Here is a 142467-nt window from a genome sequence, read left to right on the forward strand (position 1 = left end):
TTTTTGCCGCCACATAGAGATATGTTTTTCTTTAGATCATTGTTCATTATGGTTAGATAAAACACAATTTTCTGCATGTTTTTAGTACATACATCTCATTACACTACAATAACCTTAAACTCTTTTTTCAGGGACACATAGATGTTTTGCATTGGAGCTTAATAATGCAATGTCTATATATGGAGCTCACTGTTCTTTCTTTCTGATTTTGCTCTGTGTGTCTGAAGGAAGTATGTGACTGCAGCTCATATGTAATTGGCCAATCACTGCAAATAGAGACCTTAGTGTGTGAAGAAAGCTCTTCTACTTGCTGCTACTTCTACTACTACAAATGAGATCATGTGCACAGACTTTATTTGCCTTAACCAGAAATGAAGGTAAATGTTCACAAATGTACTTAATCACGTTCAGTGCACTGTGAAAAACACTCCAACAGTAAAGGTCCTCACGGTAAAAGTACAATGTTTATTTCAGAACAGGCGTTTTGGCGTTACCTAATCCTATATTAGAATATTAACTTGCAATAAACCTGCCATTTGTTTACTGTCCCTTCTCTCATGTATCTGTGGAATTGAGTGTTTTTATTTCCTGCCTTGGTTTTCTCTTCTGCAAAGCTGCTGACTTTGCGTTTCTGTGAAGCCGTGGAAATTATTCTGTGGTTTTACCTCTGCCTCCTGCAGCGGAGCCCCCTGAGCTGAGCGGTGGAGGCTGGATTGTCGGGCTTTGCTTTTGAGGAATGAGCACTTTCTCTCCCTCTCCCTCTCTCTCCCCCTCTCTCTCTCCCTGTAGCAACTGGGGTGGAATAATTACATAGCATGTGCAAAATTGAACTCCAGTCATTGTGCAGGGGGGGGGGAAGAGTGATAAAGAGAGAAATTATTCAGGGGGGAAAAAAAGGAAAGATGGCCGCCAGTTCCTGTGACTAACGCAGAGCCCCTGAACAGCAGTTATCACATTATTTAGAGTCCAAGATTTAATGCATCGTTCAGTAATGAGCAGCCAGCCAATAGCCTGTGATCTGAAGCACACTCATTCACTCGCTGGGCTGAACTCCAGGCGGCTAAAGGCTCCCACCAGATGGAAACCAAGCCAGCTGCTGTGCTTCACTTTATTCTCTTGCACTCAAGTCATTTATAACATAGTATATATATATGTGTGTGTGTGTGTGTGTGTGTGTGTGTGTGTGTGTGTGTGTGTGTGTGTGTGTGTGTGTGTGTGTGTGTGTATCATATATAGTAAATGAGAATTCATGCCTTGCTCTAAATTTCAAATCTAGATGATCAGTGTAGTTCTTTCAGTCACCTGCCTGAGGTTTTTCTACACACTGAATTAAGCTAAAAAAGTCCACAATCATTAATGAAATATGCTGTTTTTTATTTGTGTTCATGGCACATGCAAGTCCATACTAGTGTTGCCTCCTCCTAGTTCATCAGGTTAAAAAAACAACATTAAGCTACCACTGACACCTTGTGGTCACACGCTGAAATTACATCACCTCCAATTCCAACAGTACTCTGCACTGCCACAGAGTTAAAGGGCAGCTCTACTAATTTTACACATTGGAGACTATCTCCAGGTGTTTCAGAGTACCAGGCCTATGCTGTTGTCCAAAAGTTGTCAAAAGCCTTTTGTGCCTCAAGAGTAAGCTGTGTGAAGTCTGATAACTGTCTTTAAGTGACATCACTTGAGTCAAACAAACACAGGACTTGCGCCCAACAGAGCGCTGTTTGTGTCCTGTGTGAAACTAAAAGTAAATGTTGACATTTTGTTGTGAGTGCGTTATTCATGTGACTCACATGTCTTGTTTCTTAGTCAAGTTAACGTCAACCGTCAAAGATCTTTTCCTAAACCATATTAAGTGGTATGTTGCCTTCTGCGATGAACAATACCAAACTGACACGCAGGACCTACCACGTCCAAAACAACAAGACAAGGACATTTTTTTTATTGTGAGGCTACCAAAGTTATTATAATAACCATTTCAATCTCACAAATAGACACTGACTTAATTTGAGTAATTTAAATGTTCCCAATTTTCCATCATGAACAACAAATACTGCTTTGAAGAAATACAAATTAGATTATAATTGTGGCACAGCTTGGGTTTACATTGGTTGCACTAAAAAGGAAACTGAAAGACAAGGGAAACAATCTGAAGTTGATTGAATTGGTTTATTGAAATTTAAAAGGCTCCAGGTCTTCAGTGCTGCAGCATAGTCTGAAAGATAAAAAAGATAAAGTAAGAAATACTGAAAAGCTTGCCTCTGCAAGTCCACAAGTCCCCACAAACAATAGTATTGCTTCTGCTAACTTCCCAATAATGTGCAGTCACAATAAACTGGTGTGTGCTCCCTCACCTCTGTTTCTAAACCTAAGTCATTTTGGACCTACACTATGAGAAACCTCTGGAGCTTAAAAACATGTTCAAGTCAATCGAAAGTTGTTAAATTGCATTTATCTTTAAGTTTAAAGCTAGCAGGAAAAACGAAGAGTTTTTAATTTAATACTTTGCATAAGCCCAAAATTAACTTTCCAAATGAAGGAATATATTTTGAAGGAACATTGTTTATCTCTAGTTAAGGTCTTTCTTAAGGTTCATGGTGACCCAACACTTTGAAACACTTCTCTGTAATTGACGTATGTCACAACTTTTTCTCCTAAGAAAACTCACGTCACTGATCCACTTGGTGAAGGAGGAGGTGCGAGTGAACGCTGTGGGCTTCATGGGGGTGTTGCATCCTCTGGAGGAGACGAAGCTGGTCACACCATGAACGTACCACCTGCCATCCCTGCCCTTGCAGTTCAGAGGGCCTCCAGAATCACCCTGAAGAGACGGACAGAAGACAATTTGCACGCATCAGACTGATACAGAGTGAATCTGCAGTTATTATCACGTTGTGTTGAGCGGAACGGTGCATACATGGCAGCCAGAGCGGGTGTCACCACCACCACAGATCATTGTGGGTTTCACAGTGCTCCCCCACCAGCTGCTGCTGCTGCAGACCTCGTGGCTGACTACAGGAAGGAGAGCCTGCTGGAGCTTGGAGGCAATGGGACCACCATCTGCAGGAATAAAGAAAAAAACAAAAAACAGAGCATCATCAGGTGGTGTCACATGATGTTTGAAGAGACACCATCACGTTAGCTTGATGGTTCTGCAGCTAAAGTATTTTTTGTAATGCTTAGATGACAGGGGACTCAATAAAAAAACTAAAACGTCCTCGACACATCATCAGAACTTTTATATTTTCATTATTGTTAAGTTGTTTATTATTTGTTATCTTCACGTGTATCTCTCTGCAAAAAAGCAAATAATCCAAATTCCCAAACTGTCAAACTATTCCTTTAAAGAGTCTCACGATAATATTGCAATACAATCCCTCTTTAATATAGTTAATATAAGCCTGAGCACTAAACACATGTTACCCTTTCTAATAACAGCTACTTTAGGAACAAATGTGTTTGATTTGAATGAAGTCATATTCTGGTCTAAAAGGAGAAAGTATGTTTGAATATTAGATGAATATTCTTTTAATTAGTATTATTATTACAATTACGTTTGCCAAAAAGTTATTGTTGGCTTTTTGTGTTCCTGAAATGTAAATCTTGCTTTTAGGTAACCTCGCCCACAGGCCCATTATCTCATAATAGTGTCAACATGATCTTAAATCTGATCCAACATCTGCCATTTTACATTTCTATTTAACTTAAGACTACATCACATTCATTCCTGCACAGCTGAGCTGAGTGTGTTGTGACATTACAAACACTCACTGTAGATTCTTCCCCAGCCAGTGATGTAGCAAGGGTAGTTGTGAGGAGCGATCTCCCCACTCTCTGGCACACAGGAGGGTTGCACCTTGTCGTTCATAACGGCAGGCTTGGCCAGTTTGATCATCGCAATGTCATTACTGAACACAACAACAACAAAAATCATGTTGGAAATCACGGAAAGAAAGAACTCCAAAATGTGATACAGAAATGATTATCATCATAAACCTGAAAACCTTTTTTCCCAAACACGGGAAAGGGAAATGTCTCACATTAACAGCTCAAAATGTTATATTATGCGTTTTAGAAAAAGAGCACCAAACTTAAGTTACAACAACCTTTATAAGTCATCCAACCATCTACCCCAAGGCCAAATGATCAATTAATGCAGCTTTAAATGTGTGAGTGAAATGTCACTGCCCTAGTGTAAAACCATTTCCTTTAAGTTGAAAAATGCAGTATAGAGAAGATATATTAACTTACCCACAAGACAAGCAGTTATCATCCCATTTAGGATGAACCACGATCTTCTCCACAGATCTAATCTGCTCATTGCTCTCCTCTTTGGTGAGGTCATACTCGCCCATAACCACACGGTAGGTACGTGATCTGACACACAGATAAATATATATGTATAAAGACACATTTGGTATTTAAATTTCATCTAACATCATGAGATAAAACAGAGTAAACTGTGATCCACCCGATGCAGTGACCAGCAGTCATGACCCAGTTCGGAGCGAGCAGGGTGCCTCCACAGGTGTGATGGTAGGCGTAGCCGCTGAAATACTGCAGAGAGATCTGGGAATAGAGCAGCAGAGTTATACATGGCAGTGGTGGAATACATTAACTTAAGTACTGTACTTAAGTAAAAATGTAAGATAATTTACTTGAGTATTCCCGACTAATGCTACTATACTTCTACTCTTTTTCCACTTTAACACAACAACTTCGACTTTTTAACACATGATTTAACATGAAAAATATGCAAAATTGATCAAATAGAATTCGATGATGAAGATTAACCCAGTGGTTCCAATCCTTTTGGTTTGTAACCTTTTATTAAAAAAACAGTCCTCCTTCATGTCTTTGAGTTGTTAGCAGTTCTAACAACTAACTTGCTCAATAAGCCTCTTAGATTGTTTAATTTTAATGATTGTTCGAGGACAAAACTGATTTTTCATCTCAAGCCCCTCAGATGTTTCTGGGGACCCGTAGATTGGGAACCAACAAACTATATTACCAACTGAATAAAAGGCAGTAAAACTAGTTCCCTCTCCATACAACGGTTTAATGCTGCTTATGTATCAACTACATCTACTGTTCTATATGCATCCCTGTGATAAGATGTTTTAATAATAGGGGTGAGAGATATAATATATCTTCTATCATGGTGTATGCAGTTTTATATACATAGTGATATATACTGTGATATAGAACATTCTGCGGAAATTCGGCGGAGAAACAGTTTACAGGTGAACTAACCACTGCTTTTGTATAATTCTGATAGATTAGTGCACCTAATCACATGTCTGTGCCTAGTTTAACCTGTTATTCTCTTTTGTTAATCACTCTGTGTGTTCCTGTTATTTAATCCTTTTATTTGCTGAAAAATAAATGATGAGGACATATTTAGCAGATCTTTTTTTTTTGCAATTGTCTACAATGAAACAATTAGACATATTTAAAGAGATAGTTACGTTATCGATAAGTAAAGTGTTTAGCAGTAGGCAGATATTTGTCACCTCATGGTACATGTTATATTGTATCATATCACCAAAGCCTGATCATTATTACCTCACCTGCCAGGGCCAGCTGTAGGGTCGAGCATCTACCCCGTTCACAACACGGCTCACAGAGGGCTCATAGGTGGGGATGCCACACCCGTAAGCTGGGCCATAGAAAGAAATGGAGGTTACAAAGGCTGATACAACTCTGCTGTATCAGCTGATACTGAACGCTGGAACACTTTCTGCAATCCCTGTGGGTCACTTTTTTCCTGTGCCAACTTAATGTGAAAGAACTGCTGCAACAAGTTTCATATTGAAAGGTAATGTTGTGGTGTTAAATACCTCCGTTGTCTGTCTGTCTAGGGAAGTCAGAAATATTGAGAGGAGGACAAACACATTGTTTTCATGGGATAGGTTGAGGATAAGCAAAACAAAGAACAACTCTAGACTAATCTTGTGACTCTAACCCTGCTAGAGGAACAGTTGCCCCTCTTCAAATCAGATAGACGAGACTCACCGTGGGCGGCGAGCAGCAGGACAAGTGCCACTTTCATCATGATTCCTCAGAGTGGACTGTCAGTGTGTCGTATGGCTTTTATAACCTCAAAATGTAATAGTTATCAGACACAAATACACACAAATACACACATGCACAGTTCAGTCTTTGACCTGGGAATATGTGTTCTCTGCTGCATCTGTTTCACCTGTCCTTACATAACCCCTTCAGACCCAGAACGATTTTATGCAACTTATGAATTGTATTTACTACATCTCAGACACAAATATTGTAAGTTTTACTCCACTAACTTTATAATAGTTACTTTTAAATTCAAAACTTACTATTTTTCTTTCTCTTCCTGTCCAGTGAAAACCATGAATCTGAAAATTTGCCAATTTGAATTCCAATGCCATTTATAAGTCAAGAAAAATCTCCTACTTCTTAAGCTGAATAATTTAATTAAAAAGCCAATTGGATCACTTGGAAATGCAACGTTACAAAACTGAAAGCAAGGCTGTTTTTCTAAGCTCATGGAAAAGTTGACTTTTTAGAGAAACATGGTTTTCACAGGACAGCGAACACTACAAACATACGATGATCCGATACAATATGATGCAATGCTGTAGCTGAAACTAACCAACAGTATATAAAGCAGGCTAGTTCAAATAAGTACAACCTTAAACATCTACGGCTTTACTGCACAATGAGTACTGTAGCTTATCATACTTTAAGTTCATCTTGCTGACAATACTTATATACTTTCACTGAAGTAAGGTTTTGAATGCAGGACTCTTATTTGTATTATTTTCACAGTGCAGAATTTGTACTTTTACTTAAAGGCACCTTGTGTTTCGACGAGTTTGCAGATTGCCTCCTACTGAATATCCCTCCACTCACCCCTCCATTTCCTTTGGTAATGCTACTTTATGAGCAACAGAAGTCAGACTGCAGCTGGCGGTACCAGGGTTTTGCACTACAGTGGCCTTCAGGTAATGTAAAAGAGTTAAAGGCCCTCTCTAGAACCAGTGTGTAGTTTGTCCGTTCTGGGCTACTGAAGAAACATGGCAATGCAACATGGTGGACTTTGTGAAGAGGAGCTGCTCCCTGTGTAGATATGAAGGACTAATTTCTAGGCCACCAAAACCAAAACTATTCTTACTTTCAGGTGATTATATACTAATGAAAACATCAAGTATCATATTCTATTTCTGCCCCCGAAATGCTTTATTTAAGTAAATCTGAAATCTTCCACCACTAGTTATGTCTGATGTGTAATATACTGTATGTTAGTACATTTTGTTGTTTGGTTAAATCTTGTGTTTTGTTATGACTGTAGAGCAGTGTAGCCTTGGGACACGAGACACATATCAGAAAAAATATTAAGGACAATAAGGTGAAATCTAATTAAATCAAACCTCATAAATACTTCAATTTAATTTGTTAATTGATGAGGTGCGCACGGCTACAGAAGTCTCTAGGAAACTCAACAAGTGTCACTGGATGGCTTAAATCTTCTATTTCACAAGTTATTTATTCAGTATCAATATTGATTTTATTCTTGGCAGGACAAGTTATTAATTTTACTGACTGTTATTTAAAAAAAATTGCAAGAACACCATGTCAACCAGGCTTTGGTGTTTTTCTCTGTCTGTGTCCTTGACACCTCCCTCAGGGAAATTTGTCCAGCAGGCGCAGGTGGAAAGAACGAAGTCTTGCCAAGATCTCCTCCAGGGTGGCAGGAGGAGCCAAAACACACAGTCTGTGATGGAAAAGCACCACACAAAACACAATATTAACATATGCATATGTCAGAAAGTAGACACTACTTATGTACTTAATAGCTAAATGAACCCAGCAGATGCAGAGGCTTTACGCTGAGCCTTATCAACCAAGGCTCCCTAAGACAGCACGACCAGGAACCAAAAAAAGTTAGGGCCAGCCTACAAGACCTCTCAGCAAGCCTCAGCACTGTCTGTAACCGATCAACTCCACATTCCCCTCAAGCCATCTTGCCCTCCTCCTTCCCACAGTGAGCCTCTCTTCCCCATGTGGGAGCGCTACGATGACTACCTTGGTTCCTGTTGTGCCATCCTGGTACAATGTTCCCTGTTTTTTTTTGGGCACCAACCTAACACGTATGTCTCTGACATCTCTCTCATTGTAGAGATCTCTGAATTACACCTTTGGGGATGAATAATTCTCCCTGTGAAGAACCCCTTTGGCGAGCAGACAGTTCATCTCTTTCTCCGGCATACCTCAATGCTGCCCTTGAGTGGCGTGCCACCCATTTCAGCACTCATAGACTCTAGAGCCGATGATAGTTTTATGGATCGTAGTGGCAATGAAAATGGGAATAGAGACTGAGCGCCTCGATTGACCCTGGGAAGTCAAAGCCCTCAACAGTTTGCCACTATTCAAAGTGAATCACAAGACTCTTCCTGTTACCATTTTGCTTTTTGGGAATCATCAAGAGGTTATTTGTTTTCTTAATATTCACTGTCCTTACACTCCACTGGTACTTGGTTATCCCTGACTCAAGACCCATAATCCACACAGTGACTGGACCAAGGGTAGGATTAACTCCTGAAGCACATTCTGATAATAGCTTTTATTTCTGCTTTCGCCCCTGCTGGCACTGAACGACCACCAGCCTGGAGATCCTTTCCCAAGCAATCAGCTCTTTAACCTCTCCTGATCTGAGTGCAGGGCAATGGGGAAGTATATATGGGCCACAGTTCATTTTCAACCTTTAACTTCTACAGTGGGAGCTGGGTTTTTCTTTGTTGGAATAAAGGATGGGACCTTGAGACCTTGTATTGATATCTGTGGCCTTAATAATGTGAACAAATACCCTCTGCTCACACTTTGTGGCATATATATGGACATACCTGAGCGTAAATCAAGAATGTCCTGACCATTACATAACTTAACTAGTGTGCAACAGACAACACGAGTTATGGTCTTCAGGCAGGAGTCATTCCTGTATCCCTTCGTCAACCATGAAATACTGGTTTTATGAGTTTTTGCTTGTTTGTTAGTTGTCCAGCAGCTCTGAATACAGGCGGTAACACTGTTTCACAATTGTAACCTCACCATAAGACAATGGAAATAAAATTGATGACCAAAAAAAATACAAATGTAACAAAGGCTCTTCAATAAAAAATATAGAAGGGCTGTCACTTTCAAAAAATCTCTTCCAGTCTGTCCAAAAGTTTTACTTTGAATAAAAAATGATGCTGACATTCTAAATAGTCCATCTCTTTCAAATAAAAAAAGCCATGTCCTCTCTTTTAAAATAGTGTCCTTACTCTGAAGGACTAAAATTACCACACACTCACACATGCCGCTGTTTTTCTTACCTAATGTGGTAGTTTGGATCTTCTTGCCCATTCTCACAGCCGGGCCCCAAACACACACCTTCCTCCTCCAGCAACTTTTGACAGTAAAGCACATCTGGCTCCACTCCTAACATCTGAGGTAAATAACATTTTCCCATTTAAATCACTGCTAAAATTACAGCCTTTCAATGCCTAATAGGTATTTTATGCACAACAGGAGTCAATATTAAATTATGTTTCTTAACCCCAGTGATAACTGTGACTTTATAAGTAAAGGAATAAAGAAATCATCAATCATTTAGCTTTTTTCATCATAGCATTTCTTGTTTGTTAACACATGGTAAACAACATCAGAAAACATTTAAGATACGATCATTATTTTGTTGTCCTCTCTCACCTTGGCCTTGTCTATCATCTGAGGTGGTAAATGCAGACAGGGGTAAAGAAAGACTCCCCCCATCGCTGGTTGGCAGTTCATCCCTGGTAGATCATTCAGGAACTCACAAGCACGCTGTGTATTCGCGGATAGAGTTGTCTGAGAGTGAAGAATCTCCTTCAATTGAGAAAAAAGAACAAGCTAGGCCTGAGTGGTCCCCTTAAAAAAACTCATCTGACAACAACTCAAAGTTGCCATAATTTATAATTTTTACAACAACTGAATTGAATGGAATATTCTCACCCAACTCTACAGTACAGAGCTGTGGGGGAGCTTCTTATTGATTTGGTTTTTCTTCCTGCAACTTTACTGACATTGATTGTACAGTGGCTGCTCAGCAACTAACAGCAGCAGACAAGGTAAGTGACTAGCTGGTGAACATATTATTGCAGCTAAAAAGACAGATATTTTTTCCCTTGAGTTGGTGCAAAATGAAAGACCCAATGAAATGAAAAATAGATTTTCCCAGTTATATTACTGTGTCCCTGTGTAATAGTGTTCTTTTATCTCTTATTACATTATGATAAGAATCTTATTACAGAAAAAGTAAATCTGTATTGGAATATTTTACGTAAAAATCCTCATCAAATCCCTGTCTGTTCTGTTTTGTAAAGCAGTTTCAAATGTTTGACTCCTCTGCACTGTTAAATACAAAAAATCATCCAATCTAATGAGTCTTTGGAGGAAGCATGGATGGGGGCTGGGAGCCATAAAATCTGCATTTACTGCCCGTGCTGAGGTGACACAGTTTGACACATATAAATAAAATGCCTTTTCCAGTTTTAAAAATATGCTACTGACTAATTAAAAGACAAACAGGACTCGGGACTGTTCCTCCGTGGCTAAAATTAAAGTATAAATATAGAGTTATCAATGTGGAGCATTTATATATATAGTTTCAAGCTGTTTTTTGCCAGAGACTGGGTTGCCAGTAATCCTTTTTGATGAAAAATTTCCCTTACCTGGTAGTACGTTCCATAGGAAGGATCTCCAGGAGTGGGTGGATTGACCATTACCTCCAGAGCAAGCTGTGGTATGACTGCAGGGCTTAAAGGGCACTGCATACTTTTTAAATGCTTTTTCACTGCTGGGTCCATGTTAATTACCTCCATATAGCCTCCTCTCAGACCACACCTAAACACATGGATGAGAACAATGAGTACAATAAGTCTACAGGCACCTGACCTCGTTGACACCAAGCATTACGTCAAGGTAGGGAAAGATTGTGGTTTGGTTAAACTAGTGCAGTGGCGTAGCCGTTTGTGGCGTTGCCAATCACATTGGTTATAGTTCTGAGCATGTGACTGTTCGGAGCAGGTTGACTGCTTGGCCCTCAGAAGTGCTGCTTGCAGCGAGAATTACTTGTTGAATAATGTTACAATATCCAGCATCCAGTTAAAAATATAACTGCAGTCAATGAGCTGAGGCCTGTAAAGGCCCGCTTGGGACAACATGCTCCACTCAGTCCGTAGAGCCCTGAAGCCACTGGTCGATGTTTATTCAAAGTTTATCAATATTGAATGTGTCGCATTTCAAAAGGGCACCCACACCGCTCATCCTTGGGACCCCAGCATAACAATTAGCAAGTGTGAAGCAGATCAGATAAATTACTCTAATTATGCAAAGGACACCAATATGTACGTACATACCACAATTACCATACGTGGTATAGTAATTGTGGTATGGTAGCTTTGTCTTTGTCCCTGTTGTGATACACACAACACCATTAACAAGTTCATGAAAATGAAATGTTTTTTCACATAGAGGGTCCAGCGTGCGCTAATCAGAGCCCACAAACGCGACACAGCATTTGTGCACGTTGAGCAGAAAAGCTCCCTCAAGAGGATGCTTTTATACTCCCAGATGCAGTTCGTTGCGCTCTTATCACTTGCATGCACCTGTTTTATGTGGTGAATTGATGGCCATTGATGCAGTATTGTTCGTTTCTGAATGTGTGAAACGAGGCTGATGTGAATACATTTTTGGTTCAGAAACGTCGTCATTCAACATATCCCATGCTTTGCATGACAGGAAGTGACGAGGTTCCTCCATCAGTGGAAATGAGCAGTAAAAGCGCCAAATTGCCAATTGCTGAATAGGAAAAGGTGGCCAGACAGCGGTGTGTGATGCCATATATACTGTGGGGTCTGCACGTATTGGGGTTGGCATGTCCTGATTGGCCGGTTACACCGATGCAAGTTTTCAATGGGAGAATGGGTGCTTTTGGATGGATGTTTTACCCATAGAATCCAGCAGAGGGCTTAACCTGTTAGAGTTAGAACTTCAGTGATACTCACTCTCCCATCATGGCGCTGGATAAAGAGTGGAAAGATATCAACTCCACTGCCTCTGAGTACTCATTTCCCATGTCAAACAGGACCTTATTATAGGAAATAAACTCTTTCTCCTGTCCATGCACACTGTCCTGGTACATCTAGAAGGTTCAAGAAGACATAAAAAAGGGAGTTTGTTTGTGACTGACTTTTAAATTGCAGTTTCCTCGTGTAGCTTGCAATCACCTCATCAGCCAACAAAACTAGGCCCTCGGTTGCAGCAAATCGAATCACTTCCTCTATAGTTTTCCTGTCTTGCACATGACCTATAGTCGGAGAAATAATAGTGAGTATGAAAGATTATAGTGGGGAGATCAGTTCATGTAGCTACTCTGTGTTGTTTACCTGTGGGGTTTCCTGGGTTGCTGATGTAAATGGCTCTGGGTTCGCAGCGCCCCCTGGCTGCCTTCAAAGCTCGACGCAGCTCGTCCAGGTCCACAGCCCAGCCTCTGTCCTCCATCAGCTGGTATGGCACCAGGGTCAACCCGTTGTCATCCAGCAGCACAGGCAGGGTGTGTGGGCAGGGCATTGGGATCAACACGCCTGTCTGAGTCTCCCCCTCCCCACTGGCCATCAGGTGCAAAATCATCTAACACGATAAATAAGAATACAATAAAGATCATGTATGCTTTTATTCCATATAAGTGGAACTTTTTACATTCAGGATAAGAGGTAGCATGGCTGTAAACTCAGTTCCTTAGCTGATTTATGGACATTTCACTTGTAATGAACAATCCAGAGGTGTGTTACACCCTTACTAATCCTTCTCCAAAAAATATGTTTTCATCGTACCATCAAACCCTTCTGGGAACCATTAGAGAAGATTATATCCTCTGGGTGTGAACTCATTCCACCATCTCGCCTCATGATGAACTCTGCAACACTTTTCAGGACATATGGTATGCCGCAGCAGGCTGAAGAGTATGAGCCTGGAATCCACAAAGTAGATGGATCCGCGATTAAAGAAGAGGTGCCAGTCAAATGATTTCTATGAACCATTTTGGCTGTACAAACAAATTATTATTCATTCATTCCCACCCACACTCCCTCCAGTGCAGACCCCCAGAAGCTGCTGTGCCCTCTGCCTGACATCCAGAGGAAGGCCTTCGTCTTTGAGAAGATTGGGGTAAAAACACACCGCCAACACCTGGGAAGACAGACATTCTATGTTTGTAGCCGTCACAATGATCCCCTTTTGGACAGGAAAGCAGGTACAGCAGGTCAACAAACGGCAGTTAAATATAAAACACGAACCTGCCGAACAAATGAGATGGGTGCCATCCCTGCCCTGTGGGGATCCCCTGAACTGACATCAATCACGTGCCGGAAGGGTTTCTGCGCTCCCTGAGAAAAACAGTGTGGGTTAATTATACACAACACTCCCAATGGACAGAGTTGATTATTCTCTGTTGGGTGTGTTCCACCACCCAGTCTGCGTATGTCCCATCACATGAAAATTCAGGCTAACCCAGCAACGGAAAGTCAGAGACTGTTGAGCCGACATCTTTACAGAGACATGTCTTCATTGTGGCATCCTGGATCAAACTGCGCTTGACCGAGGACAGAGCTCAGGACTCCTGAGAGACGAGAGGAGGCAGACTCTGTGTTTACATCAATGACGCTTGGAACAAAAACTAAGTCAATGGACAATATTTCCCTGGTGTTTCATTTCTAATGTTAAGATGTCAGCCATATCATCAGCCCAGGGAACTGTCTTGATGTTGATGTTAACATTCCTCCCGATACATCTTTTTTTTTAAATGCATGACAGGAATGCACAACTGTTTTTGTTTAGTTTTGTTCTATTTGTCTTGTGTAGCATACATGGACTAGGCTACAACTGCATTTCGTTGCACAACCCTGAGTTACACAATGACAATAAATGATCCAACATTTAACCTTGATAATCCACAAAGCGACTTTAAGATTATGATTTAACAAGTTTATGGTAGTATTGGCTCACATCAGTTAAAAGTAAACCATGCAGCATTTTCTTAAAGAAATAATGTATAGACGCATACAAAAATAGTCCCTCTCAATGATCACATATGACCCACTAAAAGTGTGTGGCGGTATCTGAAGGTCTTTCAACACTGCAACAGCAATCCAATAATACCACATGTACAGTGTAACAGGTTAAATGAAAGAATATACATGTTGGAGGATCTGAATTTGTATTCCAGCACTACTGATTATCATCTCATATCATCTGATATGATATATTTCTTACCAACACAGACACACAGTTTGGAGAACCTTTGTCCTGAAAGATAACATTTCATTTCTTTGCTTTAATCAGATTAGTTCATGTGTATCAGACCTGTTTAATCTCCTCTCTGATGCGTGCAGCCAGACTCTGCAGGCTCGTTGGGGCCCTGATCCCACGCACCGTGGGGTTAACCTCCTGCACGGAACTCATTTCTGTCTGAATGATGGTGTCTCAATGAATAGATCAAAGCTCAGATGAAGTTAAAACCTGTGCGAGTGGGTTAGCCTAATCTCAAAAATACTGTGACACATCAATTGTGTCACATAAGAACCCACGGTGACACAGATGTCACCAACACTTTAAATATTCTGGAACCGGTTTTAACCGGTTTAAACCAGTTAAACCGGTTTGAACCAGTTTAAACCAGTTTTTAAACCGTTTAAAGTGGTTTGAAGTGGTTTAAACCGGTTCCAGGATATTTAAAGTGTTGGTGACATCTGTGTCACCGTGGGTTCTGAAGGGTAAAAAACGTTTTGAGAGAACTAGGCTTTTCGGAGAATCCCTAGAGGTTCACATTCCCCACAGTACAAAAGTAGCATCAATATATACTTAAAGTATCAAAAGCAAAAGTATGCATTTTGCAGAATGCCCCATTTCAGGATTTCCACAGATTGTCCTTATGTGTTTGTAGTACTGTCTTTCCTCAGTGATTTCCTGTTTTGTCACACATGTTGAGAAACCCCCTGCTCACTTTCACACAAATTTTGGGAGCTTGTATTATGATGATTACACGAGTTCAGGTGTATCATATCACATTTGGCCTGACTTTATTTGGCACTCCTTTAATATATGAGGTGTGTCATGATATCTCTCAGTTTAACAACTTTTTCAGTAAAATACACAATAACCAATTTCATATGTGGGAGACCTAAGAGAATATGGTAAACATTATTGATTCCTTTGTTCTACCTGTGGTAGGCGTATCTCAAAAACTAAAGCGACTGTGGAGAGGTGGTGCATGTACACCGTCTGAACGCACACAGTGAAGTAGAAGCATAAAGTAGCAGAAAATGGAATTACTCAAGTAAAGTACAAGTCCCTCAAAATTAAAATACAATATGGAGTAAATGTATTAAATACTTTCCAACACTGTTCCAGAATAATACAAACATATATTCAATGGAGTGCTATTTATGACATGCATGGTCTCCAGAGGATGAATCCCACTGACACTCCTTTGTATACATTAATGATTCTTGATTTTTTTTCTAAAGATGTGTTTTTCCTCTTTTTTAGCTGATGCACATAATAATCTGTTTGTTAAGAATCAAGATTTTTACGATTTTTTTATTTATAGTTTGTAGAAGAAGTTATTTAATATCTAAAAGGTTATAAATCAGTCACAGAACAGTCAAAGTTTTTTGGGAGAAAAAATGTGAAGCAAAGAAAAAAACGTAAATGATCGACACTTGAGGTAAGGATCTCTCCTTCTTCAAAGAGGGGTACATGTTGGGTCACAAAAATGTCCTCCATGTCTCTGTCCTTCACATGCATGTCAGGGTGAGGAAGTGTGTCCATGAAGGTGAAAGGAGCCGAGGCCAGCCAGGACCTTCTCCAGGGTGTCAGGAAGAACAAGGATACATAACCTGAGAGAGAAAAAAAACAAAACAATAAATATTTATTTATTTTTGAGGAAATAATATATACTTGACTAATGTGCCAAACTTCATGTCTCTCACCTCAGATGGTGGTTGCCAGTTGTTTCACCATACTGGCACCCTGCTCCTAATAACACACCCTTTTCTTCTAGCAACATCTGACAATACAGAACATCTGCCTCCACCTCCAATATCTAAAAGCAGAGATGTGAATACTTTCAGTATATTGTTATTGATGAAACTAACAGAATTATTTCGTAAGTACCTCGTTTTTTAAATTCTCTCAGAGCTAATAGTCGCTAAAAAAATTATTGTGATGAGTTTATATTGAATGCTAATTAACTTCATATGTTAACTGTACTCTTAGGCTAAAAACAGTAATTTGACTTCCCGCTGTGAAGGCTGTTTGAATACACTATGCCCCGAACACCTAATCTGTTAATCTTGCTAAAGAGTCATACCAATGTTTATTCATTTAAATGTAAAGATAGAGTTTGCTGCAATGGATTTAGTCAAGAAAATCTTTGCAAGTTGATGTTTCATATTTAAATTTCTACATGATAGGCTACATAGAGGGTCAAGAGAACCAGCCACTGCTACATGCTTTAAAGAATAGTTGTCAGTAATACAAATAATATTAGGCTCCTTGTAAACATTATGTTACATGAAGGTTACTAATAATTTACCACCTTGGCCTTCTCTATAATCTCAGATGGTAAACGGAGGCGGGGATAAAGGTAGATTCCTCCCATTGCTGGCTGACAGCTCATTCCTGGTAGACCATTCAGAAACTCCTGAGCCCGCTGAGCATTCTGAGACAAAGTAGCCAGGGTGAGAAGAATCTCCTTAGAAAAGCAAAACAAGAAAGAACGGACATTACATTGTGAGTAGTAATGCAACACAGGACAGGGACCTATACTTTATAGTGATACGTCTGTCTGAGTGAAAGTCTGTCTAAGTGAGGAGTGTTCATGCGAGACTCTAATAACCTTTTCCAAAAAGATGCTGCAGATGTCTCACCTGAGTGTATATCTCATAGGAAAGGTCACCAGGTTTTGGTGGGTTGACCATGAGATCCAGAGCAAGCTGTCCTGTGACTGGAGCACTGATATCAGTACACAGCATAGTATCAACAAAATGCATCACCTCGGGGTCGATGTTGACCAGCTCCATGTATCCTGCCCTCAGGGCGCACCTGAGACACAGATACAGAAGTTATTTGTTCAAATATTTACACTTGTGTGTGACATAACATGTATGGGTGGTTGATGGTTGTGTGGCCTGAAAAAAGATGCCTAGTTTTTGCCTGTGAAAAAAATAAAAATCTGACAAGTTAGTATTCTTTTCACTCTTTTTTTACAAAGGACTATAATCATGGCCTCTGTGGTTTACTTGGAGTCGATCCCACATACATGATACGCTACGTTAAACAGCCAATGAAAGTAGTCCCAAAAAATACGCTTTTACCTCTCATTTGAGTAACGTTTGTTCAAAACTACAAAGCTACACAATCAATTAATTTGGGAGGCATTTTAATTTTAGGAATTAAATCTTCAGTTGGAACGGTTTAAGGTACCTATTGTATATGATGGTGTCAGCAAACACACAAGAGCAAATTACTATCAAAATGCCAAATAAATATGAGAGACAGAACTCACTCTCCCATCATGGCACTGGATAAAGAGTGGAACGAGAACAACTCCACTGTCTCTGAGTACTCCTTGTCCATCTCAAACAGGACTCTCTTATAGGAAATACACTCTTTTCCCTGTCCATACACACTGTCCTGGTACACCTGGAGTGCAGAGAAAAGGAATTGATTGATTATGAGAGACTGTGTGAGCAAAAGGCTTTCAGTATTAAATCCCAATCTGAAGATACAGTTGGTGATCACCTCATCAACCAACAGTAAGAGTCTCTCAGCAGCTGCAAACCGAATCACTTCCTCTATTGATTTCCAGTCCTGCACATGACCTATGAAGACAAACAGCAGCATACACACAGTGATGACAGCAGAGAAGTTTAAACAGGTGGCTTTAAATATAGCTACTGTATGTTGTTTACCTGTGGGGTTTCCTGGGTTGCTGATGTAAATGGCTCTGGGTTTGCAGTGTCCCCTAGCGGTCTTTAAAGCTCGACGAAGCTCGTCCAGGTCCACAGCCCAGCCTCGGTCCTCTATCAGCTGGTATGGCACCAATTTCACCCCGGCGTCATCCAGCAGTGCTGGCAGGGTGTGTGGGCAGGGCATTGGGGTCAACACGCCTGTCTGAGTCTCCCCCTCCCCACGGGCCAGCAGCTTCACAACCACCTTAACGCAACAGATCAATAAAGTTCCATAATTTTAACATTCTGAGCTTCAAAGAATCTTTTATTGTTAGCAACAACTTGTGTCTTACTTTGAAGAGTTTGGGCCGATATTCCTATCAGTTATGATATTTTAAAAAGGGCAATGATTACTGAGATCTGGGAATTCCTACAGGTCAAGAAACACAAGCAGATAATCGATTAAACTGTCTATTGGAAACATCAATCACGGTGTACAGCCTGACTTCCTGGTTCAACTTTGACCTGCCATACTTGTGGTAAGTTGTTTGGGTCATACTTTTTCTGTATGCCTGTCTTTGAAAGCTTTGACTAGTTGGTTTTGAATGACCTTTAGAGATGCAAATTTGTCCTATGTTCAAACTATGTGCAAACAAGTGCAGTGAAATGAGGAGTGGTGTAAGACTAATGTGAGATAAATGATAATGATCATAAGGGTAAAAAAATGTAATTAATGTACAAGTATTAGGTATAAAAGTATTATACTGTTTATTGACCCGTCATGTAGGTTAGCTGTGCAGTTTTTCAGAAACTGTTTATTATAGTTTGTATTAAATGTATATACGTCACATAGTAAGGTAAACTACTTGTACATTGCAAATATGCAGAATTCACAGAGGACAATATGCTAAATTTGAGGCTCTATAAAGGTCAAAGTTCCCCCTGAGGATAGAAGTCTCTCTGTGTTAGACATCACCAGTTTTTCTTTATCTTTGTTCTCAAAATTCTGTTAATCTATTATTGTCATTTTTCTGTCTGAACAAATGATTGCCTTCCCAGCACCAGAGCACTTTAGGACTCATTGAATTGAAGTTCTTGATGAGTATAGTGTTCCCAGAACTCAGAAATTATGACCCGAATAATCCTTCGACGTCCATATGCCTGGAATATTACTTTAGATTGTATCTGGACAATGAGTAATGGTGATACAGTAATAACTAATGACGGTGTGTTTATACCATCAGGGCCCTTTGAAAACCGGCAGAAATGAAGACGTCTTTGGCGTATGAAGGCACTCCGAAGTCTCGTCTCATGATGAAGTCAGCAATGCTTTGCCTGACATGAAGCATGCCAGAGGAGGCTGTGTAGGAACCTGTCGGTGGATCAATCATTGGATGCTACTGTATTTATCGACAGTTGGTAATTAAAATGCAAGTCTGTCGTGTTTTTAAAAGTTGAGCACGCTGTACAAACAAGGCCTCTCTCCAGTCCTCACCCACACTTCCTCCTTCGCAGGCCTCCAGGAGCCTCTGAGCCCTCAGCCTGACATCCAGAGGAAGAGTTTTTTCTTCCAGCAGCTGAGGAAGCAGACACACTGCCAGGACCTGAGGAAATAGGCCTGACTTAGGGCAGTAAGCTAGAGAATATTTATATAACTTTGCTTACCAGCAATGTATCTTGCTGAAAAAGACTATCAAAGTCAAGAAATCTGCAGCACAGAGAACATGGTTAGGAAAAATATTAAACACAAACTTAAAATAACGTGCCTAAATAGAATATGAAGAGAGTAATCAAGGATCAGCAAAACATTTGTGATTAGAAGGATAATGTAAAATGTATAACATAACAGCAGTCAATATACAATTACTATGACTACAAAATAAAGATATAAATGAATGTTATAAAATTATTGAAAATTATTATTATTATAAGCATAGAAAAAAAAAATGTAAATGACCTGAAACTAACCTGGCGAACAAATGTAATGGGTTTCAGACCTGCTCTGTGGGGATCACCTGAGCTGACATCGATCACCTCTTTAAAAGGTGTCAGCGCCCCCTGCCAGAGAACATATTATGCAGGAAAGGATAAGGTTCAGTTTGGATTGAAGACCAAACACCAACATAACTTTTGCAAGAATGTTAAATTATGGGTTACAAGAAATGCGTACGTTTGTGAAAGCTAATTTCACATGTACATTTTATAAAAAATTATAGTTTTTTGCTACTTTGATGTGACTCAGTGGTTAAAGATAAACTAGACATTCATGAGGATAAACAGGTATTTCATTGGTTTGATGGAAGTTGCTTTGACACATGGACTCCACATCTTAACATGAGGACCACAATGGAAATGAATCTTTTCAAATCGAAAATACGCCAAAAACAGTATTCATATATGACTCCAGTATATACACACACTGAATAAAGAAAAATAGATTATTGTCACTTACCAGTGTGATCTCTTGTGTGATGTGTGCAGCCAGACTCTGCAGTCGACTCTGTGGTGAGACTCTGATCCCCCTCACCCTTGGATTCACATTTGTCAGGGAATTCATCGTCTTTTTGCAAAAATGGTTTCCAAAGTTTTTACTTAAAACTACCGACTTTAATTTTGGGAGATGGTCAAAAAGACACTTGACAGGTTTTTAGTCAAAGTGGCAAAATGTGGAAAATACTTCCTTCAGCCAGATTCCTCTTGCATGCAGTCTCACCCAGCTCTCCTGTTTTATGGGTAATCCTTCATGCTCATTTTTCTGCTACAATTGAGTAATCCAACTGATTTATAAGGTGGACTTTGTACATGTCCCTTTGAATCCTCTCCAGAAAACCCAGAAACACAATGAAGGTGAAAAATTTGCCTCCACTGATGTTATTTTTCTGATGTGACATGATGCTTTGATGATGCATCAACAAACATTTCAGATTTTTAATACTTTGGACATTTTGAAATATATGAAAATGACTTGTAATAAACCGTCACTGTGAAAAGAAGAAACATTATTTCATAATAAATGAAGGTTTAAAAACCTATTGGATTGTTTCAGAAATACATGGTTATAGTCTGTATTCATATCATTATTTATTAGCCACCAGTCATGAGTCAGCAATAGCAACAAGCCAACGTTGGGTCCAATCTAAAATATATTTTTAGACAAAAATAATCATTTATAGGGCTGGATTTAACTCTAGATTGTAGGTGATTAGTCTTGTGTTGTGCTTTGAATGTTTAATCTGTTAATAAAAAAACATATCTTGCGTTGTTGAAAATAATAATAGTAAATGTTATTTCTATTGCACTTTTCAAATCGAGCTGCAATTACATAATGTTTGAATGGCATTCCTAAAAAGAACAAAGGATAGAATAATTTCACGTACAGCCATGGACTGCAAACTACAGTTAGCCTACAGATCTTACAGGACGTTACTACTTGTGTGACTTCCTGTCCCAATTAACCACCAGCTCAAACACCTGTCTCTGTAGCTAAACGATGCGACCGCGGTTCTATCCGTATAAAGTCCTTAATATGTCCATGTCTTCGTTTACCACCTGGTTGAAGAAGCAGTAAATGTATCTACAGAAGTTAAATACCTGTGTTTGGATCGTTGATACAGTAATTATCGAAACAGTTTGTACAGGTGTTGGTTCTAATCGCAATTAGCGTCACTGGCCTAGCAGCGGTAATTTAGCAGCCTAGTTTACGTTGATGGTGTGATGGCTAACAGCTATGGATAACTTGTTAGGACACAAGCTAAAACCAAATAGCTCGAAATTAAGATTGCATTTAGGTTAATTGTCTTTTAATTAAATTGAACTGACTGAAGAGAAGGACATTTTAACTCGTTTATTAGATCGGGTTCCTTGGAGAGGACCGAGAAGATCTCATTTGACCCCAGTGACCCTCCGGACCATCCATTCTAGCATCAACCTTTAAGGAGCTCAGCCTGAAGATCCACCAAACTGCTCCCATCTATCCATCGCTCGTGTTCCAGGCTTCAGGTTAAACACCATGGATCCGTGAGTACTTACATTGAACATTTTGTTTTGGGATCTAGCCCACATACATAGTCAATGACTGCATATCTTTGAACTCAACTGAATAGATATATATATATATATATATATATATATATATATATATATATATATATATATATATATGAGTCCGCTAAATGATTAAAATGGTCCACCTGTAACGCTATGTCAGTCCTGCACTTTTTAAATTAGGTTTTATTGGATAATTATTCTTTTTCTATTATTATAGTTGCAGGATGAGTGCAGAAACAAAAGACGATTTTTTTTTTTAACTTAATTTTCACGATTCACTTTATACGGTATTATCTTTTAAACTCTTCCCACAATTCGGTGTAAATTATTTCCAATTGTGTCCCAAAGTGCAAGAAAACAGGCTATTGTCGTTGAGATTGCACAATCAAATGTTTATCACTCTGAAATATTGCAGTTTTCTTTGGTGCCAGCGCACAACTATGGTGAAGTGTTGTAGTGCAGGGACCTGCAAGAACCATCATCTGACCTAATATATATGATTTATATTTTTTTATTCCCAGCCATGAAAAAGAGTTTTGCAGAAGAGCACTAGACTTATGATACAATGCCAGAATAGATCAAGTCAAGCATATTGTACTGTTGTCTTATTCCCGAATGTCTGACCGCTAGCTCCCGCAGTGTGTTAGTTCTACCACGGGCCGCATTCGCAAACATTCCATTTTTTTCCATTATTTTCCTAGACTGGGGAGGCCCGCCAAAGTCTATTTTACCCTGCCATAGTTTATAATAAACGACTCCGGTCGTGTCAGCTTTACAGCACCCCTTGCCCCGCTCCGGGGCCGTTAAATGAGTGCTTTTTGTGCCTTCTCCCCCTGCAGGGAGTGATGGAGCCCCCTATTCCCGTCGCAGCTGTTAACCGGGGCAGTCAGTCGTCAGCGGTGTCAGCAACGAACCACGACCCGTCTTGAAACACCGACCCTGTAAAAATAGTGTTTCAAATAAGAGTCCTGCATTAACAATGTTAAAAGTATAAAGGGGAAAAGCATCAAAATATGCTTCAAGTACCAAAACAATTTATTTTTCATAGAGCTAGCATATTCATTTTGCTCAATTTGTGCAGTGTGCATTTCAAATGGCAATAAAAAGAACAGTGTGATCTTTCATCTAGGGCTATAGTTTAATCAGTGAATCCATACTTGTACTTGTACATGGCTGCTCGGGCAGAACTCACCAAGCCAGCAGGGCTCCTCTATGTCAACAGAGCTCTACAAAATGTAACAATAAGTAACAAGTAGGTTGAAAAATAACAAATAAATCTATCACATTGTTGTCTGTCCCTGGCTTGAAGAGTAAAAATAAATATAATTTTTAATTGAATGAAATTTAGATTACATTTATAATACATTTCTTTATTGCTTTTGTGACACTCCAATGTTATTTTGCTACTTACAAATAACAAAAGATTGTAGCCCCTCTATTTTTAACAGAGTACATTTACTGTACAGGTTGCAATCACGCTGCTCTCATTCTTCTCGTCCCGTCTGCCATTTTATCATCAGTGAATGCATCATGGTATATAGTGCTTGCTTAGTGACAATAGGTTGTGCACTACTTTTCATGATGCATTGTGGGATACTTTGAGTCCACTCTATTGATTTTAATGCGATAAAGGTGAGGTAAGGTGAGCCACAATCTTTGGTTTATTTTCAGCTTCCTGTGTTCTTGAAAGCAAATAATTTACCACAGCAAGAACATCCAGGCTTTACAACAGTAAGCTGCAGCCCTTTTATGTCCGTACCCATATCAGTATAATTCAAACGAACATTGCTCATACCCCTTTTGAAGTACAGTTAACTGCAACAAAAGTCAAACATTAGTTTAGAAATACATGATATTGTGTTCCTTTGTCATTTTTTAAAAATTGTATCTTTCTTGTAATGGAAACAACTCGGTTTGTGATTTTTCGGTTAATGTAACTAAGACAATCATCATCCGATATCCTGGCTCCAACTCCTTTGTTAATTTTTTACTTTGGGCCTTTTTGGATGTGAACAGTTTACCACAGTTTCAATACAAAAGCTTAAGGCCATCATTGTACGTGCTGTACTTGAGGATTACCACTTTATGCATTTGAATACTTCTACTACACTACATTTTTACTGCTCTAAATGAAGCTTAGCGAAAGTTCTTTCAGGTAGACTAGCTTTACACTCCTGTTCATTCATATAGTCATTCACTCTGTCACCATGTATACTCTATCAGGTGATTGGGAGGCGTTCACGTAAAGTTAACCAACCAGTTTCGACCACGGTTGCCTTTAGCCAATGCTGTCAAACTTTAAAAAGATGCTCTCTGCTGTGGTCAGTTGTCATTGCAGTATAATTCAGATGTGACCCTCCTCCACCCCAGTCACCGCCAGTCGTCAGCACAGGCATGATTAGGATTGCAGGAAGTCCCTTCATCATCACCACCACCACCAGTGTCTGGACTCCAGGGGGATTGTGCTTCGCTGATCTCAGCGTTGGGCCCCTCTGATATGCGGCTTGCCAATGGAGTCCAATAGCCAAAGACTTTGTACTATTCATTCTTATGCATGTGTAATCAATTATTGTTAATTTTTATTGAAGTCTCTCCTGATTGAAATGCATTTGACAGCTTTAATTACAAGTGACTTTGCAGACTCCGATGATTGATACAAAATATATATTCAACAAATCACTGTGTTTCCCCCAGGGTTTTGTAAAACTATGGTGGGTGGACATCAGACCTTCTAGAGAAGTATGTGTACATGCTCCCCAGCAAGAAAACTTTGTACATTGTAAAGTTAAGTGCATCAACCTCGTATATTTAAGATCAAAATTAAGAGGCTATATCTATGAAGAGCGTTATGCTTTTGGAAGAAATGTTGTGCTCTTGTTTTGCGGTGGGATGTAACGTACATTTACTCAATTACTGTACGTAAGTACAATTTTGAGTATTTCCTTTTTTTGTCACTCAAAAAATGATATAGGCCTACCATTTAAATTTTGAAATCGGCCATTCTGCACAATGAGTATACTGTTACTTTTGGTACTTTAAATACATTTTGATACCAATACTTTTGAACTATTACTTGATTAACTTTTTGATTGCAGGACTTGTACTTGTAACAAGAGTATTGTTACACTGTACTCTAGTACACAATTTATTCAAAACACATTGGTTGTATTTAAATATGAATGGTGATTACACGGCAAAAAAGTCACACTCACAAAACATGCTAAACGAGACGGGGTCCTTCTGACAGGTCTGGTAGGTTTTCTACATCACTGCAGATTGTGCACTGAGGACCAATAATTGATAGAAAACACTGAACTAATGAAAAAGATTAATTGTCAAAAATGTCATATAATGTCAGGGTACAGTATGTCACATAAAAACTCAAAATAAAGTGTAGTGTGTACAAAAATCAAAGCATAATATTTTGCTAAAATTCAAAGTAAAGTATGTCAAAAAAGGTTTTACAAAGTTATAGTCTAGTATGTCAAAAACTATAGTCATGATGTGTTGAAAAAGTCATTGTGTATTTTTAAAAAAAAGTCATTGAAAAGTCATTATAAAATAAGTCAGAAAAATTTATGTAACTAAGTGTAATGTGTCAGGGAAAAAAAATGTTAGTATATTATGTTTAAGCAAATAATAAAAAATGTCATGTTAAAGTTTGTCTATAGAATTCATGGAATAATATTTTTTAAAAAGCCATTAAAAATGTATAATCTAGTATGTAAAAACAAAAATTAAAAGTTAAAGCATAGTCTTAAAAATCATAGTATAGTTTGTTTTAAAAATCATTGAAAGGTGATACAATATCATGCCGTACAAAATCATGAGTAGTCAAAGTTAGTATGTCAAGAAAAAGTCATGGTACAGAATGTCAAAAAGACTTAAGTGTCATGTTATAGTGAATCAAAAAATTATTAAAAAGTCACAGTATATTTTGTCAAAAAAATAACAGCATAGTATTTCGAATAACTTCATGGTACAGTATGTTGAAAAAAGTCATAGTATTTCATTTAGTATTTCATATATTATCTCAGAATAATTGATGAAAGTCATAGTAGTGTTTCAGACAGTCGTAGTATGTCGAAATAAGTCATTAAAAAGTTATAGTATGTGGAAAAAGTCATGCAAAAACTCATACTGTAGTATGTTAAAAAATGTAATAAGTCATAAAATGTCATAATATACTAAGTATTTTACCAGTTATAACATACGTCAAAAAAGTAATTTAAAGTTATAGGATGGCATGTCGAAAATAAGTAATAAAAAGCTCATATATTGTTTCAAAAAAATCATTAAATCACAGTATAGTATGTCCAAAAAAAAGTCATAAAACCCACTAGTATTGTTTGTCGAAAAAAAAGGGATAAGAATATCACAGTATAGTAAGTTGGAAAAGTAATAGTATATTTTGAAATTCACAGAAAAGTCATAGTTTGTCAGAAAGTCATTGTATAGTGTGTAAAAAAAAAACATTTTACAAATGTCATAAAAACAGTTGTAGTATAGTATCTCATAAAAAAGATTTCAGACAGAAGTACATGAAAGAGCTTTATTAAATGGATACTTGCACAGGATTTTAATACAGAGTCAATATACTAAGTAAGCATCAGCCTAATAAACAATGGCTGTAGGCCAAGAAGACAACTTTTGCATAGAAGCCCCCACTCAGTGCAAATGCAGCTTAGGGGGAAAGAGGTTTGTGTCTATGATGACATTTAAAGGGACACAAAACTTTAATTTCTACATAAAGTTAGAGTATCATTAATCTGAAGCCCATTATCATTCTCCTAGTATGTTCCTTCATCTATTAAAACAAGATCTCCACTGGTTTTATAAATAAAAGAAGTTATGTACAATGTGACAATAGACAGGAGAATGATGGGAGGGAGAGGGCCATGAATAGATATGAAGCCATGCAGCAGGTACATTTGATGCTGTTATTTTGCAGATCCAGGACCAGTTGAGTCACATCTGTTGATTAGAGCCAGATGATGGGAACTGATCTTGGTCGTGTGGTTCAGATATTTTTCATTCATAGCCCTTGTTTTTGTCTTTTGTGACATCTGAACCCCTGTGCAGGTGATCTCCAGGGGGCACTGTGAGGATTGTGGTCCCCCCCTGTACTTGTGCCTCTTTAATGTAGGTAGTTTATTGAGAGCCCTTTTGAAGAGGTATTAAAAAACCTTCTTGGTGTGATTTGGTGAGGATTTATTCAATACAGGTCATCCAGTTTGTGCTCCCCCAGATAGAACAGGAAAGCTGACTGCAGGTGGAGAGGGGCTCCTGTCACATAGTTCATGTGATCACCTATCAAAAAAAGATTTGGTTTCAATTAGGATGAGTAGACCTAGTCTAAAAATCCCATTTTTAAACCCATTTCATGAGTAGTAGTCTGAGCCAAAGGAGTGGAATTGTCTTCCAGTTTGTTTTCCATAAAGAGCCACTATTCCAGTTGTAGATAAAGTTTTCTTTTACTTAGTCACAAAGCGCAATATCAAAGGCACATACATGATATTAACTCTTTTTTTGCACGGCTCCCTTTAATTCCATCCATTTGTGTTACCTGAGTTTTCTCCTCCCTTTATTTTAAGATTTCCTTAAGACCAAAACACAGTAAGAGTGAACTTGGTGAGCTTTAAACTTCAGTTCAGTTTTGAGAAGCAAGACTGGCTAAAATGACTGGATCGGGTATCTGATACCATTATTTTAATAACTAACAATCCAGTACATTTGTATTTATGGCGTTATATTTTGCTTTAACAAGTAAAGAAAGCAATATTTCAGTCAGGCCTGATGTTGCCTTACACATAAAAGCAAGGTGGCATCTTTAGCTTATTTCCGATCAACAATTTCTGATTACAAAACACAAGAAATTTTCTGATGAGCAAGTAGTTGTTTAAACTCTATTAACGATTGTAAAATTCACAAATCTGATGCGTCATCTCTCCTGTCTGTATTGTTCCATGAAAGCATCAGAAGAAAGCCATTTCACTCTTGTGTTTTAGCCATAAGTCCATGATTGTTTTTATAGCTTAGTTTTTGTGAGGTTTTCTTTTTAAGTCCATGAGATGCTTACATTTGTCACTTTTTGCTCCGGTGCTATCAAGTCTCACACTATATTGTTTTTATTCCAGTTATGAATGTGTTGAAGTCGCTGTACAGCTCTTGTGGCAGCGTTTGTGTTGCGCTCTCTGGTGGATCGGAGAATTAGCTGCGCTTTGCTGCCACCTGCTGCCTCAGTTTCTCCCTTCTCTTCTTCTCCATCAGCCTGGAAGAGTTTAAAAAAAAAAAAGTGTCTGTGTGTTTAATACAATATCATCCTAAGCCTGCATTTGTAAACATGTCAGTCTTCAGATGAGAAAATTCTTCGTTGTTTAGATTCATACGATACTGTGTCTTTATTCTAGCTTTAAAACTGTGCATGCTTTTCTGAATCTTTTTCCTCTGTGTGTGTGTTTTCAGTCACCTGTGGTTTCGAGCCTCCACCAGCTCACTCAGTTGGTCCTGAGCGGCTCTGAGCTCCTCCAGACTCTGCTGGTATCCGAGATCCCCTGAGCCCGACCTCTCCAGGAGGGAAACCTGGTTGGACAACTCGTTGGTTCGATCCCGAAGACGCTGGATGGTCATGTACATGTTTTCATCGTCTTCCTCCTGCAGCCACAGTGAGAGGAGAGAACAGCAAGACAAGTGTAAGTTATCAGTTCTGAACTTTAAGTAAGATGAACATGTCTCTCTCTCTGACCGGTTTACCTTTGCATTGACGATCTCTATATGGATCAGTAGTGATGCCAACTCCAGCTCTTCACTGTAGCTGTTCTTAAGAGGGATGCTCCTGTAGCCTGAAAACAAATTACACAACTAATTCAAACTTGGTAAGTATTGGCAAGAACAATTGACCCTTTATTAAATCATAAAACCCCAGAATGTAGACTGGCCATTCATAGACTATAGAGCATAGTATAGTTGTCCAATGCTGTCCTGCAATTCTTTATCATTTTCTTTATTTTAAGAGCTTGGAAGGAGATATGCTGCTACGTAAAAACCTGTGCAGCTACCATTATCAATGTTGCTAGGTAAGCCTCTGAAGTTAGTGTACATGCTGCTTGTTAATGATTCTGCATATAGACCTACCTGGTTTTCTACACTGATCTGTAGGCTTTAACTTTTTAACCTTTTTATTTCTGCTGAATCAGTTTGACATCCTGGACATGTCCTTCAATCACATTTTAGAGCATTCTGTCTGCGTCTCTCTGAAAATGGGAATTTAAAAAAAATATTGATAATATTTATGCAGTTAGTGACAGTGTGGGTGATTTTGTATTTTTAAACCTGGACCCTATGTGTAAATACGTCAAAGTTTTGGAACTGACTATCCAAGACAGATTTGGTGAGGGGGATACAGCTGCCGTTTGTGATCGAACACTTTATTTTATTCATTGTAACAATCATTTAAATGCAAACGCAGCATATGTATGCATTGATGTGCGCTACTCTGCTACTTCAGCTCCACTGGTTTTTATGTAGAAACACATCTCCGTCCAACCTCTCCGGGTATTTAACGTCACTATTACACATGACCATGACAAAATACACAAAATCAGACTCTGTGGGTTAGTCTTATAGTTCTCAGGTCCTGGTCAGAATGGCCGATGCTATGCTATGATTGGCTGGTCTGTGTTGGAGGGGCAGTACTTATCCACGACATTAAATGTAAACAGGGGTCACATTCACCTGTTCGTAGCAGACGGACAGGGTAGGTTGCCTGTGCCAGGAAGTTAGGATCACTGAACATGTCCTCCTCGTAGACAGTAAAGCGCAGAAAGGAGAAGGCGGCGTTGTGGATGTCAAACACAAACTGCTTCTGCACCCACACAGGATTCAGTCCATTATCAGCTGGGAGAGTCAGGAGGAGACTGTCAGTACAGGACTCCGAGTGCACATATTACAACATGAATGTATATCAAATCAATTGTTAACATGAAACAACAGGGTTTTCTTACCCACAACGTCTGTCTTGCATTTGCAGCTGTCGTAATCAGCTCCACAGATCTCCACCTCCACGAAGGGACAGACGATGCTGCGGCCATTTTTAGGGAGATGACGGGCTCCCAGCACCTGATCCAGAGACAGTGGAAGAATGTGAAAAGCAGGTACAAGACTGTCCAAAAAAAAAAAAAAAAAGATCCTCATTACTAGTTAAATACTTGTACTTCTATGATCAATTTGACCTGTAACTGGATGGTGATTGGCTCCACATGTAAGGTGTCCTTGTCGAAAGGGTCAAAGGCATCGTCCCTCATGACATCAGGCTGTGGAACAAAACCACTGGCACCTCCCATCATGAACAAGGCCTGGTTCAGCTGCATGGGTTTATCTATACACACACACACACACACACACACACACACACACACACACACACACACACACACACACACACACACACACACACACACACACACACACACACACACACACACACACACACACACACACACACACACACACAGTCACTTCAGTATTTATTCAGTACACTTTTTTTATCTTACAGCTGACATCCTCAGTCTGTTGATTCAACATGTGACGGATGAAGTCATGGGCTGAACCGGATTATCCTCCCCATTAAAAAGTCTAACCTTACTAAGACCAAATGTGTTCAGTACTCTGTCTCCTAGAAACAATGTCAACCTTAAAGTTGTTGATCTTTCAATTATTTTCTACCCCATTAACCATCTATTGTTATTTATACCTCCTCCCTGGTGGGCACTTAACAGCAGAGGAAATACGTGATGATAATGGTTCACTTGCTAATCAGGAGATACTTATTTTTAACATCAGAACAAAAAAATGCTGTCAGTTATGTTAATAATTGAGCGCTACTTAACTAGCAATTTAATCTTTTTACTCCAACATTGCTAATTTCCTATTCAAATATAACAATTTGTTTCTTCAGTTTAATACATTTATGTATCTGAGATGAGGAAAATTAAGTACCTGCTGACTCAACTTAATATCTGCCTAGTTTTCGTTGTGAAAATAAATGTTTGTCTCAAATATATATGTGTTCTTGTACACTGACCTGGGGTTTGGAAATTGAGTGCGACCAGCTGGGAGCCACAGAGCCACATGGGCAGCGGGTCGTAGTTGGACGAGTCCAGCCTCTGTCCTCTGGGATAAACTCTGGAAAGCTGACGGCGATTGTACTGCAGGAAGCGTTTCCCTCTGCTGCGTGTAGCAAACTTCTCTGCCTTTGTCTCTGGGAAGGAGGACATGTCCCGGTAACATGCCCTCTCTGTCCCGATCTCTAGAAGTAGCAGCAAATAAAAAAAAGATTAGACTCAGAACTTAGAAAAAGTGAGGCGAGAGAAGGAGAGAGCAGTTTGATCCTTACTGTCCTCGTTGAAGGGGACAGGTCTGCAGTAGACCACAAGCTCAGACAGCTCCACCGCTATCTTCTTCCTCCTCTCCATTTGCTTCTCCTCCTGCATCTGTCACCATGGAGATAAGCCAATATTAATAAAATCCCTTTTAATAATGAGTTCCTGTTGAGAGCAACAATTGGCACTAAAATTTGATTCAAATTATTCTTCTTCCAGTTTTTTTTTTTTTTTTTTTTTAATGATATAATAAATGAAAGTTTAGTGTTTCCATCAGGAAAATGACTCCCAGGATTTATTGTGCATCCCTTTGGTCATACTGACCCGTGCATCAGCGTTCTGTGTGGCCTCTCTGATCTTGGCGACCCAGCTGTTCACATCCTCCAGACTGTCGGCTGCCACGTCCAGGGTCTGAACCGGGTGAGACGAGGGCTGCTGGGAGTGGATGGTGAACACATAGGGACGCGAGTTCTTCCCATCCTTATGCACCACTGGACGGATACGTGGAGGGAGAAAGGTTGTTTTTCAGAATGAATAATTAGATGTTAACGTTTAGGCAGTTACCTACGCAGGCTAACAGGTGCCAAGAAAACACTGTTGACATAACTAATCTGTGTTTACGAGACTCACCGACATGGCAGGTGGGTACATCAATGAAGCCCTTCAGGAATGTTCCAAGAGGACTATTCTCTGTTGACTGCGACTATATGGAGAAGAAAAAAAAAAACGTTATGATTATTATGATTGGAAAAGCAAGCTGATCGTTTGACATTCTTACAGCTCCAGCCAAGAATCAGAACTCACTGCTTCAACAATCTCTCTAGTGGGAGAACTGGGAACCTCCTCCACGTAGTTTGCAGGAAACCACAGCTGTTTCTTTCCTCCATAGTCACCTCGCCACCTAAAAGACACAACAGACAGGTTCATGACGAGCTGCTCTTAATGTAAAGGAGACAGTGTAGTGTAACAGACACTCAGGAGTTCACGTGAAGATATTTACTCACCAGCCGCCCTCCTGCTTATCCACATTGAGGATGAGGGCCTGTTTGGGGAAGCAGAGCTCATCTTCCCTCTGAGCTCGATAGTCGTACAGAGCTTTGACCGTACACTGAAACGCAGCATAGAGGGGCAACATCAGTCTGTCTGCTACAGTGTAGTTTAAGCTACAACCACTTGGGGATGCACATGGAGGCTTTGAGCGTTTCTATTTCCACACTCAAAACATCACTTTCATACTTTTTTTTTTTCCCCTCTTCCTGTAACTTTTTTGAAAGCACAGACATTTCTCAGACTGGAGAGAAAAGTTGAGTTTCGCTGTTAGATTAAAATCTTGTATCAGTCCTTACATGAGTATTGCACTACCAATATTTCAATTTTTTACAGTACATAGTTGAGTGCAGTTATTTACTATTCTTTGTAGTTGTTGAACTTCTGCCACTATAGGTTTGGTACTTTTACTTCCAATGATTATAAAAAAGTTTACCCATATTACCTTAGAGGATAATCAAATTTGCCAATCATTTACTACATAATAAGATATATATATGGTAATAATTGAATAGTTAAAACTGTTTAAAATGTATGTCCACACAGTACAAAAAGATCTCACTTACCCGTGCTGTGGGCATCTTATTGGCCTCCACATAGAAATGAGGGCTGCGAACCTCATACAGAGCCCCGTAGTCAAGCTCCTGAGGAATAAACAAGTTATGGTTACTCCTGCAGTTAATGCCGTTATTAAATTCATAACTGTTGGATTTTATTTAATTAAAGATGTTTGGGTATAGAGTTTGAATAGGTCATGAAATTATCTGACCTGTTATGACATACTATATATACTAAGATTTTTCGACATGCTCTGCTATGACATTTCTTGACTGTTTTCAACATAGTATACTATGACTTTTTTCACTTTCTGCAACATACCATTCTATGAATTTTTTAAAGATTTTTTCCAAAATACTATGTTGTGACTTTTTCAACATACTAAATTACATTCTATGACTCTTTTCGACAAAATATACAATTACTTCTTTATGACTTTGTCAATATACTATACAATGACATTTTAGGCCTTTTTTGATATACTTTATAATTACTTTTACCAACATACTACTATGACATTTTATGACTTTATGAATCAACATACTATATTTTCTTTTTTCAACATATTATACTATGATAATTAATGTTATTCAAGACATGTTAAACTAGGACTATAACGAAACTATTTGTTTTCAAAATACTCTACTATGACTTTTGTTTTAACGATTTTTTTGCTGTCCAATACTATACCATGTCTTTTTCTTTTATCGACATAATTTACTATGACATCTTTTATTACCTTTTTCAATATACCTCAGTATAATATGAATTTCTGTCATAATATACTTTGACTTTTTTATTTTTCTACATACTGTACTGACTTTTTTTTATTTTTCTACATACTATAGTATGACTTTATTTTTCTGATATACTATGATTTTTTAACATACTATACCATTACTTTTTTTCTTTTTCTATGACTTTTTACAACAAAATATCCTAAGTAATTTAATGACTTTTCCAACTACTATACAATGGAATTAAAATGTAATAGTATTTAAAATAAAAAGTCATAGAAAAGTATTTTGAAAAAAGTAAAAAGAAATCGTAAGTCATAAAAAGACAAATTACAGTGAGTAAAAAAAAGTAATTATCACAGTCACAAAAGTCAGTATAGCATGTCACTGAAAATAAATCATAGTAAACTGAGTAATAAATGTCCTTTTCCAAAAAAGTAATTGTAAAACATGTCATATAAAGTCATAGGAAAGTATGTCATAAAAATCCATACAATAAATGGAAAACCTGGATGCTTTGTGAAACTGACAGCGGTAATGTAAACTTGTTATATGTGATTCTTGGGGTGTGTCAGACTCACCGTGGTGCCCATACGGTCCAGAGTGTCCTCGTTGATGGGGTACCGGAGCCTCATCTTGCGGTACAGAGGATGTTTCTCATAGTAGCTCACAAGGTCGACGAGACTCTCAAACTCTGCCGAGCTGCCCAACATGAAGAGACGGCCTTCCTGCTGAATACGACAGTGTTTGATCTTCCCCTCCGCCCTGCAGACAGATGGACCAAGAAGGAAAACTTGTCACTTCACTCTCAAAACAGATGAGTCAACGTTGTCATCATGTGATCGTCCCTCAGTGTGCGTTAGTTTTCTACCTGAAGGAGATGGCATAGGAGTTGTTTTCGCTGCGTTTTCGCACCAAGAAAGCTCCGTCTCTGGGGACACGCATCAGCATGTGTTCAGCCTGAACACGGGACAGACTGGAGTGGTACCACCTGGAGAACGCAAAACTATCTATTCAATAATTGATGAACTTTTTCTCCTCCATCTTCACTCACTTTAAAAAAAAAAATTGTGACATCTCTGAAGACTTCAAATCACTCACTCTCTGCTCTCGTGTGCATTGGGCTGAGGTACAGGGCTGCCCAGCCTCATTTCAAACTCGTTGCAGCGCAGAGGCGTGTCTCTGTAGTGGCAGATGAGGCGGTAGAGGCTTTCAAACACCAGGTTGTCAGTTAGGTAGAAGCGGGTGGAGCCGGACTCCTGACGTGAATGGATCCTGCAGTGCTGGACTCGACCAGAGCGCCTGGAGGAGCAGGAACACATCGGGGAGTTAGATTGATTCTTTGTTAAAATAAAACGACAGATGACTTGTGGTGCATTTGATGCCTTTTTATGTTGACATTTACAATATGGATTATTGCGGTATTCATTTCCTAACAGATATTTATTGTACATGCTTTTCCCATGCAATAAACACAAATATTTCAATAAATAATAATAAAAAAATGAGTGTAAATGTCAGTTTTCACTTCTGATATTGTGAGCAATGATCAAATATGTATTTTCCCTTTCTTTCTATCTATTCACTTAAGATTGATTTTCCAACAACTAAAATTGAACAAAAATCTTTTTTTCGCTTTTTGATTAGAACTGGGCTGCTTTACTGTTATTATCCCATTTTTCTAATCTCTAATCTCTTGTTTTAATCCTATTTTTCTTTTTTTTTCTCCACTGAAAAAAAGTCCAAAGAGAGGTAGCTGAGATCACTTTTAGTAAGATGTCCTGTTAAGTATTACTGACCAGAACGAGAGGGTGTAGTCTCCAACAAACGTCTCACTCTCCCGAACCAGGAAGGTGCCGTCTTTGGCCCCGCCCTCGCAGTACTCCTGCAGGAGCTTCTCAGCCACCTGTCGGCCATCACGACCTCCGCCGAGCTTCCCGTGGAACCAGCGCTCTGCACAGTGCTGCTCGTTGTTGTTACACTCCTGACCAATTACAGGAGAGAGTAATTGAGCACCATCTTTACCGGATTAATACCTTATTTTTCCTTATTTTAATATAATCATCTCCCTACCTCTTTTACTTCCTCGTCCTCCTCTTCTTCAGCTGTCTGGTAGTGAGACGTCTCCTCTGAATAGTAAATCTTATTACTGGTCAGGACAAAATAGTGTGGAGTCCACGTCTGTGAATCACACAAAAACACATTTCAATAACACCACACAACAGTGACTGTATGTTTGATGAATAAGAACTTATACACACGCACGTGGTCGATGGGGTCTTCCAGGTACAGGATGCCGTTCTTCAGCGAGTTGCTGATGTCGTTTTCAGAGTAGCTGGCTGACGTCACCTCTTCATACAGCGTGCCTTCTACCAGTTTCTTGTGCTGTGACACAGGGATGACACTTGAGAAGCGCTGTTCAATGTGGGAGCATTTTATTGCACGCATGCACCACGTGACTAACTTTCTGTCATCCAACATGTTTTAATGGAGGTCATGGATCTTTTTAGAGGATACTGTAATTTTAACTTGGGTCATTGGTTGCTGGTCGTAGGCCACCTTTCAGCCAACCTAGACAAGAGCTCCATCCTGATTGTGCTCATCGTGCCACCTACTGAGGCCCTGCTGACACCCACTACTACTACCACTATCATTATTAGTCACATTACTATTATTATTGCCTGTACTATTACGCTTATTGACTTGCTTCTACCCTGGAGTCTTTGTGCTTTCTCGCTTCGCAGGCTTCTATAAATCGTGGCTGTACCTGGACCGTGGATGTGCATCCTGCTACGGCCCTGCTGACACCGACTGCTACCACCATTATTATTATTACTAGTCACATTACTATTACTATTACCTGTACCATTAAGCATTTTAGCTTTACTTCCAACCTGAAGCCCTTTTGCTTTCTCGTTCTGCAGGTTTCCATGAATCGTTGTGGTACCTGGACCGTAGTCGTGCCTCCTGCTGTGAGCCGACTGACACCCACTGCTACTTCGATTATTATTATTAGTCACATTACTATCCCTATTTTCATGGCTATAATTCTACTGTAATAATTGCTGCTGCTATTATAAGTAGTCTTATTATATGAATCATTTATGTCATATACATTGAATGTGTTGTATCTCTGTTATGCTGTTCATTCTGTACACATGACATCTATTGCATTCTGTCCATCCTGGGAGAAGGATCCCTCCTCTGTCGTTCTCCCATAGGTTTCTTCCTTTTTTCTCCCTGTTAAAGGGGTTTTTTAGGGGAGTTTTTCCTGTGCCGATGTGAGGGAAGGACAGAGGATGTCGCATGTGTACAGATTGTAAAGCCCTCTGAGGCAAATTTGTAATTTGTGATTCTGGGCTATACAAAATAAACTGAATTGAATTGAATTGAATTGATTCAGAGCCTAGATATCTTTGATGCTTAGTCTGTTGGCCTATCATGACACTTTGAGTCAAACACTGCTGACTTTGAAGGAGGACTGGCTTTGCATGGTATGTGTGTTGGTCTGTGTACCTTGATGAGGATCTTCCTGCGGAGCTGGTACGGTGAGGGGAGCTCCTCTGCGTTGTTATCGACTGGCTTGGTGAGCAGCAGATCTCCAAAGACCTTCTTAAAGTGTGTGGCCATGTTCCTCTGTTGGACCACACTGCAGTGGTCCTCGATGGACAGGATCACAGGATACCTGCACAAACACGACAGCAGGACGGTGATTAATCTCTGGAAGAAGTCAAAGCGGAAATCTGCAGGTTCTTCCATTTTCACTGATGGAGAAGTTAAAACCCTGTCCAAGCTTACTCTGATGTGACGAAGGCGTGTTCTTTGATGGTGTGCAGCACATCCAGGAATTTGATCTTTGAGGTTAAGGTGTGGCCATGGTAGATGATTGGCAGGTCGTCAGGTCCGTCCCAGCAGTCCACTGAGATCAGGAAACAGAACGTAACATGCGAACAGAGGTGTTTAGCTGTGTGCACCCGGACAAGAACCAGACCAAAACAGACCACAATACAACACCGAAAGTTTACATGTGGCCTGTATTTAAGGGAGTGTTGAAGAAGACATTTGAATGAGCAGCAAAATATCCTCAACTTTACCACCATATCATTTTCTCGTTCGTTAGAATCAAATGCTGCAGACCCTTACGTTCAATGCAGCGGCAGCCCATCCTGAGGCAGCGGGCGTAAGCTTCTAAAGAGGATTCACTGGAAAACTGGTCACCTGTCAGGTAGCTGAGAGAAAGAGAACATGGAAACAAGTTTAATAGAGCAGCAGTACTCAGATAAATTAACAATAAGAGGAAATTGGATTATTTGCTGTCTCACAGAGTTAATTTACATTTATGTTCAAGGTGCTGCAACAAATGAAAGTTTCCACTGTTGATTAATACATTAGGACATTGTTTCATCTGTAATAATTGCATTCAATAAAAATAAAAATAAATCTACATATTTAAATAGAATCTTCCATTCAATATGAATGTGACGTGTTTAGTTTAAAAGTTGGTAAACATGGGGCACTGCTAGTCTTTCGTAAAGAAAAAAAATAACTTTTACTCCAAAAAGTTTTATTTACACAATTTATTTTGAGAAAAAAGCATTCATTCAGTCATTAATACAGTCAAGAAAAGTTAGCTAGTCAAAGTTAGGATCGATTTAATCCCAATGTGTACAAAATTGACTTCCATATGACTTAAGAGCCAATAAGCAGATTTTTCCTAAACATGGAGTGCTTAAATCCCCATTATTACTACGAAGCTCCCAATAACAAGATCTTCTTATACAGTATGTGGACTCATGGGACAAATATAAAAACATTTAGGTACATTTGAGACACAAATGATGAGACCTACGTGTTGTGTGAAGAGGAGATCCAGTACTGAGATAACGGCCTTTTCATGTCATCAGCAACAACAGGTGAAAGTCGAGGGTCACACACAGAATTGTCTTTAGAGAACAGGAACGTCAGAAACTGGAAAATAAAGTAACATGATCAGACTGTGAGCTAGGAAAAAAATAAAATCTCTTCATCTTATTTCAGTTGGGCCTTTGTTTCACCTCATCCAGTTGCAGCATGGGCTCCGGCTGCGGTCCGCCCCTCATGTACCCCGTGAGGAACTCTCTGACACGACTCAGATCCGACGCCCAGGACTCCTGAGACCAGCCGGATAAAGAAGTGAGCACAGAGCAGTTTTTAAGAGAGCATTTTCTGTGTGTTGTGCTGACGGGCGCTGAATTTGCTCAGTACCTTCTGGTCCATCTGTAAAAACTTCTGGAAGTCGTAGAGGGAGATCTGACAAAGCTCTGGTCTGTCAACATTCCTACAAACACAACGGTTTTCAAGATGTCACACAGCAGAGGAGTGAAGTTTAAAGAAAGGTTCAACTGCTGCTGTCAGGCTGTACAATCCATCTCTGCTCCCAGTAGACCACACATTACTAAAAAACGACTATATAAATCTGTGCAATATAAAAATATGTGCAATACACTGTACAATACTACAAGTGGATTTTTTACTTTTTTTTTTTTACTTATTTAATATTCTTTACTGTGTTATTACTTATTTATAATACTTGTTTTGATCTTGTTTTTTTACTATGTCTCTTGTTTGCACTGTCCTCTCTGCTGCTGTAATCCTGTAAATTTCACTGTTGCGGAACTAATAAAAGATTATCTTTTCTTAACTAAAATGAAAGACAAGATGCGATACATTTACATACAAATGTCTGTCTGGCAACCAAACTTTTTACTCTACTAATGCCAATTCTAATTATGCCATTCTTTAAGGTTAATGTTCCATTACATACAATTAAATTATTCACATCCACAGAGCCAAAAAAGAGGTAGCTTTAAATTGGCATAAACACATGGAAATTAACTTTTGTGAAAGCCAAGACCTCCCTTAAGACACTGATAAATTAAGGGAGTGGACAGGTAGAAGAACAGCAGTGGGGGACGTGAATACAAGGGAGTGGACACCGAGGCAGAGGAGGTGGTGGAGGTGAAGGGACTCACCGCAGTGGGAAGGAGAGCTCCAGCTGCTCAATAATCTGGGAACAGAAGGGAGGAACCAGGTGACAGAAAGGTGAGGGGGAGCCAGGTGAAGCATAAACAGTAAGTGAGCGTGGAGTGGTGCGAGTGCAGAAGTACTCAAATACAGTACTGAGGTGTGACTATGATGTACAAAAACTTCCCTTTTCCATAGTGGGAGATTTTAAACTTATACACAACTACATTTTAGAGGAAAATTACTTCTATCTGATGGTGGATGTTACTGGCTGTGTGTTTCAGATTCCTAAAATATTGCTGTTGTCATCCTGTATCTCGAAAATAAAGAGCAGCATGTTGTTGCAGCTCAATGCCACAATGTAATATGGAGTTTTAGAGAATGTTTAGAAGAGTATGCATGCTTACAGCTGAGCTGAGTGGAAAAACCCTGTGTCTCCAATGTGGGGATTGTTTCTCATCATTATTTATTAAAAAAGGACCATCTTGCTGGTTTTGCATGTTTTATCATTATTGCATTATTGTTCATCATGTGAACTTTAAAGTCAGAGCTAACCATTTAAAAAATTGCTTGAGTTGCTTAAATCCATCAGTTAACAGTCTGCATTCATTGCTGTCAAAGTTACATTAATACTGCTGTTCGGTAATGCAGTTTAATTGTAGATTGAGTTGCTCTGTCACGTCTGCTCTGCTTTTCTCTGCAAAGAAAATGCAACTTTAATAGAAAACAATGCAGCATTGATGTTCACAGTAATGGATCAGACAACTCAAAAAACTCTGCGATTTGATATTCATCTGTGTGAAACATAAATGTAACATCTGGAACGGTAAGGAAATACATTTCAAAATCAAATATGACAAAGCATGCATTTGAAAATGGTAAGCATTAACATAAAGTGTACATGATTCGTAATTATGGAACTAACATTTGTATATGGTCCTATTCTCCCATTGTGATACATGTCAGTAATGGATTTGAGTACTTCTTCCTGTGGAAGTGCGTATGTGTCCAAACACAAAACTGACACTCACAGTCTTCTGAGCGTCAAACATCAGCGTTCTGTAGAGCTGGGAGAAGTTGGGGTACGACAAGTCACTCCTGACCTCCACCTCCTTTATAAACAGAGAGGATAAGAGTTAGTGTGACACAAGTCAGAGCATCCAGGAGAGGACATTCAAAGAGATGCAGGAGCTGTAGCTGGAAAACAAACGACATTTAAATGAATCAGACTTATATTCTGCTCTGACCTGCAGCTTGTCTTTGAGAAAGCGCATGTTGGGGACTCTGTAGTTGACCTGAGGCAGCAGAGCTTTCACATCCTTTACTGTGATGCTGAAAACAAACAAACGAGGGAAGGTACATGAGAAACTTTAAAGAACCAGGAGATGGCGCTGTACGGTTTAAGGAGCTAATGTCAATGTCAGGATTTTAAATTCACAGGCTGAGAGTGAGGAGGAGAGTGAAGTTTTCATTGTTTAAGCTCTGAGGTTAGAAGGCGACAAGTCTTCTCCTGGACACAGAGGAAAGTCCGGGTATATATTGAAACTCTTTAAATCTACTCTGTCTCAGCACTTAAAGAATAAACTAGGCCTTATTCTTGCACCAACTCCTCAGAAACAACTGCAAAAAGTTATGTGCTAATATACCTTTGCAAAGCATATAATTTTGCAGTTAATAAACATTAAACTACATCAAACAACCTGTTGAAATGTGATACGTTTGTTGAGCTTAAAAGTTGTTGACATAATACTATTAAGGTGCATTTAGTAGCTGTCTGGAGCTTTTGATCATATCACATCCTCCTCCGCAGCAGATGGCGTTTTCCCAGCTGTCAGGAATGTAAATGTTAAAATTTCCATTTTCTTTTGAGCACATTCTTGTCCGGGTTGGCTCAAAAGATTAGCTGTTACCACGATGAAGAATGAACCTTAAAGCTTGACTTTTTAGCCGACACGGGGTCCTTGACAACTGGGCAAACTGTATCTGCAGATATGATGTAAATCAATGCGACAGCTATTTAAAGGACCTAGCATTTATCAACTAAAGAGCATATTTGCACATACGTTGTTGCAGTTACTTCTGTGGAGTTGCTGATGCTTTTACCTCAACATCCTTTTTTCCAGGACAAACAGCACATGGATAATCACTTTTACTGATTAACAAAACACATGCAACCATCAGTCAATGAATGAGGAAGAAAGCAAGAGGCAGGCAGAAAAAGAATCCAGGTCAATGCGCTGAGAGGATCTCTTGGGGTCAACGACCGCAATCACTGCCAGGTCTGATTCCTCCCTCCACCCGCTTCCCTCTGTCTAGCTACTGTTACTATTTTCACAGGAGACAGGAAGTTGCCCTGTCCCAGCCCATTGCATCACTTCCTGCTCCTTATCAGGCAGTGGCAGGCTGTTTGTCCTGGAGCGGCTTCCACCCAAACAGAAGCCTGGATTTATTAATGCGAGTACGAGAGAGAAACAGACAGAGAAAGAGTGCGTGAGATAGGCCGAGCTTTTGGGTGTGGATGTGTGTGGAGGTTAAGGTCATTGCAGACCCCTGACAGAGCTCCGACACGCTCTTTGATGACATCTGGATCTGCTTTCACCTCAACATGCCACCTGCTGTGACAGACCGGCCCATAAGCATTCACCACAGGCTGCTGTGAAAACTCTGATTAGGTGTTGACGTGTTTGTGGGGAGTCACCCACCTGCCCTCGTGGTTCCTGTCCATGATTTCAAACTGTTTCCTCAGCCACCTATAAAGGGAGGGATGGAGGGAGAAAACATGAGACTGAAATAGCGATTATAACAAGAATCCTGCCGAAGGTAAAAACAGAAGTCACACATGTTTGCGAATATGAGAGTGATCGCTTACAGATTAAATGTTGCACTGCATTGCTGGAGATTGAAATTGAAATATTTATCAAAGAAATCAGAAAACATTTTGTCATTGGGTTTTTTTGGTGTAAGGTAAGGTACTTATGTACCTATTTGATCAAATTTGTAATAACCCAAAAGTTTTTTTTGTATTTATATTTCTACAGTGCAAGCACAAAATGTTACAATTAACTTTCTAAAATACTCTTTACTTTCCAAGAGTAAAATCAACTATGTGGTTATTTCATATAGACTATTTATTATTGAAATACCAGAAAACATGCAATATCGTAATATATATCATTATCAAAATAAAAAAAGACCTAAAAATGGGAACATAATTTACTAAATGAACATCATGCTGTGTTGAAGAAGACTTGAAACTAGCGATTGAGACCATAAACTGTTTACAATGTTTACTGAGGTAATAAATCCATGTCAAGTAGGGTTATTATCTCATAGACTTCCATACTATCTGACTCATTTTTGCAACCAGAGGAGTTGCCCCCTGATGGCCAGTAGAGAGAATGCACGTTTAAAACACTTCGGCATCGGCTTCACTTTTCAGACCGTGTGATCTAAAGCCAGTGTTTGTTTTGCCGGTTCTGGGCAACTATAGAAATACATAACGGAATACATGAAGATGATCCTTATTTTCAGGTTATTATACACTAAAGAAAACATACTTAATTATATTCTGCCAATAGATCCTTGTAATTGTCACACACTGGCCCTTTAAGAGAAGTCTTTTAGAATGAGGACAATGAGGACATTGAAAAATAAGGACAAACAATTTATATTTCCGTACACAAAAAGTGAGAATTTAAATTTCAGTTTGACCTAAAGCAACAAGTAGATAGAGTCTGTATTTGTCAAACCCAGGGAAAGTTGTTGAATCTACAGTTTACCTCAGATGTCATAAACAGACAAAGTTAGCTTTTTCATTTCCTCTGACCATTTGCAACTTATGTAGCTCACATTATGTCGACAGCCACCTTCTGTTCTCCTACTCCCACCACGGAAGCCAAAACTGCCTCCGCACATTCATCCAGAGTAAATATATTCATCCTAAAACAAATATTTGTCCTCTCCCCTGACCAGCACCTCCCTTTCCCGTCCAGGTCATTACTTCTTTTGATGCAACCATTTATGATTTAATCACACATACAGGGGGTTTAGGAAGTAGTTAGGTGCTTTATAAACACACACATTTATCGTTTATTGATGCCGGTTTATGACATGGCCACAAAAAACTTTTTTGTCAAAAGCAAAACCCTCACACTCCTGATTCATTTTACTTGATTCATTGTTTGACAGTTAAAGGGTTTCAAAATCATTCCGTTTCCAATCATAGAAGAAGACAATGACCAGCTAATATTCCTGTTTGAGTAGCTGTAACTAGTAATTTGTTTTGCCTAAAGAAATTACTTTGATCGAAGTTGTTGCCAATACATTTTCCAGATAAGATATTCAATGGAGTATTCCTTTAAATCAGGGCTACAAACAGTTGTACACATCGACACACACCTGTCTATCTGTTGTGGAGCGGGAGCTTTCTGAGTGTCGATCATCAGCCAGTTGAGACCAGTGATCCACATGTTGACCTCTTCTTCACTGAAGGCTGCAAAGACAAAAAGAAATAAGATAGAAAAGTGTAAATATATCTGACTTTGGTGACTCCCCTAAAGGTTTAGGGAACAAGCAGGTAAAACATTTTTTATTTAAAGGCTTATTTAAATGTTTATTGAATTTTATTGGATCTCTATTTTTTGTAGCTTTATAGTTTGTTACTTTTTATAAGTTACGATAAACTCGCCAAAGTAATAGATGAGATCTGGAAACACGGACACATCACGCAACAATATTATCACTGTGACCAATGATGTCCAAAACAACAAGCATGAGACCCAATGGGTAATATTTGTCCTTTAAAAACTGTTTTAAAAAGCATTATCTTTCAAGTGACAGTGAATCAAGCAACACATAGACGGCAGTTACTCTCATCAGGACAAAAACTAAAATAAATGAAATGTAACTTCCTGGTTTGCAGTATTAATAACCATACCACTACCACCATTCTCACTGACCAAAGTTCTCCAGGTATATATTTGTATAAGGATTTGTATTTAGGTTACTGCATATATCATTTTAACTTATTACATTCTAATCAAATTTTTAATATCCGTAAATATGTTCTATGTGTGTAGGGGCTTCAATTTAAATTTTAATGTACAATTCTGTGTTGTTAAATGACAAAAAGAAACATATCATTTTAACTTGAAGCATGCTGTAATCGCATAAAAACTTTTTTGAGTAAATAATGTTCTGAGAGTGATAAACAACAAAAGGTTGTCAAATAAGGGTCAAAGGACAAAGGGGTGTAGTGTGGGAACTCTTAACAGACGGGACTGTGAGGTAAATCTCCAATTTTTTACAAATAGTGGCAGGAAAAGAACATAGGGAATCACTTGTGTACACACACACACACACATTTTTTAAACACACTGACCAGCCACGCTGAGCGTCCTGAGGCGAAACTCCAGTCCATAGAGTACAATGAAGCAGTGGGCAGTGTCAAGTTTACGGGCCTCCTCTGGGTAGCGCTCAAAATCACGGGAGCCCTTCCCCAACCGCAGCTCCCGGATCTCTCGTATGTCCACTGGAGGAGGGAGGAAGGAAGGAAGGATAGTGTTGCATGAACACAAATATGCACACAACCATGAATCACAGTTTGTCACGTTGTTCGTTTCCCTGCCAAACACAGAAATCTGCTGCCGGAGAGCTCAACAAATGTACTGTGTGTGTGTGTGTGTGTGTGTGTGTGTGTGTGTGTGTGTGTGTGTGTGTGTGTGTGTGTGTGTGTGTGTGTGAATCCACAGAGCCAAAAAACAGACACACAAACATTTCAGCTGTTGGTGGCAGGATGCTCTAAAAGTCTGAAGAGGTTTTCAGCAGCAGCCAGACAAACAGCCACTTTTTGTAACTTAGCCTTTACGTGTATGAGGAAAAATAACCCCTAAACTTCACTTAAAGTGGTAAAACATCCGAGTTTGACACATAAAAGACCAAAGTAAAGCCCTAAAAATGTTGCTAAAGCTCCTCGGTCGGTTAATTAATGATTAAGGTTGTTAATTAATTAGTTGTTCTAGCTTCACTAAATTAAATATATGTTTATTGAGGCTGCTTTTCCCATGCCCCAAAGTGTGCTACCATTATATTCAAGTTAACGAGGTAGTCATGTGTTTTTTTTGGGGGTTTTTTTTAAGATAGAAAAGTGTAAAAATATCTGACTTTGGTGACTCCCCTAAAGGGAGTCCTCTTTAAAGTCCTCTTTAAAATATAATTCAAACAAAATGTACCACAGTTTTAAAAGGTACCTCCAGAATCCTCAAAGACTCTTCTTTCCATCTGCAAAGTAAATTACTAGTAAACTCTGGGCACGTAGTAATCACCATCAGTTTAAGTCGTCACTGACAGCTGTAGAGTTGCTCAACGGTGAATTTGCATCCGTAAAATGCAGCACATTGCAGTTTGGGATGGTTAGCAGAAAGACACCCAAAATAAATGGTAGACAGCAAAAGTGCACTTTATAGTAAATAGGCAGTCATTTCAGAAACAGAGTATAGATAAAAGATGGTCAGGTATTAATTGTTCAGAAAGGAAGTATTTATTTAGATATCTCCACCAACTACACAAAATGCTTTCATCATTTACATTCGTTTTTTTATTTTCTACCCACATTTATTTATAGTTTTGCCTGAAGATGTGCAGCCATGTCTGTTCATACTGCACTTGTAGAAATATAGCTCTAAATATTATTTTCGTCCAACAAAAACTTCAGATATTAAGGAACTATAAATGTACATTATAGAGCATTTGTACAGATTATAGGATTATGAAGGCAAGTTTAAAGTAAGGGAAATTGTTTACTTGATCAGGTGTTTTCAGCTCTAGTTTGCCTTATCATTTTGGCAAAACCACTTTTTCTTATTACTGTAAAAAATCTGCACTTGTGGCAGGTTTTATCGAATAATCTCTAAATTCAACAAGTAATACACACATAAATAAAATGTCACTGAAGGCTTATGTTGCACCAGAAGGGTTAACAGAGTGGACGAGTCAGGCGACTGACCACAGTCTGATGTCAACTCTGGATCCTACTTTGACACTTGCAGCAGTTGACACACCCACAAAGAAAACCACGGCTTATTGACAGAGCAGATGTCTTGTGCAAACACACATAAACATACACTCATAGATGCTCTGGCATTCACACACCAAACACAGGCCTACTAGAACACACACACACACACACACACACACACACACACACACACACACACACACACACACACACACACACACACACACACACACACACACACACACACACACACACACACACACACACACACACACACACACACACACACAGTTACTCTTGTATGCCTCAATGCTAATGTCCTTCAGCCAAATCAAAACAGGAATATTAGGAGACAATAGAGACGTTTCATCAGGTAGACAACAGGGTAACAGAGGACAGAACAATCAAAGCCTGTTGCTGGTCTTTATGGGGGCAAAGCGCGCCATTCTCAGCAGGTTGTATATAATCCTGAATCAAAGAGCCAAGACGAGAAATCTGGTTCCTATCTGAGCCTCCTGCATGTGCAGATGACAGGGAGTATGTTTGGCATTAGATTAAGAAAAAAGATCCATTATCTTCAGATGGAAATGTGTCCATAATTTAATATGTGTGTGTGTGTGTGTGTGTGTGTGTGTGTGTGTGTGTGTGTGTGTGTGTGTGTGTGTGTGTGTGTGTGTGTGTGTGTGCTGGAAGCAGCTGGAAGAGCAGAAGAACTGAATCGGACCGAGTTCTTACCCACGGATGACCTGCTTAGTTTTAAGCTTTTGAGTGAAAATTCAGCAACAATTCCAGCAACACAGTACTCTCCTGTTGCACAGCGTAACAACTACATGATGACTTAAAGGATACGTCTGATGACATTCCATATTCTTCTCATTGTCAACTGAAAATAGTCCCCAACAAACGCACTATTTCATCCTGTTTAAGCAACGTCTGACGAGAACTATTTTAGGAAATAGTTGACCCAGTTGTTATTAAATTATAATTATTACTTCTTTAGTAACCAATGGGCTTTGGGGCTGAGAGCCACAGACAGGAAATTGCTTTTGGTGTTTTCAAAGGATGTGTTGACAAAAAGATATAACAAGAGCCTTTTTATGTTATCGGGGGGGAAAAAAACTCCAACAGACCGTATGACCACTAAACTTCTAGGGGAAAAAGCTGCAGAGCATCTGGACCAAAATCCATCCAACTTACTTAGATTCACAGCTGCAGATGTCCTATTAGTAAATATTCCAAACAGTCACCTACTAAAATCAACATCAAATACTCGGATTCTTGTTTACTCATATTTTGAACAGATACTTCCTGCTCAACAAAAATCACACAGTTTATCTTGATGAATGAGAGTGAATGCCTCCCTTTTCAAAAAGGTCAAGAAAAAACCTTGAAGCTTTATAATTTTGCTAGTTTTGGACTGTAGTTATTTCATGACTGTTTAATGTTTAACACAGACATTTGATCAATTTAATTAAATAGAAAACAAATGGATTTTTGGATAACATGTTTATAGAAACTTTTCAGAGTTGGTAATGAAACTCAGGAATCTAAAAGACGTTGGTAAGTTATGTTAGTGCAAATTTCTTCTCGTCAAAGTCAAAGTCGACTCAATTTCCTCCCTGGACATTTTAAACTCTTGCCTTTCCTTTTATTACTTCATGCTATGTCGTCTGGACATTGGACGTTCTCCTTGCATGTCTCACTCCACAACACACAGACGCCGATAGGTAAGCAGGGGAGACGCACACACACACAAGGCATGATTCCTCCCACTGTGGCCTTTAATCCTGTTCCAGGCTGTAAGCATGGTTGTGATAAAAACACACACAACGGCTTTAAAGAATCGGTCTGACGTAAACGTTACACAAGGCAGAGGTGAGGGGAAGTCACACAGTGGGCCAACTGGAGACACATCAGAGTGAAAGCTACTGTCAACAGTCTCATAAAAATTAAAACGCAAAAAAAAATAATCTTAAGAGAAGCTCGTAAACTAACCATCCGTCCGTCCTGAGTTATATCTCAGTGCTCACTACTTGCTCCCTGAACGCACCATGAGTTGTGTGCACTGCTGACCTGAAACCACCAGCCGTGGATAATTGCAGTGCATTTCCAGTGAAACAAACTGTTCTTGGTACAGCTGGTGACATCACTCCCGACCAGATGGCAGAAGTCTACTTGGGAGATTATAAATCACAGGGAAGCAAAACTATGGGAGACGAGAATGAAAAATAAGCACAAGGGCGGGTTATAAAATGGAAAAAGGAATGGGTAGATGGGATGCTGATTAAAAATAAAGCAAATTAAATAAATAGAAAGGGGGTCAGTTCAGAGCGTGACAGAGGGTTTCACCAACTTAAATCCAAATTTAAAACTTTCCTTCGTACAGGGGAAAAGATTATTCAAACTGTGATGACCGTTTAACGTTGATGACCTTTCAGTAAGTTAACTTATCTGGAACTGGAATTTTTGAATAAGTGACAGCCCTAACCTTTTTTAGCGTCAACTGACAGTGGCTGCAAATTTGAGCTGCACAAGGCAAAAGGAGGCTGATCCAATAGAGGTCTAAGCGTTTCGGTCATTTAAAAATTGCAGTACCAGTGTTTGCAAGTTTTAGCAAACACATTGATACAGTCCTTTTTCACACTTTAAATGACTGCCTAGCATGCAAACCACCAAAGCAGCTCCTCATTTGTGGTCCATGTCCCTGCTTCCTGCAGAAGATGCTGGACCTTTTGTTTTCCTGAAGCCAACCAGTCCTTCAATCTGAGACGGGAAGCTAGACACTCCCTGATAACCCCACACTTCCTGTAACTCAGGATTTAATACCTCCACTGTTTGCCAAGGCGCTCATCTCAAAAGACAAACAACAAAGCTGAGGGAGAAACTTTATTTTAAAGCAAACAGTAGACAATATAGAACAAAAAAAACTCCCGCACACTGTCTTCTTCACTTGCATATAAATATATTTCAGTAACAACGTTTCGGTACGTAGACCTTCATCAGGTTATATTTATTAACAGTAGAGAAAGAAAAAAAAACACAAGGCAACAAAAACAAAGGAAGGAAGGTCACTTTGATAAATATGATATAGATTTCCGAGAACAAAAGTATCAAATGAAGGACCTTGGACTTCAGAATGAAAGTGAAAGCAAATAGAGTGAGAAAGTGACATGGGAGGTCAGAGAAGATCTTGAAAATGAGAAGGGTGTTTAGATGGATGTCCGGAGGGAGGAAAGGACAGCTGGAGGTGGAAAATGGAGGAGGAGGAGGAGGAGGAGGGAAGAAAAAGTGTGTAGCTGAGAGATAGAGCTGTGGGAGATAAAATGAAGGAGAGACCCGCCGAGTTCCTGGAATGTACTGGTGGGTTTGTCCAGAGGGAGGTCGTTAGTAAAGGGCCGTATGTGGGTTATGAAAGCGTGTGTGTTTGTGTGAGGGCAGTGTTTTCATCCGAGTGAGCGCCGAGGTGTTCGCTGGGGTTTCGTGCAAGCTCTAACTAGTACTTGTTGTCCCTCAGATTAGCGAAAGCTCTGTTTATGCACTTTATGATTATGGATAAATAATTGACAAGGCTCCCCAAGCAGAAACAACACCTACATCTGTGCAGCTGCCAGAAGCCCCTGAGCTTTCATTTCCCCCTTCAAGAAAAGGGAATGGGGTTACTGGGGATGGGGGAAAAAAAGGAGAAAACTACAGTGGACCTGAGAGGAAAGCGCACAAAAGATAAAACACAAGAAACTGAAGAAATCGTCTTCCTCAAACCGACGACACATGCAGAAATGAGCTGTAAATAACAAAAAACAAATACAGAAACACTGCAAGTTACACACCAAGTGTTTGACTTCTACTTATTACTAGCATCCAATTAAAAAAAACATATATTGTATTACGCACAATAAGTAACTTCCCAGAAGATACAGGCTATGTCAGTATTACAAGTTATATTCAGTTTAAACTGTCGACACCTCGTGTTCGGGCATGAAACAAACTTCTTTGTCATGCAACTCTTTGCAACTTGAAGCGTTTCTGTACATGTTTGTTTTGTCAGTGTTTCATTTTAATTCACACCTGCTGTCCAATTGGTGAACATGTTTTCCTCTATTTTCATATTTTGTTAAGTAACACCTTAAGTGGGATGATGGAAAAACAAACCTGACAGCAGTAAACCTATTCTTATCTCGTAGAGGAGGAGTCTCTTTTATTTTTATTTTTTTTCATTTTACAGGGTGCTACCATAAAGTCTGAGAGTTAGAATAACACATGGCAGACAGAAGGAAACTCTATCATGCCAGTTGTGAATTTATTTTTTTTTTTAAACAGACACTGTAACAAATCCTCCCCCAGGCCACAAAATCCAGGGCGCAGACAATAGCCTCCACACCCAGAACGGCAGAACGGTGCTCGAACAGGACGATTCAACCGCACAAAAGCAGCCTGTCACTTTAACTATACCTCTGCCGCTAGACTTCACTCCAGCAGGCAGTTACTGCCACCTCAGCCCACCACCAGTCAGTCAGTCGGTGGGTCAGGCAGACAGACAGGAGGAACTGGGTGGTACCAGGACTTAGGATCCATGTGGCAGCAGCATGCATGCTATGCTGTTACTGGCTGGCCGACATGGAGGAAACAGAGGTCACAGGGTCATGAAAGCCCATGACATGATCTCATGCAGTGATACTCACTATTGCACCTTTACAGCAGGCGCACACAGGAAAGATCAAAACAAACATTTTTTAAAGAATCACTTCACCCAAACTAGAAAACCATATTTTCTACTAGGGATTCACCAAATCCGACTTTTGCAGTCACCGCTATTTGAGTCAGTATCGAGCCAAAATCAGTATTGTATCAGTGCATTACTATTTTCTACCAGCCCAAGTGGTGTGCAGAGATGGAGAGCACTGCAGGTTCCTAGGTAACCACCATCATATCTTCTAATGCTGATAAGAATTTATATTTCAGTACCAAAACAATTCATTCTTGACCTTGGAAATAGTTTGTTGACAAAATAGTCTTGCATCCAGATAAACCTAATCGCTCTTTTTTGTAGCTTTCAGCAACAACAGAGAATGGAGTTTGCGCTGGTTGAAAGCCTTGAGTGTATCAAAATACGTTTTCATTTAACAACCAAAGCTCTTGACAGTTTATGCCATCTGACACAGAAGCAGCCATGAAAGAACATTGTTTATCAGTAAGACTAAAATTCAGATTTAATTGAGAAAGTATTGGATCAAATATCTGAGAAACACAACTACGATTTTGACCAAGCAGTCAAAGCAAACTGTTAGTACTGGACAGTTTTCAGTCCAACAGATACATTTTGGCCGATACTAAAAGAGTTCTGAGGTTCGATATCCAGCCCTTGTATCAAAGGGTCAGTTCAGACAACAAAAAAAAGTCTCACAGGTTCTAGCAATGCAGATAATTCTATTTTATGTTTTGATATTTTGAGTAATAAACCTCTGAAATGTCTTCCACACTACTACAATGGGGATCAATGGAATGATTGTTTGTGGTGGCGCAATACTGCCCTCAATTGTAACTTTTTTATTGAAACTTTTTCTAATAAAAAATTGACTAATTCCCTAATATTTTCTGTTTTTCTTTGTAAAACGCCTAAATACTTTTAACTCTTCAGTGCTCTAGAAATCCTAAAAAATAAAAACTGTGATCTGTGAAAGAACATTTAGATATGGTTCCACCAACCTGTGATGAAGAAGAGGTAACCAGGAAGCAGCACTTTATCTTAAAAGGGTCACAAAGCCAAAAGTTTGTAAACCGCCACTTTAAAAAAAGCTGCACACGCAGAAGAAACTGTCCCTGGTGTTCTGTTTCTGTATCTGTCAGCAAGTTCTCTGATACTTCCGACTGAGCTGACACTTCAGCATCTTCTGATACGAAATCTGCGACTGGCACATAATGTAAATCATATGAAGGAGAAACAAGTGTATGCGATGCATTGGACTGAGACACATCAGGGATATCATGTACTGTCGATGATACCATCTCTTTTATGCATGAATGAATTATGAGCCCAGTAGGTCCACTCAGTAATCACTCAGTCATGCTTTCATATCAATACTCACCCTCTCCTTCTATCTTGTCAGGGTTTCGACTCCACACTATCTGCCTCATGTCTTGCTTTATCTGGAAGGTTCTCCTCTCGGGCTTCTGGGACTTCTTCTGGTAGAAGACAGTCATCACTGTTCCCATCTCGAGGCTGTGGAGGATGCGGGTACCGGCCTCTGTCCAGTCCAGCATCCTGGAGGCCGTGATCGGACCAGCAGACCCCGCGGCACCAGCGGCGGCCTCCTCCGAGCAGCCGTTGTGGCAGCCACTGAACCTGGCTGCACACATCTTCACTGCATAGCTCCACGCACACCTTGAAGGATTACTAATCTGTGGTTGTGTATGGGTGAGCAGGCTTGTCCTTTAAAATCACTTCAATCACTGAATGCACCAGTTAGCACAACATGTCCAAACCACTGATGCAAGGAAGAAAACTTATGGATCCAAATCACAGCAGGTAGAAGTTAAAAGTGAGTGTGTTATTTAAAACAATATGAAATTAAAACAAAAGCACTGAAATGTCTGAGATGTGAATTCTCCTCTGATACTCTGGAGGGGGGAGTGTATCCCTGTGTTATCCTTTCCAGATGCTTCTGGCAGCACACCAGTGAAATCTCCTCGGAGGGAGATCTCATCACCGCTGGACTCGGGTTTCCATACTTTTGAGTGTCCTTCAATCCGCCACCGAAAAAGGCACCAGAGTCCGGCTTTCAAAATCCGCGCCGCGTCTCCACCTCCCTTTGCCCGCTTGCAACTCCTGCTTCTCGGGCGGCACACAAGACGTTTCTATCCCACTAAGTGGCTATTTTTGGAGAATGAAGTCAGTGCGAGCGACACGAGAGACGCCGAGTTATGTAAGGACGAGTCGGACAGATACCCGGAGGTGAGTGCGTCTGGGCGGCGGAGAAGAGGACGGGCGACGGCGGGGGCTCTGCGGCGGCTTCACGGGGACAGGGAGGCGCGCAGATGGGAGAGCACGGAGCGACCGCGCTCCCATCCGCTGAACCATTCTGCTCTCCCCTTCACACAGCCCTCCTTCCTGGGCACGTTAAACCGCCTACAGGATGCATTATCCAACTGTAAACGTACGGAGGCGTGTGGGTTTTGGTTGTTTTGTTGGTGGTATGTACAGCAGGCTAGGAGTTAATTGCCCCGGTTTCTGCCTCGCTGATCCTCGATATGGATCTCTCCCTCAGGCTCTCTGCGCGTCCGCTCTGCTCCAACGCCAGAGGTCTTGAGAGGAAATTGGGGCTAGCCGACCGGAAAAGCTTGATCAGATTTTGTGCTGTAGTATATATGTGGGAGGATGAGGGAGGGGGGGAGGGGAGTGAAGGGAGGCAGCGGAGAGTCAACGGCGGAGAGGAGGAGGAGGAGGAGGAGGAGGAGGAGAGCGACCTCCATGGGTCTCCAGGAGACCTGCAGCTGTACGGTGGAAAGGAAACACACGTTTAACGCGGATGAACCTCTGAAGGGAACTCAGCGGGTGATAAGTCGGGTCAAGAGGTCAAGTGGGGGTTAAATGATGAAGAGCTTAACATGTCATATATGACAGGCATCAGCTACAGCAACACATCATTTTTTGCATATTTCACACAAACTAGTGATTTGGTTTGGTTTGGTTGGTTTTCTTTGCTATTTGCACTTAGTTAGATTCCCAGTACAAAACAATACAATTTTAATAATACTAATTATACTTATCATAATAAGTCATAAAATATAATATTCAAATAAGTCTAAATTCAAGTTTATAATTTGTGTGGTTGTCTTTTGTAAAACTGTACCCAAAGTCAAATATAAACTAAAATGATAATTACAATCAGAGCAAATCTCCTCCAGGTGTGTCTGACCGCAGCTGACTTGTGTAATTGACTGGAAACGAGCAAATTGGCCAACCCCCCTCTTGACAACACTGGCCTTAAAGGCAGCCTTAAACACATTTTCAGTCAAACAAAAAAAAAAAACAAGCTTCAACATATTCAAAAAAAATCGGCTTAAAGTAGTTCTTTAAGACATGTGACACAAGCTTTCCAAAAAAACTAAATGCCACGAAATCTGTGCCCTTTTCTGTCCCCAGGCCAAGTTCTCTATAAAACAAAAACTTGCAGAGTTTGGGCAAGACAGTTTTAATTATGAATTTCCTTGAGAAGGAAATCTCTCCATGACTATCATAACATTATCATATAAAGTTTAAGATTTAAAAAAATATTTTTTTATCAGTGAGAATAAGTAAATAGTGGAACGTAACTAAGTACATTTATTCATGTACAATTCTGATGCTGTTCTTTACTTGAATATTTCAATGTTAAACTACTTCTTACTTCTACTCCACTACATATCAGAGGGAAATAGTGTAGTCCCAATGACATTAGTTGATGGACAGAAACATTTAAAAGTAAAACATTTTTTAATGTTTATATAGATTTGATCTCTTTTATATCAATATAAATTGATATGTTCAGGGTTATGGACTGTTGTTCAAACAAATTAAAGACCTATTTTGGCCCAGTATTTCAGTAGGTAAAATTATCTTCACCTCCACCAGCTACAACATTATAGTCATCCAACAATGATGGTGAATATCACCTACAGTATGTTTCCTAATACATTAAACTCCAGTAATGTGCATGAGCTCAAAACATCCGCTGAAGGCTCTGAGTGTGGACTGTGTGAGATTCACAGTGTCTTCCACCTCAGTGAGAAGAGACTGTCTTGGATGACATCACAGCCTCGTACCTCATGTCTAATCAGTTCCATATGTTGGCTGGGTGTATCTGCATGGCTACTACCACTGGTCAGCAGGCAGCCAATCAGAATTCAAGGATACATTCCCACATGTGCAGGAGCAGAAAGGAAGGGATGGTGGAGACTTATGTAGCAAAGGGTTTTCAAGTGTGGAGAGAAGATGTAGTGGATTCAATCACCGAATGCTCATGAGCCTGATCTTAAATCCCAAATAAGTCAAATAACAAAAGGACAAAAGCACATTTCACAAAATGCACAACTGCACAGAAATATTAGGATGTTTTGTCTTCTGCAGTTGCTGTTAAAACTAAATAAATATAGCTTGCAAATGAAAAATAATTGAATTACATTAAAGATGTGTACCATGAACAGAATGAGTGTCACATGTGAGCTATAAGTAGATAGCAAAACCACTATCTACAGAAGTTACATGTGATTTTTCAAGATATTCTGCTGGAAAATGTTTTGTTGAAAGAAGCGTGTTCGAAATTTAAACTGTATTAATCCATTTTTGATCATAAGGGAGCAATAAACTCACAGGCTATGTATTAGCAAACAACCTCCTATATACACATCCAGCAGAGCAACATTCATTATATCGATATATCAGAATAAAAGTCCATTTAGTCCAGATACTGTGTTTTAATTTGCTTCCACCGGTCCACTCTGGGCTTGCAAAAGTACAAAGTTATTTTCTGCTCATCTTAACCCTGTTTTACAGACATTAGCTTTGAATGACAAAGGCCACAACACATTTTTATTTGTGTATTCCTTATATTTGGAGAGTATGTTAGAGTTCATTCGGAGCATGGTCTACAAACGTGTGCTCTTCTTTCACCTTGAGGCACTTTGGAAAAGAGTGTCAATAAAAAAAGACAAAAAGAAGATGACAACTGAGGTCTAGGATTATATTTAGTTGGCTAAAAGAAAGTTGCTGTTGTTGGAGCTTCCTTTTTGGATCTCCATGACGAGGTGATGAAGTTTCTCTGACAGCGCCACCTGGTGGAAGAGAATGCGGTAGATAAGTTAGAGTAAAGTTTGCGTGATTCTTTGTCTGTGAGAAGCTCTGTATTTATTTGTGTGTATCCATTACAGATTTGTTTTATGTGTGATCTCACCGTGTAAGAGTCTGGCTCCTGCAGCCTCTTGTGTCGAGGGTGCAGCGTCTGGAGGGAACTCTGGACCTTTACTCTAGTTTCTGCAGCGTTGCACAGCGGGTGTGTGATCTACAAAGAGTGGGAGACACATTCATGAAGACTTTACTCCTACACAGTACAGTCCTGCAATATTGTCTTGTTTTGTAAGGCCTTATGAAACAACAAATCTATCTTTTTATTAAGTATTATTCCGACTTTTTTATCTTGTATTAACTGTCATTTGTTGTAATTTTTATACATTCTACGGATAAATCACATACAGTACATGATTGGTGACCATTTGGAAGTTAAGGACCAAAAAGAGGATATTCTTCTTTCTTGTGCTTTGTCCTTGATTGATTTTTCTTTCCTTTCCCATAATACTTTTGAATAAAAATAACCCACACAAAATCTTGGAATTTGCTGGTTTCAGATGAGGTTTATGGTTAAAGTTTAGAGAGAGAGAACTGAAGAGTTCTGAAGACAAATTGCAGACTTTATGGGTGTGTCGTCCCAATGAAGTCCAGAGTGTCTACTGCTAATATAATACACACTTTTTTACAGACTTCCAGTTTATTTCTGGTGTACAATTCACCAGACTTCTGTTCAGATGATAACCCAAAAATATTGGATGTGATGATGGAAAGATGGAAAGGAAACAACCACAACAACAAGGCATCAGGAAACAGCAACTAGTCTACTTATTTAAAAAGATTAAAAATCTTTGAGCAGTCTCCGTCCATCCTCACCTGTCCTTTGGTGAACACCTCCTGGCGCAGACAGGAGACCTGAGCTGGAGTGACTGAGACACAGGAGTTATCACACATCAGAGGGTAACAGCTCAGAGAGACTCCTGCCTCTGGAGGAGACTCCGCATTGAGACACACCAGGTCCAGAAATGGATGGCCTAACAGGGAGAAAAGAGCGGGAAGCCGTGAAAACGTTTACAAGAACACTAGCAGCCCATTAAGGCTGCAATGCTCATTATACACCAGGAAACCAAACCTTACCACTTTTACAACCCTACCACTCGTGAAGAAACTAATGGAAACAATGTAACGAGGGGTGGTGTCAGTAGGCTGTTCTGTTACCTAAATCAAATGGGTTTATTTACCAAATGGTGACTTTTTTTAGTCCATTCTAACTTGTTGGGCTCAGAGATGGCTGACCTTCCACGATGATTCGAACCTGTACTTAGGCTCCAATGCTAACATTAGCATAACGTGTGGGTGTAATGAATACACAATAATTATTTACAATAATTTAAATATTATCACTGGGTAAAATCAGTAAAAGTGATGTCTGTTTTGGGTAACTCAACAAACTAAATTCCCCCCAAAATCAAGGTACTTTCTCTCATTGATGCGAAGATAATATACAAATCTAATATTGCCATACAGTAGTCCGTCTTCTTGAATTGCATGATTGCAAATAATGGCCTAAAACACAGACACACAGAGACACTATTGTCTGCTGGTATGTCAGATGTTTACCTGCTGTAGCTCTTAGGATGGCATTGTTGTACAGCAAAAAAAAAAAAAAAGCCAAAACTAAAGTAAGAGAGGGAAATGCAATTGGGTTGAAGATAGACGTGCTTTCTCACCCTCAGCGTCTACTAGCCTGTAGACAGCTTTCCTCCCGGGGACAGTGCTTTTCTCTGGGTCCTCACTGATCTTCATCTTGGGACCCCCCCTCACCTCCACCAGCTAACACACACACACACACACACACACACACACACACACACACACACACACACACACACACACACACACACACACACACACACACACACACACACACACACACACACACACACACACACACACACACACACACACACACACACACACACACACACACACACACACACACAACACACACACACACAAACACGGCGCTATACAAATGTTAAACCAGAAGTGGGTATGAGGCATTTGGAGAGACAATGAAGCGCATTACCTTATACACACAGCCCAGCGAGGGTTGCCGTGTGCAGGTGACCAGATGTGTTCCAACTCCAACCACATCGATCTCATTCTCCTGAAATAATAAAAAACAGAACATCAGAGAAAAGGGAAAAAAAAACAAAAACTCCTTGTTCAGCTTAAACAATCCTAATGGTTAGTCACAATCTACCTTCTTGTTGAGCTCTGCCATGCTTTGCTCTGTGATGTTATTGCTCCCCACGATGATCAGTGAGTCGAAGGCGGAGACGGAGAAGCTGTAGAGATGAAGCAAAACAAAAGGAACAGCAGACAATCAGACATTTGCCACACACCTCTGGAGGAGTGAGATATATGCTCCCTGTGTGTTTCAAAGATGCACACACACAGCATTGCACCTCACTCACTGCTCGCTGCAGAGTCTGAAGACACGACGGACGTCGACCGACTGCCTGCAGAGGTCCCCGCTGTCCAGACGGACTCCTATAGGCCTGTAGTCCAGTTCACTCAGCGCCAAGGCCACAGCGCAGAAGTTCAACAGGCCACTACTGAGATCACACACACACACACACGTTTTCATTACATTAGCATGAAACATTAACTAGTTTTGTTTATTGGCCATCTTGGATTCTAGGAAATTGTGATTTTCCCCAGTTTTCTATGATTACTTTCAAAAATGGCCTGCTATTAATCAGAAGACATGTGATCAACAGATGAAACAATAACAAATTCATTCCTTAGTTACAGCCCTGGTTGGAAAAAAAAGTAGTTCATTGTGAGAAACAGTGAGTATCAGTGCAGTTTGAAGAAGTCATGGTTAAATGAGGGTTAGGGTTAGCCAAACTATATTACTTTTAGATTTGTTGGTCCAAACCTGATGACACTAGTGACATCTGCTGGTAAAAACAGCACATTGTACTACTGCTGTAACTAATAAGGACTGCTCTGGTAACTATATTCTTACTAACTCTAACTATTATTCCTGCTAGAATAAATGTGTTGTTTTAATTCCTTTGTTATAAAATAAATGATGAAATTTCAATGGTGTACCAAGTACTGTGATCCATAACTTAAACAAAAGTACTAATACCACGATGAATTGAAGTGGAGTTGAAGAATAAAATGGAAATACTAAAGTAAAATACAGGTACCATGAAACTCTTGAAACTACTTATTTTTCACCTTTGTGCAGGTTATATATATATATACAAGTATACAAAGTGAGACATTTGTCAACTATCACATGATAAAAGCCTCAACACAGCTCTTTAGTATCAAACAAAACACCACTAATTACCAGCCAACACTGTAGCTGTCAATCACAGGCAGGAAGTTCTGTGGGTAGGCGATGGCGTAGGACAAAAAGGCTGCCAACTCGCCCTCGTGGATCTTCCCAGGCTCACCTCCTAAAAGCTCACACACACGCCTCAACCAGCCTTTAGTCAGCGAAATGATGTCAACTGGATCGGGGTCCCCGTTTAGCGCCACAAGAGACTGATTGTAAACCAGATACAGGGACATATGACACATGACAGATGCCACAATTAGCTCCACAAATGAATCGTATGCTTGACAATGATTGACAATTTGTAGTTGATGAGCTAAACATTTTCAAAACCATTGGTAGGGTTCGTTAAGGATGATTGGAGGAGACAGTACTCACTTGTGGCCACACCTCCTCCAGGGAGGTAAAGGAAGTGATGTACGAGTGTGCCATGGTCCCTGCGACTGGGATCCCAAACAGGAAACCAGCCTGAACGTTACTGGTGAGGTCAAACCCTGAAAGACAGGTTCTAGTGTCAATCTGCGGGTGTGTCAACATTATTAAGTTTCAGGCCCGAGGCAACACACCTAGATAATAGTTATTTTGGAGCATTTAGAGAAATGATCTGCTGCAAATCATCTCAAATCACCTGTGATGGCTCTTATTCATGGTTTATCAAGTAATTGCAAACTCGCAGCTCTGTACATTCCTTGTACATCACTTCTTCAGAGGTTTATTAGGTACAGGGGCTGCAAACTGCTATTTAAGTGGATCCAGATTCATGTGCCTCCTCTCAGTGAGAACGCCTACATATAAGCATGCGATATGTCGGGGAGGGCAAGTTGTTGTAATCCTACCTCAGAGAGAAATGGCCTTGATAACATATATATATACATATACATATACATATATATGGATGTGTTACAGACCACACAACATTCACCTCCTATGTGTGTGTATCTGGAGGCGGTGAGCCCTCCATCTGGTCCCTGAGCCCTCCTGAGGCCCATCTCCAGCAGTTTCCTCCTGGGGCCGGCCGCCAGGCGGAAACGGGCAGCGTTACTGCACACCAGACTGACAACAGAGAGGAGACAGATCAGAAACAGGCTGTTTTTAGTCTCATGGAGCCAAACTTTACACAGAGTTATAAAATGTGCAGTCTGGGCAGAGTCCAGTGGGAAAAACAGAACAGCTTCAACTTAAACTTTTTTTCCATTTCATTTGGTTATTTATTTTTAGAGTAAATGCTTTACATAGGTGCACCTCTATGTGTCTTTATTTTGAGAAAAATGTTAATTAACCTCTAATATTCACTCTGAACTTGCCTGGGTTTCTTTAAACACAGAAAATAAAGTTTTTACACAATGTATAAACTAGTATCAAATGTATATTTTTTTAAATTGCTTCTCCCAGTACTTCACTGAAGCTACAGCATATGATACTTACATTCATTGAAATATTTCAACGCAAGAAATCATGTATTTTATGGCTTCATCATTCTGTAAGATACAAATACTCTAGTCAATTTACGTACATTTCCTCATAATTTAATTTCACATGTTCAGTATCTTAATTTCAGTCATTCTCATCAAGCAAAAATGCCAAACTAGGCTGGTTACAGCTTCTCAAATCATTATAATTAATTTATAATGACAATAAACAGACATAAGCAGTAAATCGTCATAATTGGATTTCTAACTTTTTTTACTGGGCTTTTTTTTTATTTATTTTTTTTATCTTATGACATGGACAATATTTATTTTATACTGGAAACAACAGGCGAGAGAGTGATGACATGTGGCAATGATCCCTGCTCTTGATCAAATCTGAAATGTCACAATAATGTGTGCATGGAAGGCCAACATGTAATCAATTAAATCAGATAATAATCAATAATAAAAGTATTTTACTGGTTGCAGCAGTCCCCATTTACTCATTTGATATCTATAATTTTTTTAGGACCACCATGGTTTTTCTTTGCTCATGTTTGTTGGTTGTTACCTGGCATAGTTGACCAGACACAGTAAACTGGTCTCCAGCAGTTGAACCACAGCTAACGGACCTGCCACCTCCATCAGAGGCACCTGCAGATGTTTTAGAGATGTAACACAGGTTAATGCCTCTGCCCCCCTACGGAACCCTGTATTTAACCTTTGACCTTCAGTTTCACCCTGATAAAAAAAACTGCGGCGGCGCTCACCCTGGCAAACACCACGGTGCCCTCCGGGATGGAGCGGAGGGTGATGCCGGAGCAGTCCAGGCCTCGCAGGAACTGGAAGAAGGCGGGGTCGGTGGTAGGGGGCAGGACGGAGCGCAGGAACGCCACATCTGGATCCACAAAGCACGGCGTTACACAAAACAGCTGGAACAGTGTCAGCAAGACCAACAACAGAGGGCATCCTTCATCCTCCAACACACGTGCTCTTACACAAGAACACGTGTCCTGGCTCACCGCACACACATAGTTACAGTAATAGGGCTAAATCTAATAACTTGATGTAGAGCTTAACTCCCCAGCCTCTACCAACAGACCTCAGTGCTGTGACTGTGATGACGTTTTAGACTGAACATGTTTGAGTGTGGCCATGACGGCGTGTGCTCTGCTGGAGTGGTTCCATGTTATGCAGCTCTATACTTCTATCTCACTACTTTTATCGGTCCTCCATAGTTACTTTGCAGATTTAAATTTAACGTACAAGACATATGATATCATGAAGACCTTTGAGGTGGCCTAAAAATACTTACATTGGTGTAATTGAGACCTGTAATGACTTTTAGTAGCAGGAAATTGAGAGGGCGTGTGTTTGACTCCGACGCCTAAAGGTACTGATTATTAATCGGGCATAAGTTGTGTGACTTTTGTATTTGATGTTGAATTAGTCTCAAATGACCTACATGAAGGATTTTTTTTTATGTTCTATGTCTATCTTACTTTATTGTACAGCACTTTCATTCAAAAAAATGTCATTACTATTATTAAAATATAATGCACTGTTACAGATTAAACTGGTAAACAGAGTACACTACAACTGCTGCTTCCATGTTAACCCATCAGTAATAGCAAATCCCATTATACAATATAGTAAGTATAAGACTCCAAGGTCAAAGGGGTCAGGGTTTTTTTTCTTTTTTTTTTTTTTTTTTACATAATGATTGGCTTTAAGTACATTTTGCTGATTACTGATGTACTTTGCTGAATGCAAGACTTCTACGGAGCAAAGCATGTATGTAATGCAAAGTATTTTTATTTTTTTTATTTCTCATACTGCATTAACGTCATTGTTTTATAACTCATTACATTAGGCTACATCTGTATGAACTTGGATTTGAGCCAAAAGCATGTAATGCTTGCAGTTCTCCTTCATGGGGAGAAGCAGTGGTTCCATACTCTCTTGGTATGCAATGCAGTTATTGCTTCATGTACACAACAGATTACAGATTTTTTTTTCTTTTTCTTGTGTGCTAAAGTTCAGCTCTAAACGTCAAAGTTCAGTGAAACACTCCAGCAGCTCTCACGGTGTCTCATTGGAAAAAAGCCTTTCGGGGGGTCGCGCGGCGGATTGTTGCGCAACCAAAACGGTGTGGAAGGCGGAAAAGCCCTGACAAGCCCATGTGATGCAACTAAACACTGTTATTAACTAGACTTGGCTTTTAAACTGTTTAAATAGTTGACTCGTAGTGACAGAGAGAGAGAGAGAGAGAGAGAGAGAGAGAGAGAGAACTAAGTCCAAGTGACATCCTCACCTTCGTCTGTGAGTCGAAAGCTGCGCAGGAACAGCAGGCAGTCGTGCAGCCCGGCGAACAGCGAGAAGCCTCCGCCGAACGGGTTGTCCCTGAAGAACAGCTCGAAGGCGGCGGGCTCCTGGTGCCGGCCGGTCCGCCAGTACGCGTACGCCATGGTGAACTGGTACAGGTCCGTGAGCAGCGGCGGGGCTCGCTGCCGGATAGACCGCTCCATAACTTCGCATGTGTTGCTGGCAAGCGCTGCCATGTTATTCAACCGCCGGCTCTGGGTTCACTGATGCCGAGATCTCTGGGACTTGCAGTTCTCCAAAGCCCCGCTGACTCCCTGGAGCACTGTGGTGGAGGTTAAAACACCCCGAGGCCCCGAGAGAGGCGTGATGTTTGCTGGAAGAACGATGCTGCAAGTCCAGTTTTAGATGAGTCACAGGAGGTTGATTTAAGCATCATTTTTGAATTATTGGATGATGACTTTGACCTTTTCCGCAGCAATTTTATATAAACACACTATCAATATTGTAACATGACAAAATACAAAACAACATATCCAAAGTATCTCACTTTATTGAAGAAATATCTGACTGCATAGTCTACATTCAGTAGAATATTGTTAAATGCTTTGTTGTTTTTTTTTAACCACAGAAAATGTTCCTGATGTTTTTCCACATATGCTGTAAATAAATATTTAAGATTCACATTACTTGTTTTCTTTCTATCGTATCTCAAGAACATTGAATACTATTTGATTCAAAGCTACGCAAGCACACCAAATAACACGTTATGTAATTGATTCAGCCAAAATATGTTTAAAACTCTGTGAAATTGCACACATGTAAATATACTGTACATTTTTATATTTATTTTATTGTATAATATGTTTTATTTATTATCTTAATCTGTTTCTTGAGCTGCTGCAACACCTGGATTTCCCCCACAGGGATCAATAAAGGAATATCTATCTATCTGAAATATAGCTTTTTTTTTTTTCATAGGCTTTGTATTATTCTGGCTGTTATAACGACTCTCTACTCTTTAGCAAAGTTGCTATGATGCTGCCTTTTACTTCAGGTTAATTGAGGAATCATCTGAGACTGAATCTTATCTTCACAAATTACAGAAACACAAGCCCACCAAAGAGCTTCACGAACATCAGTGAGAAAAATGACACTGAATAAACTTGTGATGTCCTCGTGTTGAATGTGCGTCAGTCCCAGCATTAATAAGACAGCAGCCGGCAGCATCTTGTTGTCTCTCAACCCTGTCCAGCCTTGGGGTCAGGATGATGATTGAGATGATTATCAGGAAAGAAAAAAATGTATATACTTCTGCTTCTTTTTTTATTTTTATTGTGACATACTGGATAGTTCTACCTCTTCAGGCCCATAAATAACTTGCAGATTAATCCAAGGCATCTGAAGGGGGAAAATAGTTTTAACTGCAACCTGTAACGATGGGAGACGCTGCTCTGTTTCAAAGGTCTCAAGGCATAAAAGCCAAAAACAATCTGCATCATCAATGAATATGATAGTCATATCATATTACACCAAGTAACATCAGCTCAGGCTTCAAACAGTAACAATCCCATCGTGATCACCACTGTGAGAAGATGGCCGTCTTTTCCCACTGCCAGTGTGGGATATAGATGGCTGACGTGGACAGTATTTCAAAATCTAAAAGGCATGTATTTGACCAGTTCTGCTGGTTATCCCAGTTCATCCTGCTGCCCGCTGGTCTCCTCCGCAGTGGGGAAGCATCCTGCGAGCTCATTGGTCAGTGTGTGCTTCTGCCCCCCCCAGAGAAAGTGTGTAGGCTGTCCTGACTGGTCCTGCTCCGGGGGATAAACAAAGAATGGGCTGAGCTCGATGGCCAGGGTCGACCTGACGAGGCCGACCCCCCCTCCGCGCTCCGAGCACGGGTGGTAAACTCGTCCACTGACGGGATGCATGTACAGCGCCTCAGGGCGGAACGGGGCGGACAGCTTCTCTGCCCCGCCGCAGTACGACAGCAGGTCCTGATCTCCAGTGACTCCTGGTGACCCCGTGGGACTCTGCAGCAGGTGGGTGAAGACCACGGGACGGTCGTCGCAGTGCACAAAGTTCCTCTCCCTGCCACACAGGGACAAGAAGGGGAAGTCCTCCTCATAACGACCACTCTGATTTGAACGCAGCCGACTGAAGAAGAAGACCAGGAACTTTTTGTCTGGTTATAAAGAAAGAGGGGAAGAGAGGAGCTGCTAAGCGATACAGCAACAGCGAGATCATGTAATGAAATGTTTGAGTTTTTTACTCTATTGTTAATAAGTCAGATCAGAGATACCCTGAAGGCATCCTCAGGTGTTTTACACTTAAACCCACGGTTTTATGTTTCACCTATTTTAGCACACAATTGATTCATTAGCTGATATTCTGTTTTTCTTACTGAGAACAAATTAAATTAAACAATGAAAATGATGCGTGTGTACCAAAGCCTGTTGTTCTCTGTGCCATAGAGCTCCATTGTTGTCCAAAATGTATTTAACACATTTATACACATCAATGAGCCTCACTGTTGCACTGGGAGACATGTTTCTTTAATAAAATGAGCACACATTGTAGTTTATTTTGACTCAATCCTACATACACCGTTTAACAATTAAAAAGAAAAAATAACACTGACATCCTTGTCTTTTGAGTGTGTATTAAATCGAGTTTTAAAAACTCAGATATTATGATTACATGGTGCACATTCTTTTATCAAATTACCACACAGAAAACCTGATGCTCTTTTCATCATTTAAGGTTAGGATTACTGTGCACAATTTGCAAAGATGGGGAGGAACAGGTTGTTTGAGGTTAATCCTGCCATGCTATTTTAATGTTATACATATTATACTGTTTGTTTAACACACACAGGAGCAACACTGTGAAGTGTGACAGTGTTATTTTAATTAATGTCATTCTTGAATTCAAAAATAAATAAATTCCAGTTAAGAATGCATTGGACTGAATTTAAAGGTGTTAAATAATCACTATATGCGGTGTGTGTGTGTTGATATTTTACCTTTGAAGCAGGTTACAAAGTTCTTCACTTTAGTGTCATCGAGGAAAAGCTGTAAATGGAGCACAGAGCAACATGTCACGCTAACAGGAGAATCTATTGTATATGTATGTTTTTGAAGTTGTTTTGTTTTCAGTCAGTCCACACACTCACCTGTCCTTGGTGGTCAATATAGTAGAAGTACTCTCGGATACGGGGCTCCGGGCTCTGGCCCTGGATGTATGTAGCGGTGGACCTGGAGACACTGTAGCCGGCCGGCAGGCAGCGCAGGGCGGTCAGAGCTCTGCAGCTGAATGCAGCAGTCCGGAGGAACAACATGACTGAACGGAGGATAAATGTGTTTCCAGAATAAACTGGGACACAGATAGGACAACTAGTGTGTTAGACTACGCTGGTTCTGCCCATGGTTTTGTCCTCACGTTGTTGTTTACAAAACTACAACACGGAAGTATCTCACTGTTGCAACGTTGTCAGTTTTTGACTACTGCCGCCTAGCGGACATTGGTTGTAATTACAACATCCAAAACGATTTAACTAAAACATTTGCAAACAACTGAATGACTTAATGCTAAGTTGATAGTGGATGTTTCGGGAACTGTGATGAATGTAAATGCAGAAGCCTGTTCTAAATTGCATTAAAAAGAAGTAAGAATTCTAAAATTAGATTAGATTTTGAGTTCTTATGTTAAAACCTTACATTAAAGTTACTACAAGGAACTTTTCATTTCCATCCCTGTGGACGAAAGTGGTGGTGTTGCCAAGTACCAGAGTCACTTTAGAAAACCTCTCGTTTTACTGCTGCAGGGTCTGACAGTCAGCCTCACGCAGTCCTGGTCCTGGTCCTGCGTGCCTTTTTTTGCCTCCAGTAGGCCCAGCACTACTTATTTTCATTCATGCAAGTTGTATATAGGCTTTGTTGACATCTTATTTTGAAAAGCGGAAGTTGTCCCTCCGTTGACTTTGCCAGGTTCCTCGCTCGCTCCTGATCCGGGCCGTCTGAATGCGTTCACCATGAATTTCAGAATAAAGGCGCACTAACATTTATAGTGTCTGCTGACTTGAGCGCAGTCTCCTCCCCCCGGTAGGGTGGAGCAGTTTCTACCTGGACAACAGAGAGTCATTAAATAATGGCGTTATAGTTGGACTTTAGAGTGCTCTCATCGACTACATTGACAGTAAGTTTATTTTTGATATTTTACGGTTGAATTAACACTTCATTAGTCTTACTTTTTAAAGCTATCTAACGTATCATAAAGGCGGATCGGTGTTTTCTCTTTTTTTTAAAACTGCTTTCGGCTCCTGTTGCTTTACATGACGTTTAGAAAGCTTCCTTGTTTAAAAAAAGTGTGTTTCTGGTTTGTTTGTTTCTTCATGAATACTATTAGATGTAGATAATAGTGTCGCCACTTACTTTGTTAGACTTTTAAGACCTTCTAACGTAAGCCAACATCAACTGTCGCTAAGGCTTTCTTAATTAAATGAACATTACAAAAAAAGATACAAATAAAACTGTTTGTTCACTTTATATTAACTCTTATTGTTTCTATTTATTAAAAGGAAATTAATCGGTTTCGGTCAGCAGGTAGCGTTATGAGCCAGCCACCACGTTCAAACCGGGGACACCGGGAGAGAAACGGGGACCACCGACATCAACGAGACTCTCGCGATGACAGACGTTCATCACCCGACAGGTGTGTGTCTGTCAGGAGATGACAAGAAAATCTACTGTTTTTCCCTAATACATTAATGGATGTCAGTTGTAGTTTTCAAAACAATTTTTTAACATTTTTACGTCATTATATGTTCCTTGTGTCAAAATTGTGGTTCTGTTAAATGGTTTCAAATAAGAACTGTATCCATAAAGACAGAGAAACATCAATACAATTAAAATGACAATGAACTATTAAAATACTATACAAGGAGTCATTCAGTAGAGTATTATGATAACGTTACATGAATAGGCTTTATATCAATGTACATTTAATTATTTTTTTTAAATCTAAACAAGCTCATTTCAGCACAACTTATATCCAGTCTATTACTGGACACATTAATGTACAGTGTTTCATACGTTAAGCCAATATTCTCAAACGCTATATAACTGTAGTTCACTGCATCTTATTTAATTTTTTTTATTATATTTTGTTTGTCAGCTACGTCCTTGAATGTTGTAATCTCATTTGTATTTGTGATTTATGAGTACTGGCTGCTGTAACACTGCAAATCTGACTAACAAAAAGAGTACACCATGTTTCAATAGCTTTCTTTACTATTAATTTCACCTATAATATTGCTATGACATTTAAATACAAACAAGTGAAGAAAATTATTTCCTTTTTTTGATCATCTAGCTTTAGGCATAAAATATCTTCCAAGTAAAATAAACCACAGAATTATAAATAACTTTGATTCTATCATATTGAAACTAAACATGGAATAAGTTTAAGTTTTTCAGTGAAACCGAAATGCATGTGTTTCTGTGCTCCAGTTCCTCGTCTCGACCCCCATACTACCCCAGAGAGGCCGACTCCCCTCCCAAACATGTGCGGGAAGTCCCTCGAGTGGAGCACCATGAGTCCAAATGTTCACACATTTGCTCCAGGAGAGGTAAGTTAGGAAAACAGTGGAAGTATCTGGGTCCAATCAAATGAAAGCTCTTCTCATAGAAGCTGCTGCGTCACAGGGCAGACTTTGGTTTCAGTCTCATTGCAGCTCACGTACGTCCCTCCTTCAGGGAATACTGGACAGACCGGTTTTCTGGTGTTTGCAGGCCTCTTTTCTCAGAGTCAACACGATGGCTGAGTAACTTAATTCAGGAAGAAAACAGATAACCTGATATCTGAGTCTGTCAGATTAATCACATGCTATTGACCATTCATGTTCCTGGTAACAAAAGAGTTGATCCTCTAGGAATGTTTATTACAGATTCAGGACATTTAAACCTCCCGCTGCAGAAGGAAGAAGGCCTTAACTATTAAGGAGAACACCACACACCCAGTACATGGACTGTTCTCATCCCAACATCAGAGCTCCGACCAGCAGCCTCAAAGATAGTTTTCTCCCCAGGCGGTTCGACCGCAGAACAGCATGCACTTCAAATAACTCGATTTGTTATGATCGCTGTTGTCTTTTATTTTGTTTTTAATATAACTGCTTTTAAGGGCTAAGAGAGCCATGGCAGATGCATTTCATTGCATTTAAATAAACAATTGTACTTTTTAAAGTTGGGTAGGCAGTTCATTATTGCCGTCATTTGGCAATTTTCCATACTTTTTTGGGGGGCATTTTGCAATTAATTATAAAAGTAATCATCATTGTGTCCCTGACTCTTAATGGGGGGCATGGATATTTAAGGTCCTTCAAAGTCTTACAATTAGTTTACTGTATATATACACAACTTAATACTAATGTCTTTTTCTGCCTTTTGTATGCTTTTTGGTCTTTTGCACTAGTTTCTTTTTTTATTGTGTTCACCGTGGCACTGAAGGAAGCTACTGTGCAGAGACAGAATGACAACAAACTGTTCCTTGATCTGGTTTCACGTGTCTCCCTTCAGGCATCATGCTGATCTGCTCTATACTGACCAACAGCCTGGTCCTGATCTGCTTGGTTGCAGCTCAGATGGTGACATCGGGCATGTCCTCCAGGGGCGGTTTGGGCGGCTTCGACATCAACTCCAACTTTAACATGCAGGGCACCGAGCTGCAGAAGGTGCGAGACCTGGACATGCAGTACAGCACGATGAGGGCGCCGGGCGTCTACGGCGGCATCCCCTTCAGCCTCATCTTCGGGGTCCTCTCGCTGCTGTTCGTGGTTTCCGGGAACAAACCGGCCCACCAGATGTCCCGGAAGCTTCTGTACGGAGCGGTGGTGTTCCAGGGGGTGGGTGCAGTGGTCTACGTGGTGGCAGTGGGGCTTTACCTCCACTTTATCATCAGGGTCAACGCAACGGATGTGTGCAAGCAGCGCGAGAGGCTGTACGCCCGGAATGGCTACACCTGGATGAGCTGTGACGTGGGCGGGGCCGACGCAGGCGTGGCTCTGTTCGGGCTCATCACAGCCATCCTGTACACCGCCGGCACGGTGCTCACCGTCCAGACGATCCGAGGGGTGAGGCGCTACCTGCAGGAGAGAAAACGCAGGGAGGCGGAGAAGCAGCAGGCCCGAGCCCACCCACAGAGAGCCCCGCTGAGGGCCGACACCACCGCTGTGTGAGAGGTCAGAGAATGGACACCTGATAAGAGGAGCGTGCTACTAATGGGACAGAGGGTTTCTGGTAGCAAGAAGCTGGCTCACTTTTTTACCTGGGATAGATCACTATGGAAACAAACAGTATGCGGCAGGTTACCAGGCTATGTTCAGAGCATCAGATCGGCCATAACTCCTACAAGATCCTGAGGTGGATAAAGTACAAAGTTTACAATAACGTCTTATCTGACAGAAGCTCTGCTAATAAATCAGGGGCTGTAAAAACTAGCCACAGCCCGGCTACAGCAGTAACCGTATCCATGATACAAGCTTTACAAACAGGCACAGCCCAAACCATGTCCTCCGTCACAGCTCCACTCACAGCCAGATGTAACCAGCTACAGCTGTGGTCATGGTGGCTGCAAACCTTTAGAGCTCAACCTTTCTCTATGGATGATGGGAAAAGCAAGTTTCAGAGAAAAAAAAATCCCACCATGACCTTTAGGGCATCTGTAGTATACCATGATAATTATGTCAAAGATAGAAGAAACATTTCTTGCCCAACAATGTGTAGAGAAAGATAGATTCTTACATTCACACTCCAGGGAATTATGCTTATAGCTGCCTATTGTTTTACGTTTCTTTCATGCTTTTACACTCTAATTCCATCACTGCAGCTCAGGATGACATAAATATTTAAGCTTTTTAGATTTGATGAGATAACTGGAAATAAAATACCCTCAGTCATTCTTTATCAGGACAAAATCCACACAGAATTATAAGTACAGCATTTTGGTACTCTTATTTTGGTGCTGCGTTTCACTGTTTCATCCCATGTCCAATCAAATACTCCACCTGTGGTTTTGATGAAGTTTCGTGTCATTTGTTCTTAATGGTCCGTGGCTGGACCAGTTAATAACCAGCTTCTTCAGCTTTAGTTATGTGGGATCATCAATGTTCGGCAGGTAGATCAAAGAGAGCCAGATGAAAGTTTTGCTTACTTGTCATACAGGTTTAATCTGAGAGGAAGTTAGTTTTCAAGTGAGTTGTTTGTATGTTGGATTGTACTGTGTGAACTAATGCAGGGATTTATAAAAATGTTTTTAACATGTATAATTAATGTGTTTTTAAATATCAAAGTTTGACTTTATAATGCAACGTTTTTGATACCGAAACTGTACAAGAATGTATTTACTCAAATTAAACGTCCATCAATGTGATTATCTTCAACTGTTCTGTTCCTGATTCCACGTGTGATGAACAGAGCAGCCTATAGGGAGCACCGCAGCTCTACGAGTCCTGCTGTTTGGGTCGCTCTCTGCGTCCTCCAGAGGCTTCCTGCCAGCCATGACATCACCGCTGTATGCCCCCTCCCCTCCCCCCACCATGCTGTCACACAATGGGCCAAACATAAACAGAAGGACACCGCAGTGATGTAACTGTTGGACCGTTCAGCCAAGACTTAATTACTAACAAAAGAGTAAAGTCTCCAGAGCGAGGTAACTACCCAAGTTCTAATTTTACCGTTTCAGATAACACAATGCGCTGATTGTATCACAGCAGCACCAACAAGACAACGGGACATTAGCCGAGAGAAGTGCACGGTTGTTGCGCAGTTCCTAACTTTATATATTTATATCTATATACAGCGGGTAAAATAAGTATTGAACACGTCACCATTTTTCTCAGTAATTATATTTCTAAAGGTGCCATTGACATGAAATGTTCACCAGATGTCGGTAACAACCCAAGTAATCCATACATACAAAGAAAACCAAACAAATACGTTCAGAAATTAAGTGACGTGTAATAAAATGGAATGACACAGGGAAAAAGAATTGAACACATGAAGAAAGGGAGGTGCAAAAAGGCATGGAAAGCCAAGACACCAGCTGAAATCTATCAGTAATTAGAAAGCAATCCTGCCGCTTGTCAGTGCAAATTAATATCAGCTGGTTCAGTCCCAACTGATGGCCTATAAAAAGGTGTCTCATTACCAAGGTGTCACACAAGAAACCTCTCATGATGGGTAAAAGCAAAGAGCTCTCCCAAGACCTTCACAACCTTATTGTTGCAAAACATACTGATGGCATTGGTTACAGAAGGATTTCTAAACTTCTGAATGTTCCAGTGAGCGTTGTTGGGGCCATAATCCGGAAGTGGAAAGAACATAATTTCACCATAAACCGGCCACGACCAGGTGCTCCTCGCAAGATTTCTGACAGAGGAGTGAAAATAATTATCAGAAGAGTTGTCCAAGAGCCAAGGACCACTTGTGGAGAGCTTCAGAAAGACCTGGAATTAGCAGGTACAATTGTTTCAAAGAAAACAATAAGTAATGCACTCAACCGCCGTGGCCTGTATGCACGCTCACCACGCAAGACTCCATCGCTGAAGAAAAAGCATGTTGAAGCTCGTTTAAAGTTTGCTGCACAACATTTAGACAAGCCTGAGAAATACTGGGAGAATATAGTCTGGTCAGATGAGACCAACATTGAACTCTTTGGATGCCATAATACACACCATGTTTGGAGGTCAAATGGCACTGCACATCACCCCAAAAACACCATACCAACAGTGAAGTTTGGAGGTGTACCGAGACATTCTTGATAAAAATCTGCTGCCATCTACCAGGATGATGAAGATGAAACGAGGGTGGACATTTCAGCAAGACAATGATCCCAAACACACAGCCAAGGAAACTCTCAATTGGTTTCAGAGAAAGAAAATAAAGCTGCTAGAATGGCCCAGCCAATCACCTGACTTGAATCCAATAGAAAATCTATGGAAAGAACTAAAGATCAGAGTTCATAGAAGAGGCCCACGGAACCTTCAAGATTTGAAGACTGTTTGTGTGGAGAAGAATGGGCCAAAATCACACCTGAGCAATGCATGCGACTAGTTTCTCCATACAGGAGGCGTCTTGAAGCTGTCATTACCAACAAAGGCTTTTGTACCAAGTATTAAATACATTTCAGTAAGCATGTTCAATACTTTTTCCTTGTCATTCCATTTTATTACACATAACTTAATTTCTGAACGTATTTGTTTGGTTTTCTTTGTATGTATGGATTACTTGGGTTGTTACCGACATCTGGTGAACATTTCATGTCAATGGCACCTTTTAGAAATATATTTACTGAGAAAAATGGTGACGTGTTCAATACTTATTTTACCCGCTGTATAAAGATCTTTGAAGGGGTCAGTTCACCCGATTTACAAACATATTTTTAGTGGTGTGCACAACAGAGCAATGCAGTTTTAGTATTATGTGACAAGTTTTAAGATACAGTATATCCTCTAAGATTTCTTCTGCCAACCTAATGCATTTAAGGTGAATGGATTAGTTTTATTAATTTATCTAGAGCTGAAATAATTAGTTACTAGTCCAATAATGATTTCAAGCAAAAACACCAAAAATGATCTTGTGCCAGCTTCTCAATTGTAATGATTCTGTGCTTTTCTTTTGTCTTATGAGATACTAAATTGACAAGATCGTGGTTTTGGATGGTACATCATGTTATATGCTCTATACATCAAATTGAGAATATAATTGGAAATCAATCATGTAAACAAATCTTTTTTTGGACTATTGTCTTAACTGTTTGGTTTATAAAATGTCACAAAAGTAAAAAGAAAATGCTCATCACAATTTCATCACAAACTCAAGGTGATGTCTCCAAATAACTTGTTTTGTCACCAGCAGTCTAAATTCCCCCAAAAAGTCAGTTTACAATGATATAAAATAGCACAAAGCAGTTAACGCGTCTCAATTGAGAAGCTGGAATTGGTAAATGCTTGGCATTTTTTTTCTTTAAAAATGACGAACAACTATTAGTTGCTGGAAATTCATTATTCTTCCCCTTATCGACAAATCGTCTCAGCTCTAGAAGCTCCCCTAGACAAGCAGTAAACAGTTAAACAACTCAAGAGTAGGCCAGGTGTTTGGACAAACAAGATTCTATCCACTCCCACTGTGCTAAGGTGATGCCAAAAATCTAAAAGCACATATTTGTAATATTTGTTAAATGAAACCCAAACTATCTGCATGGCTAGATACCAAGGTATAGTTGCAAGAGACATTTTTCTTTTGTATAAAATGTATTAACTGAGAACTAAGCCTTTAAGAGCTTTTGGCAAACAAAACAAAACAGACTGCAAAGTATCTTAAAATGCAAGTATGCTCCACCCCTCCAAAATAAGTCATAGTCAACATGTTGTGGTTATCTGAAAACTTTAATTTATTATATAGTAAAAGTAGCTCTCTTGTGCGATTTGCTATTATGAAGATGTGTGTAACACTGTTCTGAGAACATTCATTGAGCTGGTAGTCACTGTAGGATCCCCCCCACCGTTTAGCATTTACTCAGCACTGCAGCACCACTCTGAACTCTGCACTCTACCCCCGAGAACAGAAACCTGGAACGTCAGCCTTTTGAAATAATCATCTTTTCTCTCAGAGAATATTAGTACGCTTCAGTGACTAGGTCACTTTAAAGTATTAAACTCCTAGGAGTTAGTTTAACAGTTCTACTAACTCCGACAACTGTAAGGCCATCAGCCGCGACACACAGGAGAAGCGTCTGCTACAACACAAAAACAGAATGGCCCCTACCTCAAAGTACCATGTCACATAGAATGAATCTCAAAAGTCAAATAAAAAGCATTCAAAGTGCTTCTTCAAATCAAAGATATGGTACAAATGAATTACATGTGAAGGTATAATCAACATAAAGTGTTGTAAAAAATTGCATCGTGTTTCAAGGGGCATAGAGTTAACAGTAAAAAAATAAAGTAAATAACAAAAACCATACCAAAACACAGTTTTTCTGGTCCAGACGCGTGTACAGAAAACTCTGAGGCTTTTGGAGGGAGCGGTACAACTTAATGCAGTGCAGAGCATCAAGACAGACAGTCCACATTCCACAGTTCTCCATCTGAAATCCTGGATGAGAAGTTGACACCAGCTGTTGTAGAGGCGGAGCAGGAGTTAAAGGGGTGTGACGAAATAGTCTGCAGGTTTCTGGTAGCTGAGTGCTGGCTGGTTGTGTGTTTGAATCTGCTGCTGCTGCTGCTGCTGCTGCTGCTGCTGCTGCTGGATGATCTGCCGTACTTCCTCTTCCAGCTCTGGTGGGATGATGAGCTGGTCGTCGGGGTCCGGCTGGGCAGGAGCGTTGAAGTAGCCCCCCTGCTTCCTGATGGGGGCGTCGGCCGCCACCTCTATGAGGTCCTGGCTCCTTCCTTGGCAGGCCACGGAGCCGTTAGCGCGAGCCCGGCGGCGAAGAGTCCCCGACTGACCGTCCCCGCTGAGGCAGGGAGAGGAGGGAGGGACCGGGGAGGGAGACGAGAAAGGGAGAGGCGAAGGCTCATGATGTGAGGCGACAGCAGCAGGGACGTTTGTGCTTGGTTGCGCGTGAGTGTGTGTTTGGTGTGCCGGGCAGTCATGGCGGTGCAGACAGTGGACGTCGGCCTCCACCTCTACGCGGCTGCCGTTAGAGAAAACGCCAGCGATGGGCTCTTCGTCCTCGCTGTCCACCCCGTTGTCAGACAGAGCGCCTGAGAACTGTCTATGGAAGCTCCCACCTCCACAGGCCGGTCTCCGCGTGCCGGCTCGCCCCAGCGGATTGAAGTGACACGTGAGGGGCTCGGTCTGAGGCGGCGGCTCCTCTGAGGACGCCGTGGATCCGACCTCGCTGCTCATCTCAGACGTGCTGAACTCGCTGCTCAGCTCGCTCACCGTTCCCGAGGAGGCCGGCGGCAGCGGTATGCCGCCGTCACCGCTTGCCGAGTAGGGGTGGGTGCTGGTGTGTGTTCCCAGGCCCGGGCTGGGAGGGGGGTGGCGGCTCGCAGAAACAGCAGCAGTCTTCTGTGATGCTGAGCTGGACGACAACAGCGCTGAGGCTGTCGGAGCAGCCGGAGCTCTGAGCCAGAGTCACCAGCTTCTTAGCGGCAGCCAGAGCGTCCGGCACATTCCTGACCGCCTCCACCGCCTCGCTGGGAGACAACATGTCCCACAAGCCCCGGCTGCCCAAGAGAAAGAACTCATCCTGGGGTGTGAGGGTCACCGTGGAGACGTGGGGTCTGGGGGTGACAGACGGGCACAGGAAGGAGTAACCCATAATTCTGGTGGAGTCAGTTACACCACTGACTTTGTTGTCCTGTAGAAGAGGAGGATAAAGAGGCTTATGTAGTTTTTTCAGACAAAACCTCAAATGGACATGTTAGGCCTTCAACTAATGATAAGGTGTGTTATAAGTTCAACTATCCAGTGCATTTTGATAATCAACCAATCAAAAAATGCATAATCTGATGATTTGTAATTTTATTTCCTGTTTTAAATTACAAATTTAGTATTTATGTACTGTTTTTGTATCATTGGTCAAACTAAATTAAGAAATGTAACCTTGGATTCTGGGAACTTTCAGTGGCATTATCCACTATTTTCCGTATTTGTATCGACTAAACTATCAATCAAATAAGCTGGCGATTAAATTAGTGTATTAAATGTCCAGGGAAGTTTCAGCCCTAATCTTTTCCTTATTGTAATCTTTTTTTTTTTTTTTTTTTTATCTATTTGAAATAATTTTTAATTAACTTAGTAAAACAATAAAATAAATCCTCAGAGAACGAGATCATGTATTTAAATGATATTTAAATCAAGAATATTTAATTTAGATTTTATATAAAAACAGAGAAGAACCACAAAATGTCACATTTGCTGTCGGCATGCACTAGTGCACACAAATCCCCATCAACAACACCTAAAACATGAGTGTGTCTTTACCTCGGTGATGATGGAGTTATGCTGCCGGACCCTCTGGTACTCTGGCTCCTCTTTGACGGTGTGTGTGGTGGAAAGTTGCATAGCTTTACCGTCGCGGCACAGAACAGCCTGGCACCTGCCGACATTGGCGGCCTTCAGGGTGAAGCAGCCGCCGCGCTCACCGGGAGCCACCGGGTCGTGTCTGATGTGACATAAAGCCGCTGAACCTCCCATCCTCTGGCCTGCTGTGCCCAGTTTCCTGCAGGAGAGAGACAAACGAAAATATTTAGAAAAGGGAGAGCGTAATGTTCGCCATCACTGTAATGAACTGTGGAAGTATTCAGGGCTGATTGTTTTACTTCTGTGGGCTGTTCAAGGAATCAAGCTGTGTGTGTTTACCGTTGCATGGTGAGGAAAGTGTTGGTCATGTAATCTTCCTGCCTCTGGCCCCTGTGAAGCTCCTCTGCTAGCACATCTCCCATGGTGCACTGCAGCAAGTAAGGCACCTCGACGTTCTTGTCTCCGTCAAAAACTCCGTACAGAGCTTCACGAATCCCACAGAAGCTGTCTAGAGCCAGAGCAGCCACGCACAGCCTAAACAAACAAGAAGAACACCATTATTTATGTATAATAATAATAATAATAATAATGTTCCCCAAACTTTATCTGAACATCCCTGCCGTCATCTCATCCTGCCTACTTGAGTTTAGTCTTAATTAACCTGTCTAAAGCTGGGCCAGAACCAGAGTCTTCTGACCAACACTACCTGCCAAAAACACAAATGTAGTCCTTGTAGCACTGCAGTGTGATATCTTGTTATTCACATTTGAAACCTTTGAGGTTTTGGAACTATATTTTCTGATTTTCAAACTCCGTATTCTCCAGGGACAATTGATTAAGATCCTATATAATAGGTTCATCTGTCAGACCAACACAGATCTGCTGACTGGGGTTAAAGCTTTGCTGTCCAGGCTATAAACGATCACGCTTTAGGAGTCAAGTAAGCAGAGTCAGTGCTTTTTAACAAAACATTTGTTAAATGTAGATTTGTATAAATTGGATTTTGATTTCTGCAGTTTATTTCCCAACTATCGCTATTGTATTACAGTGTATCTTTTGTGTATATCCTGAAAGCACTTTGTACTTTTGCGGTTTGAAAAGTGCTAAATAATCGAAATAACATTCACTCACTTACTTAATTGTGTTCTTATGGACCTCGAGAGAGAGATCAATAAAATACATTAATTCAAAAGGAAAAGATGGCAGTGAGAAGAGGGATAGAAACAGAAATAGATGGTGGGAGGACTGACTTGTTTTTCACTCCGGAGGCCTCGGTGTAGCCGTGGCTCCAGACTGCAGGGGCCCCGTGGCTCTCACTCACACACGGAGCTGAAGGTGATGGATCCACCCTGAAACATTTGATATTACTGCAAAGAGGAGAAATAAAAAAACATCATGAGTCAATGAGGGAAATATGTTTTCCATAGATTATTTAATATTACTGCTGCTGCAGGATTCATACTTGAGAAGCTCCAGGCTCTTGTGGTCCAGGTTGAGGCGAGGATTTCCTGTGAGGTCCAGCTCCTGGAGCTTCTGAGGAAGTGTCTCTGGCAGAGTGACCTCAGTGAGCTCGTTGCAGCTCAAGTCGACAAACTGAGGAAGCACAACACAGAGAAAGAGACGGACAAAAAGGGTCAGTTCACCTTGATACACTACTACAAATTTGTATCAGAATTGGTGATTTGTTTGTCCTTTTCTTAAGGTTCCTGTTTGGTCACAAGATCAGGAAGTTGTTGGTCCATCAACGCTAGATTATAATGCTTTTCAAAATTCAAAGGTTTCTTGCATCAGCACAGAGTTATGATGCATCAACAAATGTTTGATTTTCTCACCCTTATTTCACACACACACACACACACACGCACACACACACACACACACACACACACACACACACACACACACACACACACACACACACACACACACACACACACACACACACACACACACACACACACACACACACACACAAGAATGAAACTGTTGTTTGGGTTCAGAGACTAAGGAGTCACTTGGAGATTACAAAGGATTTACAGATCTGGCCCAACCCAGTAAAGATAATAGACAGAGAGATAAAAAGGGGAAAGAAGAAGCACCTTTTTGTTTTTTCATCTCAGTAGAATGCGCTGACTTTCATCCATTTTTTCCCAAACTAATTTGAAACAGATAATACTGATCTGCTGGACAAGAGTTTATGTGTGGTTGTTTTGTGTGGATGTGTGTCTACTATAAAAAAAATGTTCGCACTTATGAGCTCCAGAGGATCTTTAGAGCTAAATGAGTGAAAGACTCCGGAGCCTAAAATACCTGCGTGTATCCGACTAACCTTGATCTCAGGCAGCTGGAGCACCTCTGGGAATGCGTTGATGCAGTTGGAGTGGGCGGAGAGAGTGTGCATACGCTGACAGCTGAGGATGGTGGTGGGCACAGCCCTCAGCCTGTTGCCGCTCAGGTCCAGCTCCTCTAGCTTCTCCAGTCGTGCCAGTTTACTGCAGGAGGTGGAGGGACGGTTATATCGGAGCGCTGGCGCTGCAAACTTTATTTCAGGGAACCCACATTTATCAAACTCGTCTCTCTTGTGACCGTAACCTGATTCTGAAGCAGGGCATTTCACTGTGTGTAAAATGTACCACGTTTCTAGGACAAGCTCATAAAAGCGAAGGATTGTGAGTTAATGTAATGTGCTTCGGGTGGGTCTACAAGCCCACCATTAGGTCCACAAAATTGGGTGATGTTCTGCAACCTCACAAAGCCAGAGGTCGCTTCAAATTGAGTTAAATGTAGTTGCCATACATTGATTTGCTCTTTCTGCAAGCTCAGTTCATGTGCAGTCCTGTATTTTACCTGGCGGTGAAGGTCTGCAGCTGGTTGTAGGCCAGGTGAAGCACCCTGAGGTGGCTGTGTCCAGTCAGCAGAGGGACACACTTGTCTGTCAAGATGTTATTGGTGACATAGAGCTCCTCCAGGCTGCTGAAGCTGTCCTCTGATTGGCTTGCTTCAGGGAGGTTCTCCAGCTTATTGGCCGACACATTTAGGTATCTCAAGCTGTGATGGAATCCCGTCAGAGAATATAAACTTAGTACTTGAACAAATTACTTCACAAAAAGAAGAAAAACACGTGAAGAGATCAGGAATGAAACATGGAAAAAACAAATAGGACGTGTTGTTGATTTCACCTCTGTGCTTTGATGAACAGGTTGTGTGGGAGCTCAGTCAGGTGGTTGTGTTGGAGGTCCAGGACCTCTAGCTGTGATCTCTCCAGCCTCTCCGCCAGCCGACACACTTTGTTCCAGCCTGCCAGCAGTTTTCTCAGGCTCCCACTGGACAGCAGCCTACACAACACAAACAACACAGCGAGCTCAGTCTCTCTGTGTGTACTGTAAACCTGGCAGTGTGAGCTCTGTTTTACCCTGATGAGGACAGCATTGTGTGTACCCTTATGGTACAGTCACCCAATTTTAAGAAGTTTAACTCTTATTTACTTTAAATGTTTACCTCTTGAATCATGGCTGGCTGGGCAAGTACATGACCTTTAGTTGGAATTACATTTGTGCTTCATGTGACCTGAAACTGGATCACTGTCATCTTACAGGTATGCCCCCCCCAAAAAAAAGGAATGATCAACTTGCTTGTGAAGGCATAAGTAGTTGCTGCCAAAGGCTGTACACAGACTGAAAATAGCACTGCACTGGTGTAGGCGTGTTGCTACAGGTACCGATGAGACCTTTTAGAATAATGTGTTTATTTAAAGACTCACCAGCACTAATACTATCCAGTGTATCTGTATGAACAGGGTTTCCAGGGTATTGTAGGTCAGCCCACTCTAAAATTACCCTTCCTCTTAAAATATTGTTGCCCATCATTCCCAGAAAAGTTGCTGCTAATGCAAACCTTACATTTCCTACTGCTCCAACTTCACATTAAAAGCATTTAACTGTCTAAATAGAAGTTTACCACGTATTATGATATCGTCACAGGAAATGCTGTGTTTGTCAGTGAGCTTAACACTTCAAAAAGCATCTACAAAACAAGAATACGGTCATTTTTGTCATTTCTTGACAGCGGATCAGTTTGAAACATTGCAAGGAGCAATAGAACAAGTAGGAGCAGCCCCAGTGAGCTGTTGGATGAGGAGCTGCATGCATCAAGCTGCACACCTCGAACTTTTCAGCGAGGAAACAAACTACTTTTACTTTCACTGTTCCCAGATGCATGCCGTGTGCAGCATAAAATCAGATCATGCCAATTGCTGCCTGACTTTGTTAAATAAAACTAAAATAGTGTACTACTGGGGCCTGTAGAATAAAAAACTGCATTTGCTGTTACAACCCAAAAAAATGGGGTGTTGCCAAATCAATCTAAAACTGAAACTCAGATTGACACTTTATTTATACTTTTTAATATTTTTAATATGATATAATATGAGTCTTGGAATGACATTATGACATAACTAAGAACAATACGGTTTAATTGAACTGAATTTAATCAGTGCATGTCGACTTAATGTTGCACTACATTGTTGTATGAAATTATGTTAAACCTTTCTGCCGTACAACCCTGTAGATTTCTTGCCTCAGCCCTCAGCATCAGTTCTCTAACTCTACCACCACAATGATCTCTGTGAAATTATCTTATGGTGTTTTATGTGTTGCTTACTGTATAGGCAGCTCTGTAACAGAATTGTGGTTGATGTCCAACACCTCCAGTCTGCTGCTCTCACACACCCAGGCAGGGACACATCCCAGCTTGTTCCTTTAAAAAAGCAAAGTCAGCACCGACCTTACAACAAGCACATAGCCTCCTTTTCCACACAGTAAATAGGACAGTAAGGTATTCATAGTCTTCCTACCAGGACAAATCCAGAACAGACAGATTCTCTGGCACCGGCTGCACCTCCAGCTGCTTCAGCTCTAAGAACACAACATGAATAACTCTTAGAATCTGCATCTGAATGTATATATGGCTCAAGACTTTCTCTGTTAAACATTTATACAGCACATAATAAACGTTAGTACCGTTGTGTGCAGCGTGCAGGCTCTTGAGGGCGTGGCCATTAACTCTGAGGAGCGAGAGAGTGTTTCTGTCACAGCGGAGGAGCTCCAGCCTACAAAGACAACTAACATCCAGCTCCTGTAACCCCGTGTCCCTCAGGTCCAGCTGGACAATGTGGACCAGCTGCTCCGAGTCTCCCACTGCCATCTTTTGAAGCCGGTTCAGCCTGTACAAAAGAAAAAAAAAAGAACATAAGGAAGAAGGTAAGAAGGAACTTTTTGAACTTGAATCATTTGGTGTTAAGATTTTCAAATCCACAGGACAAGAACAGGCCGTGATGCAGAAATACAGAGCACATTTTTCCTTCAGCATCTTGGGAGTTGTTAAGATTTCAGATGAGCTTTGTTCCAGTGTTGTATCTAAAAATGACAAGGAGTCTGTGTGGATATGTTTACCTGAGATCTATGTGGCGAGATGGCAGCCACTGCAGTCCTGCCATATCCAGGACAGAGAGCTGGTTCCCTGCCAGACAGAGTCTCTCCAAGCCTCTGAGTTTCTCCAGGATGGGGGGGATGCAGCTAAAACAGTTGAAGGACAAGCCGAGGTAGGTCAGGCCCTCCAGAGTGCCCAGCTCCACGGGCAGAGTATGCAGCAAGTTACCATCCAGGAGAAGAGTCTGGAGGCTGGACACAACAAGAAGAGGTGAGATTATAAAAAGTGCTAGGCATTAATCTGCAATCTATGTTTCAAAAAAGTCCTCCAAAATGTTGAATGTTGTAGAGGGACCGTATATAAAACACACACAATTTGCCGGTGCACACAATAACTGAGTGCTTGACCCCAAATGCCCTGTTATGCAGCGACAGCATCAGCATGACTCTGCACTCTGAGCACCTGCACAAAACCTCTCCACTGCCGGGACAGAAGTCTGGTGCACAGCCAGTTGTTCACTTAATACAGAAAGGGATTAATGTGCACTGATTAAGCCACATTGAAAACAACTCCTGTCTGATGTCAGCTAAGTGCAGGTCACTGAGGATACATTGTACTCCTGGGCAAATAGTCATCATCATTATCAACACTGTTGTCATTAATAGGTGGAGCCCAGGAGGTCATCATTTTTTTTCGTTTTTTTCTTTCAGCACACTTACTTGTGCATGGTTCCTACTTCAGCAGGCAGAGACAAGAGGCGGTTTCCAGACAAGTTTAGCTCTGTAAGGGAGGTGATGTCGCACAAAGCCAGAGGGAAGTCTGACAGAGTGTTATTTGACAAACTGAGGCTTCTCAGTTTACAAAACCTGGAGAGAGTTAGAGAGAAAGAGGGAGGGAGAGGGTCGGTGGGGGGAGACAGGAACAGGAACAAAGGGACAAAGATATTAATCTCTCAGTGCTAAAATCAGACTGAATTGAGGTTCTTTAAATAATAAACATGCACATGGTCTCAAGGAAAAATCAACACTTAAAGAACAGGCTATTTAAAGCTAAATGTTTACACAACTATGTATAGAAATATTTCAACATAACAATGCAGCATGTGGTTCAGGTAGGAGTGTGTGTGTGTGTGTGTGTGTGTGTGTGTGTGTGTGTGTGTGTGTGTGTGTGTGTGTGTGTGTGTGTGTGTGTGTGTGTGTGTGTCTTTCCTGGCCTAATTTAATCCAGTTCACAGAGGGGTCGGGGTGAAAGGCGGAGCCAGGCCCATGTCCTTCTGAGGGAAAGCCACAGTCACACCACCGGAAAAACACATTCCTCAAAACAACGCCTAGGAAACGTGTGTTTATGGAAGAACAATGGCAGTGTGTATACAGTATAAATGTATTAATTGTCATCAAGCAAATGTCATGCTTCAACATAATCTTCACTTGAGTGGCTACAAAGAAGCCAAAATGAGAGAGACATACATTGGTGTTAAATATTTGATCAGAAGCCTAAACTTAAAGAATACAAACGTTGCACTGCGTCTTATGAGCAATTTACATATTTGCTAATAAAAGTATATACGGTTAGATGTTCACTTTAATGCTACACATCTTGTAATTTTCTCAACACCATTTTGTGTTTGGATAACACTATTATTCATATTATGAGCGACTTGACTTTATCCGAAAACAAATAACGTTAGGTGGCATCATTAAATGTTGTGTTCCAAAGTTAAATTAGGACTTGTGATATTCAGTAGATTTTTGCACAAGTGAAGGAAACAAAGCGATTCAGGGATTTTTCATTTGGCTAGAGAGCTTTTAAACTAGGATAATGACACCATAGATATATATGAATACCACAAAACTGACTTTTCAGGAAGCCCTGCCATATGTTTTTTAAGTCGAAACATAACGTCAATCTACTCTTGATAACATAGAGGGCATTATTATGCAGAAACATGCAGACAAGTCGTTTTTGGTTTTTTCTTGTTGACAAAGACAGTGACAAGAACCAACAATAAATTAATCCTACAAACAAGTGCTAAACCCCCATAATCCTGCTGGCAGATAATACTCACCACCTAACGTTTATTAATCAGCCACTGTGAAAAGTTCCCAGCAAATATTTCATTACAAAATGTATGATGTATGTATATGACCATATTTAAAGGGAGCCAGTGGGCTTGGGGTTCAGAGCCATAGACACGGTAGGGAACTCAAAAATGATTGAGGGACGGACTAACGCATTGCAGGTTATGGATTTTTCATGGGCTCTCAAGCCTTATGCTTTACATATGACAGAGCACAATGTTCTTATCTGTAGGTCTGGCTACTGTTTAATTATCATTTTGCTCATAGGATTACCGGTTTTATTTGATTTTTACACCTGTAAGCATTTGAAATTTAAAGATTTTGTTTTCACATAAAAGGTCAAGTGTGTAGTATTTTGGAGAATCTATTCGAGGAAACGGACTATAATATTCATTATTGTGTTCTCGCATTTTTACGTTACCAGAAGGCCGAGACTGCGGTAATGTGAGCCGCAGGGTGCAAAAGCGGGGTCACACCAGCCGCAGTCTGACTTCTGCTGCTCCTATAGTAGTGTTATTATGGTAAGAATGGCTTCTGATCAAAATGAACAGTGTGACCCCGGTTCTGCACTCGGCCAGTCGACGGCTCATGTTACTGCAGTCTTGAAAAGGGAAAAATGAGCATAGGGGTATTCAGTTGGTTGCAATCTGCAATCTCATGGCTAAATGCCACTAAATCCTTCACACACTGGCTCTTTAAGTATTCCGATGGCACACTAGTCTCGTTGCCGTTGACTAAAGGAAGTGAATTAAAAGGGACAAACCCAAAGATAATCTCTTACAATGAAAATGAAGGTTCTGGAGGGGGCTGGGACATCAGCGACTAATTTAACAAGCCCTCTGTCCCAGAGGTCAGATGGCTGGATTTCAACTCTCTCATCACCAGTGTAGCTCTCTTTTAATCATCCAAACCACACAGCCGCCCCCGCACACACACACACACACACACGCATGTCATCTCTAATTGGATCTAAGCTGCTTCTTCTTTAGACCATATGGTAGCTCCCCAAGACAGTTAAAAGTACTCGGGGACATAACCAGAGAAAAACAAAGAGGAAAGAACTGCCTTTCATCTGCTTGGCTTCTCCTGTTTCCTTGTTCATAAACACACAGGATGGTACTAGACTGAGTTGGGGGTGTTGGTGAAACTCACCTAGTGAGTGCTGGAACACCTTTGTGCAGGGACATGAAGTTGTTTTTGAGATTGAGATGTGTAAGGTCCTGGCTGTAAAAGAGCTGAGCAGGCAGCTCTTCCAAACTGCAGCACGACAGGTCGACTGAGTTCACCCTCTGGGACGCAATCTGACAGAAAGGGGGCGAAGGACAGGACAACATGAAAGAAAGTTTAAAATCATGCCATGCTCTTCAAGATAAATCCACCCTAAATTCGTTATTATGAAAGCAAAGGGTTTACACTTTAAGTACCTTAGAGGCCGTCCTTTGCCAGCGGAGGTGCTCTGTATACGAGTCGTAGCTGATGTAGTAGGTCTGACTCTGAGGACCAGCTGAGCTGAAAGCCAGACAGTGGCTGTGTCTCCTGACTTCCTCTACCTGCAGAATAGGACATATTTTAGTTTCAAATAGATCTTTCTATTTCTAGCCTACTTAACGATTACACATTTTCAATCTCTGACCCTTTTGTTTTTTACCCATCTGATGATCCCGAAATTAATGTCTTTTTCTTTTTTTAAATCTCTTTTGGAAATGGCCGATATCGCACAAATCTATCTTTTTCTGCTGGGTACAGATACATTCCAGCTTTGAGAATGCACACACTGCCGTACAGGTGTGATGCAAAACACATAAGGGACTTACAAAGATTACCAACTGATAAAGTTATTTACTCTACGATTATCCTGCACTGATTAAAAACCTAACTAAACTATTAACAAGTTGTATGTCAACTTCTTCTTGGCTGGGTGCAGTGACTTCTAGGAACTTTGTCATTCATTTCAAATAGCCTTGTTTGTATGGTTTACACAAACAAGATAGTGCATGTTAATTGGTGAGTTTATAGTTGTTGGGAAATTACCTTTGGTCAGAGCCAGGCCACTAGTTTCACAGTTTCCACTGTTAATGCTAAGCTAACTGTCTAATCGCTCAAGCTTCATATTCACTATACAGATTGCTACAGGAGCAGTGAACGACCCTGAGCTCTAAAAACGATAAATGCTTTGTACCACTGAGTGGGTTAGGCTGCTGAACAGGCACCAGGGCCAGAATACTACTCAATCAAGTTTAAGGCATGAAAACACTGCAGAAAGTACCTTTCCTCCGATGAGAGGGAGGATGTGCATCTTGCCGGTGTGGGCGTGTTTCACCGATGAGACAATGAGGCAGGTTCCACTCAGTGTTACCTGCCGCTTCGACCAGCGGTTCACCGGCAACGCCAGCTTCCCTTTCCGCACGTTGAACACCCCAGAAATCTGCACGCGCTCTGAACCACCCACACTTCGAGGCTTGCCTGGAGAGAGAGAACTTTGTTACTAAAAGAGAAAGCTGACGATCATGAGGGCTGTGCACATTATACACAATGATTAGATTTTTATTTTTTTTTATTTAAATGGCCTGTTTGAACAGTATAACGGGTTATTTTTAGCTGTCTGGGTTTTTTGTGAATCAACTCTCTCACACTGAAACTCTTTCAGAAACTGAGCGCGGCAGAGAGCTATGTGGTTATGTAACTGAATTGTAGCGAATAGCCTGTGGGCTGAGAGTGTGAGCAGTCAGTCAGGCGTGATTTGTTACATTAACCCCTTGCTGACACAAAAAGCAGCCACAGTTCAGTTACTGTCACAGGGCAAACCAGGGGATTGGCCGGAAACCGGTGTGGCATTCCCCTGAGAGTTTGAACAGAGGAAATCAACTATAAACCGGTTTATATGGATACTCTCTTATTAAAAATTTTTTTGCATCTTGGTCTGTGTTCTCTGATCTGGTGTTACCACGCAACACAGAACAAGAGAAAGGGAGACACATGAATAGTCAACTGAGAGGCCTGAAATCAGATTAGCACGTTATGTAATGTCTTATAACACCAGCACCTTGATCCTCACTGTTGCCTCCTCCAGTGACTAACAAACTCCTTCAAGAGTTTTGTTCAGTTATTCTTTGATCAAATATTTAATATTTAGACAGTATTCAATTCAGGCAAAGTTTTTGTACAGCTGCCTGTGTTTGGACAACATTTAACATTTGAGAACGTACGATTCTTTGTCAAAAGAAAGTCATCTTACATCCCCCAAAGAAAGGTATTTGTAAAAAGTAACCAAAATTCAGGTATAGCAACTACAGTTTAAAAAAAAAAAGTGAGATGATACCCAGCCTTACTCTTGGACTTTTATAGAAATTTAATGAACGATTCCAAATTAATTTCTTTATTTACCACTATCTAAATATTGAGATTAAAAATCTTATTTTTTTTTTTTAACATTTATGTTACAAAGACAAGTCTTAAAAAATTGGAGAAACTTAAAAGCAGAATTTGTTTTCCTGAAAAATATTCATTACGTTCACCGCACCTGTCAGATTTGGTCCTCAAAATATCCCCGACTTATTCAACTAACGACTCTTTTCATTATATAATAATCTGTTGATTATTTTCGTTATTAATCAATTCATCACACTCGTTATAAAAGCCCAGTAAATAGTGAAATATAATCATTACATTTTCCACATAACCCGAGGTACATATTTCAATTGCTGCTCATTTTCTTCTAATGGTTTCTGCTCAAATGACTGCCATCCATATTTCAGGGCTTTTTGTAATTCATTTCTAGATGAAGGATCTACGCACATGAAAATTCCTTCTTTTGGTTGGTTCTGATGTACCCTCGCTTCTGACAGGAACAAGGTGTCCTGACAGTGCAGACACTGATGTCACTAAATATAAATAAAGATATGAAGGAAGCCACTGAAGGAGAATTCGTGATAAACCTAGATCTCGTTACAAGCACAATCAAGTCTGATGATATCTGATCCCTATCTAGTCAAAGCCTCAATCTGTATTTTCTTGCATTATTCATTTGCAATCAAACAACCAGTCGCTTACATCATATGGTGTCTTTTACCACAAATGCCCAAATGTATAAAGCATTTGATTGGATAAATGTGACATAAAATACTGATGAAACATATCAATGTGATTCTGTCAAACACACCCCACTGTAAACTGAACAATAACGTGGAATGTGTTTTGTGTGGGTCCACCCTTCCCTGTTCGGTACAGGCGTCAGGCGAGATGTAGGGTGTTAATATATACAAACTCATACATGCCCTTTCCTTCCGTCAATTTCTCTGACTGGGGAACATCCTGTCTCTCTTCAAGAAGCCAATAGCCATTTCCTGCTCATGCTATGCTTTTTTTGGTGAATATTGTCAGTGACAAGCCTGGTGTCCCTAAGTGCAGCGATTGTCTGAAATGTCCATCCACGTTATGGATTAGCAGCAGTAAACAAGACTGCTCTTTGGTTTTCAGATTTACCTGAACCAGTATCTTGGTACCCAAAAAAAAAAAAAATGGTGTGATGTTGTGATCGCCACCCCACAAGGACAAAATGAGAAGTATGCCTTCCCAACCTGCAGGTATTTAGTGAGTTTTGGGCACATGTATCAAAAACGTTTGTTGGGAGAGTATCTAACCTTGTGGAGTAAAGCAGTGACCTCTGGGTACTGCAGTTCTGAGCTGAAGAGGAGTCTGCTGCTGTCTCAGGGAGATCAGAAACACTGAGGGGGTGAAATCTGAGTTCCACTAAGGTCCTTTTTCTCTTACTGTCAGCACAGTGTGTGTGTGTGTGTGTGTGTGTGTGTGTGTGTGTGTGTGTGTGTGTGTGTGTGTGTGTGTGTGTCTGTAATAAGAGAGAAAGAGAATGCTTGGTAATGTGCATTTTACCAATAATTCATAATGTTCCCACTGAGAAGACAGGACAGCATGGGGCAAAAATATATTTCTTGTGAATTATTGATTGTTTTACTTCTTCAGACAAATAAAATCTTTTTACAGTCTGAAAATAAATATTTAACTCAACAAAAAGGTTTGTAAGTTAACTTTGCTTCAGTTTTAAAAAGGCTCACAACACAAAACAAGTAGGAACTTGTGGTTAATTATTCCAACTTGACTGATATTTTGGCAACATCATGATTTTTTAGTCACTTCTCACACCACTTCTCCTGTAATTGTCCCCATCAGTAGTACTTCCACTTTCCTGATATACCAGCCTCTCGCTGCTTGTTTCACGGCCGAGTGTTTGTATTCATTAGTTGGAAGGGCCCCTGCTTTCAGCGGCCTAACTCTACGTCATGCTTTGTTCCTCTGTCATGTTACTGTGGGAGCCAAGAGCGGGGGGTTTAGAGGAAGGCAGGGGAATTTGCCCAGCTCTCCATGTAACATTTTCAGGAGAGAGGAAAACCTGTTTTGTACTATGTTGTAAGTACACCTTTAGGTATGCGTAATATACTTATGGTGTGGTTTTTGTTGAAAAAAACAAATGCAAAAGAAAAAAAAAAAGTGTTGAATGCTTTTGAAAGACTATTTGAGACGGGCACTTGAAAATGCAAGATATTTTGATTGAGAATGCAAGTTAAATGAACTTTGAATATGTTCATTTTAGTAAAAAATATTTTCTGTTGTTTCCTCCAAAATCCCACCACATCTCTTTACCCCAACCGTCTTTGCTGATGGTGTGAAAAACAAGGTCAAAAACAATATGGAGTTGTGCTAATCCCATAAGAGATCATAGCTGTTTTTCCATCCTCTTACCCTGCTAGTCAGCAAAACAGGATCTTTATCAATAACAACAACAACAACACCATCAACAGAAGAAGAGAAACAGAATCCACACTGCCTGATGTTCGCTGAGCCCAAAGAGCACACCTGTTACCTCCAGATGTGTCTCCCTACAGGCCTGTACACAGAGGGGTCTGGTGGGTTTACAGGCAAAAACACTGGGTATTGTCCCACCGGGACAATTCAATACACTTGTTTGACAGTCTGACTGACCAAACACAATGGCAGCACTCACGGGTACTCTGAAAATGGATGAACAATGAATGAGCAGAGACAAGCCGAGCACAACTAAAGTGGTATGGTGTAACTAACAGCTAATGGCTTAGTGGTGCAGAATAGTAATTGGATAGGAATTATTAAATACAAATAATTATAAAAAATGTCCGGATTGCCTGTTAAACATGCAGTACATGCTTTGCGGATCATTCTTTAGGGAATAAATCATCACCCACCTGTTAAAAATGTTTTGAATTAAACAATTTACACAATTTAGACAAAGTACTCACCAAAGTAGAAGCGTATCAGGCAACCAACTTCTGGATTCATCCCCTCCCCTTGAACCCTCCATGGGTCTTCAAATCCCAGATTGATGAGGTACTCGTTAAATATCTGAAGAGGCCTCTCATCATCTCCCAGCCTCCGCACAGCTCCACCATGCAGCTGGACAAAGAGAGCCGGTGTCGGACTGGTATTGATGGGCTCCGGCCATCCTCTGCTCCCCCCGGGACCTCCAGGTCAGGCTGGACAGATGCTTGGCTGGACAGGGGCCGAGTCTGAGAGCTGCTGGGGCATTTGGATGGAGGTTTGATGAAGTTGGGGGCTTCAACATTATCCCCCGCTGCAGCTACGGTATCCCCTAGTGTGGCTGTCACTTGGCTGGAAGCACTGCAGGGGTCTGTGGTGGGCGGGTCCGCTTGCTGGTCTCCAGCAGAGCTGCTGGTTGGATGTGTTGGGGAAGAGGTGAGGTCCACTTCATCTGAGGAGCTCTCAAACGGGTCGGGTCCCTCTGTGGCACTGTCCCCGTTTGGACTCAGCACAGAGGAGTCTGTACCCAAACCCAGCCCATCACTGAGCGAGTCCCTTTGCTCTGTGCTTCTGGGCCCACCTGAGCTGAAGTCGTCACAGGTGCTGCTCTCCATGTCTGAACCTGAGTAAACCCCATAGCAGTCCGCCACACTCAGGCTCAACTCCACCCCAATGTCGTTCAGATAGACCTCTGATGAGGAGTTACTGGCGGTTTGATCATCCAACAAGTGAGAGGGCGGTTTAGTGTCAGTGTGAGACTTTTTGGTTGGTTCACTCTCCTCTGCTTTGGGGTTTTCCACATCCACACTGACCTCATCAGGATGTCCATTGCTAGCTTTACAGTTGTCGTTTAAGTCGACTAAAGCAGCAGTTTTGCAGTTCATTCTCAACACAGCCCCAGCTTTGCTCCCTTCCAGCTTACCGGCCACCTCTGCAGCGGTGGTGTCCGCCGTGCAGAGCACCGGCCGCGGGTAGGAGGGCGTGAGCCAGTCGTGGACGTGGATGCAGCCCCGCCGCGGGTCCGATCTCACCCACGTCTTATCCGAGGCCTGGAGCTGCTTGGACTGCTTCTGCCGAAGGAAAGTCTTCCTGTCCAGGCTGAGGGTGCTCAGGGGCGAGGCTGACGGGGCGGGACCGGCCGCCTCCCCGGAGGCGACGCCGGGCGGCGGGCTGCTGGTCGGCGGAGCCCCCAGAGACAGGTTCCTCCGGTGCCTCTGCCGCCTCCTGCTCAGCAAAGAGTTGACAGAAGCGTTGCTGCTGACCGACGCCAGGCTGTAGATGCTGGCTGTTTTCACCACGGGGATGCTCATGCTCTTGGCCGCCCCGCCGATCGCGTTGGCGACCTGGTTCTGGTAGATCCCGTTCCTGATGGCGATCTGCAGCAGCGAGGTGGCGGCGAGTCCCTTCCCGAAGAGTTTCGCCTCCGCGCCGCCGCCGTCCTCCTCCCCGACAGAGGCTCTCTTCCCCGCAGGCTGCGCTGTGAACGACGACCCGCTTGGCTTCGCGGGGCTGCCGTCACTGCTCGTGTCCAGTGGCCCCTGCGGTGTTGGAGAAGTTGAAGGCGCCCCGGACTGGTTCTCCTTCACACTTTCCATCCTGCCCGCGGCTCGTTAGCTTGAGCGACCTGCAGGTGAAGGCTAGTTAGCTCCCGTTAGCTCTCAGCCGCTAGCTCGCTCCACTGGCTAGTGTTCTCCCTGTGCGGCTCCACGTTAGCTTAGCATGCTAAAGTACTGTGCTGCTCGTCCACAGAGTTCATCCCATTGCGTAACACACCCGTCAGCTCGCTCACGGGAGCTAACCGGCTGGTCGACATGAGAGGTTCTTGCTCTAGTCGGTCGCCATGGAAGCTGGGAGCGAGAAGGCGCGACAGCAACTGTACAGACGGATGAGAGGGTGACGGTCAGCGGCACAGCGCGGACAGGGCGGGGCTCATTGGATATGAATTATGACGCCTTCGAGAGCACCCGAAAGCTCGGAATTCGTAAACGCTATGTGCATGGCAGGATATCTGACTCCTCAACTAGGTTAAAGCACGGATAAATACAATGAAACAATAAATACAATTAAACAACTAGGAAAGTGTGAATGTCCCGTAGTGTGGATTATTTAGTCAAGAGCCCGAGAAAACAGACGGTAAATTCATATATTTTAGATGTTTAAGTGGTAGTATTAGCCAGTGGTTGATGAAGTAGTCTACTTTTATACAGTCTATGCTCTGTAATTCAAATGTGTAAAGTATCTAGTAACTCATGCAGTCAAAGGAAGCGAAGTAAAAAAAACCATCTAAAACGTTGTATTGTATAAAACATCATTTGATCTGTTCCGTCCACTACAGAAGCCACGAAGTACAAGCTAAATTGAGTCAGTGAAGGCAACGTACAGTGCAGTGACATTATCCTACTTTATCTCCATCAAATTTAAGAGCATGCTTGTAAACCTTAACTAAAAATATAGTTTAGTTTTACGATGTGATTATATTTTTTATATATATTTATGATTATATATCTTGTAAATGTGTACAATGAAACGTGCCCGACACCTCGCTGCATGTGTGTCTCTTGTTAATAACAAACCAGAGCAGAGTTGTTGCTCGTCTTTTGGCTCCACCTATTGGGATAAAGCCCGTATCACTGTTGCGACCAGCAATTCTTCAGAAACCGCTGTATTTATTCGTTACAAGTCAATGGTGAAAGAAGTATTCAGATCCTTTACTTAAGCTAAATAAAAGTAGCAACAAGACAATCTTTTTTCCATTACAAGTTTTAGTTACAAGTGCATTCAATATAGATAGATAGATAGATAGATAGATAGATAGATAGATAGATAGATAGATAGATAGATAGATAGTCCAAGACATGGATTAACACTACATACCACAGACTGGATTTTTTGTAATTTAGGAGGTTGCTTGTATGCAATTTAAAAGTACAATTTAAATAGAGTATCAAAAGTAAAAGTATTATTTTGAAGCTGAACAGTGTAAATTGCACTTTAGTGGGTCATGGTGAAGCTATTTTTAACAATTCTATATTTTGTAGTTTATTCAGCCATATATGCTCATTGTTTTTTAAGAGAGAGGTATCGGTATGTTATAACCGCCTTAGTCTTTGTTGATTTCACATGCACACCAGGCTGGACTGCTGTCACATTGCAGTCCAACAGAGGGCAAAGTGCAAGCTGCACTGTGACTGTATAGTTTATCATGCTCTCTCTCTCTCTCTCTCTCTCACTCTTTCTCTTCCTCCCTCCCCCTGTCAAGTCTCCACCTCGTTTTCTATACCAGTCACACTTTCACTCACCAGTCGACATATTTGCTGTGGTTTTCTTGTTTATTGCAACATCAGCAAAGGTAAGACCCCTTCCTGTTGTCTGAAATGTTTATTTTTTATTGAAAGTATTCTACCGCAGTGTTAATCCACTCCCATGAGGCTTGTTGACATGGCCAGTTCAATGTTCATTCATGATGGACAAACTGGACATATTGCTTCTCCTTCCTTGGAAGTTAACGGCCACCAATGCAAGTCCAAATTTTATTCTAGACCACCACTTTCAGTAAACAAAGGGACATGTGACGGATGGCAAATCTCGGGGGAAATAATAGTAAAAAGTGCCTCCCTGCAGATGCCCTGAGAGGGGGGAGATTAGCCTACTGACACATTAAGACACTGAGCCCCAGGAGACGTGTTTCCACTGGGATTCAGTCCCTTCTAAGAGGTCATTCAATCTTGTATTAAGTCTTAAAAGCCTCCTTTTCTAAGGACAAGTGAAAAACCCTGCCGGTGGGTATGTGATAATCCAATTTATTACCAATGCAAATGAACTTGCCTTGAGTCAAGTGACATGAATTTGATACTAATTAGACGGGGAAGCCTACTGATTGATTGAGATATCCTTGAAACAAGTAGAATAAAATGAAATGACCTCAGCCCGTTGGCAGATTTAATTCAATGTCTGAATTAACAAATAAGACTGAATAACTAAAAAGTCTCTGTGGGGATCAGATGAACTAAAGGGAGATTAGTTTAGAAAGCCTTACGGGAAGGGGAAAAAGAAGAGAAGAAGAGGATCTAAATGGAGAAGACACTAGTGGATGACAGGCAAAACAATAATTGGTCACAGTGAGGTGTTGCTGTCAAGTTCAGTATTTGGTATTAACACTTTCAATTTCATAAAATCTGTTGGTTGAATAACAGACACACCAATGGTTTTATTTTTTTATTTTTTTTTACATCTAGCGTGCGTCAAAAGGACAGAAAAGAAAGAAATAAAGATGGCTAATCCATTTCTAAATGCCTTCCTTTAAAATGGGAAATAGAGACTATAATTAGAGTTCAAGCTCAAGGACATTGTTGAGACACTCTCCCTATAGCAACGTGTGTGTATGCATGTGTGTATGGGTGGTTGACTCACTCACTTCCATTTGTTTTGGTTCCTCAGGCGGAGCGCTGGACAAATTTAGATTGCAGCAAGTCTAAAAATGTTGAGAAAACAGAGCAGAAATACATAATTGGAGAGTAGTCACTCATTAAGATTGTTTGCCCAACCCTGTCAACTGTTTCCGCCAGGACACGTCATACACTCCTAAAAAAAGAGGAGTGAGGAGTGCATGTTTGTACTGAAAAGAACATTTTTCACACCAAAACAGGCCCCCAGATGTCTACCAGTTGAACCACCCTATGGTAGTTAATTATAGTACATGACACAAATTTTGCTTCTGGCTTGGACCCATTGTACTCAGGTGGGAAGCTAGTGAGGGATCAGGTCTTATTCATAGCATATGTGACTGTTCTTTTCTTGTTTGTCACTTTCTCTGTCTTCCAAAACCAAAAGTAACAGGGGAAAGTGAAAGAAAAATAGCACAATAACTCACTAAAAATTTCCCAAAGAGGCTGCATTTGTAATTTGTAACTTTAAAGGGACACATTGGGGAAATGAAATAGAGGGATACCTTAAAGTACTTGTACAATCAACTGCCCCAGTGATAACCATTTGTTCTCCAAAACGTACAACACACACATCAAAAATCAACACAAGACACCTAATGTCCATCCAAAGATCCCTATTCCTTCAAACTTCACCTTTATATACAGCATATTCGAAAAATAATCTAATTGAAAATATCAAATAATAGTAATATTAATTATGACGAATATTTATAATTAACAAAAAAAGTACTACACTAAACTAGTCTGCACCAAAATGATGTGATGAAGTGATTAGTTTGACTTAAACTTTGAATGCTTTTTTTTTTTAACACTTTTGACTTATTCATAATCTCTTCTCTGGATTTGGGATCAATCATTTGTTCCAGTCAGACCTCATGATCCTGTTCTGATGATGTCAAGTTAACTTTAAGACATTTGACCAACCTGACCATAATACAAATTATACATTTGGTTTACTGCATACTCTATCAGCACCCAACATAATGAATCTGCTCATATTAAGAATAATATTGGAATTAAAAAATATAATGAGGTGACAGGATTGAACCTGATCATTCATGCTGCAGTGGTTCCTAGTAGGTTATTCTTGTACGCTGCTTTGGTGAAAACTGTTGTAACATTGTTTACTCTGCTGTGGTCACATGGTCAGGGTGAAGGCAAGGTTAACCGCAGCTTGCTGTTGATCTCACACCCATAGACATGCACTAACATGCATGTGATAGTGCTGGTCCATATGCTAACACAGAGCCCACAATCACTCCATGGTTCACGGAAGAATATGGCAGGATATCACATTCTTTAGGACTTTAGGAGTCATAAGGTCAAAATAACTTTAACCTCAAGGTACTGTCATGTCAAAATCACGTCACACTTTCATATGGGGTTTTCAAGAACAGATAGTTTGCAGACACATTTGTACAATGCTGAAATCTCAGGTTTGAAGAAGTAGACAGTTACTCTTTCTTGGTTTTAATGTAAAAACCAAATTGATTGGGAGTTAAAAGATCTCATTCTCACCATTCTCACGTTTGTTTAATAAGTGTGAAGTTACATGCAGCAGATCAGTTTAGCACAAGGACTGTAAGCAGATGGAAACAGCCTGGCTCTGTACAAAAGTAGTACTTTACTAATGTTAACATTAATTTGCTAGCTAACAGTAAAATTCAGTTTTTCATCACGTTCAAACAAGATGACAAATGATTCTCAATTTGTATCAGTGTCATTAACACTGCCCGTGATAAAATGATCAATTTTGAGATCTTAGAAATCTTTCCAGCTCCTTTAACCTAATCAAAGATAAAAACCTAATCATGAGAAAGAGCAGTAAATTAGCAGAACTTAGTTCTTAGTGAGAACTTCATGGAAGCGAATTAAAGGAGATAGAGTCTTTCCTTTTTTAATGCATAATATTAAAAGTAGACCTTCACAAATCATCAAATCAGCATGTGAATAGCTCAGAACGTAATCATTCTAAGGTCAAGGTTTTCTGTCCTTATCAGAATGTGTGTTTTAGTTTAATTTTCCTTTGTGCTGCTGAGTAATGAGGTTTTCTAGTGTTTGGTCAGCATCATTCTTCTGTGACTCATCCTCACCTCTCCTCCAGTCACAAGCTTTAAAGAAAGTTTCCAGTGACTCAGCTTTTGGTTCAGGTCCTCACTTGTTGGGCCTTAACCCCATTTTGTTTTAGCATCACATCCCTTTAAAGGATTTAAGGATTATTGAGGCTGATCGGGTTTAAACTCACATTCAGTATCTGTGTGTGCCAAAGATATTTGCCTCACTTGGAATTCTAGCTGATACGACAAAAAAGCTCAGATAAATGCCCCACAAACATCTGCTGACCTGCAGTGAAAATTCTCACTTCCCTAAAATGTCCATAACTTTCATTCTCATGGCACTTCCTTAAGGCTGCCCATATGACCGAGATCAGTCATGGAGGAACAGCGGCGAATCGATCTGACCTACATCACCGAACGCATCATCACCATATTCTGCCCTCCTGGATGTCCAGAGAAGATTTACCTGCAGAACCTGAAGGAGATTATTCTCATGCTGCAGTCCAAGCATGGGCACCACTACATGGTAAGATGGATCACAGAGACCTTGAAGAAGTACTCGAAAAAAATTGCAAAATCACATATCTGTCTCAATTTACAATTTGTCCAGTTCATGACATTTGCAAAAAATTCCTGAAAACAATTTGTTCTTCCTTCTTCAGGTCATCAACCTCTCACAAAGAAACAAAACTCTCACCCAAATGAACCACAAGGTAATGATGAAACTCTTAAGTACCTATTTGAGAGGTTATATGTTGACGTGTTAATGTGTGTTACAGTATGTGTGGGTCGTCTGTCAGGTTTTGGACACAGGTTGGGTGGATCTCCTTGCCCCCGACCTGGATCAGATCCTCAGCGTGTGCACCACGATGAAGAACTGGCTGCAAACACATCCGAAGCACGTCCTGGTGTTACACTGCAGGGTAAATACACGGATTGCTCTGCAAACACTGATACCGACATGTTATTTAAATCAATCTATAGGTAGAAAAGGTTACGTTTATTCATCCAGATTTTGTGCTTGCCCTCCACAGGGACGTAAAGGCCGGCTCGGAGTTCTGGTGGCTTCTTACATCCACTTCAGCAAAATGTCAGCCAGGTAACACTGATGCCGTGTGCATTTGTTCAAATGGTATGGGGGTGAAGAAAGTTTTTGCAAACCAATGGAAATTGGTGTCAATGAAGACAATGGACAACAATCCGTAGTAAAACATGCTAGCAGCTCAGTTAGTCCACACTACAGCTAAATGCTAGTTTCAACATGCTAACTTGCGCTGTGTCTCAATTGAGATACTTCCGTTAGTACACTTCCAAGTAGTACACGGTGTACACTATGTATTTGTGTCGTTTGTGAATTTCAACGGGCTAGGTAGCTAGCACTGTAATCATTTGCAATATGTAAATGATGTAAATGGTGACTAGTCTACCACTAGTCACCTTGTTCCAGATATGTCAACGGCAATATTGCAAATACATTTGTCAGATATTTCTGGCTCCCAAAGGATGAATGTTAAAGATACTTTTTCATTGTTTGACATGTTAGCTGATCAAAGAGTGTCGACAGAACAGTAGAGTGAACAAAGGCGGATCTACTGTTGGTCTCCAACACCCAAAGGGCAGGAGCAGGACGGCTGATTGAAGAGACTTTGAACTAGACTGTTATTTGATTTTCGGGCAGGGATCCTGTTGCCGTTGGACACTAGTGAATTTATTTACTCTAAATTTACCTGCATGACATAGTCTGGGCCTAGAAGACACAAAACATTTTTTATTTCAGAGGGAGGCATTTTTAGAGCAATCATTACAGCCTTTGCTGTTTATGTGGCTTCATATTTTCTATTATCGTTTATATGTTGAATATTTAAAGTTATTTACATCCTGATTTACATGTCTTATGATGGGACAGGTTAGTTCGAGGCAACTCAATGTCCACTGAAAATGCAGAGAAAAAGGTAGATGAAGTTCCTTTCTGCACAGTGGTGTGCTCATGTACTGTTCATGGCTGACTCACTGTTGAGAAATATCTGATTGTGAGATCCTTCTACGTGCTTGAGTGAGTGAGTCCAGGTATGCAAAAGGTTTGTGAACGACTGTAAATCTGACATGGTTTTTATAGTTACAAAATAACAAAAGAAAAACATATTTACTTATTTTTCTTGTGGGTGGTCTCAAGTAGTGCAGATATTTTCTTTTGTTTGTTTTGGGATTCTGTCTGAAAGATTTTTGCTGCCAGCTCAAAACAGTGGCAACACATTTTATTTTGTTGGTGGTGCATTGAAAGATTACACTTAAAGTCTGGATAATACATTTAAAATAATAATAAAACAGTTTACCAGACCTGTAGCCCACTGAGGATAGTGGCTCCAGGCTACAGTAGCTGCTGCTGGAAAAACAAACACAAATCTCTAACTGAGCTGTCAGATGTTGAGTTGCATTGTGGGTAAAATAGTAATTTGTCAAGTAAGAGGAACGCTGGGAATAAAAATGCGATGCAAAACAGATTTTCAACAAATTTAAGCTGACATATTTGTTGTTATGAAACAAGATAATTCTGTGGTTGAGAAAAAAAATATCACCACATATATTTAGTATGTTCTAGGGCTCACATCACATGATCTTCATCTCTGTGGGATTGGCTGCACAGCATGAGGTTTTGCCACTGGAGGCAGAAATCTCAGAGATGGATATCTCAAAACCTCAGCAAATAAAAATGAAACTATCTGCATGGTTATATTCGACTTCAGGTACATTTGATTGAACTGAGTAGTGTAAAATGCATCACCATGTGAATATGTGCCTCTCTCTCAGTGCAGAACTTTCTCTCGATCACTTTGCCATGAGGAGGTTCTACAATGACAAACTGTCCGCCCTGATGACCCCCTCGCAAAAACGGTAAGAACAGGGCTGGTTGAGCGGGACCACTGCAGGTCAAAGGTCAGCTCTGGATCAGGTCTTAGCCTCTGATCTTGGGTGTAGACCGAGGAATCCGCTGTGACCGTTGACCTCCGGGTGCAGGGTCACCCATCACCTGATTCATCCTCTTGTGAAATAGTTACTATAATAACGCCACAATAAGGTTGTTAAACAAGGAGTCTGACTCATTGAACATCGCAACTACACTTCTATCCAGTCATAAAGTTATTTGAGATAATCGTGTTGGGTTAACAACCTGACTACGTTTCTCTGTGCTCTCCAGGTATGTGTGGATGCTGGGAAGCATGTTAACGGGCGGACTGAGGATGTGTACCTCTCCGTCTTTCCTCCTGTGTGTCGTTCTTCACGGTCTTCCAAAAATAAGAGCAGATGGAGGTAAGCAGATGTCTGATCTGAATAAGAGGAGGCAAAGTCGATGAACAGCAGTAGCTGGTCGTTGTAGAAGCCCCCTACAAGGCATACACTGCATTCTTCTTTTCATCTTATTGAGGAAGAAGGTGGAGAGAAGATGCTTATAATTGAAAACATTTAACGTCCAAAAAGTCGTCTTACTCAAGTCAGAGTCTATAGCCTCTAGTCTTGAACATTGCTGAACATTTCTTTATCAAACGAATGCCATCTTTTGTGATGAAAGTTTTCCTTTTCCCAGCATGTTGTCTCTTCCTGAGAGTCTACCAGAGTCTACAAGCTGTTTGTACATCAGCAGTCTAGTAAGAAACCACATCAAATCAGATTGTAGTCTCTAAACATGGCAGGATGTTATTCAGAATAGAATATAGTGTGTAATGTGTGTTTATATCCATCTCAGCCATGTTAATTCAGCCCAGACAGACCGCCTCTACTTTGAGCTCCAGCCAGCTCAGCTGCTCAAAGGAGAAATCATGGTGAGTGGTAATGTTTTTTTCCTTTTTTTTTTTTCATGATTTAGGTCTATATTGATTTCTACTGCAGTATAAGGCATAACATGTGAATTATTAGTGCCTCAAGTTCAGCCTCCCTTTCTCCCCCCTTTTTTTTTGTTTGTTTCCTGTGTACATTTTGGGTGAAATCTGTAATTTCCAAATAAACTCATTATTTTCAAGTTCAAGAAAAATACCATATAAATTGGTATTAATACTATTTTTAGGGAAAACGGGGATTCCTTTTAAATAAAGGCTTGAATTATGTATCTGTTATTGGAAGCTATTGTCCATATATGTTGAATTAAAGGCTTGCCTATTGGCAAATTTCAATTTTTTTAATGTTCAGCTGTCTGGTTAAAAGACCCTCTAGTTTACGATAGAAATTAATTGTAATTATTGAATTAAAAGTATACCAAAAAGCTGTCACTTTTTTCCATAATTTGCATCAAATTTCACACTTTTTTCCAGGAAAATTCTTGGAAAAATCATTCAGAAATGTCGGACCTTTAAATAAAGCGTTACAATTTCCTGCTCGATTGTAAAGTCTTAGATTGTTTGAAATGTATTTAAAAAAAAAGACAAAATAAATCAAAAAATATGAAAGACATGAATAATAACAAATCCTAAATTCAAAAATAAATTGAAAAAACATAGTTGCCGTTCATAAACCTTATTGACAGGAAGTGGTTATTTACTTGTTTCTTATTTAGCGTTAATGACTCTGCAACAGAAAAGGCATTCATCTCAGTGAATCTGATAAGAGCAGCACATACAAGACGTGTGTCATCTTCTGTCTGATTTTAGGTGGTTTGTTATGATAAAAACAGCCAGTCAGCCAGCCGTCAGGTCGTCTTCCGCCTCCAGTTTCATACGGGACTCGTAACTGGACACACCCTCACTTTCTGTAAGGCCGACCTGGACTGTGCCAGTGAAGGTATTTATAACCTGCACATTGCCAACTGTTGATTCAGCTCTATCACACTCTGCAGCAATGTTCATCTCAATCAGTAACTGATAAAACCTTCAGTCTTCCTCCAATGTAAATAACACCTATCAGAACTAACTTTGGACCCTGTATCAGCTGTGTTGGTGAGCAGCTGTGAAATACACATGGAAATATGTCCAGTGTGCAAAGTTAACTGTCCAGCTGGCTGATTTTGTTGTTAATATTCCAGATGTCCGATTCCCAGAAGATGGAAAAGTGGAGCTGTTGCTTTCTGACAGTCCAGAAAAGATTACAGGTACACTTTTTCTGAAGCTTAAACTAAAGCCAACTGCAAACATTACTACGGTGAACTGGATAACAGATCAGATAATAAATATGCAGGTTAAAATGTGTTTCAGATGTTTTTCAGAGGTTTTGCCAAGCTTCAATGCAGTATCCACTATATACCAGTCCAGGTTTCCATACTTCTTTTATTATTCAAAAGAAACAAGTTGAAAGGCCACAGCTATGCGGGTCTGTTAGTGTTTTCCGCTAAATATTGACAATGGTAACATGATGATGTTTAGCAGGGGTGTTGTTCACCATCTGTACTATCTTAGCTTAGCGTGTTAGCTTTCTTACATTTACTAATTAGCATAATACCCGAAGGACAGCTGAGGCTGATGAGAATGATATTAGTTTTGCAGGTATTTAGTCATCAATCAAAGCATTGGATCCAATTTTGACCTTACGGGTTTCGGGGAAGCCATTCAAATTCAGGGAAACCATTATGATTCATCCTCTGGAGAAAATGAATGTCTGAACCAATTTTCATGGAAATCCATACAATAGTTCTGATATTTTAATGCGTGTCAGAAACCGTGGGCCAACAAACTGATATTGCCATCCCTAAAACTTCTGAAGGGTCAATATACAGTACATTTGTGAGTAATTCACAAAGAAGGATGGCTGGCAAGTCAGTACTAAAGTTGATGGGTCTATACTCTAATTTGGTGCTGTTAAACCCTTCCGACTTCCCATAGGTCCAACCCAGGATGAGGTGAATGGGGTAAGGTCAATAAACACATCTGATTTTCATCAGCATTATTTAATTATTCTACAAACGAAAAAAATGCTCTCATAACAAATTTACACTGAGCAACATTAAATATGACTTTTAATCTTAACAACATAATCAGTATGAAAACAATTAACAATTCATGGTGATGTCTGGAGATTACCAGAGTAACTGAGACAGTTCTAATACCGTAACAAATGTTTTTATGTAATTAAGTACAACATTTTAATTACCTCCAATGTATTACAGTGGCAGCAAAAATCGGAGACGGTTATAATATTTAGCCTGAGAAAACAGTGAAAGCAATGAGTGCCAAAATGTACTAACTCAAACTCTTTGGTTCTCAACCATTTTGGCTTTTGGCCCCTTAAAAGAAATTAATGTCAACTTGTCACCAGTCCAACATAGGAATTATATGTATATAATATATTTAAAAAAAATAACTCTTAGAGTCCAGAAAAAGTTAACTTATCCAGTAATTTAGGATTGGGGAAAAAATGTTTTGTTTATTCGTCATTCATCTTGTCTGAACCCGTAGTTGGAAACCACTGATCAAACTGTCACATCCAAACACCTGGACACCCAGAACACACTCATACGTGCACAAAAAAAATCACTCATCCACACAGACACAATATTTGGGCTGCAGATGAACAAAGACTGCACCAGACATCACTGTCTCCTAATTCAAGCAGAAGAGACAGAAATGACTCAGTTTGAAACATAACACCTGCACACAACACACACACACACACACACACACACACACACACACACACACACACACACACACACACACACACACACACACACACACACACTTGTGAATGAATAACATATACATCAAGCTCAACAGTCTCCCAGGTGGGGGCAGTGTTGGACATCAGGAGGAGGGCATGACGGCCAAACAGGCCCTCATCGCTCACAATCACACTCCTCGCCTCTCAACAGGAAGCAATGAGGAGTTATCATATACACACACACACACACACACACACACACACACACACACACACACACACACACACACACACACACATCTGAAGGGAATTCTGATTGGAGATACCGTACACACTAAAATATAGAGGCGGGGAAAACCAGGAGGCACACACACATGCAGACACACCACACAGACATTGAGGGACAGGCGGAAGCAAAAGCAAAATGTAAGCTCACTTTATTTTTAAAATCAAATTTTCAAATGTGATCTTGTATCAGATGTTGTTATTGTGTGTGTACATGTGTGTGTGTGTGTGTGCAGTTGTTGTTTAACTGACTCCTGACCAGGTCTGCCTCTTTGTCTGCTGGTCTGTTTGTCATTTCCACGTGCAGGCAGAGAGCTTTGGAGCAATGGACGCAGTGTGACGGTGGACTATGACACCTTAGACCCTTTGGTTAGACGAGATTCATATCAAGACACGTCTTCTTTTGAGACAGGTGAGGTGAATTTTATTGTTTTTCATTAGATAAGTTCTTTATTTCTTTCTCTTTCTTTCACTTTCCTTAACTGTCACTCTCGATTCCTATTGTGTCTCTGGCTTAATTATTAGACAGGATTCAACAGTAATCCATTATATTATAAGACACAGCACATTATGGGAGATAAATGAACTTGTCTGCTCTGCTCTTACATAATGGCAACCTTTATTCTGTTTCCATGGCATTGTTAGGAAAACTAGAATGCCAATCCAGGGCTGCTTGGTTTTGACTTTTAGAAGTTTCACCTCCTTCACAACAAATTATTTGGACTCCATCAGCTCCTGACAGACATATCTGGTTCTTTAACTAATAGATGCTCTACACTGTTGGTGCTGCCTTTTGCGGCCAAAAACTAAGATATGAAGTTGTGGGCCGAAGAGACAAACACCGCTTTAACTACACATGTTTTCCAGTAAATGGCATAAAAATTGGTAAATCATGGGTATAGTTCTTTAAAGATCATCTAGCTAAACTATTTTTATAGCATGGATCAAAAGTATGCATGTAATGTAACATCAGATGATCTCGGTCCTGAACCAGAGAGAACTAGAAGAGCTTTCTGAGAGTGCAGGCCTCCACCATTGCCATGCCCTATCTTGCACTGTTAATAGAAGTGAAAAAAGAATTAGTGTGTCCGCCACATGATTCGGATCCGCTCCACAGAAGTAAAACAAACAAACACATTCATAACTAGAAAGGCACTCAAAAAACGCAGATCATTTCAATAAATTAATAATAATGTGTAGATACGTCTCGTGATTTGGACCAGCTGAAACCAGAGCACAGACCAAGCATCCTGTGAGAAGCTACTGGCAGCTACAGGCGAGGCGTAGGTGTGTGTGAGACGACAAGGAGAGTTGACTTTAAGTTCAAAACAACTATTGTGGCTCCTGAAGAGATAAGCGTAGATGCTGCAATAGCATCAGTTGTATCAGAACTGGAGAGTATTTCTACACTGAAAAAAAACTTCCATATGAAATTGAACATGACGTATCGGAAATTTTTTTTAAAAAAAAGAGAGAACAGCTCTGAAGGCTTTTCTCGATGGAAAATATGTTTTTGCTCTCCTCCCTTTTCGCTTTGGAGAGAGTTTGACTGACAAATGGTTCACCTGCCAAGTAGTTTTTGAAAGTGATTGCCCTTTTCCAAACAGTCTCCAATGATGGCTTCAGAGATGATTCTCTGTTACAAAACATCTGGCTTGTCAGGGTAGGTGGAGACCAAAATGGAGCAAAAAGATGATTGAATAATGGACATACATTAATTAGGTTGACACAAACACCACCAGGTGGATGTGGAAGAAAGGCAGCTATTTGCTAACATGTAAGTCTTAACAACTTGAAAAGAAGATTTGTCAAAGTTTAGTGTTTTTTTTTCCTGCTTTCCTGGCCAAAATAAATCAGTTAATGTATCTCTGGCTGATCTTAGAAGTCGTATCCCTCTGTGGGTGCAGATCCAGCCTTGTAGAAGGTCTGTTTAGACTCTGGTCTTGGCTGTGGTCAGTGCTGTGGGTATTTGTCTGGTCATCAGAGTGACAGTTTACAACTGTTGTGGTCACATTGACTGTTCCTGGGATTGGGCGTAACGACAACCATCTAGACTCAGCCGGACCAGAGCCGTGTATTTGGAGGCGGCTGTTCGTCAAAGAGTTTCCATTTAGTTAGAACAACCGTTCACACACAGAAAAACACCAGCACAAAAACACACACCCAGACAGCTGAAACAATCACTTAAACCGGCGGCTGAGGTTTCAGTTCCAGCTGTTTTATGCCGTTGCTAAATCTGCTCTGCCAAGGCATGTAATTTAGGTTGGACCGATCACTGGGAGAAATGCAGAAAAGTGGCATGTAAACGAACATTTGCACAGATGCTCACATGAACGCAAACACACATGGCCATTACCTTTAACCGTCAGCACACACGCATGCACATGAGCGTAATGAGGGTGCCAGCTAGTTTCCAACGCAGCCAGTCCCAAGAATGTTGTTTTCAACCACAGGTGGTTCTACTTTACCCTTTCTGCCCACTCACACCCCTCCCCTCCACTGCTTCTATCACTGCATCTCCCCATCTTATTTTACTCTCCTTTTCTTCTCTTCCCCTTTATCTGGTCTTCCTTTATAGCTGAAGCGTGTTGCTTTCAGGTTCAAGTTGCAGGTTGCAATTTGTCCAATCTGTCCCCTTCCCCCCTTCTGCACACAAGTCTCTCCATAGCCCGCCCCCATGTTTACATTCCCCTCTCCATATTTGGCCATCTCAAGGTCCTTGTGCTTTGTGTTTCCTTTCTTGAAAGTGCATTCTGTGTGTTGCACAAACTCCCCCACCTGTGTGCAAATATATGTGCTTGCATGCAGTCCGGTGAATGATCCACCCTTCAGTTTCCTTTCCACTGCTTTCCCCCTTTAGACGTGAAAACGCATGAGCGCACACTCTCTGCACAGCATTGCCTACCTGTGTCAGCCGGGACAGGATGCAGGGGGGGGGGAGGAGAGAGGAGGAGGGATGAGGCAAAGCAAGGGTAATTCTGCAGTGACGGGGAAGGCGGGGATTCGTAGTGCAGGGACGGAGCAGGCGAGGAAGTAGTGACACGAGAGAGGGGAAAGAAAGAGAGGGGGGGATACTGGGGGGGGGGGGGGGGGTGTTAGCACCTTAAGAGAAAGAATGTTCTTTCTTGTCTTCCTGTGGCAGCCTGAGAGGACGACAGCAGAGGAGCAACTTCAACTAAGCTGGTCTGAATCTTTGAATCAATCTCCCTTTCTCTTCCTCTATGTCTCCTCATCCTTTTCATTCTGTCCTCGTCCTTGCCCCCTCTTTCAGCTTGTCATCTGTTTCTCTTTTCCTCTTTCTCTGACTCCGAAGGGAGGCTTCAGAGAGCATTTGCATCCTGTTTCTAGTCCACAGCGGGAGCAGTGAAAGTTTACTGACAGACTGCTGGTGAGTAAGTCAGCTGCTTTTTTTTGATGCTAGTTTGGTATTTTCTGCTGAAGTTTCTGACAGTACTGTAAAAGTTACACAAAATGTTTATAAGTGTGTGAATGTGCTACTCTGTGCATCTGTGTGTGAGACACCTAACAGACCAGCTGTGGGGTTGCATGTCTGGTATTTGAGTTTTATTGCCTCTCTGGACTTAAGAGGCTGTGCTCATACAGCTCTGGTATGCACTGTATGTATTGTTACAGTCACTGTACGAGGCAGTCTTATCTCATTTCAATGTAAAGACCTTCATCAGGAAAGGAATTGCTTGTTTAGTTCTAATACACACTGTATAGTTTAGCAATACAACTGACTATAGTTTTCATTAAGAAAAGTGTAAAACCAAAATGTATTCAGTTTACTACCATATTTGACAAAAAAAGCAGCAAATCTTTATAATTGTCAAGCAAGTTTTGAAGGGATGCAAGGCATTTTTACATGAAAAAAACAAATAATCAAATTATCAAATAATTAGTTTGACAATTTGACAAATTGATTAAATGATTGATTGTTCCTTGTACCAGATCTTGATTGCTCGAGTAGGTTTCCATCTTGCTGTAAGACTTAGTAATACACTCTCTTGTTGCAAAAGACAGTTAAAGTATAACAAAATGTGTGTGTCCGTGTGTGTGTGTGTTTGTTTGTGTGTGCGTGTGTTTGCAATCAGCTCTATCTGACCTCAGGTACACTACTATGACGCACGCTTCCTTTGCGTGACACACACACACACACACACACACACACACACACACACACACACACACACACACACAACTAAACACGTATGCATCCGCCAGCCTACACAAAGGGTCTCTGTGTTATCTACATGGAGTGTCTGGTGTGATGGCTGTGGTCTAACAGGTGATGTGTTTGTGTGTGTGTGTGTGTGTGTGTGTGTGTGTGTGTCATAGTGAATCATATACAGTAGTGCTGCATATATAAATGTGTTATGTGTGCTAAAGTTAAAATTTGTTAAATTTAACTTTGTTTAACTCACTAAAGTCTTATCTCTGCAGCTGAGATAAGATAGGAGTTAATAAAAAAAAAGTAAATGCTCCTTTACTGTACCTCCCCTTCAGTTGTTACAATGATGTCACAGCAATACGCTTTGTGATTTGTAAAACTACACTTACAAACTACTACATACATGCTGTCATAAACCACTCATTGGTGGAACTGCTGCACCTGTTTTAGGGAAAATTATTTATTATTATTATTATTATTATTATTATTATTATATTTCTATTTATTTATATTACAGCTGAAACAATTCATAATTTCAGTCTTTTTTTGTTTAAAGCAAAACTTCTGTGGTTTCAGTTTCTATAAAGTGAATATTCCTGCTTTTCTTTGTTATAAGTGTTTTTCTTGATTGTGTGTTTTTCAGTATTTTCTTCCATGTTGTATACCACATGATTAATTGATTAATTAAGAAAATAATTGATACTGAAATTAAATAAAGAAAGTGAGTTAAAGCCCTAATCTGATGTACAAGTGAAATTGTTTAATTATAACACTCTGCTAAAAGAAGCTAGAATTAAATATATGTAAGAGATGAGGCAGAAACAGACCATCATTAAATATGCAATAGCAGTTGTTTTTTGTGGTTGAAGGCTCCCTGATTTCATCTGACATCAAACAGTCACACTTGCTTCTATAGGTCATCTTCTCATCTGTTTTCACTCCTCTGCCAACGTATAAACCTTCTGCTGACCTCCATGATTTTGTCTTCACAGCTCCACCTCATATCCTGGACCACGAAAATGGCAGTTTGTTTGGCAGAGTGAGTAAGAAGAGTAGTGAGGAAGGAGCTTCGTTCCGCCTGACCACCAGCAGCCCCAGCTGCAGTGACAGAGCTCCGTCTGCCAGCAGTGACTCCGGCCTGTCTGTTGCCTCTCAGGGGCGAACCGGAGCCAGACAGAGGAAAGGGTCTGCACGGGACAACTGTACCCAGGCAGGGAAGCTGCTCTCTGGGTTGGACTTTGAGATTGCTCAGCCTCTTCTGGAGGTCATGACTGAGCTTGCTGCGTCCGGCGGATGGGACAGGGAGATGACTGGAGATGAATCTGAACTGGAACACGCTATCAATGGAGGGGCTTCGTCCAGTGAGAGGGAAACTGATATATTAGATGATGAGGATGACGTCGATCGTGTAGCACCTCCTGCTTCAGACGTGCCGAGCTCGAGCGGCATCTGCTCCCTCTCCTCTAAGAACCTGCCTGAGACTCAGAGATCAGCCCACGCTGAGTACTCCACTCACTCCTGGGTTCGGCAGCAGCAGATGGTTGAAGTCGTCACTGATACCTTTCTTCAAGTAGATGGAGCGGAGAGGTTCAGGCCGAGAAAAAAGAGGCCGCCGCCTCTGGTAGTGCCTAACACCCCACCCAGAGGACTCAGCAGCAGGGAAGCAGTGCAGAGAGGGCTGGGAGACGAGGATGGCACACACAACGTCACACAAAACACAGATGCTACACACAACACGCAGTCTGTCAATACCTCACACGCTTCGTCTTGCGGAGAAGAGGATTTGTCGTCGTTGACCACGGATATCGACGAGTCCATAGAGCAGCTGAACCAGCTCATTCTAGATTTGGACCCCACCTTTGTTCCCGTTCCTACGAGCTGTGCACCCATGTCCCGATCCGCCTCCCTCCACACCAACGGCCTCAGCCACAACGGGCATACCCATCTGGCAGGTAAGACAGTGATAATGAATGACAAAAAGAAGCATCACACCACAGAATGATGAAAATACTAGTTTGAAACAATGCCGAATCTCTATCTTGGTTAGCTGAACGGCTCTAGGGTTGACAATATCAATCGGTTCGTCCACCAGACTGAAATCTCCAACCACTATTGGATGTATTACCATAACATTTGGTCCTGGTCATGGTTCCCAGATGATGAGTCCAACTGACTTTGGTGATCCTCCATTTTTTATTTTGATTCAAGGTTCACAACAACTCTTTGGTGGTTCGTCATGAAATTTGTTACACACATCGTTCCAATCTTTGGTTCATGACCAAATACGTGCAGAACTACTGTCATTCCTCTCCGCTTCAGCTGCACTTTGTGTACCTTGTGTACCTGCTAAACCTCAGCATATTAACATTGCTGAATTAGCATTTAGCTCAAAACCTTGCTGTGTTTAAGAGCTAAACTCAGAGAGCTAGCGTGGTTGTGTATCTTTAAGTGGCTGATATTACCAAACCTCAGCACTTATAGCCAACATTTTCTGTATTGCTAAATACAGCTATTACTAAAAATACATGTATTTTGGGTAAACAAACCCTTTACCTTTGTACAATATAACTAGCTTTCCACAGCTCTACTTGTACAGAGAGACAAAACAGTCCACTGTAATATTGTGACCAGCTGAAATGCCAGACTAAAGAAAATACACGTGTGCCAACAAGCTGGCGGGCAGATGAAGCTGGTATGTTGGACTTGTTATATTGTGGAGCTCAGTTCAGCCTGCACATACAGAGAAACATTTATAACCCAGACTGAAATACTGAAGCTGTGCCCGTACGTGGAAATCTACCACTGGGTTTCTTACAGAACAGAAGGTGTGTTTGTTTGTATGTACAGTGTTTGCTGAAAGGGTGGAAGCATTCGGTTAAACAGGTAGTGGATATTCCTGCAACGTTAGCACAATAATGTGTTTTTCCTACAGTCTGTCTTATTATGAATGGAAATATACAGAGGCTGAAGAAAAGGTTACGTAAGTGAAGTATGAGAGAGGACGGTGACACTCAGGATGAAGTTATGGCATCAAAACATAATCCACTGACATAATAACAGAATTTACAGTTTTGCAAGCAGCTGAGTGGCATTTAATCAGTAACTTCTTATCAGCAAAGATTCAGTCAATGAAGATAGACACTATGACAGCTTTCTCATGAGCCCAGAATCAATCCACTGCATAACTTCAGATTAAACTGCAACAGAATAGATCAAATCCTGATGAAGAAAAATAAGTTTTAAAAGTGCAGTTGAACTATTTTGAAGCTGAGATGAGGCAAACATGTTTACCTTGTTAGATCTCTCAAATATCTTCTCCTTTAACAGCACTCACAGGGAGCAGTCAGGACTCTAACTGTCATAGTTCAGGATTGAAACATACTGGCCTATTTATCATTCAGACCTGCATGCCTGTTGCTTTCACAGCGTATCAGTTTAAAACTATTCCATCTTTTTTGTGACACACAATGAAACTTAACAGACCTGTGGAAGTCAAAACAAGAGCAGATTTTAAAGTGATTCAGGCCCATCGACATGCAATCTGTCTTCTGGATCTCGGAGCTATAATGAACCGAAAAACTTTGTCCGACTCAGTTTACCGTTAAACACCAATACTGCCTTAAATAAATGCACCCTTTTCAATTTTCTCCAGAATTGTCTCCAACACACCTGCTTATGCAATTCAGGCATCATGTAATTAGTTAATATCATACATGTTACAATATAATGTGATGTAATTCAGATTTATTTCTATTATTTTCCATCTGCAGTCTGCCTGTATTGCTCATTCAGCTACAGTGCAATAGTTGTAAAGACTGAGTGTAAAAGAGCTCACCACTCAAAATAATTAAATTTGTAAGTGTTTTGTATTGTCCCTTACAGTATATCCCACACAGTTGTTAGTCTGAGTTTAAAAGTCGTCAAGAAACGAATGAGGAATGAAAGTTTTTTATGGAAGACAATACCGCTGTAATGTTACTCATGTACAAGAAGTTTTAAGACTGCATTAATTCACAAATTTCTGAACATTTTCAGTCCATTTTTCTTTACTATCTGGAATTGCTGGAGTATAAAAAGCTGATCCTCTGATGTAGTTTACTCATGAATTCACTCACACCGATGACTCACTTTCTGTTTGACTTGGAGACAACCTGATATCCTCCCCAAGGGCAAAGATGAAAAAACTGATAAACAAATTTTCCTGACAATAAGTATCCTTTATATCTCTTATCCGTAGGGCAACTGGAATTTTTTCACTCATTATTAAGTTTCATATTTGTGTTTCTTGGTGCCTATGACTGGTTGTTAATCATTTTTTCGTGGCTATATTGTAAATGAGGTCTCTACCTCAACGTATTTCTGAGTTTAACTAAAGGTTGAGTGAGTGTCAATTCGATATAGAGCCTATCATGTTGTGTGAAAAGTGGGGGAAAGGTGCGTTTGGTTGTGCAGACAAATAACTTGTTTACGTCTCAAAAGTTTAGCAGTTGGGACTTGATTTTGGACGGCATTGTCAAGACTTGAGACTTACTTGCAAAACATTTAAAAATGTTGAACCTGAACATGTCAAAGTGACAATTCCTGCTTTCTGTCGCCATGCTGTCACATATGACAGATTTACTACCTCTAACATCCACTGGGACACATCAAGGAAAGAAGAGGCACATTTCTGCAGCGACCTCCTCATTTGATTCATTTTCTGTTTGAGGACTGCGGGTCATAGGTGTGTGGGTGATGTCATTACTTCTCAGCTCTTTGCATTCGGAGCAGCTGTTCCATCAAAGCTAACCCCGAGTGGCCCGGTGGTTCTTATGGGAGCTCCCGACAGTCCAGAGCATCCGTGACAGCTCCTGAATCTTTGACCCGCAATCCATGTGCCTCGCAGGGTTACATTACCGCTGACATTTAACCTCTGACCTTGTTTTTTTGTACAGCGACAGGTCAATGAGAGGTCTTGTGGCTCTTCTCCTGATCAGGGAGTTTGAGCACAGGAAATGGAGCGTTTGTGTTTGCATGTATGTGGGGTCAGGGAGTTTGAGAATTTCCCGAGGGCATGATTGAAGCAGTAACACTAATATTTCACTGCTGAGTTACTTCAGCAGTTTGCAACGTGTGTTTTTCAAAGCGATGTTTTGAGGCAGGAGTTTGTAAGTGATCAGGAATGCTTTTGAAGTCTGACCCAACACTTTGCTCTCCAGTGTGTCCGCATCATGCTCCCCCTTCTTCCTCTCCCTAAACTTTGGAGTTGAAGTCCTCAAAAGTGAATAGCCTCCTCACAAGTACAGCAGGTATCAAGTGATACTCGACATTGTTAAAAAAAACAAAAAAACACCCTCAGCTAGCCCTCTAGTGTAGAAGAGGAACCGGATTAGTTTCATTTGGACTATGCCAGTTTGGGATCATTGATGCTCACAATGAAAGCTGAGCTCACAATGTTCCACATTGCTGTTTATAGTTGATATGCACAATTGAGTGTGGTCCCATATATGGTCAACCTCAATCATGACAGACTTTAGACTGTGGTTTCTATGTTACGTTTTGCATTTGCTTTTTCCATAGTCTTCCAAGGCTACATTACAGTAAAATTTGATAATTGTATTAATATATGTTGTGTTTTATCTGAATACAAGAGCAAGAGAACAAATTGCTCAGTGTTTCTACCATGATAACCTTCCAACTGTGCCACTCATGGTACAAGTAAACAATTCAACCGAAAAGAATCCTTGTGACACCTTTGGCTTTTTACCCTATATTGCAGCAGTCCCACAAGAGTTTCAACCCAATTCACACTCCCAGAAAGCATAGCCTTCCTCTCAGTTTCCACATTCACCAACAGCCAAGACAAAGATCCAGAGCGGTACTTCCTTGAACCGGTAGCTCACGTTATGTGGTAGACGCAATGACAAGTGATAGAACACCTCAACACTTCAATACTGTGGTCAAAAGTTGATTTCTGTGTCTAAATGTTTAGAAGGGCTGGCGAAGCTCATGAGGGAATGTATATTGTACAATATCACATAATTTGATGACCGTACGTATAATTTAGTGACTTGAAAAAGTGGATAATTCTTCTTTGACTAAAGCTTGTTGTCATGAATAGCTTACAGAAAGGCAAAGTTCCTCCCCGTCCGGTAGACCACCATGGGATCTTTTTTCGGAAAAAATGTGTCCGGTAGTCAATGGGGAGAGACAAATCATTTTTTGATACCATTTAAATTGTGCCAATAATAAAACATATGAAGTTTGTCAATTTAAGCTGGTACAGACGTCGATTGTTTTTCACTGAACAGTAACATAACTTTAATTTACTTTAATGTTGTTATTCTTGAATTGTGAACGAGCTATTGGACCTTTTACATTAAAAAAAATAGACTCATCAGTCGTCTCTAGCGGACCAATTGTGGCATTTTCTTGCTACTTCTCTGCCAACATATAAACCGATGGTGCATTAAACTAAAGCAGAGCAGACTGAGCTCTAATGCTTTGCTTACCAATTTGTTAATTTTATGATTCTGGTTGTCAAGATAGAGAAATCAAATATTACTTCCTTTCCTGATGATCCACTCACATCTGAAAAGATAACTGGACTGATTGTCAAACTGATGTTTTTCTTCCGATAATTGGCCATAATGTTCCACCATCTGGTCCCAGTGAAGTCTTGTTTGGTCACACAGCATCGGACCTGATGACAGGAGCTGCCCACTGCCGTTAGACGCTTTTGTCAGAGACAAACATGCTAAACATGAACCGCTGTCATCACCTTTAATCAGTCAGTGCTATGTGTTCTTCTTCTACCTACCTGTTTGTGGACATGTAACTTCATAGAAGAATGTTTGATTCTTTAGTTGATTATATTTCAGATTATAATCTGTCTGACTGGCTCTCCTTGTCTGCCTCCAACGCACCTCCCCCCCCTCTCGTTATCTCAGGTTGGAAGCAGCAGATGCAGGCCAGTGATGTGACGGACAACGCGGGTCTCCACTCTCCGGGATGGAGGCGGGGGGGTACTCAGAGCTTCAGAGGCTCGCCCGCCTACACTCCCCCCTTCTCACCATCTCCGGTACACACAATTTCCCCGTTCACCTCACACAACAAATTTACTGGGTTTTTTTTTTAAGCAGACAGCTGTTTTGAGAGAAAAAGCTCTTGAAATGTAGACTTCCTGCTCAGCAGCAAGCAGCAGAGGCACATAGTTAGATACTCGCTGGTGAACATAGTGGAGCATTGAGCAGCTAAACAGACAGATATTTCCCCCAAGAGTATGTAGAGACCAAACAGAGCTCAAACTGTTTCTGTGCAATGTACTATAACAACTAAGCATCCTCATTTTAGATATGTAGTTTTATGTGCAAATGTGAAAAATACCAAATGATCTTTTTGGTTGTCTTGTAACAAGAATATTTAGTTTTTTATTTTTCAGTTTATAAATTATGTTATTGCATTTCAAATTGATCGTTGACGTTATGTGGATTTATAAATGTTTTCTTGTTTTCGACTCTTGTACTCAAGCTTGTTTACCGTCTGTTTTGAATCGAATACAACGCCAATTTGGACTCAGTGTCTTGACTTGACTTGTCTTTAACTCTGAAAACCGAAGACTATGAATGTTCGTGTTACTGAGTTACATGAAAGAAAAAGATAACACAGAGTTATCACTTTAAAATCAGTTAAAATATCTGTGTAAAGATTATAAATATATAACTATCTGGATCTCTGTAGATGTTTATTTTCTACCTTCCTCCCTTCCCTGCTCTCTCGCTCTCTCTCCCTTTTTTCTTTTTATGATGTTTCTGCTCTTGCACTCACTCTTACGGCTGGGTGGCATGAATGACCAAACTGTTTACACCAAAACAGAGGCTGTAGCCACACACAGATCACAAGACTGATGTCTGCTGATGTGTGTGTGTGTGTGTGTGTGTGTGTGTGTGTGTGTGTGTGTGTGTGTGTGTGTGTGTGTGTGTGTGTGTGTGTGTGTGTGTGGGCTTGTTATCCTGTAAGACTTACAAAAACATGTTATTGACTTTTACCCTTATTATTTTCTGACTATCTTTTATCCTGTTGTTCTGTTTTAAAGCATGGGCATCTCTACAAAACCGACAGCGTGGATTATGGGGGACACACAGCTAGCCCTGACATTGTCCCCGCTACTCCGGGCTTCCCAGTGCTTCCCCCGACGCCCTACGGTAAGAGATAAGGTCAGAATGGACACTTGATGTGTCTCGATGTCGGTGTGTCCGCAGTTTGGAATCTTATCAGCGTCTGCCTTCTCTTCCCAGTGAAACATTTCTCAGAGTTTTCCCAGATGGGGACTGGCGTTCAGTGGGACCAACACAGCTGGACACAAGGTACACTTCGCGAAGAGTGTGTGTGACCATATACTGTACATGTATGTGTGTGTGTGACTGGTGAGACCACTAGAGTTTAAAGCCAAACGCTTGATTGTTGCCGGACAGGGTTCAAGGGCCGGCTGGAATGTCCTCTTGGCATAATGTACCAAATACACACACTCACACACACATAGACACACACACACACACACACACACACACACACGCACACACACACACACACCTGGCCTGTCCTTTGTTGCCATTGGCTGGATGAGTGGGCATGGCTCTGTTTGTGGTAAGTCGGGTCTGGCTCGAGGTAGACAGATGGCTTGTTTATTATTTTTAGGTTTGAGGTAAAAAGGTGGTTTGATAAAATGGTTTGGGATATCCTCTCAGGCCCATGAAGGGACAGCTGATACTGGACGTCCGCTAATAATAGTTGACGGTAACAGAGGAAGAGACCACTGCAGGCAGGATGTCCACTCACTTCCTTTTCTGGGAGGGGAGGGTCTATTGTTGCTGGGACATCCTGCCCGAGGAGATATGTACCACACAGCTGCAGAAGAAATTTACTGCAATGTCAGAAAAAACATAAGCGTCTTTCAGCAGTATTTGATCTGACTCATGTTCCTGTTGTAGCTACAAACCTTTTTGATGTGACATAATGTGATGATAATTAGCGCGGGGAGTGTGCGACTGTGGGGATGCAACCCAAATCTCTGCCAAAAATGATTTCAATAGTTTCTGTTTAAGTGCCTGTGAACTCATTTTGTTGTGGCTCAAGTATGAAAAATACACCTCAGCTAAAAGTTTGGAGGAGCTGCTGAAACATAACTGGCCTTAGTAAAATAATGAAACAGAAAATAACATCAAATAGCATATTTCTTTACTTTAATAGTCCAAAACCAACAAAAAGAAATGGGTTAATTGGCACACAGTATTTCTAAATATGTGACCCTCTGCAAGGTGCCCAGGTGGGTGAGACAGACACTATTAGTATTTACAACAGTTTTTGAAGGTAGAACCACTATTTTTTTCAAACGTTTAGATTTAGCGGATTGCTTGTCAACTAGATACGACATAATGTACTCTACTATCACACGCTGGATTCATAATATCATGGCAAACGGGCAGAATTCTGCAGTATAATTAAAATGCAGCAGAGAGTGAGTGAGTCAGACCCAAACGGAGCGATTTATGAGGAGTTTATGCCTGTATAAGTCTCTGCATTTTGGCAATTTGTACATGTTAATTTCTGAATTATAAATGGTATGCAGAGCTGTGATTAAGATGTTTATTTCATTTTGATTTTGCACAAGAAATTTGGCTTGCATCAGGACAAAAACAGACACAGATTTACACAAATAAATCTATAGAGTATAAAAGTAATTTTGAGTTTTTCTTTTTTTTTTTTACCTCCGCCTTAAAAGGAGCAGCTCAGGTCCATTATTTTAGGGGTGCTTATGTTTAAGACGTTAATCAAGTCAAGATTGTTTTAATTCTTGAATTTAATGGCAAAAATGTAAATATCAAATCTGTTTATTATCAGTACATATCAAATAATCGACCATACTGTGACCATAGCATATTGTCATCCATTTATTGATTACAAAACCAAAGAACTATTTATGATGACATTTTGCTCTGTATTGGCCACAGATCAGTTCATTCCTTTAAAGGGCAGATCCGCCTGTTTATTGTAAACACCTTTGTCAGAAAAGGCAGGATGGAGAAGGAGCTGATGAAAGAGTCATTATTCCTTGTGTACAGAAAAAACACCAGATTCTTTTTCTCCACTGGATGGACAGAAGAATTAACAAAGGATACAGAATATCTGGAGCTCACCCCAAGTTCGGGAGGCCGACGAGCGTTTCCTGTTTCCCACGTTAAAGGCAGACGATTGTCTGGCAAACAATTCAGATTCCCCATTTAAATGATTTCTTTCTTAATGTTAGTCATTACCGTGATCACAGTTTGACCCGAGGCTACTGTAATGTTGGGAGTGATTACTGTGGGCAGCAGCAGAAAGCTCCAGTACAACAGCAGAGCCCTCAGTCAGCCATGTTGAGCCCTTCAGCTGTGCTCCCACTGTGTTATCAGCAGACCAATCACGCTGGGTGTATGTTATGTGTGTGCTGTGAGGTTATCGTACAGGTATATACAGAAGTAAAATCATCCAGAGAGCTATTGTTTAGGGTCAAAACAATTACACATAGGTTACAAAGTCATAAATCTAGATTAGAACTGGGTGACATTTGGTAGAAAAATGTATGTAGTTAGATTTTTTGGCTAATTTATTGACTTCAATAAAATTAATTGCAATTATTTGGAAAAAAAAGCTTATTTGCTTCCCTGCCGAGAGTAAAATGAAAGATTGGTATTTTTCAGCATTTCAAACTAAGTTATCAGATAGAAACATGTGGTCAAAACAATATTCTTCATAAAATACAGCGCATAACACATGAATACAATTTCATTATCATATATAAAAAATACTACACAATGTGTCCATTTCCCAAATCTTGGGAACTATGCAACATAAAGTAAGTCTGACTGAGACTATCTGGTCTCTGGCCACAAGTGGTTAATTAAGTCAGCGTCCATTATTTTTTGTCCTCATGGGTCACCGGATCAAGCAGTAAACACAACGTTGACTTATTATCACTTTGTAAAGTCATCCAGCAGTCATAAAGCAACATTAGCATTAATTAGAAGCCATGTTTGTGTCCATTTTATGAATGTTAGTAAATATCTTGCATTTTAGTTGCTAAATGCTTCCCCACGTTCACAATGTAGTCTCTAACGGTGTCTGTCTGCGGCACGCCCTTAAAGTATTACCCATCTGCCCCTGTGAGGCGTGGGGCCCTGCAGTCCAAGTTTTTAACTGTTTCTATTCTTTTTTGAAAATAACATTACATAGAGTGCAAATAATGATATTTTCCGAGGCAATATTAACGTAAAAATGTAACAAATATTAAAAAACAAACTTTGCTGGTTCTGGTTCATAGTTGTTTTTTGTTATATGTCAGAGACTTTTGGTGCAATTGAAAAATTCAGGCTCCCACCGTCATGGTTGTCGCAGAATAAGCACCTGGATAGCAGTTGTGACTCTTTATAGTTTGTAATGTGAGAAAGCCCCAACAGTTCAAGGCTTGCCAACAGCACAAACGATAACTATAAATGAATGATCAATTAAAATATGAATATGAACAATAAGAAGGCTGTGCATCTTACAGCACCAAGGAGGCAAGGAGAGAGAAAGAGGAAGAGAGAGATGCTGTTTATTTCAACAAGTAGCCTACTCTTTATTGCTGATAACAAATATGTTCAAAGCCATTATACTAATCCACCCTCCTGTGCAACAAATGCTCCTTCTTATTCAGATGGATTTGGCTGTCACTGTTTCTGAGGATCATCAAATCGCTCTAAAAGTGATCCCGACGATATCGCCACAGTTGTTGTCGTGTGGTGTGATATCCATCCATCCAATTGAGTCAGAACGATTTTTAAGACAAGGGTCCTGTTTCAATACAACTAACTTCATAATCCGTATCCAGTGTTCTAGAGTGGTATGTTACATTTTGTATCATCATTATGATGAAGATGTTTAAATTTGCCTGCTCTATACTTAAGGTCACTGCGGCTGGAATAGACGTTGATCAGAGCAGTAAGACTGAACCAAAACAGTAAATTTACATACTGTAAAACCAAAAACAATGAGCTGCTAGAAACGCTCTTCAGAGCTGAGGGGAGCTGCAGAGTTGGGTGCTAATTGTCTGTTTGTCACAGCGAGCGACTCCTTTTGCATTACACATAGTTATTTCTTCCATTGTTAACATAGAAATATTGATTGATGTTGCTTTAAGTTGAATTTATGAGTTTACATATAAGCACGGTTTCAAAAGCATTTCTAGATCCACATGTCAATGTGAAAGGAACAGCTCCTTCCTATCTCCAGGCCCTGGTCAAGCCCTACACCCCCGCCCGACCACTTCGCTCTGCTGCCTCGGGGCGATTGGTTGCCCCGTCGCTCAGAGGTCCCTGCGGCCGATCCACCCGGTCACAGCTTTTTTCTGTCCTGGCCCCTCAGTGGTGGAATGAACTCCCCACTGACGTCAGGACAGCAGAGTCGCTGCCCATCTTTAGGCGCAGGCTGAAAACTCACCTCTTCAAGAAGTACTACCTGGAGCCTTCCTCGTAGCACTTATTGCACTCGTATTAGTCTGTTGCACTCACTGTATTCGTATCAGTTCGCTGCACTTATTGAATTCGTATACGTTTACTGCACTTATCCTATTCGTAGTAGTTTGTAGCACTTATTATATTCGTATTAGTCTGTTGCAATTATTGTTTTCGTAGTAATTTGCCTCTGCACTATACTTTTGCTCTGGTTTATGCTTTAAGATGCTTGTTTAAGAAAGGAGATGCACTTATGACTTCTGGTGACTAGTAGTTCTCTTGAATACCTATGTTGAATACACTTCCTGTAAGTCGCTTTGGATAAAAGCGTCTGCTAAATGACTGTAATGTAATGTAATGTAATGTCAATGTTAAAGAAGGTCCTAACTACATTTTTAGACCAAATTTCTCCCAGTTAGACCACCAAGCGGCTTTTGACCTGCAAAATTCCCCAAATCAGTCCTTACAGGGATTACTTAAACACAGAAATGTCACATGCACTAAATGTTTCAGGGCTGTTGGGTGATACACATGTCAATTGAGAATTGTAGTTCTGACTTCATCTATTTGTTTTTAAAATTGCTTAGTTAAAGAAATCAGTAAAAAGTGGGTCACTACAGTCACTACAGTGTTGTGCCATGCATCAACCCAAAGACGAACTCTGCTGCTGTCTGCTGCACTTGTATACTTTTCATTTCCTAGTGTCGGCAGAGCGCAGCCCTAAAATGTTACATAATAACATTTCCTTTGTGTACTTGTGGCCGAAATCAAAATAAACAGCGATAAATGCAGAAGCTCTCAGCCAGCGGAAGCAGTTTTCAGACAAAGGAATGTAGATGCTGTTATGAGCTGAGGCTTTAACAAAGGCAGATGGTTGGTTCAGACAAACACTTGAGTGTCTGAACCTCAGGGGTCAGAGGTCAGGAGAAAGTACAGGGGAGTGGGCAGAGAGGACAGGGGAATCTCCCATCCTCCTTCAGATGATTAGATCTGTTGTCAGTGATGAACGAGAGAGAACATACATATTAAAAGTTTCAAGTGCTTCCCCCTGTTTCCAGTCTTTAAGCTAAGCTACGCTAACCAGCTCCTCGTTACAGCTTCACACTGAACAGCCATAGAGCGTTATATCCTCTTCCAACTCTTGACATGAACATAAACACATAAACCTACCCAAAATGTCAAAACTATTCCTTTAATAAAGGTACGAACACTAGACAACAACTTTCTCTAAGTTATCATCTTTTGTCTAATAGTTTTTAACGTTGCCAAAGATGGACAGAGCTCACTTCCTGTGACCCAGGACGGGTTAAAATAATGCACGCAGCACATGTCCACGCTGAGGCACAAGCAAAAACTCACCACAATTCAATCAAGAGCTTTATGGTGTAATTTATGAAGTGCTAAGATTAGACACATGGCAGGAGACACAGTCAGTGTGTGTGTGTGTCTGCATGCCTTTGTCTCTGTGTTTGTGGCGAGCAGATGGTGGGAGTGGACACACATGCCTTGACAGAGAGGCCATAGAGACCAAACCCCCTCCCTCCCTCCTTACCCGACCACCACCACCGCCACCACCACCACCACCACCTCCTCTCTGGTCCGTAAAAGGCCACATATGACCTCTGACCACTGGGGTCCGCTCTGATTGGGGGAAAGTCCTTGCAGTGGCCCAGCAGGAACAATGCTCAGTGGTCAGCGAGAGGAAGAGGAGGGAGGGTACGTAGACATGCATGGAGGGGAGGGGGGGGGGGAGTGATTCTCTACCTCTTGTCCCTCCCTCCCTTCATACAAACCCAGAAGTGAAGCTGTGTCACAACAAGCCAGGAACAAACGGGGAGCTTATTTTTTTTTTCTCCATCTGGGGGGACGCAAGGACTTGGGCATGGCGGCGAAACAATCCAGCCACTGAAAAAAGACTTCTACGAGTCGGGCACAGATTGATTTCAAGAGAGAGAGAGAGAGAGAGGAGAGGAGGAGAGTCTGAGTTTAATTCACACTGGGAGGCAGAACGTATCAGAAAGAGATAGAGACTTAAGGAACTGGAAGGTGAAGGAGTGATCCTGAACCAGGAAACCGGCAAATAACGGGACACTTCAGAGTGTCACATCATGACGGCGTCTCTCGGTATGTACGAGCATGCACATGTGTCAGGGAGCTCTGTGTGATTGAATGATTTTGTAAAAATGTGTAAAAAAAACCCTCCAGATCTCTAGAGGCAGTTCATAAACTCTTTCACCTTCCCCTTCCTCCTTGCATTCTTTATTGTTTCTCCTTCTCTCAACAGGAGTTTTCCTGTTTTTCTGCTCATTCTCTCTCCCTCTTGTTTATACAGCGTTATCTCTGTCCCTCCAGGGAATTTTTAAGGAGGGCACACATGCACAGAAACACTTCACATCTCTCCTCCAGGCCGCTGGTATTTGCAGACAGCTTCTGGAATTTAATCTGTCAGATGCCTTTTCTCTTCTTAAGACACAACCCCCCCATCTAAACTTTGTCTCTCTGTCTTTTTGTGCATGAAAATATATTTTCTTCCTGCTCTGGACAGCAGTATATCTGCAGCCCGTTTGACATCTCACACTCGGTGGGATGATGAGATGGTTTGTTCCACTGCGTCGTCCATGATCTCATCCTGTTAAAGGCTATTTTAGCCTCCAACGTGCAGTCATGGCAGACTGGTGTATTGGTGGTTAACCGATGGAGGCTGGTTTCCCCTTCTTTTCTGCAGAAGCCATTGAAGACATATTGTTTTTTTTCTTTTGTCGGGGTGCTGATTGCTTCCCAGATATGTCACACACGATAAAACTACATCTTGCTGAGCCGCAAGTTGAATGGTTCCAAAACGTTTGCAGTCATTTCATACAAAGAGAACATTGGAAGTCCAGCACACATTTTCCATGTGTGTTAAAGCTGGAATGTTGGTGTGCTCGATGCCACATTTATTAAGTGATATTTCTCAGCTTTTGCAGCCCCACTGAAGTCATGTGATTTTCCAGAGAGCAAACACAATTAAAGCAGAAACATTTAGTCCATTAATTAATCAACGGACAGAAACATAAATCAGCAATTATTTAAGTGAATTATTAAACCAACATTTTCTAACTGGAGCTTCTAATTTGTGAGAATTAGCCACCAGCAACACCTTGGACCTCAGCAAATTGGATAAAGCTTGTGCATTTTACCTCTAATTTCAACAACAGTTTCTGTATATAACCTTGTTAATTGGCGATGATAATAATCGTTAAAATAGCAACAAGTTGTTCAATCATTTTCAAGTGATTTATTCCAATACACTGTAAGTGTAAACCAGGGAGTTTTAACATTACTGCACAACGGCTCTTTATGCTAAAATGTAACATTTTATGACAGGCAAGCATACAATTCAACATATATGAATCAATGAAAACTGAATATTTACTGGGGGGTTACTGGAGCAGTTATTTCAATAAAACTCATATTTTCCTTCAATCAGTAACATGCTACATATAGGTTTTTCCATGAAAGTTATTCCAGGAAATGACTGACCTATAAAAGAAAGCATTACCAAACTGTGTTTAGCATTTCTCCCTACCTTAAGACATATTGTAAACCAAACTATGCTGGACCAATTCAGAAAATAACTGGCAGTTTAATCTATAATTCATCCCGACAACAGGAACGTTTGGCCAGTTTTGAAAGCAGGTTGACGACATTAGCTGCCACACGAGAGATTGGGGAGAAATTGATCATTTCCTAGGGGAAAAAGTTGTTGGGGATTGCTGCTACAAGTGATGTACAGACGTCTGCTGTGTGAGAAACATTCAGCTTTCATAGGACTGCAGGGAATTGAGGGCAAAAAAAGGCTGAAAGTACGGAAAATGTTGACAACAATGGACAGAAGGCCAGTTCACGGTGCAGAGACCAAAGTGGAAACAAGGATTTTTTTGCTGAGAGTTACTCAACAAGTGGTCTGTGTTGTCACAGGCTCAGTCTGTGTGAGATGTACCAGAGCATCAGTGGTCCTACATGTAATGACGTAATGGCGTCTGGTATATCTACACTACAGTAGATAACAACTTGATGCATGTCATCGGGACATTCTCTCTCTGAGAGCTGCAAGAAAGCTGAAAAATGAACTTATGTATTTCACTTCTTTCATTCAGCCAGACTTTGAGTCCTTGTTAGTTGGCTTCTTGTTTGGAGGGAAAGATATTTTGTTTTCTTGTGCCCTAACCAGTAGCGTAAGAAGCGCCTTTTTTTTTAATGTATTTTTTCAAATTTCAGTTGACACGGAAGCTGTGGTATAAGTTGCTCGGATCTGTTAAATGAATGTTTTTCTGGAAGACTTAAGAAATATTCAAAAGGATTTAAAGGAACAGTTTACCTAAGCTTGTTGTCATTTTATGTCCCCTATTTCTAAAGCATGTAGCTAGCTGACGGTGATGAGATATCTGTCAACACCTGACTTATTTCAATCCCGAATAAATGAGGGATGTAGGTGTTAATTCAGAGGTCTGGAACCAGGACAGCACTCTATATGTCACCCTCTATCCTCAAACCCTTGATTTGCAGACGACATATACCCCCCAAACAACCTCGACAGGGGAACAAGTTGGCTATATGCAAATTTGACAACTCTTCTGTCAAACAATCCAATCAAAGCGATCATCAAAAATCAACAGGATATTGCACAGAAGCCATTGTGACAGCATACAGCTCTGTTGTTATGGATCACTACTGTACCGTGCAGCACTCTTCACGTATTAATGATGTAATGTGGATTATGGACCGTGTAACCTCAAATGCTGTGGATGCTAATGAAGTTTAGGTACCTGAAGTCAGTGTCACCTGATCCCTGTAGACAGCGATTTGGTTGGTCCTAACTACACTTTACAGTTTTTGCTTTAACTTATTGTTATAAAGTAAATGCCGATTGCACAATGTAATGGCTATAGAATAATGACACCATCACAGTTTCTATTGGTTCCCCATAAGTCTTACTATCACTGTGTAAGTCTGTCTACCGGATGGTGGCAGAATCGAAGTGACTGTGGAGAACAAACTGCAGTGTGTCCTGTGTTGTTGGTAGTTGCTAGGCTCTGTGGAAAACTGAAACTGATCCAGTTGTCTTGCAGCAGTGGCTCCAACAATAATACCACTTGGAACCACCAGGGGTGGAAGTTGAAAGGTTGTCTGTTTCCGCTTTAAAATCCAGTTATTGAAATGTTATTTTTCATCCACATTTTGCAGGCCAACCAAACTTTGCGGTCACAGATATGAGATCTATCAAGAACAACAAGTTATGCCCTTCAACACAGCGGCATGTTATAACTACTGATATGTTTGGACTCACCAGGAGAACTACTTATGATCCATGATCACTTCCCCAGATGGGTAAAGTCTGAGGAATTTCACTTCAGCTTCAAAACATGGTCAAATTTCTGGGACTGTTTTTGCAGTTGAGACTCCTTAAGATATGAAGAAACAGTGATATTCAATTTGAGCTTGAGGAAAACTTAACCATCATATCTCCACATCTGATCTTGAACTCTGAGGCTGTGTGATGGATGAAGAGAGTCAGACAAATTCTTCATAAGTCAAAGTGTCTCTGACTGCGGTTTCAGCTTATTACCAGAATACTTCAAACACCAATAAACACCTCGGTGAAAACAGCATTCTCTTCCATAACCTTTTCTTTCCAACTGCCTTGACTGCCGTTACTCTTCACCCTGTTTCTCTCCCTCCATTTGTTTGTAGTTATTCTTCACTCCCTCCTCAGCTGCCTCGTAACATTAGCCTCTCCTCTGCCACTTCACTGAGTCGATAAAGCTGTCCGTCCACACACCCAGAAAGAGCAGAGGAATCTGATTTACAGACGACCGCCCACTAGTTTGTCCTCTTTAACAGAAAAATTCCCTGTTTCTGAATAGGAGGACAAGGGAAGACACAGCATGGTCTGAGGGTGATTGATTTTCACTGAAGGAGGGAGGGCAGTGGGCGACAACTGATCGCATTCTGATGCAGCGCCATGTGATACCAAGGAGAGAGCTGCACGTCCTCTGGCAGAAATCGCTCAATGGTTCTTAAAGCTCAACTTATTTATATTTTTTTATGATCAAATAATCTGATAAATACCTGATATGTGAAAGGGGTCACAAGGAATTATGACAAACTCTGCAGCTCTACTGAGCTTTAAGCCTCTTTTAGCTCGTCATTTTTTGGTCTTTCACACATTTACAGTGTAATTCAGTCGCTCATCAAACCCACAGTGCTTCACCTGCCCAGCACCAAACAGCAGACCGACACGGTTAGGGGACTAGTTGGGGAAGAAAGTGGCGCATTAAACAGCTGAAGAGTCAGATATGTTTATTGGTGGAGACCAATTTAGAGCTGAAAAGGAGAGTGAAAGAATTCTATTCATCAGTTAAACACAAATATGAGACCAGTGGGATAATTATGTTGCCCTCTGTCCGCTGTAAAGCCATAGCAATTAGAATGCAATCATATGTTGGTGTTTGTCAGGTGTTAGTGGCGTTCATCCGGCCAGAAATCTATCAATGATTGTATTTTTAAGACACTGCCAGATCATTTTGTTGATCACATATTAATTATAGGAATTATAGGTATATGAAGCTTAATCTCTGCTTTTCATATGCAGTAAGTAAGCTGGTATAATCATCATGAACGATCTGCCTCACAGAGTAAAGGTGATATCATTTCATTTAAACTGGATTTTCATAAATATGGACTTTCTGTGGACCTCAAGATCACAGCAGGTGTCTTCCTCCTCATTGTTTTCCCGTTTCCTCTCAGAGTTGCTCTTTGGCTCCCTTCTCCCTTCATCCCCCTGAGAAGCTGCAGCCTGTGATCGCTGTGAACAGCTGTAACATGCCGTAGACCTTCAGACCCGTCAGCCTCGGTCTGTGTGTGCGTGTGTGCATACAAAGTGCTTGCACTCACATTCCTGTGGTCAGCAGGGAGTCTGCAGACCCACTGTTGTTCTGCATAACTCCCCATGCATCACTGTGTTTATGCGTGTGTGTAGGCTCACCCTTCTGTCTAATGAGATGCTGCTCAGAGAGTAAATGTTTGGATGCGTGAGAGGGGGAAACAAAGAGAGAAGCGTTTATTTGTCACAACACAACACAGGAGCTCTTTAGCTGAACCGAACATGCGACGGCTGTATGTTCCTCATCATTCCTGTTCTCTGTTTTTCTGTGCCTTGCCTTTCATAACATTCTGTTTATGCAACCACCTGCGTGTACTGAAGTTAGAACTATGAAGAGAAATATTAGCTCCAGATGACCTCACTTTGGTTTGATTGATTAATGGGATTATCTCCATACAAAGCATGAAGGTATGCACACAGATTCAGTCTGAGCCAAAAAACTGTTTCTCTCCACGATCAGGAAAATATGTGGGAATCTTTGTGTGTGTGTGTGTGTGTGTGTGTGTGTGTGTGTGTGTGTGTGTGTGTGTGTGTGTGTGTGTGTGTGTGTGTGTTACGGGTTTTTGTTGGTAGGGCGGGGTTATTGGCTGGTGGAGGTTGGCAGTCGTGCCCACATGGATCTGTGCCATCTGGAATTGGTTTAGCACGGTTCGACCCGAACTGAAGAGGCTTTTGTACTCACTCGGAGCTACGCAAGTTAGTAGAAAACATCAGACAGAAAAACACTGTTGAAAAACTAAAACTGCCAGTTTTGCCCAGAGCTGAGTATCACTTGAAATGTACCAATACCGTGCAAATACAATACCTGACATTCAGAAACAATACCAAAAACATACTTGTTTTGTGACAACCTGCTTGTTAGCCATCTGAAATATTAAATGTTGTCCAAACACAAGCACCGGTACAAGTGCTCTGCCTACATAAAAAAGCAGATAATTGCTCAATTTTAGATACAAGTCACAAACTGTATTTGTATGTATTTACTGGTTTATTTAACTGGGACAGCAGACATTAACAAACATCACTGGAATCTTACCAGTTATCCAAATGTCCCTGACTGTCTGCCGACAAGAAAAACGTGAGCATCAGTCGTTTCAGAGTACACCCAAAAACGACATACTCCGTGTTTATGTTCACGTAATAATTACGAAACAAATGAGAAGGTATTGTGACATTGTTTCAGATCCAGACGTGAGCTAACACCAGAAACTGCTGTTCGTTAATTGTCTCCAACAGGACTCTTATTACCACGACCACGAACGCTCCCTAACCTTCAGTGTTTGCTATTGTCACCATGACGACGGAGCTCCACTAACGCTAATGAAGTCATTATTTTAACCCAAACGATTATCTTTCCCCAACCCTAACCACGTTTTTATGCCTAACCCCGACCAAACCTTAATCATGGCATTCCAAGATCAGAAAGCAGCTGTAAGTGTGATTTTTTTATTTTTTTTGTAGGCACCACCAAATGATTTCCAACTAACGGTTAATCCTGTGTGGATTTATTTCATATGTCTCGTTTATTAAAAGAGATTATATTCAATTCCAGCTTTCAATACGCGCACATTCATTTGGTATCTATTTCAGTTCCGTACCCAGATCTCGTTCTGGCACATTTACAGTTTTAACAAGGATATTTCGAGAGAGAGAATGCTCTTATCTTGGAAGGGAAGGGAGTCGACAATATTTTTGGGCAAAATTTAAGAAAATTCAAGTTTTTTTGAGTTTTTTTTTTTTAATATTTGTATGCATTAAGAAAATGTATTCTGTTGCCCGGCACTAGGCAAACAGGGGGCTGTTCTCTCTCTCAGTCGTCTCTCCAGGTTTTTCCATTATTAAAAGTCCAGCTGACAGTGAGTAGCTATGGATACTGTGCAGCGTGGATACAGGAGGTGAAAGGTGTGTCAGGGTGTAATAACGACCAGCGGAGCCTCACGGAGCCGAGTATGGTCTGAGGTCAGAGGTCAGGGTGAGGTCAGCCAGTGTTGCCAGATTTTTTGGGCTGTTCTGTAATTAACTGGATAAGCTGTAGAGCAGCAGATGTGACAAACCACAGTGAGGATAGTCAGCCGTGGGAACAGAGGGAGAATCGTCCCAAGAGAGAGAAACACTGACAGGGACTGTGGGAATGTTTGAGGAATCCTCACAGCGTTCCCCCCACTTTGTGTTTGTTTTCTTCATGGAGCAACAACAAATTTAACTCTGGAGGATCTTCTTTTCTGAGCTGTCTGGGTGTCGGTTATGAGAGTTTTGGGACTAATCAGAAGCAGACCAAAACATTACCTGCTCCGTGCTCTTGACCTTTAACCCCTAAGAGTGCAAGTTGAGTGTCGACTGCCTGTGTGTGGTGTATTAGACGGCACCAACGCATCATACCTTTTTTTTAAGTAGACTAAAATAAATAAAAATGCACACTTACTGATACTGGTTACTTATTTTTGAGCAAGTATTGCCCAATACAGATAAACAGTGATAGGCGCAGTACTGAGAGGCTAACCTAAGTAAAAGTATAGCAATATAAAAATGTAAAACAGAAACTCCTTCTCAAGCAAAAGTACCGCAATCCAAATGCAGATTCAAAAGCATGAAAGCATTAGCAGCAAGATATTGCTGCATCTAAAAAGTGTTTATTTTATCATTAATGAATTACCATGTAAGCAGCACTGGCCCAAGTAGAGCAAAATTCATGTTTAACCTTCAGCAAAGGATCATATTTAATACAATTCTTAAATGTTTTGTACGTCAAACAAATGTAAATTAGTGGATTAAAAAGTACAAAAAAGTACAAATTTAGTAGAAAAAAGTACCTCCTAATCCTGAGTAAATGAACTTACTCATGTTAATAGATTGCTATTAAACCTAGAACTATATTGTGTGCTCCTATAATAGATACATTTATGAGCTGACAGCCAGATAGACACTTAACAAACAAAACATAACTTTTAATATGTTTAAAAAGTCGTGCTCACAGCAGCTGCCAGTGAAGTCATACTTGAGGATATCTGATACACCGCACATAATGTTGTCACTACAGAAATGTGTGTGGGGAACATTCAGCCATGGGAAAGTCAACTTTAAACAATTAGTCAGTGGTGGAGGTACTATTCAGATCCTTTACTTAATTAAAACTATGACCAAAATGTAAACATTATGAGCTAAAACAGACAGCACCTTTTCAATTGTAATCGTACGCAAGTGGTTCTAATTTGTTAACAGTTAATTAAATGATCAAAAATCAATTTACACACTGAATGTGGAGCTTTTTGGACCCTTTTGGGTAATTTTTTATCACAGCTTGTGTGGTTCTAAAATCAAAGTTTAACATTCATGCTCATCAATAAAATGCCTTAAATATCAAAACTAAACATGCTTGTTGAGTAGAATGCCCCTTTCCAGTGTGTTGTATTGTTATACAGGCTTATATGAGTTCAGAATATAAACATGAACATGTAAACAGCATGCTTTAATTTCGGAGTTGGTTGAGGTGGAGCTAATTTTAACTACTTAATGCTGTCAACTGTTGGGTAGTTTAATCTATAACAACACTCTTCGAGAATCAAGAGTAACAAGTAACATGAGCAAAGTAACAAGTAACTATAGGTTTATAACAAATGTAAATGTGTGAGTAAAAAGTGTCATTTCCCCCCCTGATATGGAGTACAACATGGAAACTTTTTTTACTAAACCAAACATTTCCACTGTGTGTACAGTATGTGTGTGTGTGTGTGTGTGTGTGTGTGTGTGTGTGTGTGTGTGTGTGTGTGTGTGTGTGTGTGTGTGTGTGTGTGTGTGTTGCCGTAGCATCATGCTAACACTCAAAAATTCTTCAAATTCATTAAAAGCCCACGTGTGATTATATAATCCACATGAGATGATGCAGCTCATCCAATATGATCACAGACAAAGCTGGGTCTAAATTCCTCCATCTCATAGTGCTTGAATGGAGGGAAGGAGCAGAAGAGAGGAGGGGGGGAGGTGGAGAGCCGGCCGAACAAGGGGCTCTTTATAATGATCGACTCTTTACACGATGACTCATCGTACTTCACAGGCCCGTCTGTGGCCTGAGGAGGCCTGCCCTCGTGTTTGCTGAATGACACACTGTGTTGTCAGAATGTCATGTTGGGATGTTTGGAGTGCTCTCCCCCCTACATCACACACACATACACACACACACACACACTGCCTGCTCCTATTGTACGCTGTCAATCTCTGCTCTACTGACATGATTATAAGGATGCAGATGCCGGTGCAGTTTGTACAAGTTCTACAATGTAATCTTTAAGAATTGATAATTATCATGACACGTCTGTGCTTCAATTATGGAGCTGTAGCAGCGACCTAGCTTAGCATAAAGAGTGAAGGTAGTTGGAATAAGTAAGTATAGCTTTTTCCAAAGATCAAATATATTCGACTAGCACTGCGTCTAGTGGCAGACTCTGGTTGTTTACAGGGCAGGGGACAAGGGTAACAAGAAAAACCTATTTATTGTCTTTTCTAGGGTTAGGGTTAATATAGCATTAAATTGTTCTATGCGAATGATTCAGACGAGGTTAAAATGGAAGTATGAGGATGTAACATTTTGATTTCTTCATATCTTGCTGAAAAAAATCACACTGACGTTTAAGAAATAAATGCCGCGATTTTTAGATATAAGTCTAAAAAGTTTGCGAAAAAGGGGCAACGTTATGAGGTATTGTGAAAATATTGAAAAAGGTAGAATTAGGTTAAATTAGTAGTTATAAGTAAGAAGTTGCCATGTTATGAGGTGCAGGGAAATATGATGTAATAGATAAGGTTTGCAATATTTTATTCTTTTCTTATTTGTAAAAAATTATGATTAATTAAGAAACGGACTAATATTTGTCAAAAATGACAGGTGAGGTTTTACTCTGCTGATACATGTTCATGGTTTTAAATTCCAAACAAAGGTGGGGTCCCAACAACAGCAAACACAAGATCCACTAAGTAGTAGCAGGCAGTTATTGTAGTTTATGGATCAAAGTCACATCCACTACGCCTGGTTAGTATTTGATATTTGAGAACTTCGTAGTAAAAGACTTTTGACATTTTTTTTCTTGTGTCTTTCCAGCTGATTCCCGGAATTTCCTGGAGAGTATGAACCACGCCGGCGGCTCCACAGAGGGAGATCTGTTCAGATCAGAGGTGTCGGTCACTCCGGCTTCCTGTCAGAGGATCTTTGGCTCCATGTGCTCCATGTCATCAGACATCAGCCCCCCCACACACACAGACAGGTACACACATCTGGTCTGTTTCCTGTGTTTACACAACAGTGTACAATGTGAGGGCTGGATGATGGCACTGCTTGTTGCATTGTAACGTTAATAAATCATGGCCAAAATAATGTCAAATGTCAAATGGACTGATTAATGTTCATCCATTTTCAATTTTAATGTCTTTAATACTCAACTTTTAACGCTTTTATTTATCTTGTTCCACATTTTGACAAATTTACTGATTATTTGGGCACTTGTTTTTCTTTCTACCTCTCCTCCTCCCTCCTTCCCTCCTGCAGCTCCACTCCTCCTCCTGTGTGGCACGACCGAACTCCAAACTCCCAGAACTCCCCGTATCCCCCCCAGCCCTCACCCCCTCTCTCCCTCATCACTCCCAATGCCCACAGCTCTCCCCGTGGGGCTCTGAGAGGCCTGGCTGGAGGTCCGGGGGTCCGCAGGGAGACAGACAGCACAGACTTGTCCTCGCTGTTGTTGGGGAACGGCGGCCTGGACCACAGCCTGCTGGAGGCCATGCAGGGCCTCGGGAGTCTGAACCTCAGGGGAGACGGGGGCCTCCCTCCACTGCTGCCGGAGAAGAGGAGAGCGGGTGAGGGGGGAGAGCTTGGCTCCTGCTCCCCGTCTCTAAGCGGGTTTTCCAGCCCTCACAGTGGCAGCAGTCTCAGCATCCCTTTCTCATCCTCCATGACCCCCGACCCCCTCCGAGGACTCAGTGCGGCCTCGTCGCCTGGACCAGGTAAAATGTCACAGATTGTTCTCTCTCCGTCTCTGGCGTTAATACAATTATTTAATTCCCTCTCTCTTATAAATGGCCACTTAACCAAAATGATAGAAAACATTGAACACTGACCAATTTCTGAGTTCATTCTTCAGTCCCTCAAGCAAGACAGAATTTCACTAATGGTTTATGCTTTAACCGTTTATTTAAAAAGGAAACAGAACTCTCTAGTCTTGGCTAAAATAGGCAGTTACTATTTTATTATATACTTTTTCATGGCAGATGGATTCTTGAGATGTTGGGAGATCATATAAGAATCACGGGATCACATATCAAACGAAATCCATCTTGTCAGCCTTCAAGTAATGCGTTTGTGTCCGGGGGTGGCTTAGGTTTGTGTGAGACGACACAGAGAGGTGACTGTTGGTCCTTAACAACAATGGAGGCCATCGTTTGCAATGACAAAAGAGATTTTTGCTCTTCTCCAGACTTCTCCAGAATGCCATACAATTTTACAAATACAAGTCGTGCCTATGAAAATAATCCACTTTAGAAACACTTTTAAGCTAAAGTCAAATAAAAAATGCCCATAATCACAACTAAAAACTTCTAACTATACATTTTTTCTGATTTAAATGTATAAAACTTGACAGCATCTTGTGGTTTTAGAAACATCGTCTCGGTTACGGTTTTAGGGATGTCAATCTGAAATTTGAGAATAAAGATGTAACTTTAAAAAAGTAATATTTTGAGAATGAAAGCAATTTTACAAGAAAAAGTCATTTTTGAGAACAAACTCATAATATTACAAGAAATGTGTTTTAATATTCTGGAAAAAAACACGTCATATTTAGAATATAATCCATGACTCCATCATACTGATTCTTAGGAGTAACTCGGACATTATTATTGTAATAACAAGTTTAGTCTGAAACCTAACGTAGAGTCTTAATCTGTGTCTTGCAGACTTTGGCAGTAAGCAGGACACTGTGAAGTTTGTTCAGGACACTTCAAAGTTCTGGTACAAGCCCGACATTTCCAGAGACCAAGGTAAATATCGGTGTTGGACAGGAGAGCCAAACGGACACTTCCATACAGATAATTATACGCCTCTTGTGCAGAGCTTTGCTCCTCGTGCAGTCTGAACACGATGATTCTAACTTTAGCGTATCTCTGTTTCCTCCTCCTGTTGACCAACTGAGCAGCCATCGAAGTGCTAAAGGACAAAGAGCCGGGCTCGTTTGTTGTGAGAGACAGTCATTCTTTTCGCGGAGCGTATGGGTTGGCTATGAAGGTGGCCACACCCCCTCCGTCGGTGTTACAACAGAGTAAGAAAGGTAGGCAAAGACAAAGTTTTTCCTGTAATTGATTCTTCCATCCATTTTTTTTTTTTACAGAAACTGTCTTCTATTGGGAGAAAATCTATAAAGCCTTTAGTGAAGATTTCTAAACACATACGTGTGGTTTTTAGAGATACAAAAGTTATTTGTGAATTGATTAAAGTTCCAAACAGTTCTACCAACAAGTTTAACACCCTCAACTCCAGCACAAAAGAAAATACACACGTTTTATTTGAGCTGACATTTAAAGTGCTTCTTTCACATGAATCTTTTCAGTGATTGTTTATGTTTTACAATGTGATTTACTGCATTTCATTTTGAAGATCTATTATGACTGAAATAATGATATAAAGACTACTAAGGGATTTCATGCTTTTTGTTTCATAGCCATTTTCTTTTGTTGTTTGTTCATTTCCAAAAGGTTCCATCTACCAGTCAGTAACAACATATGTACGCAAATGTACCAAATATGCTCAAATATGCACTTTTGTTTGTGTCTCTGCAGTGGGAGACCTGTCCAACGAGCTGGTGAGACACTTCCTGATAGAGTGCACGCAGAAAGGCGTTCGTCTTAAGGGATGCCCCAATGAGCCCTACTTTGGTAAGAATACTGAATCTTTACAGAGAGTCTCAAATAATTTATCACATGGTGACAGTTTATCCAATATCTAATTCTAAAAGTCATCGTAGTATAGCAAAATCTATGTGTATGTGATCATATCCCCTTTTCAAAGCATCATACAGAATAAAAACACTTTGATTCAATTAATAAAAGCGTCTTTAACACATGATTATTACTCAGGATTTCTTGTCAGCCAAGTGGAAAATACGAATAACAACTGGAAGCAGAATAAACCAAAAATCAGGCCAAAGTAAAATTGTTGTTGTGTTAATACTCTCAGTCAGGAAAATTATATCTGGTAGTTTCATCTGCTGCATTGCATTCTATTTTATGAACATCTCTTATGTTTCATAAAAATTGTATCTGCAAAGATAAATGATGCTTTATTTTACAGGTCTGTAAATATCACGAAGTTATTCAAAAGTTCTAAAACAAAAAAATATATAGCCTGTAGTTGAAGAAGCAGAAAATTGCATCAAACAGCAATACTTATTGTTACAGTAAAGTATGGGAGCGCTCAACCAACCCAAGTCCAGAATTGTTGTACTATTGGTTCAGTCAAACACTGAGCTGACATTGTGTCTCCCTCTACTGGTCAGTGTAATGAGGTGCAGCTGGCTTCAGTATGCATCAGTCTGGATAGTTAGGCTGTTTGTGAATTGTTCATTTAGTATTTTTTATGTTTTTCCTTCCAGGAAGTCTCACAGCTCTGGTATGTCAGCACTCCATCACCCCTCTAGCTCTGCCCTGTAAACTCATCCTGCCTGACAAAGGTAAGCAACATGAGCCCTCATGTCCAAACCAACAGTGAATTCCTTTTCTATAGACAGCCCTCAGCAGCCTGTGCATACAACTGGTTATCACTTATAAACATACAACTTTCTCACTAGAATTAACCAGAAATGAGACAAGGCTCACATACATTGAATAACCTGACACTTTAGCATCTGACTAAAACATCACCAAGGCAACAACACAGAGATGTTTAAGCAATATAAACGTAACCCCCAGCTGCAGCCACAAACACACATATTTACCAAATAAGTGACTGCACAGTTCTTTACACAGCGTGTATTGCCATTCTGGATATTTCTATTTGTCAACCTCACACTCAAAGTTTTTTTGTTGATAGTATTTTAATGTTGTTTATAGGTGCTTTTTTGCTTCTATAAAAACATTATATTTCAAATGTTTGATCTAAAACATTAATACAATTTCAATTGCATTTCCCAGCCTTACATGCATGTTTGTGAATGTGCGTGTGTGTGTGTGCATGCCTGGTACAAATGCCTTGTTTGCATGCATTGATGAATTTTGTGTGTTTCTTGGTTGGTAAACTCTCCGTGTGTTGTTGCTTAACAGACCCGGTGGAGGAGCTGAATGACTCATCTACACAGACAGCAACAAATTCAGCAGCTGAGCTCCTCAAACAGGGAGCAGGTACGGGACAGACACCACAAATGTTTGTTTGACTTGTGTGTGTGTGTGTGTGTGTGTGTGTACAGGGCACACACACACACACACACACACACACACACACACTCATTTATTATCTACACACACCCTCAGTTGGAACCTCAATGAAGTTTACATCCCGCTTCAAAGTACATAAAAAGGCGTAGCTCTGCTTCAGTGAGTAGAATCAGTAGATGATAACTTTTGTGGTGAACTGTTCTTTTACTTTGTGTGTTCCTTCATGTGACTCTGTAGCCTGTAACGTGTGGTACCTGGGCTCTGTGGAGCTGGAGTCTCTGACAGGACATCAGGCGGTTCAGAAGGCGACCACGCTGACCCTCGCCATGGACCCCCCTCCAGCGTCCACCGCCGTCCACTTCAAGGTGTCGGCGCAGGGAATCACGCTCACTGACAACCAGAGGAAGTGAGTGAGCATACATCTACAGTCCAAACACAGATACAGGAGTTAATCCACATGTTCACACAGACTGTCTCTGTTTGTCCCTGCAGGTTGTTTTTCAGGAGACACTACGCGGTCAACACTGTCATCTTCTGTTCTCTGGACCCACAGGGCAGGAAGTGAGTGTCATATATTTTAGTTATTCTTATTAACATTTAAATAAAAAAGCACATCTCCTCTTCGGCTGCACAGTCCTCTTACAATGTTATTCACAGGTAAAGACAATCTTACTGATGGCCACTACAAGAATTTGGCAATTTATATAGAATAAAAAAAATATATATATACTGTTGATGAGACAAAATTGTTCCAGCACAGAATATATTTGTTGTTCCTTCATAACAATTTATGCGATTTTAGATTGAGATATCATATCAGAGCTTGTATTTTCAAACAACTCAAGGGTTTATTAGAAGCAAAATACAACAAAAGGTCTACTTAGGAATCATTATACATATTGTATAAGATGATTGCAAAAATGGTCTAAAATTGGAATAGTGTGTATTATTATTTGATAGGTCCTTGTCCTTCTATGGCAATATTTCAAAGGAGTGTCGTTTATATTATAGTGTAATATCAATGTCTATATGTGATATATAAATGTATACCTTTGATGACCAATAACAGTGTGATAACTTAGTTATTCTGTCCCAAACAGATGGACAAGAGGCAGCGGTTCTACTGCAAAGTAAGTCCTCTGTCTTTACTGTTTGTGTTGCCTCCTTCATTGCTCGCTTTACCCTGTTATGACACAATAATTGTTTACATTTTTTTAACTTACCAACCTTAAAAGTTGTTTGCATGAATTGCACATTCACACTGATATCTCTGATTCATAGTTTCATAGGAATTGGCCAAGTTAGATGTCCAGAGTTTCAGCTCTCAAGGTTTAGGTGGCCTTTAACTTATTTTCCATCCAAAATCTGTCTTTAAATATTAAACAGTCTATGCACGGCTGAATGATGGCTGTGAAGGGATTTCTTTGTTTCGTGAAGTAAGGTTGAATTAACGTCAGTTATTTACAATGCTGCAAAGTTTTCATGGCACATTTTAAATGATTGCCCTCCTGAAAAGCTCTATGAATCTGTAATAATTTACATTACATTACATTAAAGTCATTTAGCAGACGCTTTTATCCAAAGTGACTTACAATAGGGGCATTTTATGCTTAATTAGAGAATCTGCGGTAGATACATAAGAGATTGTAGGAGAGAGAGAGATAGGGAATGACATACAATATAGGTCGCTGGACGTTTACATTTGTGGTCTGTGCCTTAAACACCACAAGTTTGCCCCAAAACTCAAACATGTAGCTCCACTACAGCTAAACAAATGTTTTTTTCAATACATAGGAGAGAACATGAATAGACATGGAAAGGTCAAATTTGTTGCAGCAGTGGTCTTTGTGGTTTTTGTGCCACAAAAACTTGTTTCTGTCAAAACGGAAACTACAAACCTTTTAGTGACATCTAAAGCCTGCATATAGAGTGATACTCCAATAAGTATTGTTTGAAGCAAGACACTGAACTCCTACCTGCTCACGATTGTAATTTGAAATGAGTCAAATGTAGTTAAGCTCTTGAATGAGTATTCCTGTCTGTCTCTGTCCCCTTCTTCCAGGATCTTTGGATTTGTAGCTAGGAAATCTCAGAGTGAGACTGAAAACATATGCCACCTGTTTGCTGAACACGACCCTGAGCAGCCGGCGAGCGCCATCGTCAACTTTGTCTCAAAGGTGATGATTGGGTCACATAAGAAGTGAGGAGAAAGAAACTCACTGCAGAGTGAGGAGCCTGGACTGGGGATCAACTTCCAACCCCAACATTGTATAAATATGAGTGTGGATCTAAAAAAAAAATAAACAAACTTTTCCTCCGAAGAGCCAAAAAACTATGAACCCACAGACTCCAGCACCTGGTCCTGTTGGTCCATCCTAAAGGATAAACTTGTGTATTTTGTACTGACTGCACTAAAGGATGCCGTCACCAGAGGGAGCCAAGATGGTCATGTATAAAGTTAAACTCATTAGCAGGAGGCTTTAAGATGAATCCTTGGACATTTTTATATAAAATGTATATAACACCAGACCCTTTCCCCCGGGGGATCTTGTATGAAAATCTGATTTCTACTTAATCTGACTGTTTCTTCACACATACTCTAAATGTTCTATAATACACCGACTTTGCTTTCTGCTGGCAGTCATAGACGAAAAATACAACACATTTACTTCTGCTCAAACCTGAGGAATATCTGATATTCTGCACATGAACTTTTTTTTTTTTGTATGACAATGTCTCTAAAAGCTTTTATTTTTGGTAACATGTGTAAATCAGGTATCAACTTCACTTTTGTGCAAGACACGGGCCCATTTTTTGTATGTTAAAACAAAATAAATGATATCGTCACATGACAAAGCCAGTAATGTGGTCGCCTTGTACTTAAGATGGATTTATTGTGTTGTGTTTATAGTATTTATCCCTTTTTACAGATGTGTAAAAGTCTTTCTTTTTCCTAAATATACTTGTCATATATTTTTGTATATTAACATACTGTACATTAGGTTTAAAGGCAGTGATCCTTAGAATGTATATGTTTATTTTGCAAATTGTTGAAGTATTTTACATACCAGTAAGATACTACATAAGCTGCCCATATATACTTGTTGTAATACTAATATGAATGTCAATATGTTCCTTTTACAGTAAGTCAATACAGATTTATGTACAGTTATTGTGCCATGAAAAATTGCATCTCTAATTCTGAGATAATATTAAAGCGTTGGTGCGCCAAAGAAAAACACATTTTCTTATTTACTTCCAGTGGTATCCAGCCTTACAGATTGTTATGTTTTATATGACCATGTTTTGTGCAACAATGTGCCACTCACACACTCTTTGGTGGTTACCAAACCCTCCTCATAATAGCCACAAGAAAAACGAATTAGGCTTTAAGTAAGAATACAAATGGTAATATTCACATATTGTTGGATCAAAACATTGATCACACAGAAGATTTGTTCTTCTTTTGAGATATCAATCTCTGAGATTTCTGCCACTGTGGTATAATGGAGGAGAAAGGCACTTTTTTACATTTTAATGAAACAGTTTTCTAATGAAAAAAACAAAACTAACAAAGTGCTAGTCCATCCTTCAAAACTTACCAACATCCCTACTCTCTCTGTGGCTCTCAGGCTCTCAAAGCCCATTCTTTAAAACGGGTCACAACTTCCATAGTTAACATTTTTTTCATTGGATTTGTTGACATTGAGTCATGTAAGTTTTATTTCAAATCCTTGACAAATAACACTTGAACTATTTACATATCTAGATAAACTAGATGTGAGAGATATGCTGTTCAGGATTTTGTGGTGTGCTTACCCTGTAAAAATCTAAAGTTGTAGTTTACAGTTCTGCCAATAGATGGCAGTAATCAGCCACCAAATTGCACACGTCATAATGAATCCAAGTACCAATGAATTAAAATCTCACTAGACTGCACAGAACTTGAAGTAATTTTAAAAGTACTCAATATCTGGTTGTAACATTTTTTAGATTTTTCAGTTGTTCTCTTCCTTATACTTACACTAGTTTTATACCAAGAAACAGTTGCAGATGGAGCCGAGCAGGTCCACACATGCAGGAAGAACCACCCTCTTGAATAAACTTGGCAATGTCAAAGTATGTCCAAGCTTGTGTGTGTGTGTGTGTGTGTGTGTGTGTGTGTGTGTGTGTGTGTGTGTGTGTGTGTGTGTGTGTGTGTGTGTGTGTGTGTGTGTGTGTGTGTGTGTGCGTGCATGTGTGCGTGCATGTGTGTGTGTTTGAGAAAAAGAGCATCCAGGGATGTGCACAAGACCTGATAGTCCTCCAGGTGCCTCATAGATCTGCTGATCTGTCTGTCTCCAGCCTCAGTGTGTTGGCCGAGGCTTTTAGAGGCCGGGGCATCAGATACCAGATTTGAATGAGGCTTTATTCAGGTTCCTGGTCTCTGTGGAGAGAGCTGAGGAACTGGAAGTGGGACAGATAGACATGGGGACACATCCCAGGCCTGCCTGGCCTGGAGAAAGAGGGACTGCATGGGGGTTGGAGG

The 142467-nt window shown here is 40.7% G+C and overlaps 9 protein-coding genes across 13 annotated transcripts; 2 read left to right on the forward strand and 7 right to left on the reverse strand.

Moving 5' to 3' along the window:
- Positions 1–2153: 2153 nt before the first annotated feature.
- Positions 2154–6089, reverse strand: LOC129094219 (proproteinase E-like). Its single transcript, XM_054602302.1, has 8 exons — positions 6019–6089; positions 5574–5662; positions 4475–4572; positions 4255–4380; positions 3775–3911; positions 2921–3063; positions 2672–2824; positions 2154–2218 (listed from the first exon to the last, which is right to left on the reverse strand). Exons 1-8 carry the CDS (start codon positions 6056–6058, stop codon positions 2201–2203), a joined length of 804 nt encoding a protein of 267 aa, XP_054458277.1. The 5' UTR covers positions 6059–6089; the 3' UTR covers positions 2154–2200.
- Positions 6090–7668: 1579 nt separating this feature from the next.
- On the reverse strand, positions 7669–14526 carry LOC129094657 (alanine aminotransferase 2-like). The gene is made up of 11 exons (XM_054602917.1): positions 14428–14526; positions 13362–13451; positions 13146–13254; positions 12900–13036; positions 12453–12696; positions 12294–12373; positions 12072–12208; positions 10737–10908; positions 9736–9891; positions 9360–9472; positions 7669–7759 (listed from the first exon to the last, which is right to left on the reverse strand). The coding sequence occupies exons 1-11, from the start codon at positions 14524–14526 to the stop codon at positions 7669–7671; spliced, it is 1428 nt and encodes a 475-aa protein (XP_054458892.1).
- A 1217-nt stretch (positions 14527–15743) lies between these two features.
- LOC129094588 (alanine aminotransferase 2-like) lies at positions 15744–20739 on the reverse strand. The gene is made up of 10 exons (XM_054602826.1): positions 20470–20739; positions 19513–20075; positions 19256–19389; positions 18039–18282; positions 17869–17948; positions 17633–17769; positions 16995–17169; positions 16664–16819; positions 16056–16168; positions 15744–15962 (listed from the first exon to the last, which is right to left on the reverse strand). The coding sequence occupies exons 3-10, from the start codon at positions 19364–19366 to the stop codon at positions 15872–15874; spliced, it is 1107 nt and encodes a 368-aa protein (XP_054458801.1). The 5' UTR covers positions 19367–19389; positions 19513–20075; positions 20470–20739; the 3' UTR covers positions 15744–15871.
- Positions 20740–26613: 5874 nt separating this feature from the next.
- Positions 26614–54175, reverse strand: LOC129094102 (1-phosphatidylinositol 4,5-bisphosphate phosphodiesterase gamma-1-like). 3 transcript variants are annotated; one of them, XR_008531359.1, is made up of 33 exons: positions 52888–54175; positions 45170–45319; positions 44188–44281; positions 42492–42539; positions 41037–41121; positions 40821–40901; positions 39798–39832; positions 39031–39103; positions 38841–38936; positions 38636–38754; positions 37930–38015; positions 37585–37705; positions 37303–37471; positions 36052–36171; positions 35860–35967; positions 35586–35770; positions 34888–35088; positions 34658–34792; positions 34368–34551; positions 33058–33135; positions 32449–32552; positions 32249–32345; positions 32075–32147; positions 31769–31935; positions 31459–31555; positions 31147–31371; positions 30296–30441; positions 30068–30182; positions 29799–29960; positions 28818–28906; positions 28534–28718; positions 28144–28335; positions 26614–27374 (listed from the first exon to the last, which is right to left on the reverse strand). XR_008531359.1 is itself a non-coding variant. In XM_054602130.1 (32 exons), exons 1-32 carry the CDS (start codon positions 53156–53158, stop codon positions 28275–28277), a joined length of 3945 nt encoding a protein of 1314 aa, XP_054458105.1. In that variant the 5' UTR covers positions 53159–54175; the 3' UTR covers positions 26614–28274. The 3 variants fall into 3 exon arrangements, 2 of the variants coding, with proteins under 2 accessions (XP_054458105.1, XP_054458104.1); XM_054602130.1 differs by having other exon boundaries at positions 26614–28335; positions 34658–34777; XM_054602129.1 differs by having other exon boundaries at positions 26614–28335.
- Positions 54176–56244: 2069 nt separating this feature from the next.
- Positions 56245–64121, reverse strand: naprt (nicotinate phosphoribosyltransferase). The gene is made up of 13 exons (XM_054602131.1): positions 63703–64121; positions 62159–62286; positions 61960–62042; positions 60902–61032; positions 60358–60473; positions 59992–60188; positions 59102–59242; positions 58888–58972; positions 58711–58791; positions 58352–58454; positions 57498–57655; positions 56731–56838; positions 56245–56611 (listed from the first exon to the last, which is right to left on the reverse strand). Exons 1-13 carry the CDS (start codon positions 63947–63949, stop codon positions 56525–56527), a joined length of 1665 nt encoding a protein of 554 aa, XP_054458106.1. The 5' UTR covers positions 63950–64121; the 3' UTR covers positions 56245–56524.
- A 138-nt stretch (positions 64122–64259) lies between these two features.
- On the reverse strand, positions 64260–67442 carry c8h8orf82 (chromosome 8 C8orf82 homolog). Its single transcript, XM_054603461.1, has 3 exons — positions 66889–67442; positions 66739–66787; positions 64260–65898 (listed from the first exon to the last, which is right to left on the reverse strand). The coding sequence occupies exons 1-3, from the start codon at positions 67051–67053 to the stop codon at positions 65402–65404; spliced, it is 711 nt and encodes a 236-aa protein (XP_054459436.1). The 5' UTR covers positions 67054–67442; the 3' UTR covers positions 64260–65401.
- A 377-nt stretch (positions 67443–67819) lies between these two features.
- On the forward strand, positions 67820–71710 carry si:ch211-191a24.4 (uncharacterized protein LOC100150331 homolog). Of its 3 annotated transcripts, none has more exons than XM_054603458.1 (4): positions 67820–67910; positions 68315–68426; positions 69224–69342; positions 70292–71710. In XM_054603458.1, exons 2-4 carry the CDS (start codon positions 68326–68328, stop codon positions 70948–70950), a joined length of 879 nt encoding a protein of 292 aa, XP_054459433.1. In that variant the 5' UTR covers positions 67820–67910; positions 68315–68325; the 3' UTR covers positions 70951–71710. The 3 variants fall into 3 exon arrangements, with proteins under 3 accessions (XP_054459433.1, XP_054459432.1, XP_054459434.1); XM_054603457.1 differs by having other exon boundaries at positions 67823–67910; positions 68293–68426; XM_054603459.1 differs by having other exon boundaries at positions 67823–67910; positions 68318–68426.
- A 3436-nt stretch (positions 71711–75146) lies between these two features.
- On the reverse strand, positions 75147–93704 carry LOC129094548 (PH domain leucine-rich repeat protein phosphatase 1-like). Its single transcript, XM_054602775.1, is given in 19 exon segments — positions 75147–76760; positions 76762–77081; positions 77708–77945; positions 78086–78280; positions 78997–79113; positions 79209–79339; positions 80076–80238; positions 80594–80794; positions 80926–81081; positions 82406–82501; positions 82599–82659; positions 82765–82967; positions 83197–83424; positions 83893–84039; positions 86404–86552; positions 86676–86801; positions 87518–87714; positions 91542–91763; positions 91766–93704. Coding segments are annotated over 19 exon segments (5187 nt in total). The 5' UTR covers positions 93156–93704; the 3' UTR covers positions 75147–75913.
- Positions 93705–94831: 1127 nt separating this feature from the next.
- Positions 94832–141167, forward strand: si:ch211-191a24.3 (tensin-3). Its single transcript, XM_054602568.1, has 27 exons — positions 94832–94909; positions 98414–98588; positions 98725–98775; positions 98863–98985; positions 99097–99161; positions 100871–100954; positions 101259–101371; positions 101646–101706; positions 101805–101880; positions 102703–102832; positions 103074–103139; positions 105234–105338; positions 110090–111049; positions 116027–116157; positions 117172–117280; positions 117374–117442; positions 133624–133786; positions 134068–134522; positions 135471–135554; positions 135710–135841; positions 136350–136445; positions 137162–137239; positions 137829–137906; positions 138177–138345; positions 138432–138500; positions 139040–139069; positions 140002–141167. The coding sequence occupies exons 2-27, from the start codon at positions 98439–98441 to the stop codon at positions 140141–140143; spliced, it is 3789 nt and encodes a 1262-aa protein (XP_054458543.1). The 5' UTR covers positions 94832–94909; positions 98414–98438; the 3' UTR covers positions 140144–141167.
- Positions 141168–142467: the final 1300 nt, after the last annotated feature.

Source organism: Anoplopoma fimbria, chromosome 8, assembly GCF_027596085.1.
Source record: "Anoplopoma fimbria isolate UVic2021 breed Golden Eagle Sablefish chromosome 8, Afim_UVic_2022, whole genome shotgun sequence".
Classification (NCBI taxonomy): domain Eukaryota; kingdom Metazoa; phylum Chordata; class Actinopteri; order Perciformes; family Anoplopomatidae; genus Anoplopoma; species Anoplopoma fimbria.

What these genes read in the sequence shown, in the direction of transcription:
- c8h8orf82 (XM_054603461.1), bottom strand. Translation starts at nt 67,053, where the DNA reads ATGTTGTTCCTCCGGACTGCTGCATTCAGCTGCAGAGCTCTGACCGCC. An exon ending in ATATTGACCACCAAGGACAG is followed by an intron (nt 66,788 to 66,888) that starts GTGAGTGTGTGG and finishes CTCCATTTACAG; the next exon opens with CTTTTCCTCGATGACACTAA. An exon ending in CTTTGTAACCTGCTTCAAAG is followed by an intron (nt 65,899 to 66,738) that starts GTAAAATATCAA and finishes CTTTATAACCAG; the next exon opens with ACAAAAAGTTCCTGGTCTTC.
- LOC129094102 (XM_054602129.1), bottom strand. Translation starts at nt 53,158, where the DNA reads ATGTGTGCAGCCAGGTTCAGTGGCTGCCACAACGGCTGCTCGGAGGAG. An exon ending in GAGCTCTCCTTCCCACTGCG is followed by an intron (nt 39,104 to 39,797) that starts GTGAGTCCCTTC and finishes TTGTGTTTGTAG; the next exon opens with GAATGTTGACAGACCAGAGC. An exon ending in TGTCCCCTTCAACGAGGACA is followed by an intron (nt 31,372 to 31,458) that starts GTAAGGATCAAA and finishes TGCTACTTCTAG; the next exon opens with AGATCGGGACAGAGAGGGCA.
- LOC129094219 (XM_054602302.1), bottom strand. Translation starts at nt 6,058, where the DNA reads ATGATGAAAGTGGCACTTGTCCTGCTGCTCGCCGCCCACG. An exon ending in CCTGCTGCTCGCCGCCCACG is followed by an intron (nt 5,663 to 6,018) that starts GTGAGTCTCGTC and finishes TCTATGGCCCAG; the next exon opens with CTTACGGGTGTGGCATCCCC. An exon ending in TGGCTGGGGAAGAATCTACA is followed by an intron (nt 3,064 to 3,774) that starts GTGAGTGTTTGT and finishes TTATTCCTGCAG; the next exon opens with ATGGTGGTCCCATTGCCTCC.
- LOC129094588 (XM_054602826.1), bottom strand. Translation starts at nt 19,366, where the DNA reads ATGCTTCATGTCAGGCAAAGCATTGCTGACTTCATCATGAGACGAGAC. An exon ending in CAACCCAGGAAACCCCACAG is followed by an intron (nt 17,949 to 18,038) that starts GTAAACAACATA and finishes TTGTCTTCATAG; the next exon opens with GTCATGTGCAGGACTGGAAA. An exon ending in CCTATGAGATATACACTCAG is followed by an intron (nt 16,820 to 16,994) that starts GTGAGACATCTG and finishes TGCTTTTCTAAG; the next exon opens with GAGATTCTTCTCACCCTGGC.
- si:ch211-191a24.3 (XM_054602568.1), top strand. Translation starts at nt 98,439, where the DNA reads ATGGAGGAACAGCGGCGAATCGATCTGACCTACATCACCGAACGCATC. An exon ending in TGCTCAAAGGAGAAATCATG is followed by an intron (nt 101,881 to 102,702) that starts GTGAGTGGTAAT and finishes GTCTGATTTTAG; the next exon opens with GTGGTTTGTTATGATAAAAA. An exon ending in CCCCCCACACACACAGACAG is followed by an intron (nt 133,787 to 134,067) that starts GTACACACATCT and finishes TCCCTCCTGCAG; the next exon opens with CTCCACTCCTCCTCCTGTGT.
- si:ch211-191a24.4 (XM_054603458.1), top strand. Translation starts at nt 68,326, where the DNA reads ATGAGCCAGCCACCACGTTCAAACCGGGGACACCGGGAGAGAAACGGG. An exon ending in AGACGTTCATCACCCGACAG is followed by an intron (nt 68,427 to 69,223) that starts GTGTGTGTCTGT and finishes TCTGTGCTCCAG; the next exon opens with TTCCTCGTCTCGACCCCCAT. An exon ending in ACACATTTGCTCCAGGAGAG is followed by an intron (nt 69,343 to 70,291) that starts GTAAGTTAGGAA and finishes GTCTCCCTTCAG; the next exon opens with GCATCATGCTGATCTGCTCT.
- LOC129094657 (XM_054602917.1), bottom strand. Translation starts at nt 14,526, where the DNA reads ATGAGTTCCGTGCAGGAGGTTAACCCCACGGTGCGTGGGATCAGGGCC. An exon ending in CCATCTCATTTGTTCGGCAG is followed by an intron (nt 13,255 to 13,361) that starts GTTCGTGTTTTA and finishes CTGTCTTCCCAG; the next exon opens with GTGTTGGCGGTGTGTTTTTA. An exon ending in GATCCAAACTACCACATTAG is followed by an intron (nt 7,760 to 9,359) that starts GTAAGAAAAACA and finishes TTTCCATCACAG; the next exon opens with ACTGTGTGTTTTGGCTCCTC.
- naprt (XM_054602131.1), bottom strand. Translation starts at nt 63,949, where the DNA reads ATGGCAGCGCTTGCCAGCAACACATGCGAAGTTATGGAGCGGTCTATC. An exon ending in GACAGCTACAGTGTTGGCTG is followed by an intron (nt 59,243 to 59,991) that starts GTAATTAGTGGT and finishes GTGTGATCTCAG; the next exon opens with TAGTGGCCTGTTGAACTTCT. An exon ending in AGGAGCCAGACTCTTACACG is followed by an intron (nt 56,612 to 56,730) that starts GTGAGATCACAC and finishes CTCTTCCACCAG; the next exon opens with GTGGCGCTGTCAGAGAAACT.